Source organism: Solanum pennellii, chromosome 2 (genome assembly GCF_001406875.1).
Source record: "Solanum pennellii chromosome 2, SPENNV200".
Classification (NCBI taxonomy): domain Eukaryota; kingdom Viridiplantae; phylum Streptophyta; class Magnoliopsida; order Solanales; family Solanaceae; genus Solanum; species Solanum pennellii.
The window spans coordinates 45293816-45437994 of record NC_028638.1 but is presented as its reverse complement, the minus strand read 5'-3'; the positions used below and the strand labels follow the sequence as shown (position 1 = coordinate 45437994).

Below are 144179 nucleotides of genomic sequence, written 5' to 3'. Positions count from 1 at the left end.
GATGAGTGGACTCTAGCTCACTTGCTCATTTGATTGCACGATTGTCCCTTCAAGCTTTAAATAAGCCGATTTTTAATCTTTCTCTTTAAAAATCAAACTCGGATATAGATTTTTTTAAAACGCTAAAAATAACTTGTAAAAATTTCTAATGCGAAAATATAAGTTTGTGTCCCCAAAAACGTTTATCTTGAGGGACAAAAGTTTGAAATCAACCTAAAATGGAGGCAAAAAGTAGAAAAGACCCACTCTAAGCTAGTTATCAAAGCCGCAACTTCAGTGTGCTTTCTATCATGGTCCATTGCTTATTATTTTCTTGAAACTTTTGTGGCCCTCATAGCACAAGGTTTGTCTCCAAAAATTAATAACAACCTATATATAGTCAAATAAAAATGTGAAAAGAAAAGAAAATATGATTATGTTGTGGGTTGGAGTGGACCACATTTTTTTAAAAAAATACTAATTTTAGCTATATTTTTCCTTATCTTTCTTATTGTATACGCTCCAATTAATAGATAATCATGCCTGTCCAGGTCAAGTTTTGTGTGTGTATATAAACTCACAATATTAGTATAGTCTATAGACACACAAAGGCACACGAATTAAAGTTAGACATTAATTATTTCATCTAAAGGAAGTTTACATTTGTGTTGCTAGTAACTCCTCCATCTTCTCAAAGTCACACAATATGACGGTCTGCTTCTTAACTCATGTCTATTTTATTTTTTTTTGTTGTTCAAATGTTACTTAATTACCATTCACAACCTCATAACCAAAGGAGAAAATAAAGAATAATATATAACATGGTATAATAATCTTTTGCTATCGATCATGAGCGTGTGTGTTTATATGTTTCGAGACTCTATGTGCATAGATGGAACCAGGATTTGAATTTATGGATTTTGAATACTACAATGACTTCAAATACTGATAACTGGATTCTAAATTTAATATGTGTACATATTTACTAATTTCATACACAAATATAGAGTTCATGAAGAAGCCGTAAGTTCAGTTGCCTTCTTCTTTGTGTGTGTGTGTGTTTTCATTTTGGGTTTATCGCTCTACTTATAAATAATATGTGTACGTTATCATTACATTCCTCTTCTTATTGTTTTCCTTTATAGTGATATGTCTTGTTCTTCTTCGATACATATTTGAAAATATGAATGAGGTTGTAGACTAGATAGGAATGAGAAAGACCTAGGGATGGCAATGGGGCGGTACGGGTTGAGCTTAATTCGCAAAATTTTTAATTTGCTCCGCCCGCATAACAACTCTTTTTATTTTCAATCTGTCCCATCCCGCTCTGCATAGACCCGCCCCGCATAAACCGTCCTACATAACTTTTTTAATATTTTCTTTTTCTAGTTATGTTTGATACTAAAAATAAAATTCATGAAAATAAATTTATTTTTCATTAAGTTGTATTAATTTAATAGGATAGTCACTTAAAATTTTGTTTTTTAGAGGTCAATTGGGGAACTTGTATTATTTTTTATTGAATCATTTTCATTTATTAACTTGATTATTTTAGTAGTTGTAATGAAATTATCTTAATAAATAATGCTATATCACTCTTATAACATGTAAAAAAGTTAAAATTAAGTTTGAAACATATAAAATCGCATATACCCGCAACCCACCCCGCCCCACATTAATTTTTTAAAAATTCATTTCAAACCGCCCGCATTAGATCCGCCGCACACAACCTTAAATCTGCCCCGTCCCACATTGTCTTAAACCTACCACACCCTGCATCCGCCCCGCCTCATTGCCATCCTAGAAAGAGCTACCTATAACTAGTCTCTATTTTGAAATGCCACTGCTAAAAAAAGTTTCTTGTGATCATATTTTTTTATATCTGTCTCTGATAGTATGTAATACTTTTCGAACTATTTAACTTTTTTTTGCCAATATTTTAAAATATTGAGTTGATTTATAGTACAAAAATTATTAAATTTAACTCTCTTCGAAAAGCTAAAAATATCACATAACTAGATAATACTAGCTAGTAGTCTCGTACATGAATATGATCTGCATATCTTTTTAACATCTTTTTATCCTCTAGTCTAATGAAGATAAATACTAGTAGTAATTAACACTTTTTTAGTCACAGTATGCTAAAGAAGAGAATTTAATACTATATATGTTCATGTAACTAGCTATTCTTTTTTGTTGAGTATATATAAAAGGATAATTGCATCAAGTAAAGGTTAGTGGCTCGAAAAGAATGCAACAAAGAGTAAGAAAATGTACTCTTCCGCTCCAATATCTCTACTTTTTTGATTAATAATGTTAAGCTAAAAATAAATAAATTAAGCTTATAATTTAAAAAATAAAATAAAATGGGGTAGATCTACTTTGTTTTTCATGATGACTTGCCATATTGCGCCGTAGCCGTTATAAGAGAGATTATATTTTTTATTAACAAATAAATGCTTAAAATAGGGAAAGTGCTACGAATGATGATACAAATTAAACAATTTCAATAATATACCCTACTGCAGTATTTTTATTATAAGATTAGTTATAATCAATTTTTATCATACAAATTTATTTATAATTTAATTGTGTTAATATTTTTTTATATAAAAAGATGATCGTGTAATATATACTTAAATTCTGAATGAGTTATACATTATTCATTTTAGATTGTGGAATTGAGAGTGCACTTGGATTGTCAAGGATGCGAAAGCAAAATAAGGAAAGCTCTCAAGAAACTTCGTGGTTGGTATTAACTTCTTTTTAGAAACGTAGGATTAGCTACTGAATTTTATCGGTATTCTCTAGCTAAATTGATTTTAAGCTATATGAATTTTCTTATGATCCGTCCTAATTTGTAACTAAATGAAATTAGCATTAATTTTTTGTTGTTTAGCTAGAAATTTTGGCCCATTGCTTAAAGTCCATATTCTTTAATAAATTTTTTTTAGATAAGACAACCCTACCCGGCTTTGTAATAGAATTATAATAAATATGAAAGCATATCTTATACAATGATCTTTTCCTATAAAATAATTTTCTTACAACTTTTAGTTGGAAATTTGAATTAATATATATCCACCATATAGACATATGACCAAAATCATCATTCACACAGCTGGTGAGTTTTTTCCTGTCTCCAACTCTCTATGCTTATTGCTTGGATATGGAATGGATTTTTCTCATTATCCAATAATTCTTGGGGACTTAAACTCATTAAATATTAATATAATTTGAAGAATTGATCCCTTTTTTTTTTTAAATTCCATATTCTTTTAATTTGTTTTCTAAAGTCGTAAGAGTAGTGCGGTGTTTGACTAATCAATTCGAAAAATACTTTTAAGTTAATACGTTGTTTCATTTTTGGTATTCACAGGAGTGGACAACATTGACATAGACATGAACATGCAAAAGGTGACAGTAACAGGATGGGCAGATCAGAAAAAAATCCTCAAAACAGTGAGAAAAACTGGAAAGAGAGCTGAACTATGGCCATATCCATACAATCCTGAATACCATAACTATATGCACCATTATTATTATGATACATTCTACAACAGGCCGGGCACTTACTATGCCCCGCCTTCTTCCTACAACTACCGCGTGCATGGCTACAGTGGCCATGCTCACGGGTCCTATGCAGAGCTACCTTACAATACCATTTTCGATGAACGAACCAGGCACATGTTTAGTGATGACAACGCAACTGGTTGTTCTATAATGTGATTTAAGCTACAAGTAAATATGCTTATTAGGGGGTTTGCAGTTCTCTTTTTCTCTCTACTTTTCCCTATATATATGTTTCATTTGCTACAAATGAAATCAGAATCAAGGTGTACTATATCTGTACTGTTCTTTTGCTTGCATGTAACTTTTTTCTCCTTCATATTGTCATACTAGTGTTTTACTTTTCCATTCAAACATGGAAAAGAGCAAATCACATAATATGTCATAGATAACAACAAATACAGGGTAAAAAGCTAACATCAACGGTCTTCCTATTGAAACTGGTGACGGAGCAAAGGGTGGTCAATTAAACACCCTTCACCAAAAATCATATAACTATACATATATCTTGAATATGCTTAACGAAAAAACTGGCTTATAATCAAGTAAACCACTAGTGTTCTGAGAAATATACATTTCCAATCAATTATAGTGTTTTGATTTCATTTAAATGTACGCTGGATTGCTTTCTACTATATGAGTTACAAGCTAGGGGTAATTAAGGAGGTCGATTCGGGTTGCATCTCTTGTTGCTTTATGTGGTCTGCGACATGAGCAATTACTCCTACTCCAGCATTGTGAAAAAACTCATTCTTCACCTGTCACCAGAAAATAGAGATCGAATTAGAACCCAGACAGGGAGGAACATAAGGAAATGGAATATGGAAGGAACTTACATGGATATTGTTATGTGCAAAAAAGGGCCAGAATGTGGAAGGAACTTACATGGATATTGTTATGTGCAAAAAAGGGCCAGAATGCTGAGTGAAAGCTGACATCGATTTTTTTCCACCCCAACTGTTGCAAGCCACGTATCATTTCCTCTGTTCGAAAAGAGTAGTAAGATTCTAGTATGATATAGAGATAGTGGCATTGAGATTCATTGCAACAAACAGAAACAGCTCTATTAGTACTACTACCTTCCATGCTTTCATGATATTCTAATGACCTCTGTGTGCTTGGTGCATTTTGGGCTGCCTCCTTTGCTTTGGCTGCCTCTAAGGGATAATGAGGTCCTTCGCATGAAGCTGGAGGACAATACTCCACATCTACTACATGTTTGTAGCCATCCAAAGATCGCCAAGGGGGCTGCCATTTCAATAAAATTTTAGAATTGTACACAAACAAAATCGTTGTGTAGTGAACTCCTAAGAGAAAACTCTATTTCCAGAAGATAATTATTTTTCAGAGTTCTACAGCTAAAATCCTGCTCAAGAATAAGATTTCATGATACCATGCTTCTATGAGTATTATATTCATCCAACTATGAGAATCACAAGTACGCATGCATGACAAAGCAAATACTTAGAAATGAAGACTAATAAGACATATCCAGCCATAAATGAGCACAGTGTGAACTATTATTTTGCCATTTACTAGAGTACATCAGTGTCAGTTGCATAAAGTATACACTTCATCATTTAGGGAATGAAGAAAAAAGACTTATAAGTCATTGAATAATTGGGCTGAGAATCATAATTTGCAGTGCCAGTTGAGGAGAAGTGAACAGCTCCCTCAATGTAAAGATCAATTGCATCTCATTTCTCGCCTGACAATAGGCAACTACAACAGACTTTTTTCCAGGGCTAAAACAATAAATTAAATACTCTTCTTTGCATTCAAAGTAAAATCATTCTTTCCTCCGGGGAATACAGTAACTCACCACCATATAAGTTCATTTCATCTCTGGAAAACTACCAAGTTCTAACTTAAAATATTGTAACTACATACCCAATGTAATCTGGGGTCTGGGGAGGGTGGTGTTTGCGCAACCTTACCCTACCTTATGAAGGCAGAGAGGTAATTTCAGATAGACCCCAGACTCAAGAAAAACATATCAAAATCAGTAAGAAAAGGAAATACAGTAGTGAAGAAGTAACAGTAAACTTGAAGAATAAGATAGTAGGAGAATATTAATAATAATACTGATACGGATAAGTAGACAACGCTCGACTTATGTCCTATCTAATCAGCTGCAGGTGTATCATGTCCAATCTAATCAACTGCAGGTGTATCATGTCCTATCAAATCAGATTGCAGGTGTATCATGTCCTATCTAATCAACTCTCCCCAGTACTTGTTCGGCCTACCTCTACCTCTCCTCATACCCCCCCCCCCTAGCCAACCTCTCACACCTACTCACAAGGGCATTTATGCATCTCCTCTGTACGTGTCTGGACAATCTCAACTTCGCCTCGCTCATCTTGTCAACCACGAAGGTCACTCCCACTTTGTCTCGAATATCTTCGTTTCTAATCTTATCTGTCCTAGTATGTCCACACATCCATATCAACATCCTCATTTCTGTTACTCCCATCTTTTGGAAGTGTGCTCTTTACTGGCCAACACTCCGCCCCATACAACATAACTGATCTAACAACAACTTTATAAAACTTACCTTGGGTCTTGGTGGCACATTTTTTGATTTATTTTTTAAGAGTTAAGACAAGGGAAACTCGCAGCCTCTACCCTTTGGGTGTGCACAGGATAAAAACCCCGCTCCTATGCAATAGCTCGCAAACCACACAGGAGAGGTAACCCGCACTAGGCAAACCCGGTGCGACGAGCTCGATCCAAAAGGCAAACCCCTTGCTTTCGTTGGCAAAAGGCTTCGAACTTGAGATCTCCAACATGGAAGTCTCAAGCCCAAACCTCTTGGTGACACATTCTTAACATAGTGTAACTTTTGAGAAATCAAATTTACTAAAAACGGAAGCTTGTATAAAGTAAAACTCTAAAACCTGTAAGAGTTTCTCAATTCTAATTTCAGTACATCAAACATAAAATCAAGGTTTCTTTTTTGTTTCATGAGAAGATGCAAATGAAGTGTCAAAGTAATTTCCCTTGTCTAATCCCCAACAAAGAAAACATATATAGGTAAGTTACACGCTATCATGGATGAAGAGATGATTACCTACCCATGGGCAGGTTATGTGCATATGCCTTAAAGTTTTATTATTGTCTAAGCAACATTAAAACCAAAGGTTCCTGTAGAAGATAAGTTGATAGATAAATTTTCTGGTTTTGGTTCAACTACTGCAAGGCAGTTTATGGTACTCAAGCTATTTCATCTCATATCTGATATACCTTTATTGCGCTTTAAGTTTTAATTATCGTACCAACAAAATGAAACTAATTAGTAATTCTGATATAGGGCATTCTTGCAGTTCTCTTTATAAATTTTTACTTTGCACTTCCTATTGTTCTGGTCTAATTAAAAGTCTCATACTGTCCCAATACCTCTTCCCAGGAATTTCAATTTGATCTGGACAAATAAACTTTAGATCGGGACCCTTGAGTAAATATTGCTTAGCCAAAAAAATTATACTTGAATGTCCTTTTCTGTCTTTATCTTGACTAATTGTCAACATTCACAGACCTATATTTATGGACAATAAAAGTAACAAATGAATAGTAAATTACAAATCACCTTGACAAGTTCTGTCACCCTTCTTATAGATGATGTACGCCAGCCGACCATATCTAGATAATGTCAAGAAAACACTGCAATCACTTCAAAATATTGAGAGAAGAAGCACTGGAATGAACTTTATCAATGAATTGATTTTGCTAATTAAATGAAGAAACAACAACTGAGATCCAACAGGATACGATCATAAGAGACATTAGCATAAAGAACACGCCATTTGAAAGAACCAAGCGCTGATCTGCAATAAGGAAAATCCAGGCATAAGGTAAAAATAAAGACATGGAGAAACAGCTGATTCAAGGACTGGTGGAGATATTTCTGCTCACATAAATTTTCCATCATCACAGTCTGATGCCATCCTTAGCAAAAGAGGTGGTTTCGTAGGTTTGCCATCTGTAAGGAAGAGCTGACTGCCAGTTTGACCAACAAATATAGGAGCTATAGGTGCTGCAAGTTTCTCCAAGATCGGCAACCCAAAGAGAAAAGGTAGCTGAAAAGTAAAAGCTAATCAACTTTTCCTGATGTCAGGGGCCATTACGAAGTGATCATAACACTTTTTTCTAGATAAGCTACTACTAATAACATACCATCCAAATTCTGAGAGTTTAAATTCAAGAAAATACTTAGCGACTCATTCAACCTAACATTAGCGTCACAAATTATGATATCCTCTTATACATAAGATAATATGAGCTCAGACAACAACTGGCTTCAGGTTTTTTGGCACACAACTTATTAACAGCCTGGTAAGGCATTTGTTTTTTGCTATACCATGTGGCTTAATGTTTAATTTATGGTTCTTTTCTTTCCTGATATTTGCTTTAGTGAAATAGAATCTGTTATATTTCATTTTCTTTACTTGTAAATATTGATCAACACTTGTATAATTTATTTCAGTTAACAAGTACTGGCATAGTTTCTCTCATTCAATATTAAACAATATAAATTTCCAACTTTCACTTAAAATGGTGCTCTTATTTGAAACAACATTTGATATTGGAAGACGATATTGAAATATAGTAAATGAAAAGTTCTTTTGGCCATTTCATTGATACCTGTTAAGATTTGTGCACCAATTAAAGGAAGGGTCCACACAGAAGTAAAATAGGAGTAACAAGTATCTTTTGGATGTTCTGCAAAGATGATGAGGACTACAAAAATTTCCAGCAGTTGCATGCCATGCAAGAAGCTTTTTCACAGTCATGCATATCTACAGGCTTCTATCCTTTTATCCTCATAAAGCACACAATAAAAGGTGATGGAATCAACTTTTCTAGTATTTCACACTAAGCCTTAACTCTTATGAAGAATTCAAAAAAATTTACTTCCTTGCCTCTGTCCCATTTTATATAATGGTATTTTAATGGACTTTGGGTCCAAAATTTATTATACTACTTTGACTTGTATGTATTACATCAATGACAGAAAAATTTGAAAAAGTTAGAGAACAGAGATCACATATCTCAAACTTAAAATTTGAATTAACAGATAAATTTGAGGTTTGAAGGTTGTGACTTGTGAAATTTATGTAGAATAGAATGGTATCAAATATATTAAGACGTCTCAAATGAAAAGATGACTGTTACTAGACATTTGTTTAGAAACTACGTAAATGCCCCAAAAAACAAATGACTGACTGCACTTTGTTATATATGCATGAGGTACCCAAGCACAACAATTTACAATTAAGATTTATTTTAATATCTAAGTTAGAACTAATACAAGCGTTTTAAAGTTTTTACTCCATTGGCACCTAATATTCCACTCAAGTTTCAGAATTTTGAGGTAGAGACTCCAATACGAGATTTACACATTTAAAAGCAAGAAAATAGGATATATAAATAAATATTTAAAATACATAAAAACAACTGAAATCCCTAAACAAGGAACAGTAATGGACATAATCTTGTTACTTTATAATGACAAGTATAGTAGGTAAATTACTTTTATTAAGAAGGGGGGAATAACATCCCATTTAAGAAACACTGAGATAAGATTCTTTGATGCATAAGTGATAAGATTGTACCATGAGAACAGACCTGATTTTTCCCTCTCACACCAAGATGTGGTGTTGCCAAGGTGATAAAATTGACTGGCTCCAGGCCAGCAATCAATCCTACATTTGAGGAGCCTACTGGTTTGAGGTTTGCAGTAGTTGAAGTGACTGCATCATTGGACTCCTCATTACAGTTGTCTGATGAATAAAGTACACCAAGTGCATATCTTGCAATCAATCCACCAAGAGAATGAGCTAAAAAGGATATCTTCTTCAGGCTTTCTTTCTTCTTTACAACCAGCCTGACCTGTTCATAATCAAAAGTTCCAAATAAGGAGGATGAGTGTTCATAATTTCACTCCGTAAGCACAACCTATATATTGGAAACTTGAAAGTAGCCACCTAATAAGCACGGGTTCAAGAGGGTTACGTTTTCATCTCAGAAGTGTGTGGGTGGGAACTATTTGACCATTCATATACTTTTTCTTTTTCTGGATTTGGAAAAAAAAAAGGTGAAGTTTGACCATTCATATACTTCCTTGACATAACTCGAGTTTCTGAGATGAATACAGAATGCAGGCTGAAATAACTAGCTCTCGACAAAAAAATTTATTTAATCCTGTTGGAAATATGCATATGAAGTATAAGGTATATAGAGGCCAACTTTAGAAAAATAGAAAAATCTCTGTGATGCACTGATGGAAAGCTGGACATCTTTCAGCAAATATTGTACTGAGCTGAAATATTATTCACTTGCTGCAAAACTGACAACATTGACCTACACTTCTTAAACAGCAACTACCACCGTAGGATATACCTACCTGTCAGGGTTTTATTGCTTTGAATAGAGTATTGCCATAACCAAAAACCAACACTAACCATACAAATTAAAAGAATAATCAAGTTAACCTAAAAGAGAACTAAACATAAAAAAGCTTAGTAGCATCATATTTCTGCCCCAACCAAACAAGAATAATATAGCCACCTTTCCTACACCATGAGACCACACAGTACACCAAACTCGCAACTATACAGCACAGTGACCTCTTTTACATACTCACTTCATCTGCTAGTCGTTTTCCAGCTCCGTCAATCCCAGTGAAGGTTTTAGTGAACGTATTACATGAACTTGCTGGACGCCACAAAAAGAAAGTCAGATAGCTTCTTGGAATTTGAATATCAGCATTTACTTTCTTGGTGTAGCATGCAAAATTGAAGAAAGAAAAACCTAGAAAATTAAAAACTAAATACATGAGAATATAAGGACAAGTTTCACTAAAAAATTTACCATATATTAAAAAGTTTCTTCCCAACCGCCTTCTCAACTCTGCTTGTACATATGTCCAGTCACTTGGGCTGCATTCATTGGAAAGATCAGTGATGCAAACAGCAGCATGTTAATTTTCAGGAAGAAATTTTCTACTATGGAAGCTATGAACATTTATTTGGGGTTGAGGCGTACTTAATTGACTGATATGGGTGATATATCAGCAATTAAGACGGTGCCCATACACAAACATCAGACACAACCCTTGACAACCAGATCATGGAATAGGAAGAAAATCAACCTCAAGAACATGGAAGAATGTTCAAGAGCGAAATATAAAAGTGATACACAAACGGATATAGACATGTATGTCACCTGGAGATTTGTTCAGGTCAAGTTTCATACTCTGGGAAAAAGAGATGTTCCAACCATGTGATGTGTGTTGAAAGTGAGAATGTAAGACCACTTAAACCTAACCTCAAGATAGCACTACTACTCGAACATAATATTTCCATACCAAAGGTCACTTAAAAAATAAAATGCTATTTGGTTCTGATCGCAATGTTTTCTCAATGTTAAAGCTTTTCCTTGCTTGAGCACTTAGAAAGTCAAGGTTTGAGCACGGTTAACAGGCAAATTGACTACTCAAATTAACAGCCCTGCAAAAATATAGAAAAGGAGAATAGTAGCTAATTACTAACTAGTATGCTCACATTCAAACCATATGACTTCATTCCTTTTTCTTCTTCTTATGCTTTCTACTGTCCTCTATGTCTTCTTTTATCTTTTTTGACCCCAACACCCAGACTCCTTACAGTTTTCTAAATCTCGCGAGATATCATGTTCACTTTCCATTACATTTTTTTGAGTTGCATGTACATACATATATATCTACACACATGTATATAAACTTTGTAGACACGTGAAAGCATCCTTTCAGGATGAGTAAACAAAACTCCCTACCTTGCTAAGATGCCATGAACAAGGACTAGAAGATGTTCAGGTTCATCCCCAGTATCCATCAAGACTTTCGGAGACATAACACTTCCTTCAGTTGTACTCATTGCATGGGCTCTAAAGCTTTGACTTCTACAGATGTTGTTTATCCCTGCAGACGGGCAGAAAAAATCCTCAAACAAACAATTTACAAATAAAAAATGGGTTCATACATGCCAACACATTTGAAGTGTAAGCAACAATAAGGATTTTGCAGAAGAACGCAAGAAACTATGTACTAACTCAGATATACTACATGGCTATTCAAAATTCAGAAAACAGTTGACTGCAATCAGAATCCAGAGAGGAGGCTAAACATGTCCACCAAGGGCACTACAAGAGCATAAATGACATAACATTTTATGAAATCATTTCCAATTGCACAATCCACCAGGAGAAAGGAGAGCAGATTCTATGGCTCTAGCCTGGAATATAAGCACTGAACAAACAGTATTGATTTGTCTAAAAAGCAAACTTCAGTCTAAGAGTTGGTGAAATAGTGATAACTTCAAGTGGAAACAGGAAATTTAGAAAAAAATGGAGCAGTTTCAACCCTAATGACTAGTATATGTAAGATGGAGCTATTAAAATTGCAACCTCAGGTAAGGGATTGGATAGAAGCAAGTAACAGCTCCCATTATATAAGCACAAGCAATATGGCAATGACTAAAACATATCCTTCTCACCAGTTGATTAAACAATAGCATTATCACCTACGTGCTGACCAATGTCTCAAAGGTGAAGCTAATATTTGCACAAGACTAAGGGTGAGGCAGCCTCTAAACTTCTCAAGGCACTCATCCATTGCACTCTTTACACCTTAGTTATTCACTCCCTTCACGCTTTACACCTTGAGTTGTTCGCCACCTTACACCTTGAATTGTCCATCCGATACGTCCTAAAATATTCCAACTTTGAAATTCTTTTAAATGTTGACTAAAATTTGTATAATATTTCAGTCTAAAATTAAGAATTTGGTGACTTGGAAAATTATCATGTAAGTATCTCTATACCTTGACCTTTTTTTCCCCAAAAATTGCATAAAAAATGCATCAAAACAGTGTTGTCTTTGCAAAAGTATAACAGCATACCCAGTGTAATCACACAAGTGTGGTATGGGGAGGGTAAGTGTCTTTGCAAAAGTACAACATATATTTGTCATTCATGCTTATAATTATTAGTCTTGGACTAAACAAATAAATTCCCTCCATCCCAATCTATGTGATGTTCTTTGACTTGGCATGGAGTTTAAGAAAGAAAGACTTTTGAAATTTGTGATCTAAAACAAGTCATAGACATCTCATTAAGGGTAAAATGGATATTTTAAAGTTACATTATTACTAAATATGAAAATGTATCATTCTTTTTGAGACTGACTAAAAACAAAAGTATGTCACATAAATTGGGACAGGTGGAGTATGTATTTGTCCTGTTTCTCCCCTTGCACTTTTTTTCATTTAAACCCATGTTTTATTTGCGCCTAAAGGCGCAATGTACCTTAGAGCTTTTTTGTCCTTTTTGCTATTGATAAAACTGTTATACAATCTCTCTTTTTATTGGCCACAACCAATATTGCTTCTTAAGTTGCGTAACTTGATAAAGAATGACATCTCCTTTGCTGCCTTGTCTTTCATAAACCTCTCCACAAAGGTCTGACTTCTGAGCTTGAACTCCTCTTCTCTGATTCAGTACCTATAATCTAAGTTGCTCGGACCGCACCCGTGTCAAATCCTCCAAAATTGCACAACTTTTGAAGGATCCACCACGCACCAGATGAAAGTTTTGAAGAGTCCGAGCAACATAGCCTATACTACGGTTTGACAATGCAGTGCTTCCAAGGCATCCCTCTCAAATCATACCACCTGTTTTCCTGTATTATGCGTGAATATACAACCTCAGTAGAAATGGCTCCACCTTGTCATATTCTCAATACTGTAGTGGTCCTTTAGAAGTTATATTCCAAAATAAATGTGTCCGTGAGTTCTAGGATCTCAGCTACTACAACCTCCTTGTTGCCAGCCAGGGCCCAGGTGTAGGAAGTCATCTTTCAAAGTGTTATCCCACATGAGCGGTTTAGCCATAACTGAACTGGATTCATATTTCTGATTTTGATATTCCATGAACTTTGCAAAAGTCCATCTTGTGCTTCACTCCTTCCATCGATTTTTCCTATAAGATGGCGTTACTTCCTTCACGAACTACCAATATTGGTCACCACCTTATTTATACTATCTTCCACATACCTCCCCCTTTGTTGGCAAATCTCCATAACAATTTTCCTGACAATGATCTTTTTAAGATATCTAGCATCCAATTTTCCCAACCCCTACTACTTCCAATGGGGTCATACCCTTTCCTAATTCACAAGATGGTACTACCCTTTCGGGTGGCCCAGTGGTTTGGGCTTGGGACTTCCATGTTAGAGGTCTCAAGTTCGAAACTCCTTGCCAGCGAAAGCAAGGGTTTGTCTTCTGGATCGAGCTCGTCGCACCGGGCTTGCCTAGTGCGGTTACCTCTCCTATGTAGTTTGCGAGCTATTGCATAGGAGCGGGGGTTTCACCTTGTGCACACCCAAAGGACAGCGGCTGCGGGTTTCCCTTGTCATAAAAAAAATCACAAGATGATACTTTCTTTTCCCTTTTGTACCATCCCAGAGAAAAGTTACCATTAATTTCTCCAATCTCATACTAACTGAAACAAAAATAAGAAATGAGGATATCACGTGGGTTGGTATTTGATAATGTTGCCTTTATTAAAATGATCTTATCCAACTTTTTGTAAGTAGATTTTCTTCTACCCAAAAATTTTGAACCACCGGTCACCACATTTCCCCAATTTGAACCTTTCCACTAGCAGGAGCCCCAAATATTTGATTGGAAAGTTAATTACATTGCACTCTCCAATAGTTGCAAGCTCATGGTCAATTCAATCCAATTCAAAAGCCATCTCTAAAGTGATTTCTACCGCAAGAAATCAACTAAAGGTCCAGTGCAAGGTCCTCTCGCCTTAGAATCAAGAAGTTAATATAAAATACGACTTCCCTTTCATTTCCTTAGCAATATAAGTGTCCAAAAAAGAAACCTTAAGAGATGGAAAATCCAAATGGTTGTCCCTCTTTCACATTAGACAACTCCAAAAATCCGTAAGAACAGGAAAAATCAATCTAGAACTATTGATTCAGTGATAATTTTTTCATATCTGACCAGCAAATATCTACGAGCTACTCCCTTTTTTTTCAACACTCTACTTTGAGATAAAATTAAATTGCTCAATAAGAAAGGGTTTAATTGTGTGTTTTAGCATTACTATCCATCTTCATTACAATTAACTTCAGTACTCAACCACCAAACCAATCAATATGCACTGAAAACACCCGTAACTTCTTTTTCTAGATAAATCAGACAAATCATAAACAGGAATCAATTAATCTACAAATTAAAATAGAAACGATCCAAAATAGGCACAAATTTCAATTCAATAGACAAAAAAATCGAAGTTGGATGAATTTGCAAAGTCAAAAAATAAAAAATAAAAAAAGAGAGATAGAGAAATGAAAAGATTTACCAGAAAAACAGAGAAATTTCCAATTAAAGCATCGTCGTTGATCAAAAGAGGAAGAAGATGAGGAAGAAGAAGGGGAAGATGATGATGAAGAAGAAGAATTGGAAGAGAAAGAAGGGCGAGGAGAATAATGATGAAGTAATGTCGCTGATGACGCCATATATATATGGCTATGGGATAACCCAACAAGTGTAGAAAGAGAAGAGGACCTTTTGGGGATTCTGTTTGTTGTTTTCCTTTTTCCTCCGCGCAAATCACTCTAAGCAAAGTCAGTATGTTATGTCAACATCAGCAAACACCCAAACCACCATTTCAATATCCTCCTCTGCTTTTTATTAGACATTGATGGTCAACGAAGCTTCTTCTACTCAGAAACAGCTAAAAAGGGGTAGTTGGCGTTTTCCTAATTCCATTCTTTGCTGTTCTCTTTTCTTACAATTGTCACTCTCCTCTCCACAAGCAACTGAAGTAACTAGGGCAATGTTGGAATAATCTTTACACTTTAGTAAGCTGTTTTGGTTGACTATTTGAATTTTATGGACTAAATTCAATTTTTCATCTATTTTATCATCTTTATATATTTGTTTTGACCCATACTCTATTCGAAAATAATTTTTTATTATCGTTATTATAAGACATGTTTTAAGTATGTGAATTTGTAAAGAACGATTGAATTGATACTATGCTTACTACACAATTTAATTATGGTTAATTTAGTAAATATTTTGGTGAAATTACTCTTAAGTTAATTATTATATTTCACCATACTTTAATTTTCCTAAATTTTCTGTTGAAATTGTTTGAAATGAAGTTAATGAACTTTAATTCTTTCCTTGGTCTTTTAGCATATGACCAGACTAACATAAGATATTGATTTGATTTTTTTATTTTTATTTTTTTGTGTGTATAAGGGAGATAAATTGGGAAACAAAAATTAAAGAACAAGAGTTAAAATAGGAGGAATGCCTTTTTATCTTCCAATGGAAATAAACTCCTCACCACAAAACGACTACAATTAAATAACAACCTAATAAAAATAACTGCCAAAATAATAAAAATATATATAAAGCATTCCTTCAAGATTGTAGGTTCCATACTTTGACAAACAAAGAAAGGTGCTTTCTAACTTCGATTTTGCAACCTGCAGAAAGAAACAAGGAAAGGCCAAATATATATATATTTTTAGAGAAAAAGGAGGAAGAAAAAATGGGAAAATCAATAATTATCTTTATTGCTAGTGCTATTTGCTTGTTCTCCCTATTAGGGATTACTCAAGCCAATGAAGAATCTGATAAGTATCAATTTATTCTAGAAGGAATAGTGTATTGTGATCCTTGTCGTTCAATATTCAAAACCAATCTTAGTGAGCCAGTTGTAGGTATGTTTTTTTAAGAAATATTTTTTCAAATAATATTGTTATTATTGGATCAATTTTTAGAATATATTTAATACGAAATTATCATTTTAAGAGCATTTATAGGTAAGTTAGCAAATTATTATGATAGTGGGATAGGATGCTGGGTTTGGGGAAGAACAGGAAAGAGATAATGAATTTGTTTTTTTAATTTTATCTTCATTAGAAAAGTTATTTTCTTTATTAAAGAGCTTATTTTTTTCCGGAGATAATTCAAAAAAATTTAAAAAATTTCCTTCCTACAGGACACATGACTTTTCTAGAGAGATAAAACATTGATAACAGGTAATTAAGACAACTAGTTTTAAAGGTTGTTTCTTTTGATAGATAAATTGACTTTTCCAATATAATTTATTTTGTATTTGATTGAGGTTATTATCTAAAATTAGGAAAAAATTATACCACGATTTAAGATTAACAATCATATATATAATAAATTAGTAGGTAGAAAATTCTAGTTCATTCTAATTATCATCTCAAGATATATATTCCGTTTAAAATTATTAAAGCTATTAAGGCCTTATTTAGATGGACATACAGATTGTTGCCTTATCTTTTTTGTCTTTTTTAAAAAAATTAAAAAACAAAAGTTTGAATTTTTATGTTAAAAAAAAAAAGAAGAATCTTTTTAAAAGCCAATTTAAACAAACTATAGATGTCTTTCAAAAGGAGTCCACAAAAATGATAAAAATTGCATATAAATTCATAGTTGGAGTCGAAAATATAATTTATGTTGGTGAATAAATTAGTTCATTTGTAATGTATATTTGCACTAAACAATTTAATTTTTATGTACACATGCAGATGCGAGGGTGGGGATGCAATGCCGACACCCTGAAACTGAACGAGTCACAATAACCGTGACAGCCTCGACTAACTCCACTGGATATTACCACATGTTGATTGAAGGTGATCACGAGAACGAAATCTGCGAGACATATTTGATAAAAAGTCCAAAAGAAGATTGCAGTGAGATCCCAACTGAAGGACATACCAGGGAATTATCAAGAGTTACACTGACTAGCAAAAATGGCATTGCTGGAAAGAATCGTGAATCCAACCCACTCTTTTTCTTGACCAAAAAAGTAGCACCAGAATGTCAACAAGAATTCAAGGAAATGGAATATCTCCCTGAACTTAAAGATATTAACCAGGCCTAAACGATTTTAAATTGAATTACAATAACATTAAGAGTCTATTTGGATCGACTTTTGACTTCATAGCTAAAATCTCTAACTGATGACTTTTAGCTTATTTTTATCATATAGTTTACAGTCAAATTTTAATAAACTCTAAAAAAATAATTAAAATAAGTCAATTCAAACAGATTCTAAATATTGTCTTACATTTAATTTATTTGTTCTGTCATTAATTTTGCATCTATATATATACAAACTTTAATTAAGGACGATATGGTCATTTAATCATTTTTATGTAATTTTGTGTTGGTTTGAATTTTGATTTTGAGGCTTGAGAGGTTCCTAAAGTTTATTCCTTAGAGCTTCGGACGTAGAAATTTTCATTCAAGGCTCAAATATTTTAATGTATCTAATTCTCATTTGATAAGAATTTCAACAAAACAAAGAAAACCTTTAAATTTTGTAATTTTAAATTAAAAAATCATATATGAAATGTATCAAAATGTCTTTTTAATTTTGTGATCTTAAACATGTCATTTTGAAAAGTTAACTAAAAATTTTATTTTTTGTTCTAAAAAAAGAGACATTCTTTTTCAAAACGGATTGAAAACATTTCCGAAAAAAGAAAGGAGACATTTTTCATAAAACAAATCAAAAAAATTACTAATTAATTGAAACAAGGAGATTACCTCTTTTTGGTTCCTTATTAATGTTTCATTGATTTTTTTGTAATTTTCTAGTGGTCATTGATGAGATATGAGAATAATAAAGTTGTTAGTTAATGTCATTAAGATGATCAAGGATAGATCAGTCCTTTACATTGATTAGTTGTAACAAACTATCTTCTGTTCGTTAAAAGGAGTTTAGTTACAAATTAGAGTATAAATATCATTTCCTACACTTGTAATAATCAGCCATTTGAGTTCAATCAACAAGAGTTTCTCCAAAAGAGCAGTTACTGCAAAGTTCTCTAAGTCAAAATTTCAAACTCCAGCCTATGCTGGAGTTTCAGCTAGAAATATGTTGTATTTTGATTAAATAGCCACTCTTTTTCGAACTTTCAGCTGGACCTAATTTGACTAACCAACATTATCCTGTTGATTTATCCGTGTGCAAAATAAATGGATTCACTACTTTAAGTAAAACCAAAAAATTCCTTACCACAAAAACACAACAATAACCAAATAAAGTAACTACCAAAATACATATATAGACTTAAAAAATACTAAGTTCCATATATTCAATACTTCCTATCATAAAAAAGTTGCTTTCTATCTCGCAAAATCAAAAAATTATATAGAGAATACAATTTTTTTTATAAAAAAAAGGACATAATATGGGAAAATCAGCTCATGTAATCTTGATTGCTAGTGTTATTTATTTATTGTCCTTTTTGAGGATTATTGAGGGTTCCAAACTCATTATAGAAGGAAGTGTCTATTGTGATCCTTGTCGTTCCGCATTTCAATCCAATCTTAGTGAGCTTTTACCAGGTATTATTAGATATTAGTAGAAGTTTATTAATTGTTAAAAGACGAATTCAAAATCTGACATTAATAAAAAATGTAGGTGCACGCGTACAATTGCAGTGCCATCGCCTCAAAACTAAAAAAGAGACGTTAATTTCATCAGCCATGACCAATTCCATGGGAAAATACCGTATAATTATACAAGGAGGACACAAGAATGAGAGTTGCGGGGTAAAATTGGCAAGTAGCTCAAAAGAAGATTGTAATGTACAAGTATATACAGCAGCTCCTCTACGTTTTCTTACCAAAATACCCTCACCAGACTATGTACATGCACAATTTACTCCTTATTATCATGAAACTAATTTATTTATTTTTCGATATTGAATTGATAGAACGTAACATATATAGGAACAAACTAAAATATTGTACCATTTATTTAGAACGGGAAACTATAGATTACTATTATATTCTCACAGAATTCTATATATTCCATGATTAGATTAATGGATTTTGTATGATATTTTGGTCTGCAGGCTAGTATTTTATCTCATTAATGCGCTAAAGAAAATTAGAATAATTAAATTATAATATGATGCTTCTGATTAAATTCATATATATACATACATATATATATATATATATATATATATCCTGAATTACCAGTATGTACTGAAATTTTGAAAATTTAAAAAATAGGATATTCATTAGAATTATTATGTATTATTGATTGATTATCTATCTCAGAACCATCTCATATATAGGATTAATTCATTTTCAATATATTAAGCACATGAAAATATCTTGTAGATAGGTTAAAGGGAGATCTGAATTTAGGAACATGTTGAATTGTCGATTTTATTATTTAAATGTTCACGTTATTAGAAAGTTGATTCAATTATTAGGAGTATTTTTCCCCCACATTTTAAGGGTACCTTCTTTTTTCTGATAAAATTGTATTTTGTGTGAATAAAACCACCATCAAGTGGCATCTAATTCTGATTCTATACACACACAATAGAAATACTTTAAGGTTGAAATAACTAAATATGCTCTAGAATATTAGAGGCAATAATTTTAGACAAATAAATTTAAACAACAAAACAAGAATAATGTGTATAGAGGGGCTTTATTGGAATTTCAGTATTTCTTTATTCTACAACTGTACATGTGCAGTTATTTTGTTTTCTTCCTAAATTATAAAAATCCTCTTTTGGTTTTCCGTTGGAAGTTTATTCCCTTAAACATAGTAAATAATCATAGCTATTGTCATTAAATTTTCAAATTTTTCAAAGAGATAAATGAAAATTTATAACAATAAATATTTTTTTAAAATATGTGATTAAAAATATTTAATAGATGCTATTTCATCGTAAGCACCGACCTTAGAGATCTAGGCTCCTCAAAGCTTCTTCAAAAGAGAATATATATATAGGAAAGAAATTTGAAGTTGAGAATAATTCCATAACACTCATGTCACTTTTGGATTGGAAACAATTCCACCACTATTCTAAGAAAAATCATGAACAAGAAAGAAGAAATATTCCCTCTGGTTTCAAGTTCCTTATTCGTTTTTAGCCTTTTAAGAGTCAATTATATCAAAATTGTTCTCAACATGTTTTTAGAACAATCTCTTGTTATCTTAAAATGGAAAAATTTCCACCGTACAATAAATTATATTTTTCCGTCCTTATTTTATACAAATTTTACAATATTTTTTTTTGTTCAACTATTAAGTGTAATCACATAAGTAGGGCATGAATCATCCTCAAAATAGATTCACCATTCTTTTGTTTTTCCACGGGCTAATTAACATCTAACTTGCCCACATATCACATCTATTTCTAATACTCTATACAATTATGGACTCAAATGTATACTATTAGAACTGCGCAGCCAGACGTATGCCAACACATGACTTACCATGATTTTTAATCACTTCATTGATCACTGGACTACATTATTATAGGGCACTTTGACCTCAATTAAAAGTCAGTTTTAGATTTCGGAATTTGTTTTTATTTCTTATATATTAGTCTTCACGTAGAGGTATACTTACATATACATACTATAACATATTTATAATTAACATATTCAATTATAATTAGCAATAATGCAACTATATATTCTCTTATTAATAATGTATACATTCGAGGTATCTTTTCACGTAGGTGCATATGATATAATATAGTACTCCCTAGCTAATCCGGCCTTCTCTGTTCCAATATATCCTACCCTACAATAATAATAATAATAATAATAATAACAATAATAATAATAATTTAAAATATATATATATATATATATATATATATATTATTTTTTTATATCTTTTACTCAATTTCACCACCATTTATACAGTAAATTTGCGAAATATTTGAAATTATTCTTTTCTATACAATACTCAAAAACTTTCAAGAATTCAAATTTCCTTTGATATGATCAATGTATCTTTATCCAACTATTTTTTTTTATGATTATTACCAATAACCCAGTAAATTAAAACCCTTTTTTTTACAAATAAAAAATATTACTCCATAAAGAGATTCATAATATGAAGTCACCAAAAATAAGGGAGATGCAATATAATTATTGGACGAATATGATAATAACAAGTGTATGTCGGACCTTTTATGATGGGTTGTGTGGCATGCTATCTTGTCCCTCAACTCGTGATCAACATGATTGATTAAGATATAAATCAGTGCAATACTATTTCTTAATTAAGACAACTTTGTTTAACTAATTAAAGACAGCTTGTATATACAATCAAGGAAAGTAAAGTCAGCCTGCAAATGTTTTTTTTTTTTTTAATTAACCATTTACTAATTCCACGTACATAAAATATATAATTACTAAACGACAAAGAGGGAATCAATAAGACTGGCTATCGGAGGTGCTTCTCCTCCTCTTAGCTGCCGGAAAAAGATGCCATTGATCTTCATGAGCCACCACTGATCCATCAAAGTCAAGCTGATTAGCCACATCAAATAAATTACAACCGTCAGCCAAGTCGCCATGCGAGCCGGGCCCGCATGGTGGCTTGGCTTTGCGACGGCCGGCTCCTACGGGCACGTTCCGTAGGGCTCCACCGGCCGTCCAATATCTCTGACAACCTTTGCAGAAGTGTCTAGGTTGGTTAACATTGTAGTTGTTGAAGTAACAAAATTTTGTTTCCATGCTTTTACATCTAGGGCACGGGATGATCTTGTCTGGCCTTTTTTCTTGATCATTATCATCATCATCATCATCAACAACGACTTTGTTTGTTGGTTGATGAGTAGTTTTGGCTTGTTTTTCTTGAATTTGTATTGTTGCACCAAACAATTTGATGCCTTGAGAGATGGGACTTTCTTGAACTTCAGCCATATTTTCTTGATGCCTTTGGTGGGGGTAGAGGCAAGTGAATGTTTGTATATGTTTTGATGTAGAGAGGAATTAACTTATAAGGCCAAAGGAGTTTGATTTGTGTGTATATATATATAGGTAGAGATGTGTTTATGTATGTGTACTTTAAAAGGGAAAAAAAGTGTAAAGTGAGTTGTAGAGGTTGGAGGGTAGGGGTAGGGGGGGGGGCTAGATAGGGGAGGAAAAAAGTTCATAGATGATGGAGTGGGAGAAAGAGATCTATATGAAGAATATAAAAAGTATAGAAGAAAAAGGAGAGAGAAAAAGGGTAAGTTTTTTTCCTTTGGTAATAGAAAAAAGAGGGTTAAGTCAAGAAAGAAAAAGTTCATGGTTGAAACTTTATATTGCCAGTGTTACTACTCTGATTATAAATTTACTGTGTTGGATAAAGTTAAAAATATGTTACTTTCTCTGTTTTATTTTTTTGTGGTAACATTTTATCGAATAGAAACTTTAAAAAATATATGAAGACTTTGAAATATTTATTAAATTATCCTTTACAAAATAGTTATATTAAAATGTAAATTCACTTTTCTGTATTGTAACTTTAAATACTTATCATATAAAAAAATATGACTTTTTTTTTGAAACTGATCAAAAAAAAAAGAATATAATGTTAGAAAAATTTAAATAAAAAGTTCCAAAAAAGAGCCATCATAATCCTGATTAAAAGCATAGAAATGAAATGGGGGATTTTTAGAGGCCAGTGTAGTATGATTTCCCAAGCTTAGTGTATGATTTTTTGTCCAATGACTTTATGCAACTCTTTATCTAAAAAAGGTCACTTTATGTAAAGCTGCAACTCTTTAAATGAAATGTGTATTTTAATCCTTTTAAAAAAAAAAGAAATAATGGTATATTTTATGTATTTAACAAAAGTTTTATTCAAATATTTGTATGTTATTTTTATTAAAACATTTGTTTTACAGAAACGAATATGACACGTTCAAAACCAGAACACTAACCAAGTATTTTGATATGTTATGCATATTTTTAATTTAAAAATCTTAATATAAATAAAAGAATATATATAATTAAATTAAGACATATCAAATAAAATGGATATAGGACTTCATGCCATGTGACAATACTTTCGATATCAAAATTCAAATAAGTTTAATTTTTATTATATATATTTTAAATATTGTAACTTATATTATCTTTTACAAATATTTAAAATTTATTTTTAATAAAAATTGAAGATTTTAAATGAAAATTTTAATTAAAATTAAACTGTTTAACTCTTACAAAATAAAAGTATGTCATATGAATTAAGACGAAGTGAATAACGTTTGATAAAAGAAAAACTTATTTTTGATTAGATATATAAAAAAAGTAAAATACTTCTAATTGTTTTTTCAAGTATATGAATAGGTTAGTAACGATATACGTGTGATAGATATAATTAGGGGAGCAAAAAGTGCAAAAAAGGAGTAAAGTAAGGTGTAAATTTCCAGTAAAAGAATAAAAGGAAAAAGGGAGCCGCCATGAGCAACAAACAATCTTCTTTTTTTTCTTTTTATTCTTTATTCTATCATATACTATATACTAATACTATATGATATATATATGATATGAGGTTGGGGTGGCTAAAAAAGTTGATGCTGAACTTTTTGTCCACATCATTATTCCACGTCATCTTCTTGTGTTGAAAGTCTCCATGAACTGGGACCTACACCAGGTAGGTTGCTTAATATTTTTCAAAAAAGTGGGGATTATTTTATTATAAATGATAAGGGGGTAAATTAATTAAAAGAAAGAGATAAAGCTAAAAAAAAAAAAAAGGAGGTCTTTTCTAATGTTTAGTTTAATATCAAATCTGGATTAGCTTTTGTTTATAAAGTGTTTCTTTTATTTAATCAAGATTGAGATTATGCTGACACATCATGTTCATGCCATTTAATCCTTAAGGGTGAAGCTCTAATATATTTTTCTCAAACTTCTTTCGTTCAATCTATATGCGTAGATTTTATTTTTATATAACGTTTTAATATTTATGTCCATAATAAAATTTCTTTATATAATTTATTTATAAAATTTTATTAGATAGAGTATTATGGTTATTCCATTATTTACATTAACTAAATAAAGTAAATTTGATGATTAAAAATTTGAATAATACTACATATTAATTAATAAGACGCACATTCGTCTAAAATTCCAATCCTTACACTCTCCTAAGTTAAGTCCTAAGTATGATTATTTTTTAAAAAATTTAAAAATAGTTTTTTGTAGGCAGATAACTTGTGGATATCATTAATATTATGATCTACTAATAAGGCTATGCTTAAATAAGATCAAAATCGATGATAATGTTATATGGTGTCAGCAAGGTTGGATACATTTTGGTGGCATTTGAAAGGAAAATCCTCGAAAAAGTTTTTGACCAACTTTTATCTTTTCTAAACAAATTTGAAGTTGTTTTGTTCGATAAAAAAAAAAAAATCATCAACCATACTAGAACATTACAATTTGCCTACCTTAATTGGTCTAATTTCTTGATGGAATCAAAATTATCTTTTTTTCTAATCTTAATCAACCATACATATAGATTTTTTCCATATATATATATATATATAATATATATATATATATACCCAATATGAATCCCAATGTTTGAGTACTTTCATTTCTTTTGTAGTCCCTCATCATTCATTCAACAGTCTTTTCTTCTTTAGACCAAGGAAAGAAAAGAACTTAATTAGACATGATTGCATATAATGTAATGCACACCACACATTCTTTATATCTTTATAATTAATACCAACATTTAACAATGATGATGATGTACAATACTGGAGTTATTAAATTTTGTTAAGAGGTGTTAATACATATAAAAACAGATACACAACAACCAATATATATTTATATAAAATTTAAATTTTAATCTAATTAAATAGTACACTTCTTTAAAAAAATAAATGACATTTCCTAAGCATAAGGTGGCTCCGCTACTCGTTGATACTGAGTTTAAAAAAAAACCTCATGTATAACATTAACGTCATAAAATCTATTTAACTTGCATACCGATAAAAAAAGGGTAGAATTATCTTCCTTTGAAGGTAATGACACATGTCATGATATTATTGGTACATGGTTTTGTAACATATTTAGTGGTCAAGTATAAAAGTAATGCATTTTTGAAGGAGAGGCATATAAATTATTTTTTTCTATTCGCTTTCGTTTATTTATAATATAATAGAGCTTGAATACTTTTAAGAAATAATAATGTATAAATATGACTCTTAACTTAATGTCAGTTAATAATTATGACCATTTGATTTTGGGTGTGTACAAGTAAATACTTAAATTTTTATAAAATTGAGAAAATGGACATATTAGTCCTATGTGGCACCATACATGGCAAATTTGTTCCTATATGATGTCCTATGTGTATTGTGTCATGTACGACTTTTATGTCTACCTGTTTAATTTTATACAAGTTTATATGTAAACTTATCAACATTTAAAATTGAATTGAGTACATAATTATTCGATAAAATCAAGTTAAAGATCATATTTATAAATTATATAAATAACTGAAACTTAAAAAGCAAATAAAAAAATAATAGGAAAAGTAGAAAAAAAAGGTTTTGCCCCCTAAACTAACGGAAAAATCATTGACTTAACTTAAATGAAGGGGAAAAGAGAAGTCATAAAAAGAGATAAGAACTGAGAGATATTTTTGGAGAAACCAAAAAAGAGGATAATTTTATACTTTAAAGTTGGATGCTTGTTATGGTAAATAAATGCTATTCCTTTTGGCTTTTTTTTTTTCTTTAATCAAAGTCTTTGCTTTTCAAGCATCTATTAATATTTTTCTATTCATGACTTTTATTATGTCATCTTTTTTCAAAATCAATCAGAAATTCTAGTAAATGTGTTGTTGTCTAAGTAGCTTTCAGTTCATAAAATTACTAATAAAATAAAAAAAGTAATAAGAGTACCTTTTAAATTTTCAAGATTATAGTGTTACCTTTAATAAAGTTATATAGTCTTTTCTTTGATTGAAACAGGCTATTACTACAAAAGTAGTAGAGCTTCTTCATTTCCAACACAAAACTTTTTCATTTTTTATTCTATATACTTTTTTTTTGATTTATTTGTTCATATTTTTTTTAATTATTTTTATTTACTTGTCGATTTTGATAAATTAACAAAAATAAAAAATATTTTTTATTATATCCTTATTTAAACTTCTTGGAAATTTTCGAGTTTTAATTTAATATTTTTGAAATCACATTTAATAAAGGTAAAATTATAACTTTATTATATTAATTATTGTTATTTTAATATGTGTGTCATTTTTAAAGTAAGACAATTAAATAGGAATAGAGTAAGTATAAAAATGACGAGCATTGAAGTCCTTTACATGGAACAGATGTATCCACTTTTTCTTTTTGCTTGCTTTTATAACTTATGCTTAAAAAAAAATTCAAAAGTTTGTTGAATATTATATGTAGAATATTCAATCTTATGGTAATTGTAATTAGTTCTTCAAATTAATTCCCACTTAGTTGCCCTTATAATAATTACCACTATAAATAGCAATATTGAAGTGATTTAAAACTTTTTTAATAAATCAAGTTTAACGATAATATAGTTATAGCGTGTTTCGTATAGTCTAACCTCATAGTAAAAATATAAGCTTTAATTATCGATGATTTTCGTCCAAACTCTCAACTATATAATATAATAAATTATAGTCTTCCCTTAACAAGCACATCGATCTTCTATCTCAATCCAAGTAGCAGAATTAAAAAATATTTATATTGAAAGGCAATCAATATTTGAGTAGGGTTCATCAGAGTGTTACTAATGATGTGTGATGATTATTGTTATAAGTAGAATAATGTTACAAATAAATAAAATATAAAATGAATATTAATTTTTAAAAAATTAATTATTTTTGTGAACTGCTATTATAAAAAATGATTATTATAAAAAGTTTTGACGGTATCTAAATTTTGAAAATGGAAAAAAAGTTGAGCTAATAAAAAGCATATTAGGGGTGTGTTGGAAAGGCTAAATTGCATGTTGGTGCTGTTGTGGATGATAACTAAGTTGCTTAAACTAATCAAGGGAAAAAAAACCCTTTTCTTTCTTTTATTTTAATTAATATTATTTTCCTCCAATTAAAGGCCAAGTTGAAGACTAATTGGGAAATACATCATCACAATTAAAAAATATAATAAACATAATAGTTGTTGATAGTATAGAAGATAAAAGTGATATACTCTAGATACATGCATCTTTTTCAAAAGATATTATTTTATTTTTAGGTCTAAATTAATTAATTGTTATTAGGATATTAGCTGAGACACATGGCTTTTTTGGAAAGAAATAGATAAGGTTTAATGGGGTACGATTTTTTTTATTCTATTGTTTGGTCATTTACTTGTTATGGAAACTTCTTTTGTTCTTGTTAATTTGGTACTCACTAAGGTTCATTTTAATAGGAGGCCTCTATAATAAATTATAAAATCAAGCTCATAAGAGTATAATCATAAAGAGAAAAAGACAAGAGAAGTAAATAGAAGAAGAGGAATTTTCTTTCATATTCAAGTGTATGTAAGTCTCATCTGTACATTTTACAATAGTGAATGAACAACCCTATTTATAGAGTGAGAAATCACTCCAAAAGTCACCATATTAAGTATCATAATAAATAGATACATTCTTATCCAAAAAGGTTCATGAAACCTAGTGAATATGGATGGTTGTTTATCTACCAACTTTATGGACTATCCACTCATTCAATGGATTTATAACAAATAGATATTATTTATTTATTTATTTATTTATCTATTTTACTAGATTGTTACTATATCTACTCCTTTTTATTTATTTTATATCTTATTTTATGAAAGTCAATTAATTTATTTTTTAAATTAAATTAAATTTAAATAATTTAATATTTAAAATTTAAATATTTGTAATTTACATGAAAAATGCTATAAGTTATAATTCTTCTCTCGTTAATATGATACTCTTTAAATATTACTAGAAGTTTATATTATTTGACTCTCAAGAATTAAGCTGTGATAATGAAAAAAGAAAGAGAGATACTCTCTTCTTTTTTCCCTCATATTACCTTGATATTAAAGAACCGTTAAAATAACAACATTCAAATTTAAAATTTAAAATGTATTTTTATTTTAAAGCTTTTCCAAAGAGTATGCCAGGTCAACTGGATAATATTATAAATGATCTGTAATTAATGTGTTACTATTTTATCTTATTTTTTTATCAAACTAATTAACTTATTAGTATTATATTTATATAGTTATAGGGAGTGAAGGAATTCGATGATCATAACTCCAAATGAGTGTGTTTACTTTTTTAATTGAGAAGTAGTAAATGCCTATTGCAATTTGCATGTAGTATCTCATTTAATTTAATAAGATTCTCATCGAAGTTCTCGATTAGCTTATTTAATTGATTGTCCAATTATTTAACTGAATAATACTCATTCTAAAAATAATAGAAAACAAAAATTCATAATTCAAATCAAGTTTTACAACATATTGACTGATAAGATAGTAGAAACGTTATTTGATTAAATTATTTATTTATTTACTATTTTTAATCCCTTTCAGGAAAGTTGATCTTATATATAATGAGCCTGCAATTAAAAATTCGAAATCGATTACATAAAAGCGTAATTACTTACTAGATAAGTGATAAATTATTTATATTATTATTATTATAAGCTGTTCACCCCCGAGAATATATATATTAGAAAAAACAGCGCAAAAAGAGGGACAGTAGTTGCAAAAGATTCTAAAGTAAAAAACAAATTAATTGAGTAGCAGAAAACAAGGAAAACACACCTCAACAGATTTTAGAAACAAGCAAAAAAAGGTGTTTTTCTTAAGCAAAGTTCAGTTCATTTCTTGATAAGAGAAGTCAATTTTACCAAGTAATTCCACAGCTGTATATCTTGAATCTTGATTAATGATTATGAACAACTTGCTTTTAAAGATTGTATAGGTCCAATAACTCATGCATATCCTTTCACTAATTAATTTAGTATTTCCTTCGTTTACTTTTTTGCTTTGTCCAGTTTAAAATTTGCACCCTCTTTAAAAATAATGATGAATCATAATATCCATCTTGATTCTATCAAAAAATAATTTATTTTCACGATACAATATCTATATAAGAAAGGACGAAAATCTCAACCATCACATCACGCATCTAATATTATCCTCAAGTAATTGTGTACAGGTAGGTGCTCTCCTGTTTTGGTAAGAGGAACTATTAGCACAGAACATTTTTAATTCAAGTTGCCATGGTTCTCGGAGATTGACCCTAATTTTCAGTGAAGAAGTCAATCAAAACCCAAGCTATATACATATATAATTATAGTACTATTATACATATAAAAAAATAAACTTTTCCCCATGACACGGTCAGAAACTTTTTGAGCCGTGAACAGCCGGCTCATAAGCTACAAAATAAATTTAAGAAAATAATATATTATAATTACACAGGTAATTAATTCGATACCATAGGAAGCAATGTAATTTTATACTCGTCACTTCCCATTGTTTAGAGATACTTGTTCTACTATTTATGTTTCAACTATTACCTCAACTTCATTCATCTATTACTTTGGGTGTCTCGATGAATTACTACAGTATTATTTTTAGCTTGTACACTTTGTTTATATATTTAGAGAAACATCTTAATTTTAATACTTTTAAGCTTCACTTTGTCCAACTGCTAATGTTTTTAGTTTCCATATCTATGGGGGGTCAGCCATGGAAGCAACTTCAGCAGGAAATCTGAACCATTCATTATTTCAAGGAACACGTAATAAATCTATCATGCCAACCCATTACGAGAATCTCACATAATATATAGTATAACAATTGTTAGGACTCTAAGAACGTGCAGTCGAAGCAGTGAAATAATACTACGTAGATGTTGAAAACATTAAAAGAGAGGTCGCTTATGCATAAATTTATGCCTTGAAAATGTTGCTGGGTCATACTAGAGTTTAGAGCACAATGTTCAAAGCTACCTAAGGTGAAAAGCTAATCGAGATACAAAAAGGGACCTAAAAATACTTACAGATAACAACTAATTATTTACACACACACTCACCTAACTCCAGAGGCAAAATTATACAGGCTTGGGTTTGATAGATTAATGTCATCATTCTTGAAAAATATTTCAAGTGTCACTCCAGTTATCTTCTCCATCATCACTTCCAACTGCCTGAATACAAGTTTAAAATAACAAGTCAATGAAAAAGGAATAAGTTGGATAGTTTAGCCGTGTTGGTAGTTTGTGTTCCATTATTCTTGGAGTGACCAGGAGGGTGAGGATTCGAGTAGGGGTTGTACAAGGGAGAGAAGAATGCAGGTTATAATGTTGATACCTGACGGATTGCATTGGCTTTCTCCAATATTGCATTGACCTTGACGCTTGCTGGAGGCACTGTATTTCCAGTTGGTTTTGCTGGAGCAGTTCGTCTAAGATTGAACGACTGAATCATACAACAAAAAAGGAAAGTAGAAAATGAAAATTCGTCAAATGACATGAAATTGGAAAATTATTATCATCAGATGCTTCATCATCCTCAAGTATGAAGAACATAATTTCATAGTACTTCAACCCCTACTCACATTTCAAAGAAGGGTGAAAGACAATTACCTACAGAAGGTGGGTCACATTCATGAGAAAGAAAATTAGAGGGTAGTTGTTCAAGGAAACATGGAGCTTAAAGATGCTAGTGAACCCATTGAGGTAACAGGCTAAAACTAGCTTAGCTATCCAATATCTAATTCAAAAAGAACGGCTAGCTGATTTTCCAAATCTAAAAATTCATGAAGTTATTCAGAAAATTCACGCAGGCTTAAAGAAAATTAACAGATAAAAATGGTAAACATAGCTGCACTAATCAATATCAAAACCAGACTGAAGACAAATATTCAATCACCAATAGGACAATAATGATCACTCACTTTTGCTCTAATCTGGTGTAGGAAGTCTTCCTTTTCATTGATTCCTCTGCCATTTCCAGCATGATCAGCAAATTGCTGCCCAGTTGTGTCTATTGACTGTGGCTGCTGCATGTGTAAATGTCTTTTTGTCACTTCCTACTTAACCAAGTGGGATATGAAAGCAGAAAGAGAACCTTTAAAACACAATTTCTGTTCCTTTTGATATTTTGTAGTGGGGTTAGGAAGAATACCTTGCTTTTCAATGTAAATGCAGCTTCAATAACTTGGTTTTGCTTGAATGGAGGAGGCTTAGGTTGATGGGAAATGGTCGATCCAGGCTCCTTGTGATCAAACACATGATGGTGTTCAGAGAAAAGATGTAGATCATCTTGTTCGTCATCTAAATGTGATTGCATATTCTGCCACTGCATTGAAGGAAGAGGTGGAGGAGGTGGTGTAGATTCCTTCAATGGCTCTAGAAAATCTCTTGCAGACGTAGTATTACCTACTCCATGCTTGAAAGAGGAATGCTGGGTATCCAGAACCCGAAGATCAAATAAGTTATCAGACTGAGAATCCTCCAGAGAGGATTCTGCAAAAGGAATATGGTGTCTACTGCAGGTGTGCAAATCCTGATGAGTTGTTCGGCCATTCTCGAAAGATGTTGAAGTTGACTCAGTTAATGATATTCTATGCAAAGCATTGTATACTTCTTGGTCCTTTAAATTAGGGGAATTACCAGATTCCCACTGTTCAGAGTTTGACTCAGACTGATGGCTAAGATAATCATCTGATAGATCGGGAGATGATCCGGAAAATGTGTCATCATCGGAGTCTGAACCAACTTCTTGCAGAGGAATAGAAGGCTCTGGTACTAGCTGAAATGAAGGAAACATATCATTACTGCTTTCAGGAAATCTGAGCTTCAGTTTCGTAGTCTCAATGCTGTCTATTGGCTGGAATGAAATTTTCATATGTCCAAGTGGGGGTGATGAAGGAGGTGATGTGAAGGGGGACACTCTTCCTGGGAAGTCTTTGATTGTTCTACCCACACATTGTTGGTAGTCATTTATAGGCTCATTGCTTCCAGTGTTGAAAGAACTGGCTGAATCCGTCTTATCATTCCAACCAAGTGAGAGTTTCCCATGGAACCCATTTGTAAGCAATCTATTACCTAGTTCAAGAATACGTGATGAATTCTTTCCATTCTCTTGACCAGCTAAAATAGGGGATTCTGGACTAACTGTACCCATTGTCCTAGATGTCATACCATATCCATTTGAAGAACTGTGAAGGGGCTTACCAGTGCAGTTTTGCTGGTATAAATTACTTGACTTGTCAAGTTTGACATCTAAATCTTTGGCTGAAAATCTTGATGATATGTTCTTAATAGAAAAGGCAACTCCTTGACCAGAATTTTGGCAATCAGCTTTCTCTCTTGACGTATTCTGTACATCATCTTGTTTCCCTGTATGCTTTTCACTGCTGGGAACAGGATCTTGCCTTGAAGCAATGACTTCCTCATTTTGATTAGATTCATAAACTTGACCAACACTATTTATTACACCATCTGGCGGCTTCGAGGGCTCAAGCCCGAGCAAGCCACCATTTGTCCAGAATTTGACTTTAGGAGTGGCAAGAAGTTGGGGTGGAGGTTTTTCAGAGTCGGAAGGACCACAATGGATCTTGTTGACCACTGGCAATGCTGAAGAAGGATTCCTAGGGCTAGAGGTGATATGATTGCTAACAAGTGGTTCCTCTTGTGATGCTTCCAGAATATTGGATCTTTTACTTGAAGGGACATCTATAGAACTGTCTGGTTTTAAGGTAATTCCAGCAATCTGCGGAGACGATAAAATCTCATCAAACCCTGAAGAGATATTCTCTGGAATTTCCTTACGTTTTACTTTGTTAGAGAAGGAGAAATCTCCAGGATCAGAGTCAGCAGATACCAAGTTGGTCTTACCACCAAAACCACGGTTCTCAGGGGAATTTCTGGCTGCAGCCTCGGGTATAGGAGTAGACAAATTCCGATCAGAAAGTTCTGCACTATTTACATGGGTTCCATTCAAGGATGATTCAGTCTTCAAACTAGACTCCAGCTCCATTGCTCGTTTTCTTTGGCAATCCAAATCAGTTTCAGACTCTGACTCAATGGTGTTAAGTGCATCCATAAAACTGTCACTTTCACTTTCAATGTCATCAAACTGGCTTTCATAAGAAATTGACCTTTGTATAATTTCAGCCTTCGGCTCAGAACTTTGCTGTTGAATATTTTCAGAAGTTGCTATATCTAATACCTGTGTATCTAGGACTAGATTTTCTTGAAGTGTCTCCAAACTCTCATCAAAATCATACTTCTGAATACTCAGGTCCAACTGTTCATTCTTAACACTGCTACTTGAGAAAGGTGAACTAAGAACCACTTGCCCTTGTGGAAAACTGTTACTCTCTTCATCAGATATGACCCAAAGCTTTTCATTGGGAGAATCATCTTCTATGGAAGCACTTGGATTCATCTGTAACGGAGAGTAAAAGATTTCTTTAGACTCTACTTCAGCAGTTCTCATCTTATCACTCAAAGCAACAGGCAATAAGTTGCGGCCAATTTGCTCCTCTGTTAAGCTGTTTCCCATATTACTGTACTCATCATCGCCTTTTCGAACAGGGGAAGCACAATCAGGCAAATTATCATGATGAATCTGGGAGGGAGAAGAGAAGGATTCTCTAGATTCTTGTTTCTCACGTCCTGTTTTATCATTCCAAGTAATAGAAGATGTGCAACGATCAGCTTGCTCTTCGGATACAATATTACCAATGTCGCCATAAACAACTTCACATCTTTCCTCAGGAAAAGCATGATTAAATGTATTGTTAAGATGAAGCTGTGAAGTTGAATCAAAGGATCCTTTAGACTCTTGCGTGTCAGGTAGCTTCAAGTTCCAAGAAACAGACGTTGAAACAAGGTCAGTTAGCTCTTGTGAAAAATCTTTGTCAATATCATTGAAAGTGTGATCACTCTTTTCTTCGAGAAAAGAATAATCAAAGGACTGATTGTGCTGCATTTTTATTGTAGACGAGACAGTCTCAGATTTTCCATCTTCAGGTTGAATAGAGAAACTTGGCTCTGAAACATAGTCCGTCAGACCCGACCCATGTCTCGAATCTATGTCAGATTTGAGGGTTGTATCATATGCGGAGAAACTCTGAACCCAGGAAGGACGCCTATCAAGATTTCTATAAGCAAATTGCATTCTGCAAAAATCACAAAGTTATATTTCAGAAAATTCCGATCTGTAAAAGCTACAAATATACTTCCCCCTACCCCCCTCCCTATCATACATCAATTCTCTAAAGTCACCCCTTTTTCTCCATCTTTTCTGTCCACAAGAGAAGACAAGAAATGCATACCTACTACCATAATTGGGCATAGACGCACTACGAGAGACTTCTCCATTCCTCCTCCATGATCCTTTCTTCTGTTCAATGTTGACACATATTTGCGTTAGAAAACTTCTTGAAATTACAACCAAACAGAAACAAGCTTGCAATAGCTCAAATTTTTGGTTAACATTCATATGCACTTGTTGGAAAACACCAATGGAGGTAAATCCTTTTTTGAGCTTATTATAAGAAGCACTACAGAAAGTAAATTCTAATATTTCAGGGCCGAAGTAACACCCCGTTAAACAAAAGACCATAGTCTATACCAGGGAATAGAACAAAATCTCAGTGCAAATAAGCTCTGATCCTTTTCAATTTTTACTAATGGAAAGATGACTCATAAGAAGCCCATCCCCCTTGCATCTTTTGCTCAATCTGCACATATAGTATCACCTTTCATTCCCGTTCTCTGTTAGGAGAATGGTTATGGCAAAAGACTTAAGATTAATGCAATTATAAACAGACAGTACTAACTTGTGCTTCTAGTAAATCCTTCATGTTCACTGTGCAAAGTTAGATGTCATCAATGTCAAGCACTGGTATGCTCATGGGTTGTGTCTCCTTCCCCGGCTTCCCCTCAACATTCTTTTTAAAGCCAAACACCTTCAACAACTCCCAATGAGCAACCCCAAAACAAGAAAAATAAAGGAAAAAAGGACAACCCTGTATTGATATATTGGCAGTGGATTCCTACTATTTGGTATAAACTAATACAACTATTTAGTTTTGGACTCTGCTAGGTTTCTATTTATGCCCTCCCTCCCGTTCGAGGATAGTAATAAATACATGAGATATAGCTCTCCACACAAAGAAAGTTCTTCAAACCCAAAAGCTAAACAGACAATGCGGAAAAGATGAAAGAAACGACAATGTCGCGGTCCTTCCCTTACCTAGGCCTTACGCATAGTGGGAGCTTAGTGCACCGAACTGCCCTATTTCTTTGTTCCAATTGACAGTGTAAGTTATATATTAGTTAATTTAGTTTATTTAGATGAAAATGCTATGTCTAAAAGAGAATATATTATGAACTAACACTTGAATATATTTCATAAATTTGTGCAAAATATATTGTTGATATGCTTCTTTGCTCTATTAAATGTATCAACCAGTGAGGAATCGGTGTTTAGTTTTATTGAGTTATTTGCTTGAAAAGAACTTTAACAATAAAAGATCTGGTTGCAATTTTTCTTTGTTGAAAAGACAGTTCCATTATGTTATTAATTAACATGCTGGTCTTTTTTTTTAATCTGCTAAATTCATGTGATAGTTTACAATCAAAGCTAATTTCATTTTCATTTCATTCAGTTTTCAATAATTGTATCTCATTTATGTTTCTTTGTCTATGTGTATAGACTAATACAAATTTATACTCCTAAATCTATATATTTGACATAAATGATCTTCTCCCAATGAATCCAATTTCTAGCTATCCTTGCATATTATATGGTTCTAACCTATCCCATACAGCATACTTCTGGCTCTACCTATATGCAAGGCACATTTTGGAGAGGCTTTCATTGATGTGTGTGTACTTGTATTTTACTATTTAAGATGTAGTTCTTCAACTTTATAATATCCTTTATGTCCTGTGAATAGATACGAGGATACTGCTCATAAAAATCCCAAGTCAATCTACACTAGTTAAGCTGTGGCAGGTATTTCAGAATAATTTGTGAGATACCTTAATCTTCCGACCCTTCTTATCTTTTAGGACTTTGGCAATATATTCTTCGTCTGACCCAACAGATGCTCTCTTAAAGAAAGTCGGATCTGAATACCTTTTCAAGCAAGATCCAGGTCCTCCAGGGTCAAATCTGAAGAGACAAGTAAAAATTTTATGAGTGTAACAGTGCAATCAGGATATACAAATATAGCTATAAAGGTGAGTTCACATACTTGTCAAGCAAATGCAAGCGTGGCGGAGCATGACACTCTTCGTACGAATCCATGATAAATCTTGGCAAGTCATTGTATATAAAATGATTTTGTTCACTACGGATACGGGCATGCCAATTGGATCCTGCATACCAACTGCTTCCATAAAAAAAAACTCGAACAGGAAAAGAAGCCATTTAATCTGCGGAAATAGATATTCCAAATACACCGAAAGTGAAGTATTTCCTACAACCAACACTTCATTTGTGGAACTATTTGGAACATCATTTGTATCATAGACAGATATATCTGAGCGAGATAAATAAAACCAAATCACCCCCGTTCCCACTATCTTCTATCATCGGTAGAAGAAATCCAGTAATTGAGATTAAAAAGTCATACCAGCTGTATAAGCAAAGTGTAAATGACTCCGTTGCGCCAATACTGATTTCTCAAGTGGAGGAAGTGCAGCTTCAATTTTTTGCACCCGAACAACCAACTTATTGCTTCTCGAGGATGTAACCATCACTTGCTCTTGTAAGCCATGAAACACTTCCGCTGCAAATCTACAAGTACAAAACTTCTCTTAATTACTATGTTCTAAGCATTCAAAAACTCAGCAGGAAGTCCTGAATTGATATAGCTCATACAGATTATACATTGCAGTTATAACCCATCTAAGAAATGGTAAATGCTGGGCCAGCATTGTTAAAATGTAGTTTAATGTGAGCCCCCGCCCCACAAGGATATAGCTTACCGGTCAATGAAGTTTTAATGAAGACCATGAGATACCAAGGTTGAAATTCTAGCAGAGGCAAAAAATTAAGGTGATTTCTTCCCATCTGCCTAAGCCTTGATAGGTAAAGTTACCTGATACATGATCCTGTATTGGTGTAAAGATGCAAGTATCTGTGAAATCGTTGAGGTGCATGCAAGCTGGTATAGAAACTCTATTATATACCATGTATAAGAAAAAGAAGAGGAGTTCAATGTGGTGAACTTACCTTCTTATCAGAGGTTAATGGCTCCTTGCCTTTTGGAGGAAGAAGTAATGAGTTGTGCTTAACTACGCATTTGATTTTTGTAGGGAAGAATTCTTTTGTTGCTTTTGGGTAGTTTTTTGAGTTTTAGTTCTAATATATCTTTTACTGCAGATAACTTAAGTGCTCTGAATTAGCCATCAGTTATTTGGAGCTGATGTTGATATTGATATATAAGTTGCAGGGGGTATTTCAAACAGCCAATAATAATATGTTTGACCAAGCTTCTGAGAAGCCGAAAGTGTTTATATTAGAGAATAGGGGTGTTTGTATGGTAAAATTAAAAGCTTATAGTAGCAGAAGCTGGAAAAAAGTAGCTTTTTCCCAGAAACACACCTGCAGCCTTGGCCAAGCGCAAATTACTGCTCTAATATTGGCAAAAGTGCTTACCAAATTGATTAGCCAAACACAAACTGCTAATCTTCAAAATCGCTTTTTCAAAAAACTACTTTTGACAACATAAAAACACTAATCAAAATAAGCAGGTTTTGGCAGCTTGGCTAAAGTCTAAACAGGCGAAGTCTCAAAAAGTGTTTAACATTTTGCCTTATCCTTTAAGATCAACACAAGGTCCTAAAAAGATTGGGGGTACATACTATTATCTATTGCTCTATAGTAATTTTGGTCTTCATTTGGTGGAACGAGATATATGTAAGTTTACTCACAGATTAATGGCCATAGAGTAAGTTGAAAGCACTATACATAAACCCCATTCGTCTAAATACTTTTTCACTTCACAATTCTCTAGAGTCAATATGACAAAACCCTTTACCACAAATTTCTTTGGTAAATCTATTTGCTATCTTCAAATGAAAAGTTTATCCTTTTCTCATTTTCCACAAAATTCAGTCAACTTGACTTAGGTAGATCCTAAGTAACAAATTGAACACAAAAAGGAGTTAACTTCTTCTTCTTTTTTTCTTATTTATAAGACATCTTTTTTCTCCTAATTCAAATGACATTTTTCCAATTGAAATAACCAGAAGTGTTTAACATCATTAGTAATTTAGTATAGTTTCAAAAATCCAAATCAAACAACAACTACTACACCTCATTCTCAAACAAGTTAAAAGGTGAACTATATGAATCCCGACTTCTTCATTTAAGCTCATTTCGTATCATCATCATACTAAATAATAAAATGAAAACTGATTTCAAATATATATAATAAATAATAAAAACTATAATACTATAAGTTCTCTAACAAGTCTAAAACCTATTCTCAACTAGTAGGATGACATATATGAATCTTTTTCTTTCATTGGGCCCTATCATTAGTCAAGTCTGCATTGATGCAAAGGAAAATTTAAACCACATTAACATTTTATTTCACTACTTATATATAATCTACCAGTCAAACTAACATACTTGTGTCATGAAAAGTGGAGCTGAGGAACAACTTATTTTGCATGCACCAAACTAGGCAAATAATTATGAAAGAATGAAAACAACAAGAAAGAAATATGCTGATAAAAAGGAGCAAAATCAGATAATTCCTTCTCATCGAAAAAAAAGTGCAACTTTACTAAGCTATAAACTTAATTCGAAATTTAGCCAATTTCAGCTTAACTAATTTGAACTTTCAGCAATACATCCGTTTAGTTAGTACAAAAAAAGTTCGATTTTTTTCAGAGATATTACTTCAACTTCACCACAATATAACAAAATAGAACTCAACAAAAAAAAAATCAAAGATAAAACTTTTTTCGGAAAATGCTCACTGAGATTGAACTTTAAAGCTGGCAAAGAGCAGAAAATGAAAAAAATGTGTTCAAAAAAAAAATTGTGAAAAATGGAAAAACGTACTCAGCGAGATCGCCGAGCTGACGCAAGATCCCGACGAGTCCAGCGACTGCAACTCCGTCAAGCACCGCCTTTGGATCCTCCTTCTCGGCGTCTCGGTACAATTCCGGCGTTCCCAATCCGTACACATTCCTCACCGCAGTTCTCACCAACGGCATCGTTCCGTTTCACCTCTCTCTCTCTCTTTCTACTTTGCCTACAAGTATTCTTTAATTGAATGTGAGAGAATTAATAAATATATGAGAAATAAATGATGAAATGATGAGAGAGAAAGTAAAGAGGGGTAGTTGAAGGAGTGGAGCAGCTTAACTACTGGGTTAGATAGAGAGAGTGATGTATAGAGAGAGAAAATTTGTATATGTAGAGAGAGAAAACGATGGGTCTATAGTTTTCAGAGTGAAAATGGTGAGTTCGTCCAAAGAGAAACGACATTGCCAACTCTGCAAGCCATGCTTCCTGGGTGGGTGGTATCATTACAGGTTGAACAACAGTAGAAAGACTGTCTTGCCCTTTATGACTAAAACAAATTGCATTTTACCCTCCTTAAGTGAATTTGATATTTCACTTTATATTTATTGTGGGGAAAATTCTATTCAAACTAAATAATATAGTCATCTTTTCTTTTATTTGTTATTGAGAGATGTTTTTTGTTATTTATTTTATATTGAAATATACGAGATATTATTACGGCAAAGGATGAAAAAAATTCAGAGCTCTGATTCAAATTTCTCTAGGTTCATTTCCTCATTAAGAATTACCAAATCATTTGACCCTTCAGTCATTCCAATATAAAGGATTAGTCAATCAAATAATAGATGGAGGAAGAACGCTCAATAAATGAAATTGTTGAAAGATTTTCCTTTGAACTGTTTAAAAGTTATCAAACTTGAGTTATGAGAGCGCGAATGGTTTCTTTTTCATTTTATTCATATTTGATGGGAGAAATTTCTTTTTATTTGTAATAAAAAAAAGTAACTAACTGGATAATACATTATCATTATACTTAGTTATAAAGTTGAACATTTGTTTAGTCAATTTTCATTAGTATGAATTTAGGAATTAATGAAAAGTCACTTTTTGAATCACCGAATATTCCTATTTTTTATTATTATCCCATCAGTGCAAGTCAGTTGAACACCGTGATTGATGAGTGGGTAGGTGATTTAGGTGCACCTCTCGCCCAGTGGAAAGTAATGTATCCGTTTCCCTCCCTTTTCTGCTGGGATTGAAAATCCTGTATTTAACATATCCATACGATTGAGTCCTTGGGTTTCTAAATAGACTCATTCTGTACACATATGTATCGTATAAAAAATAATTGCAGAAAAATATATAAATAGACCCATTTGGTATACGTATGAGTCTGGCAGAAAGTAATTCGTTGTTCTATAGGCAAGTCTTCAAAAGTCAAAGAAAAATTGTCCAATTGATGATTCGAGAGCTCAAAAAAAGGAATTTATTCTTTTCTTTTAAACATGTTTTCACAGGCTCGTGCACTGATTTACGTTCAATAATCCCAGGGGCTTCATCTAAGTAGAGTGATAGATGGTCCTGCCCTCCTATTTGATTCAGGCAGTCGTCTGAAAGTGCTTATTGGGCTTCAGAGCCCATATGCTTAATACAGGAAAGGGAAACTTACATAAATATACTACTCACTCCGTCCGAAATTATTTGTCATGGTTTATATTTTTAAAGTCAAACTATAAAAATTTTGACTAACATTTTAAGATATATTTTTTCATCATATTAATATGCAAAAAAATTGTAATTTATAGTACTTTTCATGTAGTTTAGAATATCTAATTTTTTTTGTTTAAAATATCAAATTAATGTGATCTAATTTACCTTTGAAAATTAGTCAAATTTGACTTTCGATAAGCGCAACATGACAAACAATTCCGGACGGAGGGAGTATAATAAAAAACTATTTACCATTTATAGCAATAATAGTTTTTTTCACTTAACCACTTTTAATTCATTTATAATACAAATTTAATACATATTACAAAAAATAATTTATTATTCACATATAATACAAGTTTTAATGATGAATAATACATTTATCACACATTTTAATACACTTATAATACAATGTGACATTTTTTTACCAAACAAACATAATACGTTTCAAAAACAATTATAATTCAAATATATTGAATACACAATTTACTTTTAATACATATTACAGATTTATTACAATATTGCTATAAATGGTAATAAACAAAAAGTATCGCTAAAATCAGTAATTATTTTTTAAAATATATTAATTTATGTAATTTTTTCTACAGGAAATTCGCAACAAAGAAAGCGAGTGAGGGAGTAGGTAGGACGGAGATCCTAACCGAGAAAGGATCCACGGCAGCTATAAATATAAATTTGTATATATATGTATACCAAAAAATATAGATTAATAGTCATAGCAAAATAAAATTTGTAATTAGATGTAATTATACAAACTATAGTTATAACATACAAATATAATTCTTATATTTCTAATCTAAAATTTACTCATTATTTTAAGGGGTAATTACGACCCCCAATTTTAATTTGAAGGGGTAAATTGGAATTTTGCAGTATGATTATAGTACATTTTAGTGTCCGGAATTGGTGGGAAGAGCAGACGAATGACAATGTTGCCCTTTATCTTTATGTATTGTTTATTTGAATAGTGGGAAAACATTTGGGGGTTCCCATGAGCGTTTGTTTATTCCGCCGTGTATGGTAGGTCACGGCACCGCGCCATTATATTAACTATTAAATATAAGAAATATACTCTACTTTTCTTTTTTTTAAGTGCTATTAATTAAAAAGAAAAAGTTTTTTTTTCTTCTGATTCTCTATTTTCTTGAAGGACAATATACGTCAAACACACCTATTGTGTGAAGTAATTTTTTAAATATATATCATAAAAATTTGTCATTTGTAATTATTTTGCATTGATAACCATATTCTCAAATATTGTTTTATTTATTTATTTTAAGTTGTTATCTAAGTATGTTATTTTAGCTAAAGTATAACTAAATTGTTCAATCTATTGACTAATTAGGCTTCGAAAATATAAATTGGCCTGTATTAGTACTTAAATTAATTGTAAAAATAATTGTGATGATAAGAATAAATAATTATGTAGAAAAAGAAATATTTACTTTTAATATACTGCACTGATAAAAAGTAAGAAAGTATACGTGCTTGCACGACTCTCTTACTCGATAACAAGTGATAATTATATTAAATTAATTTTCAAACAGTAATTAATAATTACAAATTTAAATAACCATCATATATTATATTTATCTAAACTAGTCATAATTCTTTTAAAGGAAGCGCTGACTTAAAAGTGATAATGATAAATACTTATTTACAATCTCTATAATATGTTTACATTATATTCAAACACATTAAAAGCTCAGTTGATAATTATATATCTAGATTTTTCATTTGTTAGTAAAAATTTAATTAACTCATGTTGAGAATCTTCTAAATATAATATTATATTATATAAATACGTGCATATATTATGCATCAATTGATTTGATATTATAATTTCACGTGAATAATTTTTCACCAAATGAAACTACTATTGAACAATAACATATCTTTGAAAATTAAAAATTTAATTATATTTTAATTTTCTCAATATTCAATTTAATTATATATAATAATTAAATGATGTGATAAGAACGAAAAAAAACATAATAGAAAATATATTATTCTCTTATACGTACTAACTCAAGAAAAGGAATAACATTACAGCATAACATTAGGAACTTCTTCCTTAAGATTAAGACATTCAACGACAAAAGTGTTACATATGATCGGCGCTTTTCCTATGTTTGCTAAAAAATAAGATAAATTCAGGCGAAGCATATTTTTGATTTAACAAAAAAACACTTTAGACAATATCTGGCTTTAATTTCTCTTTTAGAGTCGGCTACAATAAATTTAACAAAAATAAATATTATCATTAAAAAAGTATTGAAATTTTATATATGGACTAGAAAGATATTTTTAATTCGAAAATTAATAGTAGTACTTTAAAAGCAATTTCACTCCAATAATACTAAAATGTTTTTTAAAAATATTATCGATAAAATTACTCATAACAAAATTACGTAAAATAACATTCATCAAAATACTTATTCAAAAATCATTATGTCAAAAACTTTTCGAAAAAGTTATCCAAGCAGACAATTAAATCACAGTCTTCAACTTTCTCATCAAAGAAAGAAACAAGAATTACAGTCAATCATGTGGATTCTTGTTAGATCTTTGTGCTCTTTACTTTGTCTCAAAACTCCAAAGGAATAAAATATCCTTACTTAGAATTTAGTTGTCTAATTTTAGTTTAACACGAAAAAGGAAGAATTTTTTTTAAAAATTTTTATGATGTTATATTAAAGATATGTTGAATCATGAATATATCAACGTATTTGTTGATCGTATGATCCAACTGGTCTTAAGCTAGCATATCTCGTGAAAAGTTTAAATTAAAAAATTATCAATAAAAGAAAAAAATATCTTTTTAATTAAATTAAAAATACAAATAATACAAACACATAATTACTATAAGTAGATCTAGCAAAACAATTAAAATTAGAAACAAAGAGCATCTTCATGTCAGTATAAACGTAGTTGACTTCAACTAATAATCAATAAATCTATATATTCATTCAACTAAAATATGATTCAATGGATGTCGTTTAACTTTACTTAGCCGTTTGGAATCTTAGTTGGTGCAAACTTCAACTAATTCCTGCATATAAATAAATATCTTATCTGTCCCAAAAAATTAAATAAATTGTAGTAATAGCAGTACAGTAATAATTATTGAGCTTTTATTGTCAGGCCATTTACATAAAGGTATGTAAAGGGCCCCAAAATATTCCAAAGCCTACGAAAAGATTGATGACCCAATATTTTCTAGTTTTTCTTCTTCATTGTTAGCATATATAAGTTTGACGTTTTAAACAAAAACGATTAATTTTATGAAATATTTATTATTTTCATCAATACATATATTAAATAGTTCAGTTAATAAAGATCTAGATATAACCAAAAAAATTAGTTAATGTTTATATTAACTCACTTCATTAATTACTAGTACTATATTCCAGAACTTGAACTCAAAAAGTTAGAAATAATTTTTTTTTTGGATCAAGGTTCTATATTTATTTATTACTGCTATTTCATGGTAATTAATACTGAGGTCAAAATTTGCCCCCACGGCCCTACTATTATCAAAAAAAGAAAAGGAAGAAAAATTATGGGATATAATAATCCAAACTAAATATAAATTAAAGAGTAGTAGCACATGCTATTCAATTTCTTTAAAGGTAATTATTTTATAGGTTAAAAGATGAGGTTTCAGACACTTATTTTATTAATTAACTAAACATTTAAAGTAACTCTACCAATAATAATAATAATAATACTCCATTATATACATAATTTCAGAAAGATAATAGCTGTCTGAGATCCGAGAAAAATATAATGAAAGGATCCATACATTTATTATCATTACTTTCATTTCCGATATTAGTATAAATGTCATTTTTATTACAAATTATTAATTTATAATATTTATTAGTAGCTTTACAAATATATATTTGATTAAAATAAAAAAAAAGTTAATAAATTATGTTTATAGGTTAAATTAATTAATTAAAATTAATTAATTTATATTTATCAATTAAAAAATTAAATAAAAATAAAATAGTAAAGTTCTTTAAATAGAAATAGTAGCTCAGTTTTTTCTCTATATAACATCAATAGGAATTGGTTAAATCTAGAGCCTAGGGACCGGCCTATTATTAATAGAACATATGAAGCTAATTTTATTATAATCTACTCTAATAATTTTGTGACTTCTTTATCTTCTAAAATTTAATAGAAAATTTAGGATTAAATCTAAAATAAAATTTTATGTTATATTTGGTTGAAGATATGATTGAAGTTTTATCTATGTTTGAACGTAGAATTATGATATTTGAACAAAAATAGTATTTAACTAAAAGTTGGAAAAAAATACTTCAAAGTTGAAGTTATATTTAAATATATATTTAACTTGAAACAAAATTTAAAAGAATTCGAATAGAAAAAAAACTGCCTGACAAAATGTCAAGAACACTTTTTAAAACTTAAATTCAATCTTTAAGAAATTTTCCAAAAAACAAACAACTGTATGACTAAACTTTATTTAAATCATTTTTTTTTTTCGAAAGAAGGGGAAAAATTCAAAGGAGCTTGAGGATATGAGATATACTTACTTAATATAGTAGTTTTGATACAGCTAGATAAGAAAATATTACTCCTTTATACCGTGGAGATGAAATGTTTAACTGAATATTATGAAATTAACTTAAAAAATGAAAGAAATGTATTCGAAATTTATGCTAAGAAATAATAATAAATTATAATATTTATGTGACCATAATTTATTTCCTTATTCTTCTACCAAGTATCCATAGTTTTATTTGGGTGTTTGGTCATTTTTCTTTGATAGTAGGGGTGAACATTCGGTAATTCGGTTCGGTTACAGATTTTTTTTCGGTTTTTTCGATTTTTGGTTCTTGTACAATGTGTACCGAACACCGAATCGAAATAATTCGGTTCGCTTTTTGGTTTTTATTATTTCGGTTTGATTTTTATTATTTCGGTTTTTTTAATGAGCCTGCTTAGTTGGGCTTTTAAAAATTTACAAATTTTTTTGTTTAATTTTTCAGCTTAATGAGCTAAAAATAGTTACATTAAAAAGTGGCTTTTACTTTTTTATTTTAAATTATAATATTTATTATTTAACATTAATAATTAATATAATAAAATATATATTATAATATAATATATTTTGGTAAATCAAAATACTGAATAACACAAAATTACATACCGAAAATCGAACCAAAATACCGAAAAATACAAAAACATATATCGAATATCGAATTGAAAACCAAAAAACCAAAACTAAAATACCAAAAAAATTTGATTCGATACGGTATTTCGATTTTCCGGTGTTTATGCTCAGCCCTATTTGATAGTAGTAATAAATAACTTTGTATTCATTACCAAAAAAAAAAAAAGCTTTGTAAGAGTTTGTGATATTGTCTTTAGCTCCTCTATGACTCGTCGCTTTCATTTACAACCATGCAAGTATTGATTGTGTTCCTAAATTATAATTACAAACTCATATACTCAGGGAATACAATTCAGAAGGAAAAAAAATGTCAAAAAGAGAGATTTTCAAAAAAGATTTCGTAATTATGTTTTTTGGAAAAGTTAAGTAATTAAATGATTTAAGATAACATAATTTCTAAAAATTTTAACATTAAAACTAATCACAAAAATCCTCCTTTTCCTTCTCTCTCTTTTAACATTTCGATACATCACTCCTCTCCATCAGATACAATGAAATTTTGTTTGTGAATAATGTATCTGATATAGATGTTATTGTTGATACAAAAATTCACATTATTTAAAACTTAAATCAGTATGAATTTGATACACAATCTATATATCGTTTGGTATGTACCGGTTGAATGAATAATGTGTCCATGAATCTTGAAAAATTTGACATTATTATAAAAAAAGTTCAAAATAGGATGTAATTGATGCCCAAATTATTGGATTTTTCTTTATACTTATTTTTTTGTCATAGGAAACACACTATTTTTGAGAATTTATTTGTAGGGTTTTCTAAAAAAATTAGTAACCCCAACAGTGTTAAAGGGCACAAATAGGCCCTGTTGATTTATGTTATTGAAATTGTCTTCTTCTTCCCACTCTCCATTCCCCTGAAAAGACCCCAATAGGCACACCTCGATTTATTTTACTGAAATTATACATTTTTAAAAAAAAATAAAAACAATAGAAGAAGAGATCTTGGTAACTTAATGTTATTTAAATTTCCCTATTTTTCTTTCCGGCTGAATAGCTTAAGTGGACGTTTGACTATGTTTCTTTGTGAAATTTGAAATTTTTATTTTATTTTTAAAGTGCAAAATTTATGACTAAACACCTCTTTTTTTTTAATCATTTTTTAAATTCTTAGAAATAAGTTGAATTTATGATCAAACATGATTAGACAGAGTTCGGAAAAAAATGTTTTTATTTTTAAACTTCCTTTGTTTTATTGGACATCACGTTATCAGTGACGGAACTACAGTAGGCTGAGGGTGTCAATTGGACACCCTTCGTCTAAAAATTACAAAGTATATATTAGTAAAATAATATTATAGATGATTAAATAACATATTTTGGACACCTTAAAATTACAATAAAGTGTCATAGCCTAGTTGGATTCCTCAATGTTGAGGCGCGCACAACTAGTTATGCGCGGGTACGATTCCCCCTATCTACACGTTCCTGATTAACGCCTAAACGATTCCCGATTAACACCTAAATCATAATTAATAAATATTTTATTGTAAAAATAATTTAAAAAATAATATTATCAATTAAATTAATTAAGAGAAAATTTTGAAAGGTTTCTAATTAACGCCTAAATCATAATTAATAGATTTTTTATTTTTAAAATAATTCAAAAAATAATATTATCAATTAAATTAATTAAGAGAATTTTTCGAAAGGTTCCTAAGTAACGCCTAAATCATAATTAATAAATTTTTTATTTTTAAAATAATTCAAAAATTAATGTTATCTATTAAATTAATTAATAGAAAAAAAGTTGAATATTATCTAATAAATTAATTAAGAGAAAAAAGTTGGGTTGCCAATTGATTTTTTTATTTTTTCTTAAAAATTTAAACAAAATTCAAAAATAATTATTTAATTTAAATTTAATAAGCAAATCCTATTTATTTTATTTTTTCTATAAAGCTACTAAAAAGTGATAAAGGCATAAATTTTCTTTTAATAACACTCGTTTAGTTCTACTTTTTATTTTTCATGTTTTATTTTTAGTCATCAGTGGTTCGTAAAATCTTGAAGCATAAAAGAGATTCATTCTAAATTAACTTGTCTTTGTTTTTTTGTTTGTCCATTCACATCCTATTAAATAAACATGAATATTAAAACTAAATATTATGTAGTGGATTATAAATTTTTTGGTATATTCTTTTATTAAAAAAATTAATCACAAATATCACGTAGTTTGATTTACAATTTTTTTATTGCACCCATTCATTTAATATATTAATTTACCTATTCAATTTTAAACATCCTTAATGAATTTTCTGGCTAAGCCACCGCACTTTTGTACGTGACTCAACTAACCTTGTGACAAATAAATTTGGCTTCGACAGATCACACTTTGTATATTTTTTGTATATGACAGTGCAAAAGATTAAGTTTACTCTAAACTCTACCCATTTTCTTCCAAAGTGTGGTAGAAGAACATTGCTTTAAACAATATGATTGTCATGAACCTTTTACAATACGTACGTGGTAGCTATAATTAATTTCTCCAAAAAAAGGTGTCAAAACTCATACATTATGACTCCCATTTCTCGTGTGGTCCTTACTAAAATGTATATAATTTATACCTACATGTTCTCAATGTCTCCATGTTTGTATAAATATGTGCAGACAGTTTAGCAGCTATAATACAATAGATAGTTTTCACATAATATGAAGTTTTTATATTTATGAAAAGAAAAATGATATTTAAGAAATTCAAATTACATGAACAAAATGTGTAGCGCTCTAAAGGACCACTCGATCTCATCAAACTTGTCTGATCTACGTACATGCAACAGCATCCTCTGACCAACCAAATGACATACACAAAATTTCACTGAAAAACTTCCACAGCTAATATTTGATGGCACAGAAAGTGTACCACATAGAATTACAGGCCAACTTTATATGTACATACAAATACTTGTAGGGTTCACTATGTTTTTCATAATTTCATCTCTACAAATTACTCCTTCCCTACGTTCCTTTAGACCAATATTTTTTAAAATATATTTTTTTATCGTATTACTGCAATTCACAATATTTTTCATATAGTTTTTATATATCTAAAATTTTTAATATTAAATTCGCTTTAAAAATAAGTCAAACTGTATGAATTTTGCCGCGGATTGAGAAAATCTGAATGTTTTTATTGTAGAGCAATTAAAAGCTCAACAGCATGATTCCACATATTTTCTTATGAAAACGTACGATGAACTCCATTAAATTGAACATTAATGTCATCCAACTAATTAATAAGTAGCAGGACTATATAAGTTACACAGTAAAGACGTAAGCACATAGCTAGCCATCACTAGTATAATTTAAATGTCAACCATCGATGCTTCTAGATAGATCCAACTTTAGCCATAAATGTTCTTACGATAAGGATTTCTTTTTAAAATAAAAATTTATATATAACTGGTTCATGGTTTCATTAATTAATTAATTAGTGGATTCAAAAGTGTGTTGTTTAAGTTTGATCAATGATGAATTATTCAAAGTCAACAAATGCTTTGTCAAATACATGGATATATTGATCCATTGGATGTATAAGATATAGCATTAAACAATTTTTTATTAGTATAAATATAGTAACTAAAAAATTGTTCATTCACAAAACCAAAAACAATGTCTTCATATTCTTCTTTGCTTGTAATAACACTTTGTTCGTTATTCATAGTAACATTAGCTAATGTTCCTCCTTCCAAAACCTTCAAGTACATAAATGAAGGCTCATTCGGCGAATACTCCGTTGAATACTTTGCAGATTATCGTGTATTGGACATTGTCAACTTCCCTTTCACCCTTTGTTTCTTTAATTCTACTCCAAACACCTTCATACTGGGGCTACGAATGGGTCATAGTCGATCTGAGTCCATTATGCGATGGGTCTGGGAGGCTAATCGTGGCAAGCCTGTCCGCGAAAACGCCACTCTAACGTTTGGTATTGATGGAAATTTGGTACTAACTGATGTCGATGGCACGGTAGCTTGGCATACAAATACTGCCAACAAAGGTGTAACTGGGCTAAAACTTTTGCCTAATGGGAACTTGGTTTTACATGACAAAAATGATTTATTTGTTTGGCAAAGTTTTGATCACCCAACGGATACACTATTGGTGGGCCAAAGTTTAAGGGCTAAAGGCCCGTATAAGCTTGTTAGTAGAAAGTCCAGTAAAGAACCTGTTGATGGGCCTTATAGTTTTGTCCTAGAAGGGAGACATTGGGCCATGTATTATACAAGTGTAAATTCGAAAAAGCCTTTACCGTATTTCAAATCAGATGATTTTGGTAATGGGATAGGCTCTTTAGCCAATTTTGATTTCTATTGTGAGCCAGAGTATGGTGAAAATTATGCTTTTGAGCTAGGATTTAGGATCAACATGACCAATTCTTCTAGCTCTGGTACATCTATATTTACTAGGCCTAAATATAATACTACATACACTATGTTTAGAGTTGATATGGATGGTAATTTAAGAATGTACACTTACGAACCAAATGTTGATTGGGGAGCATGGGAAGTAACATATCGACTTCTCGATAGGGACAACGATGGAAAAAGTGAATGCAAGCTACCGATGAGGTGTGGATCATTAGGCGTTTGCGAGGACAGCCAATGTGTGGCGTGTCCGAGCCCTCGAGGCTTGATTGGGTGGAGTAAAGAATGTGCACCACCAAAGTTGCCAGTATGTAAAGGAGGAGCAAATGTGGACTATTATAAGGTGGAACGAGTTGAACATTTTACTAGTGATTATAATGAAGGAGTTGGACCTATAAAAATAAGTGAGTGCAAAAATAGGTGCAACAAAGATTGCAAATGTGTGGGCTTTTTCTACAAACAAGAGTCATCAAAGTGCTTGGTTGTACCTGAGCTTGGAGCTTTGGTTAAAGTGAACAATTCCTCCCATGTTGGCTACATCAAGATCTCAAAGTAGATGAAGTTATTACTGATTTGTATTTATATATGAAGCAAGCATTTTATATTTTTAAATTTCAGTAACTTTAGTCAAAATATAATGAATTAATAAATGCACTTAAATTACCAGAATCTATTAATTTAGAAACGAAAAGTCCCCCAAAAAGAAATGCATATCTTTCTTGGCCATTTGTTACAAGTCATGCTCCACAAAATACACATGCTGAGTCAGAACTTTTAGTTTAATGAATTTTGAATCACAATTTGCTTTTTACTTAGTTTGATTCTGTATAGATTATTTACACATATAAATACAACGTTTGAGCTAAAGTTATTGAGTCTGTGCACTTGTAACTAGAAAGGTGGCTCCGCCCTGGCTCAATACATACTACAGATACACACAAGAATTTATAAATATAAGAAAACAAACAAAGAAAGAACCAAGTGCATAGAAAAAACTGAAATACATGACTCCTGCTGAAAATGATGCAAAGTATATTTATAAAAATAGCTGAGAAGTAATTTAATTTACAACGGAGGAGAAATCCCTTAACAAATTTCCAAAAGACAGTTATTTGATTGAAAGAAACTGATTATCTAACTAAATTATTATAGACTAAGACCTCAGTATGTGTATATATATATATATAATATGTAATAATAATAACTTAATAAGAAAACATAACTAGCTAGATAGCTAGTATATTGAGGTACATATTTGTCTTGTGGCAGGCATCATCATCTTCTATATATCTACTTCAGATACATCCAATTCATGTGACCACCCTATATATCTGCAATAAATTTGGTAAGCATAAAATAAGAAATATCCAGAAAAACAAAAAGATGAAATTAAAGAAAAAACATTGAATGATTGTAGGCATTAGTATTCATGAAGCAGTAGTGATATAGCAATGTTGATTACTCCATCCATCCAAAATAATAATAAAAATTTATAGTAGTGACAAGATTTAAATAAACTAGATATATCTGTACAAATTGTCAGTAGAGTTTGAAGAGTACTTACAACAACAACATACTACGTGTATTCCACAAGTGGGGTCTGAGAAGCCTTATCTCTATAGAAAGATTGTTTTCAATAGATTCTTAGCTCAGATAAAGCAGATAAAAAACAAGTATCTAAAGAAAATATAATAGTGAAGCAAGCTATGCTGACTTTAACAATAAAAAAACGATAATCGAGACAAATGAAACAAATAGAAGTACTAAAATCAAAGAATGACACAGTATGAGAATAATAGTAACAATACTGATACTGAAAACTAGACAATACTCGACTATGTATATTCTACCCTAATCCTCAACTTTCAAGTCCTCCTCTCTCGGATCATGCCTTTGATAAGCTACATGTATGCCATTTCTAATCTATTCGCCTCTCTCCATACTAATACTTCTTTGGCCTATCTTAACCTCTTCCCATATCCACCATAGCCAGAGTCTCACCTTCTCACTAGTGCATCCTTACATCTACTCTTCATCTGCCCGAGCTATTTCAATCTTGCCTCCTTCATCTTATTCACCACAGAGGACACTCCCACCTTGTTCCTAATATCTTCATTTTCTCCTCTTTCATATTTTAGACGTGAGTGTTTTTTTTTTAAAATAATGTTGTGAACGGCTGAAGTAGGGAAAAGAAATATACTTATTTTGTTCATATATTTACATGTCATCCACAAATTAAATGCAACTAGTCTAGCTCTAAGTCACTCGTTTTTGCATCAATTGATTGCAATTTGTTCAATCAAATTAAACCTTCCAACTTTCTTTTAGTATGGAATCTACAAATTATCAACCTATATGCAAGCCTTGATCAAGGTCACTCATATTGTGACAAATGATCCACTTGTGTCCACGCTACAAGATGACATGTAGAACGTCAATGACAAATGTATTGGATATGTGTAGACAAAATTCTAGATAAGAAAGGAAAAAAGTTACTTATAGGAGATATTATCGTATGTGTGTGAACAAAGTCTCATGTAAAAAGAAAAAAAGAAAGAAAAGGAAGCAACTTACAAGGGTTGAACAACCTTTTAATCCTCCCTGATCATTCACTTTGTTATAGTTCATGGAGATGTTACTTAGTCTTCTGGAAATTGAATGTACATTGTGCAATCGAACTTTAAAAACCCTGATAGTTTCTTTTGTCTATCTTTACTATCTTTAAATTGGAGCTTATTGCTTTCTTGAAGCCTCTCTACATCCTCTTATAACTTGAGGTAAGGTTTGATCCCCTTTTATATTCTTTTAAAAGATCATACGGGCTAATTAAGATCTAAGAGTATATATCTTCAGGAATTTTGTTCAAATAATTTCGGAATGTGTGTTCTTGAAATTTTGACACCAAGTCATGCCCCATAGGCGAACCTTCAAGATCAAAGTCAAGTTTGTGGAACTTAAAGTTTAGTATATGGAGCCAGAGGTATCTAAATTCCGCTCTTTCTTGAAACAAAGGCTCAAATGACAATCAATTCTCTAATATTGTACAAATTTAAAAGCAAACATATTCAATTTGGCATCAAAGTTCAGGACATTATATATCCAAGCTCAAGATCATTACCTTTTTGCATTCAAATAAATTTTTCAAAATCAGTAGTTGGATAATAATTATTTTTAGTATCTAATCAAGAACATAAAGTACATAGTACTATGTTACTTTGTGGGCTGTATGAGGTTATTTTTTTTCCCTTTAAAATGAAAATCAGATTTTCTTATATTAGGATTAATATTTTCCGAAATCTTGTAAAAAAATATTTTTGAGAGGAACAATTTTTTTCCCAATATGATAGAGAAGGTGAGTTTAGCAGTTACTTCATAAATCATTTCAGTAAATTTTTGAACTTTCATAAATTGTTTAACTAATTTTAAATATCACTCAACTTAATATGGAATTTAGTGATAAATATCTTGTCCTCATACCCCAAAACTAAATGGAGTATTTTAACGAAAGCACAGAGACATGCTCAATCCAAATTTGCCTTTGTTTCTATGGTGATTCGTTAGGATTTCTTATTTGTTATTCATCAAGACTAAGCAACAAGTTATGGCGATTCATGACTAAAATTCTGGCGATTCGTCAGGATTTGTGCCCAAATCTTGGTGATCGTTCAAAATTTGGCACAAACCCTAATGATCATCATAACATGTTGTGTAAAAATTCACCAGGACAATTTTCTTTCAAAATGGAGTATTTGGAAACTATTTAAATAAAACTTTCCACTTAAGTAGCCATTGATGAGAAGCTCTTATATAACTACATAAATATCATGACATATTGAAGAGTTTAGACCACAAATACCAATTTTTATTTTTATTTTTTATAAAAAAATATGTGCTTAGTAAATAATGTTCACATAAATTGAAAACATCTATGCATTTGTACGTTTAATGAGCTAGGAAACTGATCGTATGTAAAAATAAGTTCCTATGCTTAAATTTCTAAAGCTAATTATAAAATGAAAAAGTTGAAGAAATTCCATCAAGATAACTTAAGATTACCATCATATATTAAAATGTCAAAGGATGGACTTTAAGCCTAAATCAACCTAATTAGCTTATTAGGAAAGGATTATTCGAAACCATGTAAGGAGTTCATATTCTCATGAGAACGTAGAACTCCAAAAAAGAGAAGAAAGAATAGATTATAGAAGTCTCAATGCTTTAATTCGAAAACTAAAATATTAATGGTGCAAAAATTACATTCCATCAAGGAAACCATTAAAATATAAGAAACCATCGAAATAAATCAAAGTAACAGAGAAAATAAAGAAAGAAGAGATTATAGAAGTCTGAATGCTTTAATTCCTAAAACAAAAATGATAATGGTGCAAAAAATTACATTCCATCAAGAAAACCACTAAAAATATAAGAAACCATCCAAATAAATCAAAGTAACAGAGAAAATATATATTTACCTCATATAGAATGTCACTTAATTTACTCACAAGTACTTCCAAATTACACAAAAAAAATTAATAAACACCTTAGTCTCGGGTACATTTTTTCCCCCAAAAAAACCGCAATGTGAGGGGACTTATGCATTATAAACCCCTATCTATACTTCAAATATGAAAAACAACAAATGAAGACGGGACACTAGAGGCTGAACGAGATATAGATTCACGAGAACTCAATAGCTTTTGCCCAAACACACTCTCTCTTTATATATATATATATATATTAAGAAATTCACTAAAAAATTGACTATTGATTCTAGGTATTATTGTATATTAACTTAAGGTGCAGTAGTAAATTCATAATCTATGGATGAATGGGTCTTTTTGATATGACTTGGACAATGATCCTATCATGACTTAGTTTTTGAAATTGAGTTATGCGATCAAGATCTATTTTATATTTATATTGTATGAGAGCAAAGTCTATTCCAATTCTTGTTTCCTTATGTTGGGGCCCATATTAAATTGTTCATGCATCAGATGTTCAGAGTTAAACTACTATTCTTGTTTCCTGATTTTGGACCACTATTAAATTGTTCATGCATCAGATGTTCAGAGTTAAGCTTCTATTCTTGTTTCCTAATATTGGGCCCCACATTGAATTGTCCATTCACAGGATGTTCTTGGTGTAGGTCATAAAAGTTCCCTTAGAAGAAGAGAGACATTCCCTAAGTAGGAAGTTGAACATAACAAGCTACAAAAGGACTAACTAGCTAGGTATACCTTTGAAAATATATTCTTATTTAACAGCAACAAATATGACTATTTACAGACAAATAATACGAAAAAGGCTTGAATGCTATAACCTACGTACAAAAGGCAAGCATAAAATGTCTGCTTATATATATTATCTGTATATTCGTTTGGAACTTTTTGTAGCAATGATTATACATATATGATTGTTGGTGATGTACAGAAGATTCTATTAATTATATTATTTAAAATGGTCCAAGACAATATAAGTTTTGTTTCCACTTCAGAAATTGCTCTAACTATATATATATTAGTAACCATCACATGGTTTTCTCATTAAGGCACAAAATCTTGCCAAATCTCTTAAGGGCCAAGAAATATTTTAGAAGAATGAAAGTTTCAATTATGAAATTAATAAATTGTTTTTGCATGATATGAGAGAGAGAAAGGAAGAAATATGAGAGAGATTTGTTATAATAAGATTACTAGAATATGCACTATTCATACCCTACTATATATATGTATATATACTCCCAAAATATTAATAAAAAAGAGATGAAATTTTCCTATATCTATTATTCCTCAAATTCAATTGCTTCACCATGACCATAAAGATCAGGGTTTTAGGGATTTTCATTTAGTAAATAACCTTTTACATCAAGGTCTAATCGAAAACTAGTTACACTTTGGCAATAATAAATATCACTGGTACTTATAATAATTATACTTTTCAAGAAAAGATGTTGATATTACAACAACAAACTTCATAGAAACAAGTAAATCATTCAATTCTTTGTCACTTATACTTGTAGTTTTATTCCAACACCATAAGGAAATAAAGTCAAAATTGAAGTAAGTCCATACGATACGTATAATTTACCAATATTGATATAAAACAAAGAAAATTACTTACCCTTATAATTTAGCTTGCTTGCATCAAATTCTTGTGTTGATCAGCACTAGCACCAACACCAGCGCCAATGGGCTTAATTGAATTATTATTAAGCTTTCTTTTCTTTTTCTTCTTGTAAGGAATCCCTCTTGCCTTAGCTTGACACTCTTTTACCTCTCTTAAATAAAGGCGAATCGCGCCATTTCCAAACGGATTATTCTCCGGGGACCCTCCGTTCTCTTCGTAAGCAGCTCTAAGCCTCCCTATTAAAGCATCAAGGCTACCCCAGGCTTGCCTTAACGGACAAGTACAAGGTGCTGGTGGATCAGGTTGTCCGAAAAACACGCATCCGTGTAAGTGAACCTTAGTCTTACCGAACTGGTCAAGGTACCGAAGGAATTCTAGAACATGATTGCAATTACACTGTGATAACGGAACAGGTGGTCTTTGATTTTTCAAGTACTGACCAAAAGTGTTCCAGTCTCGCCTTTTTTGTGACTCGTACCGACTCAACGGTGCGGGATTATTATTTTGTAACTGTTCACCGCCGGATCGTGATGATCCAGCGGAGAGCTCTTTTGTCATGACTATGGTAGAAGGATTCATTTTTTTTTAATTTTTTTTTTTGAAAGAAAAAAATAAGGATACTGAAGAAGGGAAAGAAAATGGAATTGGTGCAGTTTGTAGAAAAAAAAAAGAGATGAAAATCACATCTTTCAGTCCACTAAGGAGACAATGCATGGGACCCTTACTAGAGGTGCTTTTGTTCTTTCTTTTATTTTTTTGTTTTTTAATAAATATTTTTTATTTATATCTCTCTCTTTCTTTCATTTTCATTCTTTCTTTTTTAATCACAATTTTATCACCACTAAACTTGTACTATTGAAATTTTAATCATTTATTAAGGGTAATTAGCATCATCATTTCAATTTTTTCTAGTTTTAATCAAAACCATACACCATAAGTTATTGTATCCGTGACTTGTTAGTCGGTGCTATTCACCTTGTACTATCTTGAAGAAAAAAAAACATTTTTTCCATAATTTTTAGTTTTTTTGGAATAAAAATTATGCTAGTTTTTTTTTTCGGTCGATTTTTTTTATACATTTATTAAATTTATATAACTATCACATCTAATAGTATAATCACATTTTTATTTATCATCGAACAAATTTATTATATAGATTTAACTATTTTTATAAGGCAGTAAATCGTGATCGCAAAATATATTACTTGCTTGAATATTTTTTTATTTTTTTGGTTAAATGCTTGATTACTCTATATAGAAGCATGTGATCTTCTAATGTAGTAATTGAAAATTGAAATTTATTTAAATTTTGATGAAATTCAACTACTTTAGGGATTTGGAAGTGTTTTGTTCTTTGGGTATTATCTTTTATGTTAAAAGTGAGGTTGTCACAAGTCATCATCATATATAATAATCCCTTTTTCTTTCAAAATTTTCCGCTTCTTTTCACGTGTAAATAGAGACAAAAATAGCTGTGAATTTGGATTTCAGGCTGCTTAAAATAATACGACTCGTTAATAAAATAATTAGGTTAGAAGATTTAGTCAATTAGTGAAGCGCTCTCTCGAATGAAAAAGATTTTAGAATACTAGTAAATCTTTTAATTTATTTTGCTCAATATATGTTGAGACATCTAAAGACAAAAACACGAATTTATTTATATATTAGATACTTTATATGAGAGTGAATACTCAATTTATACTCCCTTCGTTTTTTTAGTATAGTTTGTCGGATATTTAATTTTTTATTTTAATATATCGAATTAATTATAAAAAATGTAATATGAGAAACTAAAAAGGAACGGAAGGAAATTTTTGTAACATACCACCAATAATGCAACAAAACAATGAATTGACGAATTCATATGACATTTTTGGTTCAAAATTAGGACTAAATAATTATGAGGAAAAAAAACTACTTTTAAGGGGCAAATTAAAAAATCTAGTTTCTTCAGCGCCACCGTTTGCCACCGTCCTTTTTTTTTTTCAGCTGCCACCGTCCAACTAGAACCAACGTTTTTTTTTTTTTGAATTTTTAATTTAATATCAAATCTTCTTTATTGTGATGATATTTTGTTTTGAGAGAAGATAGGGAGTAAAAGAGAGAGAGAGAGTAGTGACAGTGATGAGTCTCCATTTTTTGAAAAGAAATATTTAGTCCACGAATTATTTTTATATAAAAGATTTAAAGCGTTCAAAGAAAGTAAACAATATTTTATTTTTTAATATCCTAGCATCTTCTGTTTAATAGATACAATTAAATATTTGAACAAATTAATTGCTTGATCATGTCAATACATAAGATAAAATTGTACTAATTTTAAATGTCTATACATACAGACTAATTCATTTGTTCGTTTTTATTTGTCTTGATTTCCTTTTATTGAATTAAATGATAAAATTTATGATATATTTTTTCATCATATTAATATACAAAAAATTACAATATATAGTACTTTTTGTATAGTTTTTGAATATCAAAATTTTTTGTCTAAAATATCAAATTAATATAATCTAAATAGATCCATTCAGTAACTTTCACAACAATTGGAATTTGACCTCCTGTGCCTGTGAATTAAAGAAAGGAGGAGGTCAATCAAAAATAATTTTAACTTTGAAAATTAATCAAATTGACATTCGAAAAGTATAACATGACAAATAAAAATGGACAGAGCACACCATCATAACTATTTGTAATGGTATGGTCATTATGTTCAATGATGATCCTGGCTAGTAATTAATTCGTTGTATCCGTTACATTTTTTTGCCCAAAACTTTTACCTATGTAGGCTAAAAAGTATAATGGTTCATAAAAATAATTTGTTTGACTTGTTTTAGTAAATTTAAGCCCAAGGAGGCAAAGTCCTTATTTGTGTTGATATAATTTTATTCATGAAATGTCATGCATGATTATAATTGCAGAATATGACATGCATGCATATGCATTTAGCCAAAAGTATCATGAAATAATGGTAGAACTTTAGGTGCGTTATAGTTTCCAAATATACGTATTGTTCACTATAAAATGATGAAATAATTGATGTTATTCCCACTTGTGTTTTCTTTTTTTAAAATAACAATGATATCTGAATCTATTTGTACATATCTTTGATCAATTTCATAAGCTATTACTAATTGTACCTATTAAACACAAGCAATCAATTTGTTCAAAAACTTAAATTGGACATGATCAAGCAATCAATTTTACCTACACTGAAATTTAAAATCAAAGTTGTATAATTTTCAATTCATTTGTTGATCAGTACCATCCCTTTAAAAGCAATTTCTGCTATTGTCGTTTTGAAAAAAAAAAGTCTTTCAAGACAGAAGTAAAAAGTTCTTTTGTGATTGATATGTAGTAAAATATGCTGGATAAATATTTATACTGCTGATACAAAAACTTTGAATTGTTTTATCCCCTGTTAAGTTAATAATTTTTTATTATAACTAGTATCAACATAAAATATTATCTTTGTTAGCGAGTGAAACAATAAAATCAAAATTAATTACCCATGAATAAATTATATCATAATATAACAAAACTACCCTAATATACCTCATGTACTTTTTGTCCTAGATAAAGTGATCGAAAAATATTTTTATAAATAAATAACTTCTTTTTTAAAGTTATGTAATGCAATTCAAATAGGCAATAAAAGTTAACATGTACATAATAATATAGTTATTCAATATTAAGTAGTATAGAATAAAATAATAAAATTCTCTTAAACGATTAAAATGAACAAGTAAAAGTAGCATACATTATTTTCATATAAATAGCAATACATCATTGTCTTATAATCTTATTATCCATCCTTAATAATAGTTATAGTATCGCCTTAGGTAGTTATTTATCTTTTGATTTTTTTCACTATCTATTATTTTTTACACTTCAATTATTATTTTTGTTAAATTAGGTTGGTCTAACTCACACCCCAGAAGCTTCTTCAAAAGGAGGAAAATTGTCCAAGCCTTATAAGGAGTTCACCTCATCTCATTAATCACCGATAAGAGATTTTTGTCATTATTTAACACCCCACCTCACACCCAGTACTTAGCATTTGATGCGTGGACAATTTTGATTATAAGGTCTCAACATCGGGTGAGACGGATCCTGCTCTAGTACAATGTTAAATTAGGTCATAGGTCTAACTCACACATCAAAAATTAACTCAAAGAAAGGAGAATTGTTTAACTCTTATAAAAAGTTCACCTATCTTATTAACTCCTGATGTGAGACTTTTATCATTCTTTAACAATTTTATTTTGTAATAGTCATTGTCTTGATAATATTTGATATTTTCACTTTTGTTATCTTTTAATTTTTTAGTCTAGAATTATTTTTACTTAAACGAAAGATCAGTCGAGAATAATTTCTCAAACTTCAAGATGGTAAAAAAAATTAGTTATCCTTTACTTATTTAGACGACTTTATAAAATTAAGCGAATATGTTGTTGGTCAAAAAATGACGTGATTACTCTATTTATGAGCTGTTAATGAAATGAAGGGTCCCAATGATTATTTGATTGTTGATCAGGTACAATTTAACGCGTTTTGTCATAGTAACCTTGTTATAATCCCAAAATTAGATTTCATTTATCACTCCTTCCTTCCTAAATTATTTATTATAATTTTAAAAATTGTTATCTCAAATTTTTTATTATTTAAATAAAATTCATTACGTTTATCTCTTACTCCCTCCGTTCAGAATTGTTTGTCATGTTGCGCTTATCGAGAGTCAATTTGACTATTTTTTAAAGGTAAATTAGATCACATTAATTTGATATTTTAAACAAAAAAGTTAGATATTTTAAAACTATATGAAAAGTATTATAAATTACAATTTTTTGCATATTAATATGATAAAAAAAAATACATCTTAAAATGTTAGTCAAAGTTTTTATAGTTTGACTCTAAAAATAGAAACTATGACAAATAATACCCGACGAAGAAAGTATTTTTTTGATTAAACATTACTTTTATCTCATTTATTTTAGTAGTATTTGTTATCGAAAATTATATACACCTCAATAATGAGAAGATAATACATAGTTAAATAAATATAAAATAAAGAAAGATTATATTAAATAAATAAAATATATAATATCATAATGTATGAATAATAATAAAATAATTAAAATATCTCTTAATCCATATTTTTTAAAAAATAAAATAAATAATTTGAGACGGTGGGTGGTCGGAGGCATCATGATTAAAGAGTAACAAAACGTAGGGTTATGTAGAGAATGGAAGGGCCAAATATTGTGTAATACATATATTAGTGTTGCCCAAACTTTTTATTCTTTTGGTTTCTGAAAAATATTTATATATCTTATATTCTTCCATTCTTTTAAAATCTGTCTTGCTTCTTTTTCTGGGGTAAAGAATGTTTGTCTTACTTATTATTTCAATACCACATATAATCGAGAATAAGAAACATATTTTATCATAACCTTTTAAATATTTTTAAATTATTTTAAATTGTTAATTATTGCGATTTATATTATTTTTATATAATTTTTAACTATATACATTTACTAGTCAAACTATTCGCGCTTCGCAATTATATAAAATATTTATAAGATAATAATATGAAATATGTAATATTTAGGTTAGTATCGAATATATAGATCATATTAATATTTCTACTCGTCTGCGATATCATAGACTTTTTTTAAACATATAAAATATATTTATTTATTTTATATCTTTTGGAATAAGAGATAATATGTTGAAATAACAATATATTGTATTAGATTGAAAATATTTTATATGTTTTAATTTTCTATATCTTTTGTAAGAGTACTAATGTTCTATCTTTTGTAGCAGTACTAATGTTCTGTTCAAACTATGATTTCGTTAAAACAAAAATGATTTTTTTTTAATTTTATTATTACATTTGCTTATTATAATTTTTTAAACATTAATTAAATATTTATAAGACTTACGAAAAAATAAAACATATAAAAGTTATGAATAATATTTAATATCAAATGTTACAAGCAAGATGAAAAGACATGAGTTATAAATAATTCAAATGTATAATTTTATTAGACAATTAATGTATTACTAATTATATATTGATTTTATTTGTAAAATAAATAAATAAAAATAAGAGGTGAAAATACAAAAAATGAACAGAGAAAATATAATAATTGGTGATTACATAAAAATTATAAATGCATTTTGAAGCAAAAAGAACGGTGGCAGATTGTTATATACACAAAAAATGACATCATGAAAATAATATTTTATTTTTAATTACTTTTTCCAATTAAAATAAAAATGAAACTAATCATCATAAATTTTTTTTTTGTTGTTAAAATGAAATAATTATTTTAATTTTTTTCATAACAAAAAGAAAGTAGAATACTAAAGGATCAAATGATTAACATTGACAATATAATACGTTTAGTTAAATTATTTATATAAATCAAAATTTAAAATACTCTAACAAAAGTAAATAAGTTGCTAATACAATTCAAAGTGAAAAAATAATCTCTAATTATGCTTCATTTTTTTTCCTTCTACCATCTTCCTTTGCAAAGAGATCCGCCATCATGTTTTGATCCATATGTCAAACTCTTATTATATGCAACCAACTGAATCATATACCAATCAAAAATAATTATGTCAAAAGAAAGAACGAAATAAAACTATATTTAATGTATTTGTATATTATCTTTTCAATAGTACTAACAATATTAAATAATAATTATTTCTAGAAATCTAACAAATATTATATCAAACTATATTATATCTGGAAAACTAACTATTAGAAAGAGCAATTGCATACAGACAACACATTGTTAAGAATTACAGAGATATTTTTAATTATACTTACTTGATAAGTTATAATATAAACATAAAAAATATATATTAAGAAAACATGTCTTAGTACATAAAATAAAAATAAAGACTTTCAAATAAAATATATCCTACCTTCATATACTTTTTTTTGTAACATGTAGTTAGTTTACAAAAAAGTATGATGAAGAAGAGAAATTATAACTTTATATGTGGATCTTCATGAAAATAAATATGAATTTATGTAGACAAAATAAAGGAAATAAAAAAATAAGAACTTGAGAATGATATATTTATTAACATCATGTACTTTTTTTTGGTTACATGTTAGTTTCATTCACAAACCAAATACTAATTTAAATAGACAAAAATAGAGAAAATAAAAAATAAAAATTTGCAATAAAATACTTCTTACCTTCATATACTTCTTCTTTTGTTACAAACCAAACCTATATGATGAAAAGAGAAAGGATACTTGTGAATGTGAATCTTCATAAACTAATATGAATTTATAGGCAAACTAAAGGAATACCATAAGACATCATAAACTTATGAGAGTTATGAATATTATTAAAAGTAAAAATTAAAGAGGGGCAAGTCATGATTAGTAACTCCTAGTGAATAAATTAAAAAATAAAAATAAAAATACTTAAAATGTAAAAAAAAAAATTATTATGATGTCATGATTAGAAGGGAGATAAACAAATAGAGAAAAATATAGAGAATTATAAATGTTTCTACATTAATAAAATATTTATTTGTATAAATGAAGTCATATATTTTTATAATAAAATAATTAATTTAAATTTAAAAAGTCAAAAATAAATAAATTATATTTCTCCTTTTATTATAAGTGAGATAAATAAATAAAAAAAGATGAAGAGGTTTTGTTATAAATGATCATCCATTAATAAAATATTTATTTGTAATAAATTTTAGTAATTCTTTTTATGATATAAATAATTAATTTATTTTAAAAAAAGCAAAAAAAAAATAAATGCAAATGGAGACCATAGAAAGGTGCCACATCACCTTGTCTACGATCCTCATTTATATATATATATTGATTGTTTAAATTCATATCAAACATTAGTCAATTTAATAATCTTACCATGAATTAAAATGAACAAATCAAAACAGAAGATATAGTTAATTAGCCGTTGTAAAAATTGACAATCCTCCTCATCAATACCTAATATGAAATCTAAGTCTTTTAGTAAGGTATATAAAAATAATATTAAATAAAATGTATTAGTGATTATTGCATTAATAATACTTCTATTCTTTATACTTGCATTAATTATACATAAATTAATTTTTATGCGTTATTTGATTTGGTATATTAAGAGTAGCATGCATTGCATAAAAAATATTATTTACAAAAACATCTTCCATAATTATGGTGAAAAAGATGTAAAAAGAGTTGCGAGGGGTAATTGAGTCTTTAACCATGCCAATTCATGCATTAAATCTTTTTGCATTGCTAATACCTACAGTGGCGGATCAAGGATTTTAAGGTTGTGGGTGCTCTGAAGTGAAAATTTAAAAATACGTGTTAACAATGAGATTAGAACCTTGGTACAACAACACTAAAAGAGTCTTAAGTACCCACCCAAGATCCTTTGGGCCAACTAAATTATTTATTCATTGGGTGCTCTATGTTAATTTTATACAAATACCTATCAATTTCTACATAGATATATATATATACATATTCCGTAACGAAGTTAATGGGTGCTTGAGCACCCGGCGGCCACCATGTGGGTCCGCCCCTGAATACCTAGAGATCCATGACACTAGTAATATACACCTTAATACACAATAGAGCGTATAACTAATGTTGAGTGACATAGAAAAGTGTATCAAACAAGATATTGTTAGTATAAAAAATTAATATATATGCATTATTTTTGCAAATTGTATACTCTCCTCGAGACCTCGATATATATAAAAAAAATTGATTTCTCACCTAGCATTTGAAGTCTACAATGGAGCTCCAACTAAATTCGGATTGCACACTGCATGACCTATTCGGAGGTGGCGCTACCAACATGATTTACTCAGGGCTCTAACCTGAGAGGTCTACTTAAGGGTGAAACACTCCCACTAATGCACCATAACACATATTGGTATAAAAGATATATAATTAAAATCGTTTAAGATGTGGTTTGGTAGTATCCTAGTTATGTAAGCCTTTAGTATACTTTTCTTTAGATGTAACCAGGGGCGGCTCTACTAAATTAGTGGCATAACAAAATTCGAATGGAGGCCTTAAATTCGAAGATATATTATTTATGAAGTTTATTATAGTCAATTATTTAATTATTCTTGAGAAATAGTACTCAGTATTTGTCAAACTTTTTATATATTTTTACTCTTTTACGAAAACTTCATATTTTCTACATTTAATACAATATTTTTTAAAAAAAATTATATATAACTTATTATTTTTTTAAAAAAATGAGGCCCCTAAAATTTTGTAACCTAAGACAGTTGTTTCTCTTTTTTCCCTAAGCTGTAGAGCCGCCACTGGATGTAACACCATATCGACGGATGGTATTTCAAAATGACAATGTATAATCATATCATGTACAACCATATCGACTTAAAATATAATCCCACAAACCACATGACACTTGAAATCATAATTAAATTTTGAAACATCATTTTTGTCAAATTCTACGAAAAATTACTCCATACTTATATAAAACTCACATTATTGGAGAAGAATGAAAACTAGAAATCATTCCAACCAACTACTCCCCCGTATTAGTTTTCACATATTAAGAAATCATTAATAAGAAAGATAAATTTTCCAATTCACCCCTCAAAAAACTAATTTTTGGGTATTTTAGGAATAAATATGAATACTTTTAAAAAGAATCATTAACATAGAAAAAATTCAATTAATGTTTTTTTGATTTAGTAAGATATACAATTAATATGAGATAATTATTTTTAATAAGATGATTAACTAATATGGAACAGAGCGAGTATAAGTAATTCAATTTTTCGAGCTGAATCAATAATTGTTAATTGAACTTGAAAGGAGTGAATCCTTGTGTCTTCAACCCCTAGCTGCTCTCTGAATCATTCGTCCGTCAAAAGTCCCCTTCAAAATCATGTTTTAAATGTATTTATATCATGTACCAATAATTTCAACCCAAAAATATCCCTAATTTTACGAAATTTAAAGCCAAAAATTTTGTCCGTTCATATTTTCTTCATTTTATTTTTTGTATGTACACTCACTCCTTGAACTCAAAACTCGACCTATGTGAACTTTTACTCAAATATTGAAGTACCAAAGTATTTGTTTTAACGTCAAAAGTGTTCCTTAGCTAGGAATAAGCCCTATAAATTCACGTAATAAGTACAAAGTACTAACATTTTTTTCCCCGCTAGAACAGGCATTTTCATATGGTACAAAGTACAAACATTATATATAGTTATAATTAAGGGTGTCAATTTCAGTCATATAAGTGAAATGAAATCATTTTGCCCATATTAAATTAAGTGGATCACTCATATTTTATTTCATTTTTTTAAATGGGTTAATATGGTTTTCAACCTATTTAAGCTCATACAAATATGGACAAAATGGGTCAACATGAGAATTCATATTCAACCCATATAAGTGAGAAATTAAACAATTTTTTTTTGTTTTTGGAAAACACAAAAATTTAGGAGTAAGTTGGTGGAGGGTGGGGGAGAGAGGGGATAAATTTTTTTTTAAAAAAAAACAGAATCTTTTTGTTTTTGGAAAACAAAAAAAATTAGGGATAAGTTGAGGGAAGGTGGGGGAGGAGGGGTGCCAGAGGAAGGGAGTAATTTTTTTTACTTTTAGTAGGGGGTAGGTTGGTGGAGGGGCGGGTGTCTGGGGGAGGGGGTGAATTAATTTTTTTTGAAGAAATATATATATTTTTTGTTTTTCAAGAACAAAAAAAAATTTAGGAGTAGGTTGGTGGAAGGTCAGGGGACGCCCTGGGGTTGGGGGGGTGGGTGTGCCTTTAGGGAGGGGTAAATTTCTTTTTTGAAAAACTAATTTATTTAAATGGGTAGAACCATTTTTTCAAACCTTTTTTGTTTATCAAATCCATATTTTCCCATATTATATTTGGATGGATTGTAATCCAAACCATTTTTTTTCAATCTATATTCAATACATCCAAATTCGATCCTGTTGGGCTTTGTGGAGGCTTGTGAGCCGGCCCGACCCATTACTGAAACCCTAGGTTAACTATTTGGTTTTCCTATAAATATGATCCTTGTATTTGTAATTCAAAACAGTAGCACAAGTGAAATAAAAATCCTCCTGTTACAGTCGTGGAGTAGGGAAACCGAACCACGTTAAATTCTTGTGTGTCCCGTTTGTGTTCCGTTTCTCTTTTCTCTAGATTATTTGTGTGTGTTGTGTGTTTAATTCCCAACAGATCCAATCCAACCATTTGTCACCCCTAGCTATAATAGCTCAATCACAATTAAAATGTGAGTAGTAAATAGAAAAAAGTGAAATCTTGAATTCATATAATCCACCTCAATTAATGTCAAATTAGGTCTTGGATCTAACTGATCATCCAAAGTCCTGCTCAAAGAGAAAAATTATCCAAGTCATATCATGAGTCTAGGATTCCTTTCATCACCCCACCTGCTTAGGATTCATGCCTAGACTTGAACACTGTTTAATTTGGGTTCCATTATTCGATCTAGGGGTGTTAACAGTGAACTCAAACATAGGTAACCCGTCCTATTTCTTCAGAATTTTAAGGGTTGGGTTCAAGATAATTTGAATTAGGTTCATTCTTAACTCATTCAAGCTTAACAGATTTGAAAAGTATTCTCAATTGAGCCCAATTCAATCTCCAATTTCAACTCATTTTAAAACTTTTTATTGCGATATGTTCTTATATAGAAGGTATGAATTATTATCTATTTAACATCTTTTAGGATTTATTTATCTATTTGTTACTTTTTTAACAAAAAATTTCGTGAGCATGAATTCAAATTGTGATTATAAAAGTTCAATATCAATATGTTAAATTATTGAGATTAATCGGGTCAAATTGGGTGGGTCAAGGCCCGACCGTTTTTTTAGCCCATTTAGCCCAAAGTAAACTTGGACAGATCAAGACCCAACCTTATATCTATTGAACCCATTTTAATATTTTCAATTTCAACCCAATCCGCCCTTTTGACACCTCTAATTCGATCTAATGTGTGCTATTAATGGAACAGGTATATTTCTATCCTTCAATAGTCCGAGACCTAGGGATTTCATCCTTCATCGATTTTTTTATGATTGTAGATATTTTTTTATAGAATAATAACGAAATTTCATTCATTAGCCATTTGCGTGCTTGGGTGTGCATCTTTTGTATATGGTTAGACAAATAATAAGTAGTAGCCAAATTAAGGAACTTTCCTTTGAACCTAAAATTCCTTTTAATTTACTTTTCAAGTCAAATAATGTTAAATTGGTTTGAATCTATTTTTTTTTCATGATAGATGGGTCCAACCATCAGATCAGGTAGTGTTTTCTGGTTCACCACTATTATATTTGTGTGTACTGCCCAGCATCTTTATGGGTAACAGAGATTCACTGTCATCCTAAAAGGGGAAGTTCTTCAAGAAACTATCTAATTTCTATTTATAACTCTTCTGCTCCAATTTCATAATAAGTCCTTAACATTTCTTTTCTAATTTTCAAGAAAAATGAATAGTTAAAATTCTGAAATTCGCGAAGGATATAATGGAATGGATCGATGAGCTACGATTAAATATCTCAAATTTAGAACTTTACAAATTGAGAAATTTATAATATGATAATATGTTAGTCGCATTCTTAATAAGCAACACAAGTCTGAATTTAAAAACTTTTGGTGTATCAATATAAACATAACCAAAATAAAAACAGGCTTTAGTAGGATCCAAAGCTTGATCAAGAGTGTGGTATGTCTAGCTTCTACCAATAGCACAAAGACACTTCTATTTCTTTTTAGTTTTTATGGGTGCATTGTTAACTATATCCTAATTTCTATCATATGATATGCATGTGCACCCGTCCATATAGTATGGATCCGCTCCGTAGGAAATGAACTAGATGGTTACACAAAAAATAATTTGTAGGTCTAGCTACTTAAATTTAAATATGATATGTCCATCCAAGGAAATATACAAATTTTTGGAAGTCATACTTAGGTTATTGAATTTGAATGAATCAGTAGGGTATTAAATTTGGAAGACGCAATAATTAAATAAATTATTATCCTTTTTCATAGTTTACTTTTTGCACCAAAAAAATCTCTAGATGACACTTGGTAGGCTTCTCACCTAAGCTAAAAAAAATTCGTCCAAAATAAATGTATTCCATGGTTTATTAATTACTTAAATAATGTTGGATGGAAAAAAGCTAGTTTATTGGTGGCAAAAAAATCCAGTCATGAGATATTGTCTCCTGACTTTGTGTTTCCACTAGCTTGTTTTATTAATAGTATATAATATATATACTCCAATATATCCCACCTGCTTCCTCACAGATATTTGCTAATTGGTCAAATATTTTTTTTTATTTATTTAAATTGAAGTCTAATTAATTCGGACACATATCAGATAGGATCTATTAAAGAGAAATACTTTTATATTTTTTGAAAAAACTATATTTAAAACTTAAAATTGAGAATTTTATTTAATTAATAGATGAATAGTGATAGTGGTAATTGATCAATTTGTGTAACTTACAACAGTTTTTTCCCAATATTCAAATCTCCCCGAGTAAATTACTGAATAAGCACCCTGACGTATCACCTTTTATTTATTTTTTTAGTTTTAAAAGAATATATACATACATTAACTTTATTAAATTAACTGTTTATATCTCGTTGTAATATTAAATCACCTTTTTTATTGAACTGAAAATCATATGATACGTTATTAGATAATGATTTAAAATTTTGTAAGTTATTATAAATATTATAGGGGAAACGGCTTTTTTTAGTTCCTGTATTAAGGTTATATTTTTATTTTAGTCCTTGTATACTCTAACTTAGCACTATTAACTTTCAATTATATCAAGTGAGTGATTTTGATCATTCAACTAACAGATTCAAAAAAAAATTAACAGAGAGTTTACTGCTAAAAGGGATAGTTCGGATATTTCATTTTAATTCTTTCTTTTTTTTTAAAAAAGTTAAGTCTTCCATATCTCTATCTTGAAGAACAAGCTCATCAATCTGAGCTACAATTTCAACAAACCAACTTGATAGGCATTAACCCTCCCTCTTTCATCGATGAACGATAGATTTGCAGCGAAAATTCTTTTTAAAAGTTGTATGTTTTCTCGAGCAATAACTTTAAAAATACTCGAATTACTCCTTTTAGCAGTGAACTCTCTGTTAACTTTTTGGGATCTGTTATTTGAAGAATTAAAATCACTCACTTGATATAATTGAAGGTCAATATGCTAAGTTGGATAACACAAGAACTAAAATAAGAAATTAGCCTTAATATAGGGACTAAAAATACCGTTTTCCCAATATTATGTTATCATATAATATTTTCATAAAATTTAAAAATATATGAATAAAATTCAGCTTCCCAAAATTAGAGATATAACGCGAATAGACCGATATCTTAGCTTTTTTCATACAGAAAAACAAAAAAATACAAGCAATATGTCTTGAAAATTATTGTTGAGAAAATAAATCTATAAAAAATCGTGATACGTATAAAATACAATTTACAAAAATAAAATTAGTCATTTCGATAGTCAGGTTGAATTGTCCCTACCCACCACCAATGCATTCAATAAGGACTACTCCGTAGTAGACACCCCTGAACCACCGTGCATTTTGGCTACGTACGTCCATATTTGCTATTTTTGGTATTTATCTAAAGACGATAAATCGAATCGAGAAAAGATAGTTTGTATGTAGATCTATTTTATTTTTGATAAATATTTTTGTGTTTATTGGTATGTCCGTATTAATACTCTCTCCCGCAAATATTATCCGTACTTTTATGGTTTTCGCAATCCCTACAACTAATAAGTTTTATTTATTTAAATTATTTTTGTTCAGAATGTCGGGCTTAATTAACACTTCATTAAAAGGGATGTAAGATTAAATTTGAAAAAGAGAATAATGATAATAGTAGTATGAATTTTAACATGATACTATAAAATAAATTTAAAGTTTGTCAAAAATATTGGGAGATCTAAAGAGTACTGTGTGGGGTATTCAGTATTGTCCTTGAAGCTTTGAAGGTATTTTTCAATCACCACACGTGGGTTGTAGGACCTAATGTTTTTTTCAATAAAAAGAAGAGAATCATTCCCTATTTTTTCTCATTTGGTTTTCCTTTTTCTACTATTTCCTTTCCTTCTTTTATCTTTTTTGATTTATCATCGAATTAAGAATTTGGTATAGTAGGTGTTTCTTTCTTAATTTGATATTTTGAGTTCGAATTTTGAGAATGATATATATTCTTGAAAAATGTCTCTCTCAATTGGAGTCCCACACAACGTGAATTCAATTACTCAGACTTTAATGCAGATATCAAACATCAAATAAAAGACTAAAATAAAAAGTAAAAATGTCTTACCCATCCTCTTTTTTCTTTTCATGCTTTTATTTAAGGTAATCGAAAAATTATCATTGCTTCAAGATCACGAGTGAATATTATAACAAAGATTTTTACGTACAATTAATTCGTCTTCTCTCCACCATATATTTTATAACTACTCACCACAATAGGTAACAAGAAAATATACGTTCTATCAAATCATCAATGCCTCAATTTCTTGTCTGCCAATTATCTTTACGCAACTAATCAATCAGAATCGATCAGACTTACGGTTTACTACATATATTATTTTTTGAAACGATTACATAGACGAAATTTAGGTTAAATTCTTCAAAGATTTGATCATCTTCTAGGCTCTAACATTATCTTCTATTCCGCTAAAAGGAACTCAAACTTAGCCCAAAAAATTAACAAGTTATAATGGTAATTAACTAGGGTTCCAAATGAAATTATTTAACGTAATTAAAAAATTTAATGTAAGGCGTTTAGTTGCATGGTCTTTTTCCATTTTCCATTTTTTGATTATAATCTTCCCCTCTAGTACATTGGTACAGCTTGCTTTTCCCCCTAAAGTTGGCTAATTAGGTCCACTTAGGATAATTTTTTCACTTGACAATTGGCATCAAGACTATTAAGTGGTTTTCAGATAGGCCCACCAAAATTATTCTGTGTTTTTAAATAGAAAACAAAACCGTACAATATTTTGTGGTTTTTTTGTTGATTATGTCTATATTAAAGGCCACATAAAGGAACACTAGAAATTTGAATTCTCACTTATTTAATTTTGAAATGATATAAGTGGAATAACTTTTAATTGGAGCACCAACAATGGACTTTCACTAGAACGCGTTAAGAATTTTTTTATCAGACAAGAATTACTGTTACGAATCATTCATGCTTTACTCGTTATATTGTCTATTAGCTGAAACTTCACGCGTAATATTCACTATCTATCTTTATAACGTGGGTAAAATTGCGAGTATATCACCAAAACCTTCTCCATCAAGCAAAAATTACACTAAATATCACCTTTTTTTTTCGCTTCACGGCTATAATATATCAAATTAATTAAGTGCATCGTATCTAGTTTTTTTATTATATATATATATATATATATCAACAAATTAATGAATGCAGAGACTACAAAGAACTAATTAGTCATGTACCTATAGAGAAGAAATAAAAGATAGTTACCATTAAGTTATAGACCTTACACTTGTTTAACTTGTACAATCGTGCATGTTATATTTTACTTTTTACTTCTAACACAATTATGAAAATCAAATAGAAAATCTAAATAGTTCAGTTAGTTAATATCTGAGTTTTTATCTTAGTAGTGAGAGTTTGATTTTTCATCTTATAATCCCCTCTCTCATTTGTGTCAATCAAATGAGTACTTATAAATGATGCACTTGTGTAAATCGAATTAAACAAAAAGAAAAAAAACAGCATGCTATTCAACTCTATTAAATTCCCAATTACGATTTTTTTTCTTTTATATACCTCACCTCATCCAATCAGAAATATCAATAGTGTTTTCACTTATTCTCCTCCGACTAACGACTTTAAGAGATACTGTGGCAAAATAAATTACTTCATAAACACGATCAAAGTTATCTTATCCAATTATAAGTTAAAATTAAAATTTTCGATGATCTAATACATTTGGTTAAACAAGATTTAAACGTATTATCAATCAATAACAGAATATTATTAGTATAGTGTATAGTATCCTATTCTAATTTAATTTGTTCCTCTCAATTAATTACAAGCTTTTATTACCGACCCTTAAAAGTTGTTATCCTATTAGGACCATCAGATCAAGTGCCAAATCACTTAACAGAGGAATATTAGTGGATTTAAAAGAGAAAATAATACAAGTGGATATTCAGCAGATATGAAATGACTCACACCTTTAATAATTTTCTTTCATTTGTCGTTCGGTGTCCTCAGCCCATATTAGATTCCCGACTAAATCTGAATCGCGAACTTCAAAGTCCATACACTCCTAGCATGATTTTCTCCATGCTCAAAACTCAAAGTCGAGACTTTGATCAAAAATAAAATAATCCCACCATTACATCACAGTATATGTTTTTGACGCACGCCTTTAATATAACCTACTAATGCTAGTCTTTAATTTTCAAAATATATATATATATTGGGGCCTTGCCAATTCACGTGAATAGGCCCTACCCTCTTATCCAATTGTCTCTCATTGCAAATTGTGGTGAAGGCCCACTAATATTCATTGTGTATTCACTATATATGCTTGATGTCAATAATTGATACATAGATTCTCCTTAAATTTATTTACTTATTTTCTTATTGCTAGTTCAATTTGTAACTTTTGAATTCAAATATATGCAGCTGAGGTATAATTCATTTTTTTTCTAATATATATAGTCCAGTTTTTATGTGAAGAAATGACAAATAAACTTTAGAAAAAAGAGAAAGCTTGACTAAAAGTAGATATATAGAATGAGTGATACGTAAAGCTGCCAAAATTAGAAAGAAATGTATCAACTTTTTGATATCTTGATGTAGCCAAAATGGGAGTGAGCTTGACCAAAGTTATTATGGTAAAAAGCCCAATTGTTTGTAAATTTCTCATCTTTACACGCAGCTAGTTTTATAGGCCCGATACTTGTAATGCATGTCAAATCAATAAATATTACTACTATATTATTGTGTTATTAATTTATTTTTTATTTTTTAGTTTTTGAAATTTAAATTACTTAAATTTTGATTAGTATTTAAATATATGTTTTTTTATAATATTGACAGTGGAAACCTGTAATTTATAAAGCTTTTGTTGTAGTTTATGAATATCTAAAATTTTAGTTTTTAAAATATGGAATTGATTTAATTTAATTTAATTTTAAAAATTAATTAAATCAATTAAGAATGATATCATAGAAACTAGAATTCAAGGGAGTATGTTGTTGTGTATAAATTTTTGTTAGCATTTCCATGTAGGTGGGAGATATCATAATTTTATGTGAGGCCATCAAACACTTTTTGAGCTAGCTTTTAAGATTGACCTAAACAGAATATTAATTTTTTTTTAAATAATGATATCATAATCCATGCCCATTCAATTGTTTTCTCACTCGATGTTATGCCCGCATATTATCTTGTGACTCTAGCCTTACATGGAGTGTTGGTAGACCCACGTCAGTAAGTATGATGACAATTTAATCAATTGAAATTTTCCTTTTAAATTTATCACCTACTTGCTATAAAATATAACACAATTTAATATATATTATAATCAACATTGGATCCTCCTCTACACTGAGCAAAGTTTGTAGTCCACCTTTAGCTACCATTCCTCTTCATAAAAGAAATATTTTTGACTTAAACTATGGTTATGTACTTGAATTTATTTTTATTTTTTTAAAAAAGAGAACTATTTTACATTCATGCTCAATGTCACAAGAAAATAATTAGATATTTATTTTGGGGGGAAAAAGGAGGAAGAAAGTTGTCTATAAGACTGCAACTGTTTCTGAAGAATCAAACTGGTGAAAAGTGCCATTTTAATTCTAAAAAAGAAAAGATGTATGGTTTCAATCTCTTTAATATCTTGATGATTAGCCGAGTAAAATGCCCCCAAGAAAGTGAAGAGGGTAGGCCAAATTTTGTTGAGATTGCGACCATCTCATCAAAACCACATAGATAAATAGAGAAAACAGAAGACTAGAAACCAAACACAATCCACACACTGGGAAAGAGTGTCACCAAAATAATTATTGTAATCTGCACCTTGCACTGGGATTGTTCTATCTACCAAACTTTTGCAATGTGATTTTCTAATTTGAATAGGCACAAAGTTTCCAGAAAAAAATAGGCGAAAGCCTTCAATGCCCACTTCGAAATCCTATTTGACTTGTTTGACATATGAAAAATGTGACATAGGCAGTTCATAGAGAATGCATGTCACAATAACCTTGTTGATGCACCATTGTCTGATTCATGGAATAGCAAACAAAATGTTAAAAAAGGTAACCCTTGATTTCAATACAGAAAATTTTCAAAACGGGCTAATGCTGTATTTTAGATCCGCTAAAATAAAAGAAAAGTTGACTACAAGTACCAACTATTCCTGCTAAAAAAAAGTAATAATCAGTTAAACTAGGGTCATCATTAGATATGAACTTGGAGATAAACAAAGAAAAGTTGACTACAAGTACCGACTGGATTGCTCCATAATACTCGTCCATAATCTCGCAATCCTGGTTCTTTTTAATTGCTCTTTCACCACAGAGCTAGCTATACAGATCTGCAACATTGGAAAAAAGAAGCAATTACACAGTGAAATATAGACATAGTACAGACAATCATTCATTGGTCAACCACTACTAAATAGACGAGGTGTGTGTCACGCTGGCCCTGACACACCGGTATCATAAAAAAAAAATCTGCATCGAGGCCTTATATGATACTCTCCTTGCAGCCCTTTGACATTACTCAAATCCTAATTGAATTCTAGAACTCACACGAATTCAGTCAGAGACATAGGATGCACTTGAGTCTAGATGTAAGAACAAAAATTCTTATCTCCATATGCATGAAACACCTGGTTCTGGGCATCTATGTTCCAAAGCAGGACTGATGAGTTTGTGTTGGTGAAGGACTGAACTGCCTCTGGTTAAACTTTTTGCATCAAAAGATCAAGGTTAGAGGCTATAGAAGAAAATCATTTCCACATCCTTGTGAGAAACAACAAAATCTATTAATGTAGTTATAGAGCGGGAGATTGAATTTATTCCAATGTTTATCATCTCCAAGCCAGCCATTGAATGCAAAGACAATTAGTGGTTGGGTAAGAAAATCTTACCCTTCAGAAAGAGTGAAGCAACTTCCTTGACACTCTTCATAAAGTAAGAGATTCAGACAACTAACTCATGCCTACGGTTCTCACACCATTCCATGAGTTAGGCCCTTTAGTTCAGCTGAGGGTAACAAGTCATGTCAAACCAAAGAAACTGCGTATGCCATTCAAAAGAAACTATGATGATTTGAGAATCATCAATGAGCATCGGGTCAGCAATCATCTGACCATTAGTAATGATGTAATACTTTCTAACCATATTAAGCATGTTAATCTTTTTTTTTTCTCTACAGAAAAGGCAATTATAATCTTAATCTCCTAATAAGTTAATGAAATGATAAGTTCTAAGATTCTTAAATTTCCTTCGCATGGATATCAAAGCAAAGACCATAAGATCAGCACCCAGTCTCCCACCGACCTAATTTGGGTCCTTTTGCTAAAGAAGGCAAAGAACTCTTTCTAAGACATTAAGATAGGTCCTTAGGCAGAAATATAGATGAAAGTTGAGACAGAACACAAAGGAACATCAAACACTTTGAACTGGGATAAATGGATCCTTCTTGAAACACTGTGAATGGGTTAAAGATTCTTTACAATAACTTGCAAAGGGAAAAACAGGTCACCTCTTCATCTGAAGACTGCAAAAAGATCTGCTACTACTGGTCATCATATAACCAAAGGACTACTGTTTAAGGTATTGAATCAAAAAGTAAGACGTTGCCATGTTCTCATAAAATTATAACTATTTAATAATCTGGAAAAATGATGGCATTTTATCATTTTGGAATAATAGTCCTGACATTCTAATTACAAGCTGGTCCATAAAATACTGGCAGAAAATGCCTTTAAGCTTTCCAACACCACAAAAGCTATCTACAACACCGTTCCTAAGGTGTAATTTCAGAACATTGTTACTTAAATACTTGAAGATGCAATCTGAGTGGTTCAGACCCCAACACTGGAGACCAAAACTAATTGTGCTAAAAGGTACTCACCATCCATCCCAATTTAAAAAGTGTCTTAGTTTGACTAGGCATGGAGTTTAAGAAGAAAAAAAAGGAAGACCTTTGAACATTGTGGTCTTAAATTAAAGATGTGTGTAATCCTTTTTAAATCTTGTGATCTTAATTGGGATAGATCAGAAAGGAAATTAAGACACTTCACTAGGACGGAGGGAGTAAAAAAGAGTACCCATCTCAACTGAAAAACAATAACTATAAAAGAAACAGAGGATTACATCCAAGATAAACATGCAAATCATCAAATGCCTTAAAAAATCTTTACAACAACTAGATGCACATTTTAAACTTCAAATAGAGGTTCAACATCATTTTTACACTTCTAATTTTTGTTCAATCATGCATAATCATACATCCATCTTAGCCTCAAAATCAACAGACATATGTAGGTCTTGAGATGCACAGTATTCACTACTGTATAATTAACAACACATAAATCATCAAAAGTAACTTAATATTAGCAACAGTATAACAATGAGATGAGGAATTTAGAAAACAAACACCGAACACTCTTTATCACTATTACATCTAGGCATGCTAAGCCAACAAGTTTGGAACATTCAAACCAATGAATGTAAAAAGGAACAAACAGGTTCATGAGAAATCAAAAGGTGTAAACTTTATACCATCAGAGCCAGACAACAAACAGGTTCATGAGAAATCAAAAGGTGTAAACTTCATACCATTAGAGCCAGACCGCTTAGTATGCTTAATCTTTTCAAGCTGAACTTGTGTATCCATAAACAACTGCATCCTTTGAACCTCCAAATCTTTAGCAAACTGCATCCTCTGCTTCTCCAGCTCCACCATTTGTCTCTGTTTCATCCCTTCAACTCTCTCATATATCTCTCCAAAACTCTCTATAGCCTTCGCCAGCCTCCTCATCCCATCCTCTTCCCAACTCTCTTCAGTCATCTCCACATCCTCCTCCTCGTCATCATAATCCTCTTCCCCTCCTCCTGCTGCCGCAGCAGCAGCTACAGCCGAATAATTTCTCCTGAAACAGGATTCATCAAAAGCCGGCAACTGCCGCTTCTGAGGTAAACTAACCGGTGTCACCACCGCCGATCTCCGGTAAGGCAACGGTACTCCCATAGGCGGTGAGGACATCGGTATAGGTAACAGAGACACCATCACCGGCGTAACTTTCTTATCGGAGTTTTCGATCAACATATCAAGCCGTTCGAAGAAGGGCCAGGATGACGTTAGGGTTCCGTTAGACTCAATAATTTTTGCCTTCTCAACTTTGTACTTCTTCTTCAAGGTATCAATCCGATTCTTACATTGAACATCGGTTCGGTGAGTCTTCCTCGAATGTCCATGAAGGGCATTAACGGAATCGGAGACCTGTTGCCAATCCTTCTGACGGAGATTTCCACGGTTCAATTCCATATAACGACGTCCCCAAGCATCAACAAGGGTCCATGTAGCTTGTTCGCTCCAACAATCCTCACGGAAGGGTAATGGCCTTGATGACATGGTTACCTGTGTGGAGGATTCGGTAATCTCACCCATTGATGGAAAGAATGAAGAAGAGAATTGATCGGAGAATGATGGAAGAAAGAGGGAAGGGTATAAAGGATAATCGCCGGTTGGCGATTGGAAAAGCGCGTGAGCCGCATGAGTAGGAGAGTGTACGGAGATGATGACATAAGAAAAGGTGAAGTCGCCGGGAATGGCGCGTGAGGTTACGTCAGACGGCAACAGGACGGAATTGAGGAGTGGCTTTGAGTTACGCAATTATGTAACGTCGTTGTCGGAATTGGAATTTTGTAATTGTCGATTTGATTATAAGGTTAATTTTCTATTTTTACTCAATTTTCAGGTTTAAGTGTATATGTATTTGTGATGTGGACGGAACGGAGAAACGGGGTGGGCCGATGCCAACTTAGGAGAAAACCAAAGTTATCTGAATTGGGTCTGATTTTGCAGGTAATCTTTTTACCAATCTTGCTACTATTTTACTATTATATCCCTATTCTGAAAACAAAAATTCCTTTTTAGTACGAAGGTAAAAAATAAGAAAATGCACAGTTATAGTTGAGCACTTGTATATAGAGGGTACGTACGTATATCATTTTGGTTTGATTTTTTATTAAAAAAAATTAAATTAATTATATTGATTATTTAAATTTAAAAATCAAATCAAATTATATAAAATCAGTTCTTTTGATTTTTTTTATTTTTTATGATATTTGAAAAAGCGATCATAGATTTTTTTACTTTTTTGAGTGATAAACTAAACTTAAAAAATGTTAAGTGAATATAATTTTTCGAAAAAATTATAAAATTCATATGAGTATAAATTATTATTTTTTTTGAAATCAACGTTCATTATATTCAATTAATAAGATTTACAAAGTAAATTGTTAACTTTGAATTTGAAAAACTATAACAATATAATTATAATTTCGGATCTTTAATACAAAAAATATTTACAATTTTTACAAGTCCAAATCTAAGATAAAAATATATAAACATTGAAAACTACAAACAAACTAAAAATGTATTAACAAACTAGATTATAAATAATAATTTTTAACTATAAATAAATTAAGATATTATATATATATATATATATATATATATTGGTTTAGTTTGGGTTCGATTTGACTTTTTATCTTCTAATACCAAACTAAACTAAGTGTGGTCGTTTTTTTTTTCAACCACCAAACGAATCAAACCAAATCACAAGTCGATTTTTTCCGATTTGATTTGGTTCGTGAATTCGGTTTGAGTTGCACACACTTACTTATATATATCGTGATTAAGGGTCTGTTTGGAAAGCCACTTGATAATTGGAATTGGTATAATTATTAGGAGAGTTACTATATCACTCTAGTAATTACACTGAAATGTTTGGTTGCCACAATATTCTCCTTGGATACACAATTGAAATTACAAATTATAATAAATTTTAAAAATAAAAAATAATTATTTAAAATTTATTCTAGACAACTAAGTAACTTAATAAGTGACATTAACTAAAATTTTAAGGTATATATTCTTTTTTGAAAGTATATTAATTAATAAATATATTTTCTGTAACTAATATTATGAAAAAGTAATTTATTTATATTTTTTAAAATTAGTATATTTTAATTGAATTGATCTTAACAATTAAAAATATGAAGTTTCTACGAATATCGTGAAATGCACGTTTGATAAAAAGAATAATATATAAATAAAATGTCATAAATTATTAAATGTTTGACAAAAATATAATCTATCAAGTTTAATTTAAAAATGACGTGCAATGTAAATTCAATATTACTAAAACAAATGAAACTGAAAAAATAACATAAGTTATGAATTCAAAACAAACAATTAACAATATTCTTATACTCCTTCTGTCCCGTTTTATGTGAAACTTTTCGAATTTTGAGATTCAAACAAGTATATCTTTGACCGTAAGTTTTTCATAGATCCTTTTAACATTTTGAATTATCAATTATTGTGACTTATATATATATATATATATTATTTTTACAAATTTGAAAATTCCATGCGCAAAATGTCCGGTCAAAGTTAAACTGTTTGACTCTCGAAAAACGAAAAGTACCACATAAATTGGGACAGAACTTTACTTAACAATAAATTCTATTTTAATTAAAAAATTAGAATACTAATAAAATTATGCTAATGAGAAATAAGCATGTCATAAAGAAACAAATAATACGAAAAAATTACGTACAATCACGTAAAGTAAAATTGAGAATAAGAAGAAAATGAAATACAATAATATAAAATAATTTTTTTTTTATAGTTTTATAAAACAATAAAAATAAAAAAAGAACTTAAAGTAATAGAAGTAAAAAAAATAAAATTAAAAGGTAATCAAGTGGGTACTTACATCATGTAATTATCAACAATTTACAATATTTGCCTGTGAATTGTAGAGTGCAATTAACCTATGTTATTACACTAATTACCTGTTGATCAAGTAATTACTTGTTCTTCTAAATAAAATAAGACAATGTAATTACACCAATTACCAGTGTGTCCTTTCAAACACGCCTTAAATAAAATCCTTTAACATTGAAATTCATTAAATGACATGCATTTGTGAAATATATATATATATATATATTCACTTTAATCCTCGATCTTGTATATTTTTTTCTTAATTAAAATTATGTTTTCAATAAGTTAAAAATATATCATGTTGTTTTAATTATTTTTTTAGATATTTTTAGTTTTCTTAAGAATCTTTTTTAGTCAAACACTTAAACATGCATTTAACTGCACCTCGTCTTAATATGTCCACGTAACTTCAATTTTATTTTCATTTTGTTTTATCACATTAGCCTCTTTCATGGTGTCGTTTATGATGTTGTTCATAATCACATCTTTTTTGTATATGTTTTACATATTCAGATAAGCATTATCATTTATATTATTTTCTATCGTTTGAATATGTAATTCTTTATCTGGCCAACACTTTGTCGCACACAACATTGAGCTTCCATTTTAATTAGCTAACCTCTTCGTCAGCTTTGAAAGTTTGAAACTAGTAAAGCTATAAGAGCAGCAGCCATTTCATTTCCTCGAACCCAAACAGACGGCTCTTTACTTTGTGGGCTAAGGCCCACTTCCAATTGGGCTACTTGAGAGATATTCCTACTGAACACAACTTGGACTTATTTACGCAAACAACCCTTCTTTTTTGGAAAAATAACTTAAATACATAAGTATAAGTTTAGTATTCTCTAATTTTTTCTTCTTTTTTTAAATATTACATAATTCTTTTTTTTTTAATTTTAGTAAAAGTTTAGAGATACATAACCTTCTCTCTCCTATAACACACACTTTCCCAATATCATGCCAATTTTTTCTCCACTAAAACACTCAATCTTCTGAATCACTTTTTGAATTTTGAATTATTAATTTTAATTAAAAATGTTTCACAACATTTAATATGAAATTTTGAATTTCAAAATTCAAAAAAATTGAAATTTTTGAAAATTGGACCATTGTTCTCTGGTTCTTCTTCTTCTTCTTACTCCATCATCCGTCTATAGTTCTTCTTCTTCTTCTTAATCCATCATCTGTTCTTATTTTCTTCTTTTTTTCTTCTTGTTCATTGTTATATTACATCAGCCGTCTCTAGGTCTTCTTTTTCTTCTTACTCCATCATCCGTTCTTTTTTTTTTCATTGTTCTATTACATCATATTAATGATTCCTTTTACTAATAGAAGGATTTATGATTCGGACGATGAAAATTGGAAAGAAAATAGAAAAAAGTCTTTGCATGATCCTATGAATGTTCGGAAGGATTCAAACAAAGATTTTGGCGAATCATCTAAATCAAAGGTTGACAAAATACACCAAAAAAAGAGAAAAGAAGAAGCAACCATTGTTGTTGAAATTAGTAAAATTTTTAGTAAAGGAATCCCATATGTATCATGAATTTTTGAAAATTGTTATCATGTATCAGACAATAAGTTTAATACATAAGTACTCAGTGTGTTATAGTGTGTTAGTCGATGCATTGATACATGAACTAGATGTGTATCATATGATTTTCTATGTATCAAGAGTTTTTGAAAATTGTTATCATGTATCAGTCAATAAGTTTAATAACCGCGCCATCAAGTGTGCTTGCTGATACATATCGACTCAGTGTGTTATAGTGTGTTAGTCGATGCATTGATACATGAATTTGATGTGTATCATATGATTTCCTATGTATCAAGAGTTTTTGAAAAGTGTTATCATGTATCAGTCAATAAGTTTAATAACCGCGCCATCAAGTGTGCTTGCTGATACATATCGACTCAGTGTGTTATAGTGTGTTAGTCGATGCATTGATACATGAATTTGATGTGTATCATATGATTTCCTATGTATCAAGAGTTTTTGAAAAGTGTTATCATGTATCAGTCAATAAGTTTAATAACCGCGCCATCAAGTGTGCTTGCTGATACATATCGACTCAGTGTGTTATAGTGTGTTAGTCGATGCATTGATACATGAATTTGATGTGTATCATATGATTTCCTATGTATCAAGAGTTTTTGAAAAGTGTTATCATGTATCAGTCAATAAGTTTAATAACCGCGCCATCAAGTGTGCTTGCTGATACATATCGACTCAGTGTGTTATAGTGTGTTAGTCGATGCATTGATACATGAATTTGATGTGTATCATATGATTTCCTATGTATCAAGAGTTTTTGAAAAGTGTTATCATGTATCAGTCAATAAGTTTAATAACCGCGCCATCAAGTGTGCTTGCTGATACATATCGACTCAGTGTGTTATAGTGTGTTAGTCGATGCATTGATACATGAATTTGATGTGTATCATATGATTTCCTATGTATCAAGAGTTTTTGAAAAGTGTTATCATGTATCAGTCAATAAGTTTAATAACCGCGCCATCAAGTGTGCTTGCTGATACATATCGACTCAGTGTGTTATAGTGTGTTAGTCGATGCATTGATACATGAATTTGATGTGTATCATATGATTTCCTATGTATCAAGAGTTTTTGAAAAGTGTTATCATGTATCAGTCAATAAGTTTAATAACCGCGCCATCAAGTGTGCTTGCTGATACATATCGACTCAGTGTGTTATAGTGTGTTAGTCGATGCATTGATACATGAATTTGATGTGTATCATATGATTTCCTATGTATCAAGAGTTTTTGAAAAGTGTTATCATGTATCAGTCAATAAGTTTAATAACCGCGCCATCAAGTGTGCTTGCTGATACATATCGACTCAGTGTGTTATAGTGTGTTAGTCGATGCATTGATACATGAATTTGATGTGTATCATATGATTTCCTATGTATCAAGAGTTTTTGAAAAGTGTTATCATGTATCAGTCAATAAGTTTAATAACCGCGCCATCAAGTGTGCTTGCTGATACATATCGACTCAGTGTGTTATAGTGTGTTAGTCGATGCATTGATACATGAATTTGATGTGTATCATATGATTTCCTATGTATCAAGAGTTTTTGAAAAGTGTTATCATGTATCAGTCAATAAGTTTAATAACCGCGCCATCAAGTGTGCTTGCTGATACATATCGACTCAGTGTGTTATAGTGTGTTAGTCGATGCATTGATACATGAATTTGATGTGTATCATATGATTTCCTATGTATCAAGAGTTTTTGAAAAGTGTTATCATGTATCAGTCAATAAGTTTAATAACCGCGCCATCAAGTGTGCTTGCTGATACATATCGACTCAGTGTGTTATAGTGTGTTAGTCGATGCATTGATACATGAATTTGATGTGTATCATATGATTTCCTATGTATCAAGAGTTTTTGAAAAGTGTTATCATGTATCAGTCAATAAGTTTAATAACCGCGCCATCAAGTGTGCTTGCTGATACATATCGACTCAGTGTGTTATAGTGTGTTAGTCGATGCATTGATACATGAATTTGATGTGTATCATATGATTTTCTATGTATCAAGAGTTTTTGAAAATTGTTATCATGTATCAGTCAATAAGTTTAATAACCGCGCCATCAAGTGTGCTTGCTGATACATATCGACTTGGTGTGTTATAGTGCTTAGACGATGCATTGATACATGAATTTGATGTGTATCATATGATTTTCTATGTATCACGAGTTTTTGAAAATTGTTATCATGTATCAGTCAATAAGTTTAATAACTGTATGTTCATAAAAATGTCTTCAAACTAGATGATATAATCTTGAATTTTCAAAATTTGAATTTGTTATCCAATTACGTGCTGAATTAATGCTAATTAATGAACTGTTACCGTAATTTAAACTGATTTAGATAACAAATTTAAATGTTCCGTTTTTTCCCCCTTTTAATCTTAACAGTTTTAAGTTACTGTGTATCATTTACCATGTATCACAACATACTAATATATCACGCCATAACAATTTTAAGGGATTATTAGTAAATACTAAATTTGTCGGGACAGAATGTAATTATTGTATTACACTATGGGATTTCTTAAATTTATACTTCTTTTTTTAATGGAGAGGACAAATTACAGAAATCACATATTTTTAAGGTAAAATTATAATCTATTTCTTAAAAGTTTATAATTACAAAAATTCCTCAAAATTGATACAATAATTTAATGCGCGAGGTGAATTTTATACATGATACACTAATCTGATGTGCAAGATACATTAATGTGATGCGCGAAAATGAGAAATTTTAAAAATTTATAAAACTTATAGGGGATAATGTTAATAAGTAAACTAAAAGGTGGAATTTCAGTAATTAAAATATGTTTGAGCCACCAATAAGATTGTCTCTATTTCAAAAAATGTGACACTCTAGAGATATTAGACTCGGCTCTAATACTTTTATATTTCTCAATGTCACAAACAAAACTTATATCTTACAAAATTTAAAATGTGCAACGTTTTCTTGTTATTATTATTATTAGCCTAAATAGTTCATAAGTTTCCGATACATCTTAGTTACGATGGAACGGTAAATACGTTCAATCATATACTGCATCCATCAATGTATAATAATAATAATAATATATACAAGAGAAAGTGTGATTTTCTTGTCAACTAACATATTTTTATAGTGACTGGTACTCTCCCCTTTTTTAATTGTTAGCTATTTTTTGTTCACTAAGGCAACTCCATAATCAATTCTCCTTTAATTTCCCCATCTTTAAGTACAACCTCAAACAAAAAGTAAAGTCAAAATTAGATGAAAAAACCCTTTCCCATCCCTTTTAGTTTTAGAGGGGGAAAAAAAATATGTGAAAGGAATATTAACAAAGAAAATGAGGGGAAGTATTTGGTCAATTTGATGGGAGAACGTGGAGTCCTCTTTCTATCCCACAAAGAAAACATATATAACTAACTAAATAAACAAATAGAAAGAGAAAAGTAATGTCATTTTAGTACTAGCTAATTAGAAAAATTCAATGGAAACTCAATTATCATGTTTCGTTTTTTCCTCCAAGTTCATTGCCTGTGGCTGTGTGTGGGTGCAATATATTGGAACTAACTCAACCTTTTTTCTCTTTTTTTTAAATCTCGTGGAAGGAATATTTCAAGTTCTGAATGGTATGTTAGTTACTCATTTAGGAGTTTATATATAATAATAATAATAATATATATGGTGGAGTAGGTGAAACTTTCGAAATTCAAGAATCAAAATAAATCCCAATAGTTGCACCAAAATACTGTATATAAACATGTTTTTTAGATATGCATCTTTGGCACTTTGTTTGTGTATACTTTTAACAGATTTTTGAATACAAATATAGAGTCATCGATAAAAAAGTTATTGAATTTTTGAAAAGTCACACCTAATAATTACCTAGAACCGTCCCTATTTTGTACTCTATATATGTTTTGATCTTTTGTTGTTGTAATTATCCGGAAACTTAGTCCTATAACCCCAAAAGATCGACTTTGTTCATGTATTTGGTTAAGTGGTTAGATATTGGTCAGCATAACAAACACAAGTCATAAAATTGATTACGGAAGAAACGGAAAAAAGTAGAAGAAAATAAAGGAAAAGATTAGACCAATATTCTGATCCAAAAAACTTTTAATATATCATATAGTACGTGAAAACAAACTTAAAAAATACACCCTCTGACAATGTCAAAATTTATTTTAAATCTGAAAAAAATAAAATAAAAATGTAGTGGTAAAATCAGAAATTTTATTAAAGATATTCAAATATATGTGTGGAAAATAATTTCTGACCTATGTACTTTATATAATTTTCTATATAATACAATTTTTCGATAAATAATGTTCAACTGACTAACTTGAACTACATTTTGGGATACTATTTTTTAGATAAATATTAAATGGATCAGAAAAGACCACATATATATTTGAAAAATAAATTAAAGACATTAAGAAACGGCCATAGCAAAAGGTAAAGACATGGACTTCCTCACAAGTCACAACCAATGCAGCAGCCAGCAGGTAGAGGCTCTAATTTAATTTCATATTATTAATTTTATCTTCTTTGTCTTATTCATTTTGTATTTCTCTTCTTCTATAATCAAAAATCTATATATAAATATTATATTACATATCGAAAAAGATAAAATAGACTAGACTTATTAAAAATGACCAAGTTGATGGATTTTTTCGTAGACTTTTGACCCATGATACATGTCGCATATAGTGGAAATATACATGATTTATATGTTGTGATTTTCATTGTTGTTATACTACTATTTCCAAAAGAAGAAAAAAAAGAGTTTCTTCAAGAAATTTCGTTTTCATATTTCGTCCTATTCTACTTTAACGAATTCGACAATATAAGATTAATTACATTATATACATGTTTTTTTAACACGAGTTATCATAAACCGCATGAAGTACGTGATTCGTGAACATATGAAAATTTATGTAGCTAGAGTACTACACAATTAATTATTACTTATTTTTTCCTTTAAATTTATTTAATGATATTTAACGAGATATAAATTTATATGATTATAAAATTTTTTATTAAAATATGTATCTTAAATTATTACTTAATAAAAAAATTATTATTTATAGTTTACTATATTAGATCTAATTAGTTCAACCAACATCACTCATCATAATTAGTCATAACTATTTTTCACGATTCATTGACTTAAACACCCATACAAATGAATCATGTCTCAGGATCCCAATTAAAATTTTATAGGAATAGTCCATAAAAAAAAATAAGGTAAAATGTACAAGTATTCTCTTAGGCTATAATCGAAATCGCAAAAACATATCTATACTAAATTAAGGTTCTATTACCTCCCCTTCTCCCATTTTTTTTAATTTTACATACCTTTTTTGTTTACGTGACATTCAAATATCTTCCATGCGCCTCAGTTGTGTGGAGTCATAGAACCTTAGTTTAGTTAAGATGTGTCTCTAAAATTTCGGTTAGTCTTAAAAATAGTTATGCATTTTGCCAACAAATAATAGCCAACAAATATATAGACTTTCGATATATTAAAATAGCAAACATAATTATTTAATAGCCAACAAATATATAGACTTTTGATATTTAATTAATTAGCAAACATAATTATTTTTGTCTACCAATCAAATGAGTAACTTGCTCAAATGTATTTTCAGTCCTTAAATAATTTCACTTTTTTTTTTATCGTATCTGAGATCAAAACTCTTGATTTGTTCACTGTGCGTGCTTCAAACATACACATAGAAGAAGAAAAAAAATCTAAAAATGGGTGGGAGAGAGGTGACAAAAATTCGATATTCTAATATTCTTCCTTCATTCACAAGAAATCTAATCAATGATCGATCAAAATGGATAAAATTTCAAATAATTATTATGCCAACTTTTTTTGCTGGCCCCCAATTTAGTGGAGAGAGTTTCAGAAACTCAAAAATGAATCAGAATATGGAATTTTATATATATAGATCACCACCTGTAACGAATTTAGCAGTGGTAATTAATGAAATCTTTTAAGGATGTCAACTATTCATGACATTTAAAAAGCGAATAAAGTAATAAATTCTAAATTTTTATGTTATCAAATCATTTAAAAGATATTTACATAAAAAAGTTTAACCAAATATTATATAGTCTCGTAGCCCTCTCTAGTATTTAGAGAACAAAAGAACTACTTTTGAAGGAAAACTCTATCATTCCACTTAGGCATAAATGATAATGCAAGCTAGAACTACATTATTATTCTATGCTTGGGAAAAAGTATAGTGGGGATAATTGTTCCATCAACATTATAACTTAAAGTACCCTTTGATTATATTAACATATTAATATTTTAATTTTATTTATATAAAGAAAAAAAAAGTGTATTTTTTAGAATGAAAAAAGTTCATGATAGTCTAGCCTATAATCTAGTTGTTAATAGCCTTTTCAACCAAGCATTTGATCCAAAGAAGAATCATTTTCTCCTGGAGTTAATTAAATCACAATTAGTATATTTTAAATACCACATGAGTCATGATTTTCTTTTCTTGTTACTACTTTAATTAGATCTAATGATGCACTTAGCCTTCAGATTGTATTATAACCTGGCCTACTTTAATTTTAAAAAGCGTAATTTTTTATTTCATGATCAATTATTTAGTCATGAAGCGGCTTGTGCATTTTGTTTAGTTAAGTTGGGTAATATTTTTATATCGGAATCAAATAAATCTTCCTTTTTCAATGGAGTACTATTAGTTGCTTTGCAAAATAAAACAAGAAAAAAACATATACTAATAGAACCTCTATACGTTTTTGTTTTGCCGACACATTAGGGGAACCAGAACCAGGATACAAGCACCATATCAAATGTGTTAGGTTAAAATTTTTTCATAATATAAAATCGATATTACTAGTAATTTAAATTTTATGAATTTTAAATTTTAAAAAAGTTACGCTAGATAATAACTAAGTTTGAACTAAAAGTTACTATTTACTATTTTAATGAAAATGTATCTTGCCCCTGAATACAAATTAAGTAATAATTCATCATAAATTAGTCAATTTATCAGTCTTTTCCTTTTCATATAGGTTTTAGAATACATTACCAAAATTAATTACTGGAAATTTTGATCATCAATGACAATGACTTTCTTGAAGATATATCTGTTGATTTTACTTTAAAAGAATTAATTCCAAACTTCTTCCTGTATTCCACAGGCTCTAATCTCATAGAAGTAGCAAAATTCAAACAATAATACAACTTTGTTTTTTGGGGCATATTATTGTTTTCTTCAATCTATGCGTATTTACAAACCGAAAAATAAAAATAAAAATTCAAACTTTCCTTGAGAACATTTACCTTAGTGAAGAACAAAAAAAAAATTTAATAGCAAACTCAAATTGAGATTTAATTATGCTTCATGATTTGCAGCCTCAGAAATGCTCTCTAAATGAGGCCTCCATATTCCAACCCTTCCTCTTCTTCTATCTCTTTGTGTTGAGACTTTTTCAGACAATATTTCACTTAAATATTGATCATTAGACACCATCATATTATTACTACTACTACTACTGCCATTTATATTATTATTATTATTATTACTATTCCCATTATTATGACGAAGACCTTGTGATGATGATGATGATGATGAAGACGAAGATCTTGTTTTCTTCTTTCTTGTTGTTGTTGTTGATGATTTTGAACGATTTTTTTCACTTGAAGGGGTTGGAAGTGGCATGAGGAAGTAAATTTTGCCACGTTTAAGTTCAGCATCAGGAGGAACTACGACGATTTTCGGACAAACTCCTCCTCCTTCTGAGGAATAATAAGATGATGATGGCTTTTTAAGAACATGTTTAGGGTAAATCTTCATGATTTCAGCTGCTTTAACACTTCCACTAATCTCTTCAACTTTGCCATTAGCATGAACTATTCGAATCACATCAAGTGCCCCACATGGTAGTATGCAAGATATGCAACATCTTATTGTGTTCTTCATGATGGCTAGTTATTTTTATCTTTATTGTCCAAAAGAAAAGAAAGAAAGAGGAGAAGAGAAAGAAAACTCTCTTTTCTTGTGTTTATAATGAGAAGCAAAAGAAGAAGTGAAGAGAGGGGAGGGATATTGTATTGGTATCAATATCAATCAACTTGGTATAGTTTTTTGTTACTATTAATGATGATTTTATTATATGCTTTGGGGGGGCTTACCACCTTTTTCCCCCTTCTCTTTTTGTGGATACTTTTTCTTTTGGGGCGGAGCTGAAATATGAGTTACAAATTCAATTAATAATAAATTTTAATTATTTAAATAGAGATAGATTTAGAATTTAAAATTTATAGGTTTAAATCTTTATGGTTTTTAATTAAAAATGAACCTATTGTATTTCTAAAGTTATGGGTTCATATATATTATATTATTTTTTAATATTTTAAGTGGATGTTTACACATGATTTATATATCTCGCGTTGAAAGTATTGAGTTCAGATAAACTTTATATCAATACTATACTACATATATTTTGGCCTCTGAATCTAAATTTTGTATTTGTGTTAAGAAATTTATTGAATATGTATAATATCAATTGAGAGTCCAATTACTTAAAAAGACTAGGATCTCGAACCCATAGACTTCAATTTCTGACTCAAATTGCATATTTTTTTTAAAAATGAAATTCACTTGTTTTGGGGGTTGGAAATGAATGGCATGAATAATTGCACCTCATTTTGTACTTTGCCTTTTGTATCCATCATTCAGGGCCCTTTGCCTTTCAATTCCATTCTCCAATATAGCCCTTAACTTGCTGAGTTCAATTAATAATGGGAGTTGGCTGCCTTACCTATGCATGAAACTTGGATGACCCCATGTTTGTACATGATTGGAATTGACATGTCAGCACTGGTGGGGCCAAGTACATTTGCTCTACGACCACGTGTCTAAATCAGAATGTGACACCTGTCTATTGACATTTGGTTGAATTCTCTTGGTTTAGAGTAGGTGAAGAGGCTAATTAGTGTAGGGTCCTTATTCAAGAAAGGGCCAAAGAGAAATACTTGTGATAGAAGAATAGTGTTTTTAGAATATGGAGAAGGTTTCATTTGGTCCCTAGCTTATTAGTTTTAATTAAGAGTGAAAAGGAAATTGTTTTTTTTTTCTTGCATTTTGTTGGAGTGGGTGGAAAAAATAATCAATTAGGAGATATGGGACATATAAAGAGATCTTCTTTTGATAGGAGTTTTTTTTTTTTGTGATTTTTCAATATTCCCAAGCAAATCATGTGGATTTGTGGTTTTCATGGGTAAGTGAAGTGTTTACAGACTATTTTTACTCATCTCAAGTATATAGTTGATTTATGTTTTTAGGATATATATATAGTGCTTTGACTAATGTGAAGTTGCTTGTCCTATTTACCCTAGAAACATGAACTTCTAGCCACAAAACCAATGTGCATTTTTTCCCATCATTACTCAATATCAATAGTCAATTAAGAGAAAATAAATACACTCTATTTGTCTCAAATCTAGTTGGACTTTCATCCCTTTTTAAAATTTGAAGAATTTATTATTCCAAATCCAATTTGTACTCTATGTTTTTCAATAGTAGACATAGTATATTCAAATCCAACATCATGACACAAAAGAAAGTGGTTCAATCTGATCTATATATCCAAAGTGAAAAAAAGTTGTAATATGATTGATTTGATGTGCAAAATATTGTCATATAATAATGGACCATGACATTGATTTTACTTAGGGGGCCAAAAAATGAAGCTTTGCTTAGAGCAACAAGGTAAAAAAAAAACATATGAAAAGGTACTTTAAAACTATAGATAGCTTATATATTCCTTATAAATCAATTTGAGTTTTTGCTTGGTTAATTTTGGTTGTCCCATCAAAGTTATGGCCCAGTCATTGAATGGTTCAGATATGGATGTTAGTGGGCAACATGTGAGAGGATGGAGAAAAGGGTCCATAAGTGGGTCTATGGAGGGGGGGGGGGGGTAAGAGAAGGGTGTATCTTACTTTTAAGAAATATATCAATCCTCTTGATAAAATCTAAGACTTAGTCCTTAGATTTTTGATTTCTAGTTGATTTAGTGACCTATTGTTACTTCTAAAGAAATTATTGTTTTACCTATTATGATTAACATATCGATTAATTTATGATTTGTGTAAATTATTTATAGTTTAACTTCTTTTTTATAGTGTCAAATATTTTACTTATAGTACTCTATTATTAAAGGTGATTTTGGAGTAATAAAAAAAGGGAATTTGAGTTTGAGATGGATCATGGGTTGTCTGATAGCTTTCAATAATTGGACACTAGTGTTGATAGAAACTCTTTTCTACCATAATTTTAATTTGCCAATCATCTTCTTTGAACAAGTTACAAAAAGGGAATTTTATTACCATTTCTGACATGCATATTTATCAACTTCTCACTTTCCATATACTCTCTCTAACACAAAATTCCCTTTGTTTCTGTTGGATTTTCTCTCTCTCTTTTAATTTCAGTCATACTATTTTTTCATATCACATAATATACACAATCAAGAATATCATAGGTTTGGATTCATCTTATTAAAAGATTGTTTTGTATATTGGCCATAATGCAATTTCCTATTATTCCAGCCCATGACTATATATACCTACCTAGCATTTTGGATCGGGATTATATTTGCTACGTCCTACCAACAAGATTTGAATATTTTTGATAAAATTTAAATATTATATCTTGTAATTTTTAACCATTCCGTTAATCACTTATTAATTACATAAATTTTGAAAAAACTACTAGATATATTAATTAAAGGAAAGATTTTTTCTGTGCACCGATAATGTTGCACTATAAAATTAAGTCTACACATAATGACAGGAACATTAAGTCTAATATAATAATTTGGAAAATAGAATAACAACCTGTAATATAATCAGTTTAATATGGTGTAATAAAAATGATTCTTGTGGGTATAGTACTTGAACAGCTCTTAACGTAGTACAGCTTTATGCATAGAAGACGTGACACAAGTAAACAAGCTTTGATAACACAACATTTTTTTTTAGAACATTTTTTTCTCAAGGCCTATCAGTCTAAAAGGCATTTGATGAAATAATGTGTCTAATAAAAACAAGAGAAAAAGTAGATATACCATGTAAAAAAAAACTATATATTATTTGATAATCAACAACTCTAGATGCTGTTGATGAAGATGACTGATCCATATACCTGTATTGTATTGTACCTATCAACATCTCTTTATTTAAATGGGTGATAGATTAAGGAGAATATATTTGAGAATTTTACACTCAAACTACCTTTTTAATTCAACTAATGCATTAGTGGGGATCACCCAAAAGCTTTGTTTGAATTTACCTTTTATATTTGAAGGAATTATTTTATTCTATATTTAATATATAATGGGGTATTAGTTAATTTAAAAGATTAATTTACTCCATTTTAGTATAAAGATAGAATAATAAGTTGTTTCAATTATAAAGTGGGATAAAGTAATTCTATGAAATATCTCAATATTCCTATCTAACAACCGGACAACCCCTAAACAAAGTAAAAGATTTTTTACATTGTCATATCATCGCAAAGATAACCACACATAATTATTCATTGCCAAAGCAATTAATAACTAAAAATTAAAAGAATTCGATTCAGGAAATCTATCCACAAGTTTTCGCAATCCAATCACAGATGATGGATTTTACCTTTTAGACTCTATCGGTAACTCACTAGAGGCCCGGGAGACAAAGAAAATATGTGTACGAACGAGATATCCAGCAAACAAGAAGAAGGAAAAGGATTGAATAGAGATCGAATCTCCTATTGTTAATAGCTCAATGGTAAAGTTGTCGGTGACTCGAATCTTGCAATATTAGTGGTTTACCAAAAGAATTCAAAATATGAAAAATTAAGCACACTAAAACATCGTTAATGATATGGGTATCACCACGTAAGGTTAGGGTTCCAAGTGGGACAAAAAGAGTTCTCTTTGTTCTTAACGAGATATCTTAGGTTCGAGTAAAAAAAAAATAGCGATAGAAACAGAATATTGAGCGGTAATCCCTCCCCAAAGTTAGACATGGGTATAAATATTTTATTGATATACTTTATGAGAATTAATAAGAACCCTATTTTTACAACAAAACAAAATATCTTTCTCGTGCTCCCCGACTTTAATTGCACATTTAACTATGTGTATTACTACTACCACGTTGAAACAATAACACAATTTGATGCACGTAAATGTGTTTATCACATTGAGGTTATCCATAACAACTGATTATTATTCTATTCGTAAGCTAAATATTATAATATTCATAAGTAGTTTCTTATAGGAGTAAGTAGTTTGACTTAAGAATCAATTGATTTCCTTCAAATTATCCTCCAAATTAGGTGTATATACAATAGTATTGAAATAAAGAGAATTGCAAAAAGTTGGTATATATCCTCCACATAGATATGTGAAATAAACGTTTAAAAGACGGGTAAAAATCATGATATTGCAACTTTGCTTTTAAAATTCAAACCCTACCCGTCCTCAATTTTGAACCATAGACAAAATTGTCACGAAAAGCCCAAGCGAAAGAGTTTGGCTAAAATTATTTGATGGAAGACTCTGGAAAAGGAGTTGGTGAACTTTGTTGATGAGTTTGATCAACCACCATCTAAAAAATAATGTACCTAGTTAACAAGCTCAACATTAGAATTCGAGTAAAGAAGGGCTTTTATATATTACTTCTAGTTCTAAGGATTTTATTTCTTTTATATAAGTTTATCATTAGATGAAAACTCTCTTTTGTTTTTTTTTTCCTTTTATTTTGATAATTAAGTTTAAGTACAAGTATGTGTCTCTCACTCTTAGTATTGTAATTTGTAACGGGGAGGTCATCCATGCTCCTTTAATTTATCTATTGAATGTCTCTTTTAACAAACAAAAAGAAAAAAGGGGGCTACAATTTTATTTTTATTCTTTTAGGATATTACAACGTTAGAAATTCAAGATCACTCATTCTAACAACATTTGTACTAAAAATATTGAAATTTTGTGAAAGGTTATTAAAGTTATACGTTACGTTGATGGAGGACAAAAGACATTTTACTCAACAACATCATTTTTTCTTTTGACATACAAAATTTGAGCCTATCAGACTATATCCACAAGCAAACTTGAAAATCCTAGTTTCACATAAGAGGTATCTCTCTTAGCACTAGACTTGACGATATTCCTACTCGAAATGCTTATCTTTGGAAATCTAATAAGGATCTAATTAAAAAAAAGATTATGTTAATGAATAACAGATATAATATACCCAACAATAGCATCATTAATTTTGACATTAGCAATATGACTCTTTGTACACCTTAAAGTTTTTTTTTTTTTAATCGAACTTAATAGCAAACTAATAACCTAAAATAAATGGAGTAGTTAGGGTTTGATTTAGTTGTGCTCCATAGCAAACGTTTGCAAAAAATTGCCAGGCGCCTCTCTCCCAAATATCTCGCTCGCCACTCTCCTCCAATCTCTCGCTTGCTTCCTCACTTTTTATACAAACACAAGTGTATAAAAATTGTTTCTAATTGTATAAAGCAGAGAAAATTGTATAAATACATATATTTTTGTTCCCCTCTCTCCCCTCTTCCAGATCTCGCTCGCCACTCTCCCAAATCTCGCTCGCCACCCTCGCCTTTCTCACTTATACAAACAGAAGCGAAATGTATAAATTGCATTTCTGTTTGTATAAAGCGTGAGAAAATTGTATATACACATGCAAATACATATATTTTCGTCCTATACACTTATAATTATACAATAAAAATACTCCCCTGCCCAGTTTCTTTTGCCTTTCTCTCTTTCTCGTTTTATACAATTTTCAAATTGTATCAAATTTCTTTCTTTCTCGTTTTATACAATTCGATTCAATTGTATATTCCTTGTCAAGTCTCTTTTGTCTTTCTCTCTTTCTCATTTAATCAAATTCAAATTGTATATAATCGTTCTGTACACTTATGATAATACAACTCGTTTTATACACTTTGTTTTTATACAGTTCTCTGCCCAAGTGTCTTTCTCTTTCTTGTTTTATACACTTCGTTTTATACAATTTGCTTCAACTGTATATGTATAACGAATTATACAGTTTATATGTTTGCTATTGAGCGCAATTATGCAAACTTTGCTATAGCATACAAATATGAATTTTTAATTTACTATATGTGAAAGTTGCCTTTTTTTTTTTATCGAACTTAAAAAAGAGTCAAAAGTGGCTATTTATTTGCAAATCCGACTACCAAGAGCCCAATTAGTCCATATTACAAAAGGCCCATAATTAGTTCGTCGTTGGCCCCCGAACGGTGCTGTTCTGAGTTCCCAATTTCGTTAAGGTTCCACAACTCTTCTGCTGCAGAATGCGTACAATAGCAGCGCGATTCAGCCCTGTAATGATCATCATCATCATCAATTCTCATTTTTCATCTGTTTTTATTTTCTGATGGATTTGTGTGATAATGTCTATGCAGTATTTATGGAGGAGAACGCCTATAAATTCACAACCCCGACGTTTTTCTACTTCCAGCTTTGGGAGAGGTAACGATTATACCTAATCTAAACTCGGACTATTGTTACTTCATTAGTGTTTTTCTAGCTGTTATTTGTTGCAATTTGTACAATGATCTTCTTTTCTGAGTTTCTAGATGAACAGACAATAGAACAAGAAGCTGAAAGAAAAGTAGGGTGGCTTTTAAAGTTAATTTTTGCTGGAACTGCTACAGTTATTGGGTATCAAATTTTTCCATACATGGGTAAGGTCTCAATTCTATGGTTATACTTGAACTGATAACATCATATTCGATTCCTTTCGTGCCTTGTCTGATTTGTTGTTGGCATAATTTAAATAGGAGACAATCTGATGCATCAGTCTGTCTCACTACTACAAGTCAAGGATCCATTATTTAAAAGAATGGGCGCGTCCAGATTGGCTCGTTTTGCTATAGATGGTAAGTTTGGGTCACAGTACTTGAAAATTGAGAAGTTATGTATACATAGTGGGTTCTAGTATATGTTGGCAATTTGGTGCACAATATAATGACTTTGATGTTATTAGTAATGTGTGCTGATCTTTGATTTAAGAGCAGTAAGGAGCTATCACCTTTTGTTTTCAGTGTAGTGACAATTCTGTGAGTTATGAATTCAGTGAACCTAGGTTGATCAACCTTTTGTGTTGTTAGGAGCTCATTTGAATTCAAACTGATAACATTAACCTCCTCCGCATCGTCTTTTATATTATACTCCCTCCGTTTAAAAAAGAATGTCCCTATTTCCTTTTTAGTTTGTTTCAGAAAGAATGTCCCCTTTCCTTTTTTGGCAACACTTTAACTTTAACTTTTCACGTGGCATGTTTAAGACCACAAGATTAAAGGGCGTTTTGGTACATTTGACATAACTTTAATTTAGAGCTTATTTTCTTGAACTCTGTTCCAAGTCAAACTAGGCCATCCTTTTTGAAACGGAGGCAGTAATAATTTACACGCTGGATAACTATATGGAGCCGAGTCTCTTGCATCTGGACCCTTTCCCCATTCTTCGTGAATTATTAACTGTATAACCTTCCTTTGAAACTTAAAGCTAATGGAACTCCCTACTGATTAGTTGTACAAAATAAGGAAATTTGTTTCACTGTCCCAATATAAAAAGAGACCACTCTAGTACCTTAGATTTTAGTATCACAGTCAACCTCTATTTGATTGCTGCTCCCTTTCTCAATACTATAACAAGGTAGCTGTATTTCTTAAATAGCATTTTTCTGATCTTTAAATATCTAAAACATTATACAAGTCAAGAGGGGTGCATACTACTTAATTTCCATATGATATCTTGTAATCTATTAGTGACACAGTTTACAGTTTTTGCTCAAAGTGCAATATTTTGAAGTTTGTAGTTAAAACATGACAGCTGTTTGAAGTAATCATGAGATTTTTAGATTCTTATCCGTGAATCTTTTACCCTATGCTTTTTTGCTTCCTAGACGAAAGAAGGATGAAAATAGTTGATATTGGTGGAGCTCAACATCTTTTAAACATGTTAGAGTCTGCCAGAGATGATCGCACGAGGAAGGAAGCCTTGAAGGCTCTTTTTGCAATATCCAAATCAGGTCAGGACTCAAATTTATCTGCAAATTAAATCCATGAGGATTTCCCCTTGATTCTGCATCCGATCGCCTCCCTCTGTCCGAACCTGCAGGTCATGTTTTACCCCTGAATCACTACTCTGTGGATGCATTTTACTACATGATGAGTGATGAATATGCGTGGACGACTACATTTTTATATCAAACTTCCTGAATCTAGCCACATTTTAATAGATAAAACCATTTAGCTGACAGAGAATGTTACCCTACTTCACATTGTTAAGATATGTTTCAGAGAAGAGTGTTTACTGGTTGACCCTCTTGGTAATTCTTCTACTATATGCTAGACCTAAGAGTTCTGCGTTCGAACAATCTCTGGGCATTTCCACAACGATACATGCTTCTGTGCTATAAACTAATTTTATGCTTGATGTTTCCTTGGAAAAGTTTCTCCCTAAAATGCCTTCAAGTATACCACCAAACTGTTGAAGCACAATGTATATAGACAAAAAGTAATTGGACTAGAAGTCTTCTGTGATTCTGTGTACTTGACAGGTCCTCCTTTATCAGTGAAACTTTTAGGATAAACAAATTAGGAACTACTTTTGTCAGACAAACCTTGGATACTACTTGGATTAGTTACATCTGTGACTATCCTGTATTTTGTTGTGATGCATCTCTCCTCAAAAAAAAATATTGCTGTGATACATAGTGATTAATATTTCTAGTCTTTTCTTTTTCCTGAGCCAAAAAAAAAAGTCACTTTAATTGCATGGTTTGCTAGTAGAAGCCCAGTCAACCTTGGCGCCAGTGTTCTCAGCTTAAAGAAGAAATTCTCTGGTGCTTGTGGCTTGTTACTTAAGGCAAAAGAATGCTGTACCACTTGAGTCAGTTTTTCTTGATGTTTAACTTTATATGTATGAAGACGTCTTATTTTATTTTGTATAGCTCTTGCTACCTTATCCTATCTTGGCTGATGAAACTAATCGGAGTATTAAGACAAATGGACTGATGATATTAGGCATTTGGCGATAAGTATTTGAAATCATGTCCAAACGGGCCCTAAATGTTGCTAGGGCCTAGGGCTAATGTTTTCTAGCCTGCAGGTTAGCTTGACGTATTCTATTTGTGTCAGATGTTACTAGAGTACCTTGCTGAGGCACTTGTTATTTGCGCTTGCATATATATGCTTGAATGGATGTAGTTTTAAATGCTCATTCTTATTATGCAGATGCGGCTGCTGTGGTCTTGCATCAAGCTGGAGCCATGTCAATCATCAAGTCCACCCAAGAATCTGGTGAGGATGCTGAAGTTGGGAACTACAAGTCAAATTTGCTGAGTAGATTTCAAGATTTATCATTTGATATAAGGTCTTGAGACTACTATTATCTGGTCAGAGATTCCTGTCACTTTCTAAGAAGTTGGCATTTAGGTAGATGTTTTATTAGATTGCTGACTAGAACTTTGAGAGAATCTGTGCATGGCTGTTACAAGTCCCCACTAGAAAGCCATGATTATGTTTAGTGAAAGCTCCCTTGTTTAATGGGATCTTAAACAATTGCTAGTGAGTGAGTTTAGCTATAATGCTGTAAGTTCTTCAAGGGGCATCAGAATGGAAAAATAATCCGGATACCCAATGCAAAGTTTCCATTATTCAATGTCCTACAATTTGTATTGTCAGGGGTAATACTTTTGGCTTCCCTAATCATGTTTTGGGAGCCAGAATTATGAATGAAAGGAAAAGGACACTTGTTGGCTTTGTTTCTTCATACATCCTATATGTAAAGAAGCTCCTATTCTAACATAATCTGATTTTGAAATTGCTAAATATTCTGAGGCAATTAATGATCGCATCCTCTTAATTCTTTCTTAAAGACTTTGATGACAATTGAACTCTTTGATGGTTTGGAGGTGGTCAATCCTCTAGATTTTCCGACTGAGGGGTTGTTGTTTGCGCATCTAATCTGCACTAAACTAGACGTACCAATATTTTGCTCGAGAGGTGAAAATGATTATACCCTTAAAACATGACCTACTACTTCAAGTTTCAATTAAGGACCCTGACATAGATTTTTCAAATAAAATTTGGCAAATAGTAATTGTCCATATAAGTTGTCATTATTTGACAAATATTTTTTGGTAAATAACTCAAATTTTTAAATACTAGAAAGAAACTAGTATTTTTTTCAAGTCTCATTATTTGGAAACTTTTAATAATTCAAATTCTACAACAAACTTTTATCTTTTACAAAAACACCCTTTATAGTAGTGTTACATAACTTTTTTACGTGAACATCAAAGTAGTCAAAGTAGTGATGGAATATTTCGTAAATATGAAAGTGATGATAGTCAAAGTAGTGATGGAAATGAAAGTGATGATATGATTGTTGATGAAAATTATAACAATCCGCTTAGGATAACAAACTTATGTGCTATGTAATACAAACATGATTAATTTTTAAAACTTATGGATAAAGCTGACAATTTGGGCTTAACCCTCTAGGCCGACCCAACCCAATCCTTGAATTAAGTGGGGTTGAGTCTAGTTTTTTTGGAAAAATTAGCAAACTAGTCAGAATCCATAACTTAATTAGTAAAAACATCTACATTTTAAAATAATTATTGAAAATGTCAAAATGTCAATATTTTAGAAAGTGATTTGTATTCATATTTTATTTCTCAAAAGAGTCCAATTTTGAATCAAATTCTACATCCATTATCCATTTACACTTATTCATATGCTTCAGTACCATCAAATTTATTTTTCATCTGTTACTTTTCAATTTTTTTTCTCTTTCATCAACTTTTCAGTTTTCACCATCCCCATCATTCACTTTTCTCTTCTTTTTTTTTCTTTCATCAAAATTTCACTATTATTCTCTCTCATTGTTAAAGAAGAACTAATTATTCAAGTTCGTAACAATTTGTTCATATCTATCAATTAATCAAACCTCTCAATTTATAAAGGTATTTTTGAATTCATCATTTATTTTGCGAGATTTTGGTTTCAAAATCACACATTATGTTGAATTTTTGGATTGTATGTATTGAGGATTTTCCGTCATTTTTTAAAAAATTTTATGTGAATTTGTTAATATACTCATCAAATATTTATGTATTTCAGATTTTTAGTATTTAAAATAATTTTTGTCGATCTTTTTTTATTATTTGTTTTTATATTTCAAATTTAGTAGAATCTACATTAGCATTTAGGTATTGAGTTGTTTCGCAAAAGTATTTGAGAGTATTTTGAATGTTCTGTAGTTTGTAGTCAAATTTTTTTTACAAAGTGATAATCTTAAGTACAAACCTGCATTTTGATTATTTAAAATTGTGAATGAATACGAAATCAAAGATAAGCTAGTTGGTATAAACATATAATGAGCAAAATAAAATACAAAACTATTTGACTGATGCAATTAGGATGAATACATAAATAAACTGTATTTTGGCTATTTATAGTTGAGAATGAATACGAAATCAAAATATAAATACAAAACTTTATGGTATACATTAGGACGAATACGAAATCAAATCTAAATACAAACTTTATGGTATATATTAGGACGAATACAAAATCAAATTTAAATACAAACTATTTGGTATACAAAGTGATATTGGAGATAAGCAAAATAAAATACATATGTAAGATAGATTAATACCTATACCATGAATACATGAGTATTGTATTTTGAATATTGAAAAATTGCTTAAAAGGAGATACATAAAATTCATAACCTTAACATGATAGCCAAATAACTTCATAAAATTTCAGACATTTATAAAGATAAATTATAATTTCATAACGTCAAAATGATGCCTTAGTAGAATAAATTGCTTCAAATATGATAATTTATGGTAACTAAGCATGTTTAGAAACAAAAAAAATTAAGAAAATTTAATATTGAATTTTTAGAAGTGTAAATTAGGTATATAGCATTTTTTATAGTAATATTCTCAAGTTATAGCACTAGAGTTTGAATTTCATTGTATAACATTTAATATCTCAAGTTATAGCATTTTAAAAAAATATATAATGTTAATTTTAAATTATTAAAAAGAGTTGTTAAAATAAAAAATAAATTTAAAAAACGGACAAATTAATAATGGAAAATGGGATCTTTTATTAAATAAATTAAATATAATTATTAATTACTGTTAATAAATTAGCACGTTTTAAGGGATTTTAAATTTTTTTAGATTAGTTAGTTGCCTTAATTCTCTCAAATTAGTTTAAATAATATTAATTTTTGATTTAATTCCTTGAAAAGCTGTACCAAATCGGCATAAACGTACATGTCATTTTGTTTTCCAAAATTTCACAATCTTTTTGAGATTTGCAGATTTTATTTTCATTTTTTATTAGTAGTTGAATAAATTTTGGCGTTGAAAACAATCGAATTTGATTTGATGGAGAACAATGTGTAGATATTAATAAAACATGGTGGAAAGTGGAATTCATCATATTAATTTTTGTTATGATTTGTTGTTTTAATTATGAATTGTTGGTTTTAATTATATTTATTGTTTTGTACATGTATAAAAGTGTTCGATTTTTTTTTATTATTGTTAGATCTAAAATATAGTTTGTATGTTCTTTTTTTGGATAAACAATCAAGTTACGTATGGCATTTTGAAAAACGATAAGTAAATATAAATGTGTTTGAGTTGTAATTAAATTGAAGATTCGCGTGTTAGTTGATTTGTGAAGAAAATAGAAAAACGTACATTTATTAACTAGACAAATAATAATTAGATATAATTCTTTGTACAGGTGAAGTATTACAAATGTATGAATAATGTCTGAAAATTATATAAAATTTGTATTTAATGGTAAAACCTGCTCAGATAATATTCAAAAAGTAAGAAGATATAATTCTGTGTACTGGTGAAGTATGAAAATTGTATTAATTGTGTATGAAATTTATAAGAAACTTGTATTAATTGTGTATGAAAATCTATATTTTGTTAAACTTACAATATATGTTTCTGTTGAAATTATAATATATATTTTGTATTAATTTTGTATAGAAACTATATTTTTTTTGTTTAATTGAAATAGTGTATATGTCAGTGAATGATATATTAAATGTGTATGAAGTTTGTATGAATTATTTTGATAGGTACAGATACAAAATCAGAAATTGGTCCACATTTTAGACCGTTTACAGCAACAAATTCTTTTAACCCAAGATGTAACTTTGTACCATTTACATTCATAACAAACATGTCATCCCTGTCATTTTTAGTTTCAAGAATAAATATATGTCATAACATCTGACATTGGATTTTTATGTCATGCAAATCATAAAAAAATTCAAACGGTGTTTCTTGTAAGAATTGTTGAAACTTGTCTTGACCTAGGAAGGTCAACAGATCCGCAAACACATTCATGTTAATACATGAAGACAAATGTATTTGTATCTTCTTCTCCTATAAAATTGGTAAATTAAATTAATACATTTATCATACTATATAATGTCATATAAAATCATATATATACTGGTATGTTAAATGGACATTCAATTCAATTCATACACAAAGCATACAAAAATTGTACATCAGTTCATACACAATGCATACAATATTAATACATATTTAATTTTTTTTAAAAATAATAATTTATGACTTTTAAACTATAAACTACTACTCAAACAGTACCACTACATTAATTCATACATCAAAATCAGAACATAAAATATACAGCTTTAATACTTTTAATAATAGTAAAAAATATACGACATACAACACTAATACATTATTCATACACTGATATTGTAATAGACAATATAGCATTTCATACACATAGCATACAAAGTTAATACATTAATGCATACATTCCTATAGTGAAATATAGTAATTATTTTATACACAAAATCATACAACATTAATACATTATTATTTATCAAAAATCATACTTTGTTGTAATCCAATTATATATTCACAAATCATACAATATTAAATCATACAATATTCATATATAATTATAATATACAATACTAAAAACTCAACTGATATATAAATCATACAAATTTCATGTACTATACTATTGACAAATAAAATCAAAATTAAACACACTTAACAATATAATCATACACAGTTCATACATTGTTTATACATTTATAATGTAATAAACTAGATGTAGCATTTCATACAAACTTACAACATTCTTTCATATACAATATATTCAACACTAAATATACAAATCAAAACATAAAGTATGTAATTTTATTATGGATATTAGTATTCAACAATATCATAAACTTGATATAAAACTTAATACACAATTCATATACACTTCAAACATAAATCATACAAATTTAATATACATATCATACCAAATTAATACAGTGAATCATACACAATTCATACATGTTTCATATGTTGATATTGTAATATAAAAAAATGTGTAATTTCATACAGTGAATCATACACAATTCATACAGAAATAACAGAACATAAAAATGTACTATACTATTCACAATTAACTCGAAATTAGAATAAAATTAAATAGATAATATAAATTTAAATTTTTTAAAATTTTTTTTTTTACTAACCTTTAATTTTTTTTTGGGTTTAACTGTTTCTTCTTCTTCTTGTAACAGAGGTTCTTGGTTTTTTTGATTTTGATTTTATCAGTTCTTCTACAAAATCAGATTCGAATCTGATGAGTACTCAATTTGTTTTCCTTTCCTTTTCTTTCCTCTTTCTTTCGCGCTTTTCTCCGATTCATCTACTTTTTGCTTTTCTTTCCCTTTTCTCTTCTTCTCGGATTCCTTTGGATGTTTGTTTTTTTTTTTCCATTTTTGATTTCCCTGATCTAGCTTTGTGTTTTGCATATTAAGGCTGAGTTTGTGTTTGTGATAAAATTTTGAAAGATGTAGCATGAAATTCGTCTGAGCTTTGTTCATCATTCAACCTTTTGAATTTTTGCGGGGTTTCATTGACTCTCTTCGACATTGTACAGTTTTTTAAGTGCAAGAGATGAAGATTTGAGTGCAGAAAAGGAAGATTTGAGTGCAAAATAGTAGAATTGGAGAAGACGACTGTTAAGATTGAAAGTTTTTTTAGCGTGCAAAAGAGATGATTTGGTAAAAAATTAATTATTAGGCGTGCAAAAGAGATGATTTTGTGAGGATTTGGGGAAGAACAAAATTTTGGGGAATATAATTTTTTTTTTTAGATAACGTGTGACAGTTTTAAAATAAAACTGCAATTATTTTAGATATTGATGGGTAGTTATTAATTATGGAATGATAAAATCCCTATTATTTTGTAATTTTTTTTAAAAAGGTAACTATATAATATTGATTTGAATTTACACTAGTAAAGAGTTTTGTTTAAAAAAGGTAACTTAAAATAATTAATTTAATTAACTACATTGGTTTAAAAAAGGTAACTGAATAATAAATGTAATTATTTAAATAAGTTTATTATTATTTAAAAAAATTAATGAGAATAATATGTTTTTTCTTGATATGCTATAACTTGATAATAATATGCTATAAGTAGTTTATTATTAAAAAATATGTTTATAACTTGATATTTATCATCTTAAATGTGTGTGTAGTGTTATTTTTATTTTTTAGAACAATGGTGATAGGCGTGTTTTTTAGAACATTGTGAAAGAAGAAGAAAGAGATGGAAGTTGTTGTATTTTGATGAATTGTCAATTAATTCTTTGTTTTTGAATTTTTGTAACTGATAAGACTTTTAACAATTGTTTCTTTTTAATATTTTTCTCTCCCCTTAATTTCTCCTTTTTGTTTTTAACAATTTTTTTTTTACATTTTTATTAAATATTGAAAGTATTGACAATGAGTCCTATTAAATGTCGAAATATTGACATTTTGAAAATTTTCCCAATTTTTTTTGGCTCATATAGGAACAAGACCTTTTAGCCCAACCTCGTTTGGCCCGCTGACATTGTATGCCCAACCCGCAAGCCTCAGATGCTAGCCCGTGGGCTATGAATATTTAAAAATATTTTTTATATATATTTTAGTAGTGTTTTATTTGCAACGTTTTCACCAATAAATATTTTTAAAAATAAAAAATCAAGTCTTTAAACTAGCTAATTTTTTTGTGGGGGGCATTGGTGGTATGATCAACATTTTTTTCACTAAATCTTACATTGACTATTATGTAGTTTTGTTAGTATTCACTGAAATGTGTGATTCATAAATATATTTTTGTAAGTACTCATCGAAATATGTGACTCAAATGAAAATTTATATGTATTGATGTCGTGTTCATAGACGTCAACATTCGATACACTTAGATACTCTTTCTAAGAGAGTAATATTGTTCATTTTTTGATTAAAGGGTCAACCTGTCTCAACCCAATTTGACAGCTCTATTTACGAGTATAAATCATATTTCTTAAAGGATAAAATCTATTTCCCAAATAGTATGACCAAACATTGTAAAATTTTATCCAAGTAATATTTGTCAAAAATATTTAGAAATCTATGAACAAAAGTTAGCTAATTGACATGTGAGTTTTTCTATTGTAATAATAGATCCTCTAAACAAACCTTTTCAAACGAAGTAACGCAGCAAATCCAAATTAAAGATTGTGACAAATGAAAAAGGGAATAAGAACCAGAACTAAGGAGTTTAGAAGTAACATTATTTTTTATAGACTTCAAAATTTAGGGAAATTGATGTTTAAAGATTGGAATATATACAATTTTCATTGAAAAATTAATCCTCGGCTCTAATCAATTAGCAGAAGACCTAATACATTCTCCTAGCCGTGACAAGATTTCCTCACAACTAGGCCGTTCATCTGGTTCTGCCCAGCAATCTACAACACAAAACAGAAAAACATATATATATATATATATACTTTGATAGACTTTATACATAGTATACACTAATAATGCAAAAGAATCAGGTAACCTGTTAAATTATGGGAACAAAAACTACTTTACACTATCACCCTATATGAAAAAATTCCATGAAATATAACAACGCGTCCACAATGAAGAGTAAGATATTCTAATGAAAATTACCTGCAATTAGCTTTCCTAGAGGACCTTCAGGAATTTCTAGCCGTTTTCCATCATTAGCAACAGCATATACAACCTGAATTTGTGAATTTCCATTATATGAAGATTGCACTTGAGGATGAAAGGAAGTGTACTTCTCTTCTGTTTTTTCAGTGGAGCTGACAAGAAAGGTTATGTAGAAATTACCTGGATAGGTGGAACACCTTCCCATGGTCTTTTGAGTGTGTACAGTTCCCATATAATGACCCCAAGACTAAAAATATCACATTTTTCAGTGAAAGGTTCGTTACGGATAAGCTCTGGGGCCATCCATTCTGGTGTACCAGCTGAGGAGGAATCTTGCATGGGCGATGGGGTCAATGATCGGGACAGCCCAAAATCACAGATCTTGACTTTGGAGTGTTTATTTACGAGGCAGTTTCCACTCTTCAGATCACGATGCACAATTTTCATCCTATGTATACACATCAGCCCCCTAAAAAATCACAGAGAAGCAGATGTTAAAGATACATACATAGCAGAGAGCAGATTTAGCCGAACTATAGCACAAAATATTGAAAAAGAATTTTATTGAATTGTTGACCTTATTTATAGACACCTGTTCCAACTAGGACTGTACAATACAATCTTTTTCTAAGTAGGACACTATATACTATTCCTATTCTAAGTAGGATTGCATATATCCATTACTATTCTAACACTCCCCTCAAGCTAGTGCAGACATATGTATCTAGCTTGTTATAAATATAATTACTATAAGGAGAGATGAGGAGTTTGATGAGATATCTGCAAGTTGATCACTCGACTTTGCTAGTGCAGACATATGTATCTAGCTTGTTATAAATATAATTACTATAAGGAGAGATGAGGAGTTTGATGAGATATCTGCAAGTTGATCACTCGACTTCACAAAATTAACAGTCAATCTCAATGTGCTTAGTCTTCTCATGAAATAATGGATTTGATGTATAATGTCAATCAATCTCAATGTGCTTCTCATGAAATACTCAATTTGATGCATAATGCCAATAAAACACAACAATTAAATTACAGTGTTGAACTTCCCAAACCAAGCGTACAGTGACTTATGAAATCGACATACAACGATACTAAACTCCCCCCGAGCAACCACCTAATTTTGTTGCTCGGGAGTATTTAGTAGACTTGTATGTCGATTACGTAATTCAATCTATGGTCTGAAACAGTCTTTGTACACTTGGTTTAGGAAGTTCAAAGGATCTGCAATATCCAGGTCCATGTTCTCAAGCATTGGGCAACGAGAGATTAAATTCTCAAGATATTTGTCAGAAATAGCAACGTTAAGCAATTGCAAGCGAAGAAGCTTACTAAATGCTTGAAAGGTAGGTGAAGGATTGACAACACAATAGTAAAGAGTTAAACGTCTCATCAAAACTAAAGAGGGCAATTTGTACTTTTCATCCTTTGGAAGTTTAAGCAAGAGCCTATTCCATGACAGGAAACATATCAAGTTGTCAATCTAAGAAAAATGTTTTAGATCCGGAATATTAGAAATTCTACATTCTCTAATTGGTCCTTGATGAAGTGAAAACAGATGAAGGAGAATCACACCAAGATTAACTCTAACTTTACGGGTTAATATATCTTCCCATAGCGTATGATCTAGCGTTAGTTTTGGAACTTTTGCCCACTCCATTTCCTTGACAAAATAATCATCCTAACATCATCTTGTAGAGGCAAACACATTAAAAAGACATCAGTTACATCGCCAGGAAGGTTGCTAATTATATCACAAATTCTTCTGCACATCACTTCCGTTATATTTGGAACCGATAGAAAAATCTAGATGAATTTATACAATCAAATTTTTCTCTAAAAATCTCAACTGACAGTATAATGAAAGCGCCATGCAGAAGAACTTGTGATATAATTAGCAATCTTTCTCACGATGTAATTGATGTCTCTACAAGATGCTGTTAGAACGAGTATTTTGTCAAGGAAATGGCGGTAAATGGGAAAACGTATACACTATAGGAAGATCCCGTAAAGTTAGAGCTAAGCTTGGTGTGATTCTCTTTCATCTATTTTCACTTCGTCAAGTACCAACTAATGAGCGTAGAATTTTCAATATTCTGAATCCAAAATATTTCTTAGATTGACAACTTGATATTTTTCCAATCACGGATGAGCTTGAGCAACTCATGCTTGAACTTTCAAAAGGCGAAAAGTTCATATTGCCTCTCAGTTTTCACATGTTCAAAGATGAGGCATTTAACTCTTCAGTATTGTGTTGTCAATCCTCCACCTACCTTTCAAGCATTTAGTAAACTTCTTCACTTACAAATGTTTAATGTTGCTATTTCTGAAAAATCTCTTGAGAATTTTATCTATCGTTGCCAAATGCTCAAGGACATGGACTTGGATATCACAGACCCTTTGAACTTCCCAAACCACGCGTAGAAAGACTACTTCAGACCATAAAGTGACTTACGTAATCGACATACAAGACTACTAAACTCCCAGTGAACAACAAAGTTAGGTAGTTGCTCCAGATAAATAATACGAGAACAGATGAAGAGCTTGGTGAGATATTTGCAAGTTGATCACTCGACTTCACCAAATTGACAGCCAATCTTAATGTGCTTAGTCTTCTCATGAAATACTGCATTTGATGCATAACGTCAATCAATCTCAATGTGCTTCCCATGAAATACTCAATTTGATGCATAATGCCAAAAAAAAAACACTAATAAAATTACAGTGTTGAACTTCCCAACCCAAGCGTGCAAAGACTGTTCCAGACCATACATACGTAAACGACATACAAGACTACCCCTAAGCAACCACCTAATTTTGTTTCTTGGGGTTGTTTAGTAGCCTTGTATGTTAATTACGTAAGTCACTCTATGGTCTGTTTGGGAAGTTCAAAGGGTATGTGATATCCAGTTGTATGTCCTCAAGCATTGGAACCGAGATTATCATATTCTCAAGAGATCTGTCAGAAATAGCGACATTAAGCAATTACAAGCGAATAAGCTTACTAAATGCTTGAAAGGTAGGTGGAGGATTCACAACACAACAATAAAGTGTTAAATGCCTCATCTACGAACATGTGAAAACTGAAGAAGAAAATTTGTATTTTTCGCCCTTTGGAAGTTCAAGCACGTGTTGCTTGAGCCCATTCCATGATAGAAAATGTTAAAGAATGACAAAAGTCCCACATCGGTGGTTAATGAGATGGGTGGACTCCTTATAAGGCTTGGACAATCCTCATCCCTTTGAGCTAGCTTTTGGGGTGTGAGTTAGGCCTAAGACCTAATTTCACATGGTATCAAAGCAGGGCCCGTCTCACCCGATGTTGGGGTCCCCAAAATCAAAATTGCCTACATACCAGATGCTAAGCACTGGGCGTGAGGTAGGGTGTTAAAGAATGATAAAAGTCCCACATCAGTGGTTAATGAGATGAGTAGACTTCTTACAAGGCTTAGACCATCCTCCTCCCTTTGAGCTAGCTTTTGGAGTGTGAGTTAGGCCTAAGACCTAATTTCACATTAAACATATCAAGTTGTCAATCTGAGAGATGTTTTGAATCCAGAATATTAAAAATTCTACACTCAATAATTGGTCCTTGAAGAATTGAAAACATATGAAAGAAAATCACACCAAGCTTAACTCTAACTTTACTGGTCGATATATCTTGTCATAGTGTCTGATCAAGCTTTAGTTTTGCAACTTTTGTCTTCTCCATGGCGCTTCCGTCATATTTGGAACCGATAGAAGAATCTAGATCAAATTTTTCTCTAAAAATCTCAACTCACAATATGATGTAAGCGCCATGCAGAAGAACTTGTGATATAATTACCAATATCTTAACGATGTACTTGATGCCATTGTAATGTGTTTGCCTCTAGGAGATACTGGTAGGACGAGTATTTTGTCAAGTAAATGTTGGTATAAGTGGGCAAAATTAGACACTATGAGAAGATATATCAACCCGTAAAGTTAGAGCTAAAATTGGTGTGATTTTCCTTCATCTGTTTACACTTTGTCAAGGACCAATTAATGAGCATAGAATTTCCAATATTCTGAATCCAAAATATCTCTTAGATTGACAACTTGATATTTTTCCTGTCACAGAATGGGCTCAAGCAAATCATGCTTGAACTTCCAAAGGGCGAAAAGTTCATATTGCCTTCTTCAGTTTTAACATGTTCGAAGATGAGGCATTTAACTCTTCGCTATTGTGTTGTCAATCCTTCACCTACCTTTCAAGCATTTAGTAAGTTTCTTTGCTTACAATTGTTTAATGTTGTTATTTCTGAAAAATCTCTTGAGCATGCTCGAGGACATGAACCTGGATATTTGAGACTCTTTGAAATTCCCAAACCAAGCTTGAAAAGATTGTTTCAGACCATAGAGTGACTTACGTAATCGACACACAAGGCTACTAAACTCCCCTTGAGCAACAAAATTAGGTGGTGGCTCCATATAATTAATACGAGGACAGATTAAGAGCTTGGTGAGATATTTGCAAGTTGATCACTCGACTTCACAAAATTGACAGTCAATCTCAATGTGCTTAGTGTTCTCATGAAATATTGAATTTGATGCATAATGTCAATCAATCTCAATGTGCTTCTCATGAAATACTCAATAAAACACAATAATAAAATTACAGTGTTGACCTTCCCAAACCAAGCGTGCAGTAACTTATGTAATCGACATACAACGATACTAAACTCCCCCCGAACAACCACCTAATTTTGTTGCTTGGGAGTATTTAGTAGACTTGTATGTCGATTACGTAATTCAATCTATGGTCTGAAACAGTCTTTGCGCACTTAGTGTAGGAAGTTCAAAGGGTCTGCGATATCCAGGTTCATGTTCTCAAGCATTAGCCAACGAGAGATTAAATTCTCAAGATATTTGTCAGATTTAGCAACGTTAAGCAATTGCAAGCGAAGAAGCTTACTAAATGCTTGAAAGGTAGATGGAGGATTAACAACACAATGGTGAAGAGTTAAATGCCTCATCAAAACTAAAGAGGGCAATTTGTACTTTTCACCCTTTGGAAGTTCAATCAAGAGCCCATTCCATGAATGGAAACATATCAAGTTGTCAATCTAAGAAAAATGTTTTGGATTCGGAATATTAGAAATTCTGCACTCACTAATTGGCCCTTGAAGAAGTGAAAACAGATGAAAGAGAATCACATCAAGCTTAGCTTTAACTTTACAGATTGATATATCTTCCCATAGTGTCTGATCAAGCGGTAGTTTGGAAATTTTGCCCACTTATACCGCCATTTCCTTGATAAAACACCCGTGCTAACAACATCTCGTAGAGGAAAACACATTAGAATGACATCAATGACATAGTCAGGAAGGTTGCTAATTATATCACAAGTTCTTCTGCATTGCGCTTCCGTCAAATTTGGACACGATAGAAAAACCTAGATCAATTTATACTATCAAATTTTTCTCTAAAAATCTCTTACTCACAATATGATGAAAGCGCCATGCACAAGAACTTGTGATATTATCAGCAGCCTTCCTGACGATGTAATTAATGTCATTCTAATGTGTTTGCCGTGTCATGTTTCATGTGTTTGCCTCAACGAGATGCTAGTAGGACGAGTATTTTGTCAAGGAAATGGAGGTATAAGGGGGTTCCAAAACTAACGCTTGAGCAGACACCATGGTAAGATATATCAACCCGTAAAGTTAGAGCTAAGCTTGATGTGATTCTCCTTCATTTGTTTTCACTTCGTCAAGGACAAATTAATGACCGTAGAATTTCCAATATTCGGAATCCAAAATATTTCACTTAGATTGACAACTTGATATTTTTCCTGTGACGGAATGGGCTCAACTAACTCGTGCTCGAACTTCCAAAGGGCGAAAAGTTCATATTGCCTTCTGCAGTTTTCACATGCTTGAACATGAGGCATTTAACTCTTCACTATTGTGTTGTCAATCCTATACCTACCTTTCAAAGCATTTAGTATGCTTCTTCGCTTGTAATTGCTTAACGTTGCTATTTCTGACAAATCTCTTAAAATTCAATCTCTCGTTGCCCAATGCTGAAGGACATGGAACTGGATATTGCAGACCCTTAGAACTTCCCAAACCAAGCGTGCAAAGGCTGTTTCAGACCAAGGATGACTTACGTAATCGACATACAAGGCTACTAAACTCCCCCATGAGCAACAAAATTAGGTGCATAAGTACCCAACCTAGCACAATTGTGATTTATCTAATTATAAGAACAATATTTAGCTTCACAGTGACTTCTAATTTTTATTTTATTTTGTCTAAGGATCTTAACAGGACTCATTTACAACTTTTCGAAGAGTCACATACATTTCCAAAGTGTGTCCGACTGAAGAAAGTTAATGGAATTTTGAAGTGCAATGGCATGTATCTAGTCGTATGGACAGTAGCCTTTATCAGACACAATGTATAACATTTCTAGGCTTTATGCCAACATTTTGCGAGCACCCCAGAAGAAAATCATTGAAAAGGTAGTTGAAATTAAAAAAATTAGTTGGAAATGAAGAACTATGAATTAGAATCTGAGCACAGAGTTTATGTTGGAAATACCTGCATATATCACAAATCATTTTCAATCTCCTTTGCCAGCTGAGGTTATTCTTCTGTCCACTTACATGAATCAAATGATATAGGGATCCCATCTCCATGAATTCAGTAACCACGGACAATCGAGGTGGAGTTGTGCAAGCACCGAGGAATAGGATAACTGAAAGGAAAAATGTGTATGGCAAACAACTACAGAACTGTTCCTCCACCAAAAGTATATTATTTGAATTTGGTAACATATAAATGAAATGTACTCATATTTCCCATAGAATCTCAAGGATCAAGTGCCTTCTACAACTTTTAATTGCATATTCAATGAAGTGGGTACAAGCAGTATGCCATCACAAACGTGGATTCAGGGAAGAGCAGAAAAATTACCATTTGGGTGGCGAATGCGGCTGCATAAAGGGAAAAGAGATACAACGTTAAGCTAGCTAAATAAGTATAACTGATTTGGTTCACTTTATAGGATGTTCCTGAGGTAAATAGACGAAATGATTTGTTCAGTATTAACTTACCTCAGGATGGATATTTCATTGGCAAAATCTTCAATGTTCTCTTCAGTCAATTCTTGTTCTAGGAAAACTTTAACTGCAACCTCTGTTCCATTCCAAATACCGCGAAAGACTTCTCCAAAAAAACCTTGAAATCATAGTGTGATCAGTCAGCAAGATTTATTTGATATGAGCTCAACAGAAAATTAACAAACATAATCCGTCACATAGTTCAAAGTAAAATTACCAAATATCTGTGAGTGTCCAACTGGGAATCAACCTCAGTTTGGAAATAGGCATGATTAGTCAGATGATACTCATGTCTGTTTGTGACCCTAAATGACCAATGGTATACCTTGATGAATTTTTCAACTTTTGAGATCTTTTACTTGACCATTCTATGAGTACACAACGAACAAAATAATCTAGGTGGATTACGGATTAGGTGTTCATCAATTGCTGAGTTACCTCTAGCTATCAACATTGGGATTGCATGATGATGGGTTAGTTATATAAGTGGAGAATTATAGAATGATTAACAATTATATGAACACCAGTTACATAATCTCCAGGAATGATTAAAAACTGATGATGTTTCCATTTCCACTGTTACAGAACAGAACTAATGAAGATAGAATAACTAGAAACTCATACTTAGTTAATGAACTTATATGTCCGCTTCTACCAAATAATATTCATAAATAAAGAATTGAGAATGCATGATGAGTTTACCTCCTCAACAACAACAACATCATACCCAGTAAAATCCCACAAAGTGGAGTCTGAGGAGGGTGTATGCAGTCCTTACCACTATCTCTTCGAGGTAGAGAGACTATTTCTTAATGACCATCGGCTCAAGCAAATCACAGCAGCAATAAAACGAAAAAAGATAGTGGGGAGAAACATGAAAACTAATAGCAGAGCAGTAGCACATATATACAAGGAACCGTAACAACAACCAAGTGTGATCACTTAGACACAGTAAACCACAAATGATATCAAATACCAAAAGCTAAAGACTATATTAATACTACAACCGACACGGTGCACTTTACTACCACCAAACTAAAAACATGAAAAGGCTAGTAATAGGACAACTCTTACCTACTACCTTCTACCCTTATCCGCCACTTACCTACCCCCTATCTAATGTCATGTTCTTAATAAGATGAAGATGTGTCATATCATGTCTAATCACCTCCTCCCAATAATTCTTCGGCCTACATCTGCCTCTCCTCGACCACACTATACCCAACCTCATACACCTCCTCACCGGGATATCTGCACGTCTCCTTTTCACTCCGTAACCTCAACTTGTCCACCACGGAGGCCACTCTCACTTCAACCTGGATATCCTCATTTTTAATCCTATCGCTCCTAGTACCCACACATCCATTTCAACATCCTCATTTCCGCCACTTGCATCTTTCATTCTTTTGAATTTGAGAGTTCTTGACTGGTCAACACTCTGCCCCATACAACAAAGCCAATCTAATCACCACTCAATAGAACTTACCTTGTAGTTTTGGCGGTACTCTCTTGTCGCACAAGACACTGGATGCATCACTTCATCCATGCCGCACCTATACGATGTGTAACATCATCATCGATCACCCCATTTCCTTGGATCAGGGACCCCAAATACTTAATCTTTCTCTCTTGGAGACAATTTGTGAATCAAGTATCAATTTCACGCCTGCCTCATGCGTCACACCATTTGAATATATACTCCAGTTGAGTTTACCTCTTGACAAAATCAAATGTTCTGAACAAGTATGAGAAAGAAGAAAATCAGCAAAGCAAAGAAACTGTGAAGTTATTATCTAATGAATTCCTATGTACGGAACTTTGTGACCAATCTTGTTCTTTGAACCAGTCAACTGTCAAGGACTTGGAGGATATGAAAATCATCTTGACATGGACTTTTGTCACTTGCAAACTTAAGAGCCAAAACATGCTCAACAGATCCGATTGGAAAGACACTACGTTGCTTATTCAACTACAAGAAAGTTGTGATTTTTTAAAAGAGATTATCAGCTCCCAGGAAGGCAAAAAAAAACTAATCACAACTATCAACGTAGATCAATGAAGCTCATAAATTCTAGGAAAAAGCTTTAATTAATCTTACCAAGAAGGAAATACAAGGCACCCAGTCAATCATTGATTTCTGTCTCTGCCCTCTGCCAAATTACACTTTATGTCTCTCTCTCTCTCTCTCTCTCTCTCTCTCTCTCTCTTTCTTTATTCAATTCTAAGAATCTGTGAAGGAATGTATCCCAGTACAGATAAAACATGGCCGCCAGTCATTATCCATAATTTTGCGCTAATATCCCTTACTAACTCCGCCTATGGGGTTCAGTTAGAAAGAAAAAGAACTATCACTGGAGTTTTTGGATGAATTATGTCATCCTAAAGATGAAAGAGGGATTGGAATTAAGAGAAAGGAAAATATCAACGACACATGCATTATTATGAACAGAAGGTGGAGATTCAGGACTCAACCATCACTGTTGGAAGCTTTTCTTAGAGCTAAATACTGTACCAGAGACCAGTAAAAATGGTCTTCAGAAAACTCTTGGACATGGAAAGGTTTGATGCAGATTAAACTCAAGACTGAGAAGCACATATTTTGGAGAATTAATCAGGGGAATGGAGTTCTTGGTGGGACAATTGGACACTTAAAAGGAACATTAACTATCCAGTGGCCAGGTTCCCGAAGATCTGCTAAACTAGTCAAAGATTTCATGGAGCATGGTAGCTGGAAATTGGAATGTGAATAAGCTGGAAGGAATGGTAAAGGAGCACCTGGTCAGATATGACAGAGGTTCATTCCTTTGTAAAATCTCATTGACATGGAGACAGATTAAAAGAAAATTACGTTTTGATGATTTTAATACTATGTTTGGAAACCAGACTGTGTTTAAATGCTCGTGTTGCAATGAACCACAATGTGAAACTTTACACCATGTACTCGTTGAAAGTGATGCTGCAGTTCCCTTGAGGATTTTTTATTTTTAGTTTTTGCAAATGCCAGGGGCATACAAGCAGCATATTAGGCCTATCAGAAATGTCTTGAGTAGTTGGCGGCAGCTTAAGACTCAGAATGTAGTCGACAAATACATATTACAGGTTGTGCCAACTGCTATTTGTAGGGAGATATGGAGAAGTGGATGTGCTTGTAAGTATGGGGACAAAAGCTGCATTATGAAAAGATTAAAGCTGCAGCATCTTCTTCCCCAAGCATGCAGTATCATATTATGTGGAACATTAAAGCTGCACTAGGAAAAGATTTCGGACATGAATTGGCCAACAAACTGTGAGATGGTTGAGAGTCTGAAACCAGTTACTATATGGAAGTCAACACAAATGGCATGGTCATTAGAGAAGGGATGAACGTGGTGATTTAATCACGGCCTTCCTCTCTGCAGTTGTGTGTAATTTGAACATGGCAGGAGCTAAAGCTGCCAGATTTGGAATTGAATGGTGTTACACAGGGATTTACGAGATTCATATTGGAGCTTCACTGATTATTGATAATATTTTGAACAAGGCTACTAACAAGCAGAAGTTGAGGAGGAGGATTGAAGATATCATTGCAAATCCTAAACCAAGATGAAGCATATGTTAACCATTGTTACAGAGAGGTGAACCAGGTGGCCGACTGCCTGGCCAACTTTGCTAGATCCATCAATGAAGGCATAATATTTTATTCCTTCCAATGACTGCCAACACATGATAATGGCCCTTTCCAACTAGAAAATGGCAACTCCCTAGCATAAAAATTGGATATGACAAAGTGATATTCTTTTATTGGCTAGAATGTATAGCTGATCATGGAAGAAAGAAGACGTAGTAACTTTCTTCTACTTTTTTGTAATAGAGTTGTACCTCTGAGGTTACACCTGCCCCCCGCCCCCCCTTTTTTTTTGGTTGACCTCAATGCTTAATAAAACACGGCCCAAAGTCCATCTGGGTAAGGTTATAAAAAAAATTGCCACAGTGAGCTTTCTCACATTACTGGTCTCAAGCCCGGGTGATGGTGGAGGATTATGGTTGGTGACAATACATAAATCTAGTCAATTTATGATAAATCCTCACCCCAACTTGGCTTGAGGCGTTGTTGTTCTATACCTTACTGGTCTAGGGTTTTATGCTATCAGAAGGAAATGAGAAAAGGAAAAAGAACACGTAACAGATGTTACTCTGTACAGATTATTCTTGACTTTCAGGATGATGATGTGAAAACTTTCAGTGTGGGAAAATAAGGGCAAGTTGCACATAGGTGAAAAATATGCTGCCAAAAGAAAATAGTAAGGAGCAGATTCATGACAATGAATTAACAATTAAGATACCACACTAAGACAAATAAGCATACAAAATAATGGCTACTTGATAAGGGAACATACATCAAACTGTACACAAGAGAAATGTCCCAGAAACTGTATGAAATCATTCTTTCTTTTCTTTTGGCTTTAAACGATTCAATCACTGTCAGCGACTAGCATGTGTTTTCAACCCTAACCAAACAGTAAGTCATGCAGTTAGCATATCGAGTAGATTGAAGCAAGGAATACAGATGTTGTCATATATTGGATGTGGTTCATTTCCCTACTGAATTTAAGAATCACCTTTCGTTTCATTTTTCTATTCCTCAGAGACGTTACCGGCAACTTAAACTAACTTTCAGAACCTGCTATCAGATGAAAAATCAACAGTGTGGTACAATCCACACTGGTTAAAAAATGTAATTACGTCATTCCATGAAGAATGAACACATTACAGATCTTTGGAGGTGACAGGTACACAACTTCTTGGCGAATCATAATTCTTTGTGTTAATTTTCTTAATGTTTTGTGATGCTTTCCTTATTAGTTATGTTTTCTTCACTTTTGTATTTTATTCTTTCACAACTACTTTGATTTGCTGCACTTGAGTGAGGGTCTTTCAGGAAGAGCCTCTCTGCCTCCATGAGGTAGGGGTAAGGTCTGCATACACCTACCCTCCCCAGACCCCAACTATGGGATTACACTGGGCATGTTGTTGTTGTATAGCTATTTGTGTTCAAAAAAACGAAAATAGCAAGAGAAATAAATGCAGATGGACCCTAACATGTGAAATGAGCAATGTCCACTGACCAACCACCTGTGTTCCCACCCATAGGAAAGCATTTAGTTAACTGCTACTCAATGCACGACTCAATAAGCACATGAAGCTTCAACTATACGTGGGTTAATTAGGTGTCATATTGTAGTATATAAGAAGAATGTATACCAATTCCAACACGTGCTCCAATGGTTATTTCAGAGAAATCAATGTTCCATTCATCAAATGGCAACAATGGTTTGTTGAGGATCCTTGATGATTCTATCACTTTGTCCAATCTTGACATCATATCAGGACTGCCAAAAATTCCTGCTGCCTTGCCTCTGCCATAGCTCCAGCGTGGTGATGAAGGCAGGGATATTGCTTTGTCAGATGGCAAGCACTTCCTGTGAAAATGCGGTGCCTGACCTTTTTCACTATTTCCTGTATTTAGGTCATCTGAACGGAAATTTTGCACCTGGAAAGTGGTTGATATGATGAATGTCATTATTGAGTTGAGCAAATTCTATGGCTCTAATTCTATCAGTTAATCCAACCGACTCGCAAACAAGTTAACGAGCATAGAAAACAAGGTCTTACCGAGTTAGAGAACCGGTTGGAAGTGGCTATAAGAAACATATTATGAAAAGTATTAAGCACAAATTATTGAAAGCAATATCACAAATTAAACACACTAGGAGAAATATTTAACGTTCACGGCTTCGCTTTTCGGAAATTGAAGTGGATTTCTTGAAGAATGTAAGAAAATTTTTCTGAAAGAAAACTATAAGCACAGGTCCTCAGCATGTTTAAGATTTTCTATTTCCTTTTATGACAATGGTGTCTGGAGAAACTTTTGCTCCACTAATCTACCAAGAAAACTGCTACACCCAACAAGCACAAGTGCTGGGTTATCCATCAAGGTTGGAGCAGATGAGCACACACTGAATGTTGTTGTCACGATCCGAATTTGGGATGTCCAATTGTTACTCCTACGCCTCAACCTCTTAGTCAACACTTGGCAACCATTTTTAAGCTCATATAATAAGCATAGCCCGTTGTGTCCTTCATGACATACTAATACCTGCCAAAGGTAACTTCCTCTGCAACAAATTTGGATTTAGTTGGAGGAAGTTTTGTTTATTCTGAGATAATATTTGGGTAGATTTGTAAACTGGAGTCACTGCACCAGATTAGACCCAATTTAAGCTTAATGTGGATTGGGTTCCATCCAGGGGTAGGTTGATTGTACTAGTTGTCATATTTTTTATTTCATCTTTTCAACAAAATGGAGCTTGAGGCTAATCACATTTACTGTTATGAGCATCTGCCTCAGATCCATCCAAATAAGAATTAGTCCAATAGGAATTTACTGTCCTTTCCTTAATTACAAAAGATGTAGTCAATCAAAAACATATTTTACCTATTAAATTTAAAATATGTCTGGAATAACTTCCAAATTTTAGAGTTACCTATCAAAAGGTCTTGGAAGCAAGTTTATCCAGAAAAGTCTAAGAAAAACAGCTATAGATACCTGTGTATCATTTTGTAAACAAGGAGTTCAAGAGAACAAAACACTCACTTGATGACCAGAATTATCTCCCCCTTTCCTTGTAGACAAATCAAATGTTGCTTGTTCTGCTGAGAGATGATTTTTCTTCATAGTTGCATTCATTTCCCGAACAACCCTACATTCAAGGTCAGAAAATGCTTACAAGAAATGCAGAAAGTTGGTGTAACCTAGAAGGAAATAGGTGTTGTTTATGTATATCTCTTGCATAAGAATAGATCTGGATGGCTCATTCAGCTAAATGGAGTAAAATGGGGGCGTCTCTGTACCACATTCATTTCTCGAACAACCCTACATTCAAGGTCAGATAAATGCTTACCTGAAATGCAGAAAGTTGGTGTAACCTAGAAGGAAATAGGTGTTGTTTATGTATATCTCTTGCATAAGAATAGATCTGGATGGCTCATTCAGCTAAATGGAGTAAAATGGGGGCATCTTTGTGCCGCTTATAAATTTTGCTAGAAGATTCTGCAACCCTGTGGTGCATTTATTGTGGTGCCAAAACGGACACTATTAAAGCGATTGAGGTGGTTGTCAGTTTTCTTTAAAGGTAGTTGTCACTTTATAGTCATTTTATCTCTCAAGCTATTCTTGTCAAAATTGAGACGTCTTTTTTGTCATGTCATTCCATGAGTTGTCAAAACTAGTTGTACAGCTCACAGTGGAAATACAAGATGTCAAAACAATTCGATCTAGTTACATCCTCATTTGGAAAAATCTTAGCATTGTATGTACAAAAATGATGTTAAACCTCTGCTATAACTATTATTCCGCATAACTTGATAAGCGACATATAATAACCGTTCTCTCAATTTTTACTTGTCCACTATACTAAAAATAGATATCACCCTTCGGGTTTGGGGTGACGCAGTGGTTTGAGCTTAGGATTTTCATGTTGGAGGTCTCAAGTTTGAAATCCCTAGTCAGCGAAAGTAAGGAGTTTGCCTTATGAGTCGAGCTCGCCGCACGAGGCTTGTCTAGTGCAGGTTACCTCTCCTATGTGGTTTGCGAGCTATTGCATAAACCTTGTGCACACCCAAAGGGTAGCGGGTGCGGGTTTCCCTTGTCATAAAAAAAATAGATATCAATTTTTACTTGTCCAGTTTAGAAAATCGAGTAATAGTTTATCATTCAGATCCTAATTATCCTTATTATAAACTAAATTGTTTCCCTATGCATTTTTCGAACATATTGAATTAATTGTATTCAAAGGGTAATATAGTAAAATTTTCATTCTATTTTTTGCTCCTAAAGGGGTGTTTCAAGTCAATACTGGACACCAGTAAAATGGACTAAGGGAGTAAGTATATAGTCATTTGGAGCTAAGTATTGAAAATTGTCTTTTTAAGAGAATGTGAAACTATTTTGCTAGGGAGAAAAGGAAATGGAGGATAAAAGAAGAAGAAGAAAGGAGATGCCTGAGCTAAAGGTAATGCTCTCTCTGTCTCAATTTATGTGATGTTTTTTGACTGGCATGGAGTTAACGAAAGAAAGACCTTGAAGTTTGTGGCCTAAAACAAGCCATGGATGTTTGTGTAAATCATCTCATTAAGGGGAAAATGAACATTTTAAAGTTAAATTGTTACCAAATATAGAAATGTGTCACTTTTTTGGGGACTGACCAAAATGGAAAGCGTGTCACATAAATTGGGACAAAGGGAGTAGGTTTAGTTAGAGACAAAGGGACATGGTCAACCTTACAATGTCATCACCAATCTCCGGAATCATGCTAATGGACCTCCGTCTTCTTCTACGAGTGTGTATAGGTGATGCACCAGCAGACCTGCAGTCAGTTCAATTCATGTGTCATGTTATGATGCTAAGCCTTGAGATGCAGACAACACTTCCAGAGAACTTCTGCCTCTCCAGAAAGAGACAGGAGTAAGCATAATGGCAAAGAAGCATAAAGTTAACAAATCATCCTCAGCAGAATAAGAACGTTGAATCATTTTTTTGAATAAAAACATTGGATTGTTTGCACTTTCCCATAAAATAACAGAGATCGGGGATAATCGATAAGAAGCAAAATCTTCATGCTGTTGACACAGTTCAAAGAGTAAGAAGCCGAAGTGTATAAGGTACACCTTTCGTATACATTGAGCCAAACAACCACAACGACACACCTCAAATACATATGAACTCCTAGTTCACTAAGGAAAATTAAAACAGCTCCACCTGTCAATGGATCATGCCACTTTCAGTTCTCGTTTCAAGCATGATCTGTCGGGTTGAATATATTACACGACCAGGCTACTGCCTAAAAATAAAATTCTATCTTTTTCTTTGATGACTAAAATTCAAGCCTCTATTATGATCCTAAAGTGCTCAAGGAAACTTTTAGATACATAACACAGCAATTAACCATAACACACCTCAAATATATTATACATATGAACCCTCCAACTTCACTGGGGGAAATGTAAAACAGCTACGCCCCTCAATGTACAACAATTCACAGATCATGCATACATATCACTTCTTCGTTCAACCATGATTTGTATGCTTGAGAATATTATGCTACCAAGGTAGTATAATGACATATTTGACTTAATAGAGAATCAAAGAATAGGAAAACAATTATACAGCCAGATTGTAACACTTAGAACGCAAAATGCTATAGTTGATGCAATTGAATAATTTATAATTATTAGACGTTTGATCTTTACACAAGAAAAAGTACAATGAAAGGGAAAAACAACACATAGACACAAGATTTATTAACATTACTGACAAATAGATGTGGCGACAAAAGGGAAAGGAAGGCTCTAATACTAAATTGATGTAGCACCTAGAATGAAGCAGAGAAAGGCAGGGGGGAGAATTGAGAAAGGGAATAAGAGAGAGATAAAGAAAGAAAGAGAGTCTGAGTGAGAGAAAATAAGGGAGAAGGAGTAGAAGATAGAGAAATTTTAACCAAATTTAGCAAAACAAAAGCATAAGGGTGTAGGATAAGGAGTTTAAGTAGAACTCTTGAAATTACTAGACCTCTCTCTTTAACTACAAAAAGGAGACCTTTTATTCAACTAGAAGATAAATATTTCTCTAATACTTAAAAAGAAATTTGTTTGATAAGATAAATAAAAATCAAAGATACAGATAGTATAATCATATCATTTTTTTTTGACAAAGGTAACAAGTTAGTATAATCAATCATTTGTTAAGTTACATAATTCTCCACCAATAATTAAGCTCGATCCCGAGGAGTGGAACTGTTGGTGCACCTCCCAAAGAACCTTCTTGAAATACTAACTGAAGAAGACGAACAGATCCATCAACTAATGGAAGGAATAACAATGATTGATGCTAAGAAGTACAGTAGTGTGATAAATCAAACTTTATCAACGATAGATGCTAAGAGGAGAATCAAACTTCAAACCTCAGATTTGACACAACATCAAAGTACCAGCAACCGGGATGAGATCAAAGCAAAAGGAGGAAATGAGAAAGGGGTGAAAGCGAGGAGAATAAGAGGGACATGAAGAAAGGAGAAAGATTGGTTGAGAGGAAAATAGAAAGATGGAGAGGAAGGAAAGAAGGAGATCCGAGAAGCGAGTTTGAAAAAGAGGATAATAGAAAGAGAAATTGTAATGCCAGATCAATTTTGCAAAACATAATTGAAGCCTCCAAACAAGTTAGTTAGAGTTCTAGTTTTAGGTTGAGAATTGTAAACAAATCAGAACTTTTGAAACTAGAACTCAATAAGCTAAGAAGATAGCATAATACTGTGTCTGTAACTAAAAGATAAGATCTAAGTAAAACATAAAGATAAACAAAACTAAAGGCTATTTTTTCTGTAATTGTTTCTTGAGCTACTCCACTTATTATTCCAATCATTTAGATTAAAACAAAACTGGAACAGGATACTTTCATCAGGTCAATATCTTTAAGACCAACTAGAAGACTGAAGCCGTTAAAAGATAAAGGAAATGTATGTTCCTTCAAACTGACAATTTCAGATAATTATTAATCTAAATATATAAGAAATGGTAGAGTTTGAACCTTGAAGAAGTAACGTCATAGTTGCAGTCCTTGAAAGACTGTGCACGACCACCAAGAATAGACCTCCCAGGTCCCCTCAAGAAAGGATGCTCTGGACTGAAAAAAGGATTTCAAGTTTAAGTATCAACAGAAAACCTAAAACTCTAACAGCCAACATAAACTCATGTAACTGTGAAGTAAAAAAGATTGCTTTATAACAAAATTTGGAAAAATTCAAACATCCTGAGATATAAAATAAACATCTTTGTTTTTACGAACTCGCAACAGTCTTACGATAAAATTTGAGACCATCTTGAAACTTGCAAATAATGAAATAACTAACAGCAATTCTTACAAATCAGAAGTATGAAATAGGACTACTTTTATATGATAGCTATACATGGTTACAGTAAATGGGGAGATCCACTTTTACCCACAGATAATTGAACCTGCTGTACGAACATAGAGAAATACACATAGCTTTCAGACTAAAATATAGGATCAACCAAGACAGAGTGACTCCAAATGTAAATATTTTATATTTATGATATAGTTAATATTTTAAAAACAATTGAAGGTAGTGATGACTCTATGTTTCTCTAAAGAAAAAAAAAACACAAAAATTAATCAGCCCAAACTACATAGACCTATCTCTAGGTATATAAGGAGGTAATCATCTAGCAGTGTATCAGTAGGTTGCAATTGAATATGCAACTTTTAGAGGTCTATGCGTCCTGGTCCAGCCCTATAAATTTTATATTCCAAGCCTGAATGAAGAAATATCTTCTTATTATTATTTATCAATTTATTTGGTAAACTGACCAACAAGCACAAAAGGAAGAAGTCATTAGAAATGGGAACAGAAAAGAAAAAGGCAAAATTCCAACTGCAGCTCAAAAGCTGCATGGAGTTCCACCTCTCTTTAATTTCTCTTTCTGGAGAAACCAAAAAAATTATAGTTCCTAACCTTTATAAGTAAAAACATTAATAATAACTAAATAAAATAAATATCAATCAATTCAACTGATATCTATCATAAGAATACTTTAACTCTCTTTCATTTTAAACTAATTACAAAGTTTCACAGGATAGGATCTTTTGGGCTTGTTTATATTTACAGATTGGATCAAATTAATCAGAGGATTAGCTGCAGAGACCTCATCTCATTTTAAACAGTCCCTTTAGTTAATTCCATGAACAAATTTAAGTTTCAAGTTGTAAGACCCTCATCGCTTGCATTTGAAACAGAACTCATATTCCTTAGTTCTCTCAGGAGACATGAAATAGATCATCTTCTAAAGAAGAGGATAATGATCATTGGCATGCAAGAACAATTACATCAGAAAGCAATTGGGAGTTGAATCTCTAACTTCAGCTACTTAATCTGGATAAGTTAGACTTAGGACTCTCTGTATCTTAAGTCCTTTAAGGCTATAAGACAAACTGAACCTTGAACTTTAGGCCCTCTGTTCAGATACAACTTTGTTCCTTCCATGCCAAAGTGAACTTTTGACATCGGGCTGACTGTGTGATACGCTGAAGAAAGTGAATAACACATCAGAAAACACAAGGCAGTACTCAAAGGAACAAAGAGAGTAATTTGTTCCTTGTAAAATCTAGGAAAATTAAGATGAAGAAGACTGGACAGAATATAAAGATGTTTATCCATACAGAGTTTTGAAAGCAACTGCATTATTACTCAAACTTTCCTCATCATCGAACTGCAGCTATATGCTTGTCACAGATGGGCTAAATAAAGTCATTGGGATTCATCCAGCTTATGCCAATACAAGGACTGCCTTTTCACATGCATAAGTGAAACGAAATCAAAATTCTAATTTATTCTTTTAATGAGAAAGTTTTATCTTTATTGTTAGTAGTTATGCCCAACTTCCTAACTTCATATGTCCTAATTCATGTGTCAAATGACTTTGATGGAAAATATTGACAAACTTTAGACTGATACTTGATCCATAGGTGCCAAACTTCAATGGCTGAAAACTAATGCTATGCATGTGTTACATCACATAAGTTTTAGATGCCAAAGACTGAAATTGAATAGAAGTCTATTGTTCAACAATTTAAAACATGAAAGCCAGACTAAAACAGTTAGTTGATTCTGAATGGGTTATAAACAGTACCACAAGATGTTGAGTGTTCCCTATCGGAAGTCAAGAGAAGAGAATCATAAAAGGAATAGTCTACAAAATTCTTGATGACTATGGCATAGCAATTTGAAATCACTAGAATTAGGAAACTCTCCATATTTTACACTAGGTATTTTTGTGGGATTACACTGGATATGATGTTGCTGTTTTCCTTCTGTCAGTAGCTCAAACTTCTATACAAAAGCTCTCATATTACTTATATGTTGTTAACCACTAATTTTAACAAGAGTTTCTCTTCTCTTCTTTTCTCTTCTTTCAGTGCCTCTACATTCTTGGTAGGGATTAAGTAGCTTTTGCTTACCAGTAGGTTGTCTAACAACATCTACCGAGACAAAAAATTATGCATTCCCATTGTTTACTATTCCTGCCTCTTATAGATGATAATTTCGACAGCACTGGACCTCTTTCAATGATTGTTAATATCAATACAGATCCTCTCTTTGGTGACTGACTCGACGTCTCCGTCCATCTTTCTGATGACGCACTGGCAGAATCATGCCTATTCTGCCAGAATTATGGCTGTTTTTCTAGAAAGTTGTAATGCTACATGCGTGTACCAGTAACAAAAAGACCAAGGTGGCATTTCGGAAGTACATACACCCACTTTTTCCCAGGATGAGCCTCTGCAGTAATTTTCTGGTAACAAGGTGCCGTGACATCTGAGATTTCGGGACGAGCCAGCAGTGACGAATTGAGAAGTCTATCTTCATGCATATAATTTAGTTTACAATCCTCTAATGCCCCTAATTACATAATTATTTCGGGAGCATTTCCCTACTTGCAATATAGATATCCTTGCCATATTTATGAATTCGTAACAGTTCAGGAGAATATAATAGAGAAAAGTAGTGAATTTTACGTTTACCGGAAGTGGACAAGGACAACTGAGATAGGCCTAGAACTATCTTTCTGGACTGACAAATAACTAAAAATTCTAATTGGTGCCCACGTTACAAGAGTTTAATTTTCACCAATCACCAGCATAAGAACATTAACTTTGGCCCACATTCTTTCCAACTAACATTAGATAATATAAATGTCAATTTATTTAAAATGGTTAGTGTGTACTCATCAAAAAAGTAACACACACACACACATATATGTATATATAAATCATGTCAGGTCAACCAGAACAATTAGTTTGAAAGAAAGGGATAAAAAGTTTGCATTTTAAACAAATATCATGCAAACTAGCCTTCCGAAGTTTTATACCCTTACCTTCCAGTGCCACTGTAGTCGGAACTGAAACAGGTAGGACTAATGGGACCCATCGGTGAGTTACATGAATCAGTTTCTACAGAATCACTCTCACCAAAGAAATGTGAGCGATGTAGCTGCTTCGTTGAACAAGGAAACAGCTTGCCAGGACAATGCATAAGGTCAACCAGTAGTTCTATAGAATCCAGAATGACTGTGACATAGATGTGCTTAGATGAATCTGCACACTCCAGTGCTCCTCCTCTTGGGAAACCCTAATATTAGTTAGAAGATAAAATGGAGGGAATTGAAAGAAGAAATAGGAGTTGGGAAGAAGAAGAAAAGAAACTCCAGAATGATTGTGCATCGAATGGAAGCTTGAAAATTCAACTGAATACGATTTACTTAAACACAAAAGATGGAAAAGATTTTTTATTTTTTTTACAATTACTGAAAGCAGACTGACATTTGCAAGAGAAATAAAAAGCTCACCACAATCAGCTTGCACTCAAGGCCCACAGTATCAGCAAGAACTTTGAATAAGATTGCTCGAGAATGGCAGGAACCATCCTTTATTTGGCACAGCATGTGGATTCCTTGACTACCCAAAGCATGTGAGACCTCCTCAAGTGTACCACTCACATGAGTGGACTTGTACTTAGGATGCTTATAGAAATCACAAACCTAACCACAGTGTATGCTGTCAGACTAAAACCACACAATCTCAGGAAATCAGAGTTTTCGGGTAAATACGCCAGCAGTTAAGTCATCTTTTAATTTAGAAAACTTAATTCACAGTTACACAATAAGCTCATGTAATACAGAATTAGGGGTTATATCAAGACTAACTTTTTTTCCTGCATGATAGTCCTAGATGGCTTCATGCATTAAAGGACTGCCAAATTCATATGATGCATTTAGAAAAGTGAAACAGATAACAAAAACTGATGAAAAATAATTAATCAGAAAAAAATCATTTTGATAACGAATCTTGGGCTCATCTTTTTCTTTTCCGGTATCACATAGTTCCACAAAATTATATGGAAATTAAAATTGAAAAACCCTCCATATGGATAATATTGTTTCCGGAGGAATAATTGGTTCAAGAAACTAGGAGAACTTTTGAAAAAAAATCAAAAATACATTGAAACTACATACTTCCTTAGAAATAATTTGTTGAGAACTTTTGAGTTTGTTGAACTCTTACATTTGAGAAACCTTAATTTGTATTTGACAGAAGATGGTAATGTAATTTCAGTTTCCTTTTCAACTCTGCAAAATATACTAAATATTATACATATATTTTAACGACAGCTTAATCTTATTTATGCAATATTCTGATAACATCTTAATCTTAGATATGCATTATGGTTGCTAACACAACTGGAAAATGTAAAAGAAAAGTTATCATGCCTTCTACTAGAAAAAGGAAACTAACAAGAACTAAACCCCAGTATAGACAACAGAATAATAGATGACGCACCAACCCTGCAATCTTCTTCACAACTACAGCTGGAGTCGAACTCAATCCTTTCACTAAAGTGAGAGTGAGCTGTTTTAACATGGAAAGCTTCTTATCTTTATGCATATTGACAAGAATAACATTAGGTCGAAGACCCTCTGTCTCCAAAGCATAAAGGTCATCCAAAGATGGAATAGTATCGAACAGCTCCTTGAATCTTCTTTCCTGCAGAAACTCAAAATTAGAACAATATTGAGTTGACAAGATCCCATCCAGAAAAGAACCAAAGCAAACAAAGGTACATATTCAGAATGTCATGTTAGCAACATAATTGACCCAACAAAAAAAAAGTGTGCTACACTAAAAATATATGATTCAATTTCTCATCTTTCCATATTAAAAGAATTCATCCAAGTGAAGAAGAAGAATCCAAGACCACGCAAAACTATGTTCTACTCACTGGAATAACAAAGTAGAAACCATCAGGAATAGGCTCTGCAAGTTCCCCTGTGTCCCACAGAATCTGAGACGCTCTCTTTGATGCTAAGCCCTCTCGCTCCTGTTTGCTGCTCAATACAGTAGAGTTTGCTTTATCTTCGGAAGAAACCAGAGTGATCAACTGCAGTTTGTCGGAAATATCTGCTGGCCACCAAGGAGAATCGGGAGGCAGAGCCTCTGCTGGCCCGGTATCATTTCCTGTCTTTTCCATCTCCTCAAAGATTCAAAATTCTATATCATGTTCAGCAGATTGTGACCCGTAACTGATAACCGTACACGAATCCAATATATCTCCAAGAAAAAATTCAGACAAGCTCTATGAGATGTCCTGGTAAAAGCATGACAACAAAATGTAATTAATTTTACCGTTAATGAAGCGCACGCCTTGTTCTCCAGAAAGATGCTGAAGTAAATAACTGGAACTTGATTTGGTGTATTGCTCGCATCTTACGAAAATTTACTAGTCACTGAGAAGAGGCTAAATCTGTTAGATCCCGCATCAATTGGGGATTTAAAAATGGGTCTTCTAATATGGTTGTGAGAAATTTAAGAGAAGATATTATTGAATTGTGTTCTACATTATTACACTGAAAACCCTATTTATAGACACTATATGACAACCATTCCAAGTAGGATTTTATATACTATTCTTGTTTTGATTCCTATTCTAGCACTACCCTCAAGCGGGTGCATAAAAGTCATACGTCCCCAACTTGTAACAAATGTAATTGATACAAGGGCTAATGAGGAACTTCGTGATGATATATGTCGGTTGATCATCGACTTCAAATATTTTGTAACAATAACTCCTAAGAGTATCTTTTCACTGACAGTGAAAGTCAGTCACAATGTGATGAAATATTGGATTTTGATGCAATATGAAGGGCCGCTTGATTATCACACACAAGTTTCATCGGATCGATTTCTCACAAATTCTCCCCCCTAAACAAAACTCAAAAAGCTCTTAGAACTACATTGTGGATGCTACCAAATTAGAACGAATGAGCTACTATTTATAGTCAAAAAATCATTTCATAGAAGAGAAAGGACTAGCCAAATATGGAAAATTGTGTTTTTCTTGTTAGAAAAGGAAAACTCAATTATGATAAGAAAATCAGGGCAAACACCCAACAATTCTCCCCCTTCGCCTGCCTGAGTTACTGACAAATTAAATTGCTCCAAGTTTATCCCAATTTCTTGGTTTACCATTTGTGTCTCCATATTATATCGTCTAAGCTTCAAATATCCAATCCTGCCCATGCGGGCAGGCTAAGACCAATTTTTTATCAGTATCAAAGAGATGGAACTTGGTCCAGAGTCTAGTTTTCACTTTTGATGAAGTTCAGTGTCAAGTTTTCATATCCAATAACATTCATACCTATTCGACTGACAAAATATGCAAGCAAACCAAATCTGAGGAAAACATAAAATAGAAACATCCAAAAGCATAGCCAGATACTAGAGATAAAATAATAAAAAAACATAGCCCAGAGTCACAAATAAAAGCAGTTGCAAACTGATTGTGTTAGGCTAGTTTTTTTATTCCTATTTCAAGTTAACTCTGACTTTCCAGACTACATGAGACACCAGTAGAAATCAAAATAGTGAGAAACTGACCCATATTGGGCAAAAACAACGAAATGAGCGTACAACTGAACCTGGGTCATTTGTACTTCTCTTTTTGACGATGGTAACAGTAGGGTCGGTCAATTGTACTTTTCTAGCTTTAAGAAAAGGAGACATTTCAAACAAGACAGTAACTAACTAGGTAAAACTGAACTCCATGGACAAAATATTGCAAGTCTAAATGTACAACAAATATTTCCCTCTTTTTTCCAGCAAAAAAGTGCATTAATTTTTTGTCCCTTCCTCAAAAAAATATGTGAGATCAGGCCTCCCTCGCTAAGAAGATATCCTCTGAACTTTGGGTCAAAAACACATAAAGGGAGAGAAAATATATTGGAGTTCCTTTTACAGAATTTTGTATTTACATATTCGGATAACCTCCATTCCGGGCTAATTGTGCATAGCTCTTGCAACTTGCAAGCCTCTTTTGAATGAGATCAACATCCAAAACCAGATATTGGACTGAAAGGTCATTGAGATGTGCTGGTAGATTCCAGGAACTGATCTGATTATTTAAAATGTGGGCTTTCTGCCCCCACAACTTCAAGTTGCCTAGAATTCTAATAAAATGAAGCAGTCGATACGATCATTCCTAGGGGAAGGTCCTGATACAAAGCACATGGAAACAAAAATGGACTGTGAATATGTGTGTCCATGACAAGGGAGAGGTAAGTTAACTTCTTTAAAATTATTATGATGATATCTGAATAATTTGAGCAAAAGCTACTTTTACTTGTTAACAAAAATCTCTGGTCAGTAGACATCTCTCAGGAATGCCCATGGATTTGGGAAAAGTATTTGCTCTCATTTCTGCTGCGAGGAGTTAGATTAATACAAGAAATGAAAATGATTATCGAGCTTCCCTTTGATTTAAGCCCAACTATCCTCATCCCAGATACGTGAATTTTCCGGGTAAGTGCTTTGAGTTCAACTAGGAAATTTACCAGTGATACAATTGACATTGTTATTTTTAAGAGCTGAACCTCTGCAGCCTAGAGCAGAAGTTGTACAGGGACTTATTTTGAAACAGTCTGCTAGTTTAATTTTCTTTATTCTGGCACAAACACTCTAAGCTTTGATTTATATGACCAAGGCCACTATCAACTTCCTTAAGAGTCCACTGTCTTTATCTTTCTACTCATGCTAATCTTGAGCGGCACATTTTTCTATCAATCCTAAAGAATGAATGTCCTGCTACTTTAATCATTTCTTCTTCTTCTTTTTTTTCTGAAGGATAGGACTTAGGAGAGAAAAAAGATTAATTATGTCACCGTACATTCTTTCCATCAGCTGACTACTCAAAATTCAGGTTTTCAGCATCCCAGTATGAAATATCAAAATTCACTTTGACATCACCATGTTAACCACGCCTCTAATTTTCTTTGACCATTACGTTTCACCTTTTATAGTAACAACACAGAAGAACCCCAGAAAACATCTGCCATGCCTTTCCATCCAACAAATCAATATTTTCAGCCCTAAAACAGCCTGATCAATTTCACTGCCTTTAATGAGTGATTCCATCGTCCTAATGCAGTAAAACTCTGAACTTTACAGGTGCAACTGTCTCGAGCTAAGACACCATGTCTTTCATCTCATTCCAAGATTAATTTAAGCAAAAACAGCCATAGATTAATTATCTGCAAGGATAACTCGAGCAATATAGTAAAATCTTTGACTTTAATACTGCATTCCCTAAATAGAAAAATAACCCCCAACCCATCCCTCATACAGAATGTCCATCAAGGTGTAGCAGCCCAGCCCACTAGTATATTGTCCACTCAGACCCTAGACCCTTCCGATTTAAAACGCGTCACTAGGGTGTACGGCCTTCTTATACACCCACCATCTCTTCCGCGCTTCTCCAACGTGGGATCTTATCCTAAGCTAGGCCGTCACACGAGGGACACTCAGAGTTACTCCATCCAAAGATTGGCATTTAAAAAAAAATACTCCTCTAACACAGCTAATCCAATAGAAAAGAACCTCAGCTTGTAAAGATTTGGATGACTATAATCCCAACAAAAGGGTTAGTAATTACATTGCAGCAAAAAATTGAAACTTGATCACATAAAACTCCAATGCTGCAAATTTGGTAATGCCCCAAGTAAGAAAAAATAATCATATTGTTGCTTTTCATAAACCTAAAACCCCCTATAGCATTATACCCAATATCACCAAATCCGAAAGCTATAAAAGCTAAACAATAGTAAAGAGGGATACCCACATGAAAATACTGTATTACCTAGTATTGGAGAACGAGAAGTGTTGAATGGTTGTTGAAATCATACCATCTGAATCTGAATGGAGCTGACTTTGCTTTTGTGATTCGTTTATTTATTTCTGAATCTGAATCTGTATGATTATAAAATAGTATTTGTGATTTGAGAGAAGGGGTTTGTCGGGATTGAGGAAAGTGTTAGTTTGGCAATGGCTGTGGCAATTTCCACTACACTTCCGGCCATTCCTCTTCTTCTGCTTCACTTCTACCACTTTTCGGATCTCGTTATAACTGTCACTCATTCAATCTCATTATTTCTAATTAATGCATTTGTTCCTATTTTCTACAATTTCAAACACATCAATTAAAAGTCAAATATACTTAATTATATTTTATGAACAAAATTTTACAGTAAATTGGATCATCTTTAATTTTTGCATTATGTATGTCTTATTTAATGAGCAAAGCATTTCTAGTTATGACATTTTTTATATGATAAATATACTGGTATTAAAAGTGATTTATATCTATATTCATATATATGTTATTTTAATGTACTTATTATTTCATAAATATATAATACTTTAAATAATTATACATAAAAATATTAACGCCATATAAAAATTTACAAATCAAATAACTTTCGTTAAAAAGTTACAATGGAAAACATCGAGATGCTAATAATTTTACAAAATTATTGTCTTGCTTGGGTCCAAATCACCAACGCTTAGCAAGTTAATATTAACTAAATAAATGACGTATATTATTAAATTCTATTAATTTACTATCCACAGAATATATATATATATAAAATGTATTTAAAATTTTATGATTAACTATTCATTTTTATATATCTAACTAAAAATCAAAGGCATAGTCATTCAGAATATAACGTACCCAATCTTGTTCATATGTATATGCTCGGCTGTCAATTGTCAAAGGTCAAATTATAAAAATATAATTTTATCTTATTAGTCTAAATTCATTGAAAAGTGAGCTACTATCTACGCAGCTCAAATTGATTTTTGTGAATTATTTTGCCAAGCTATCTTTTTAAAAAATATTTTTTTTCATTTGCCACTTAATGTATATTATAATAAAAGAAAACAATATTTTAAAAATATTACACATATAATAAATAAATTAAGTAAAATTAAATAAAAATTAAGCTGTTTGAGTAATAAGCGACTTCTTAGCTCAATTCATTCTACTCAATGATGATTTTAAATGTATTTATTTAGCTCAAATTTTTTAATCCATCTAAATTTGATTTAGTCCACCCTTATTTAACATCCTTATTTTTATATGTTTTTCCTTAGTTGTCAAGTAGCTTGCTATACTCATTAGTCAGTGTAATGGTAACGTGATCGTGCCGTACATCTTTTTGCCTGTCTTTTTTATTTTAATAAAAGAAGGAAGTTAGATTTAGTATAGTAAAAATAATTCTTAATGATAATAAATATTTAAATTTAATGAAATTAATCAAGTGTCTAATTATTATTTTTATGTAGTGATTGCGGCACAATTGCCATTTTAAACTTTTAAATTTAGAACCAACACAAATTTAATGAATTTAGTAAAAAGGTGATTGCAATTTTCACTTTTTCCGTAGAAGCGGCTCAAGCGTATTAGTGACTTAATGTAAAAATCAAATGAAATCTAAAATTTAAATTGTTAATAATTTTTATATGATTTATTTTTTCTAGTTTTCATCTGATAATATAACCATTTTTATTTAAAATTATTTTTCATTAGATATAGTACTCCAAATATGTTAAATTTCTTCTATTAATCCCTTCATTTTTAATGAAATATTTACTTTTTCTATAAATAGTATAATATTTATTAAAAATAATAACATATTACTATGAAAAATGAGGCCTCTTATATTGAGGCTAAGGCACATGTCTTTTTTAACACTGTCAAGTCACCTCTCTGCTTCTAGCAAGTTCGGTTTACTGTATATTTTTATTCATTTATTTTCTTTAGAAAAAAAAACAGCAGTACAATTTTGTAAAAAATATACAGAATTTTGTTCCTACGTCATCAATTCTTTCTTGAAATTATTATTAATTATATTTTTTATAGAGAAACAAACGGCTGCGTGTGTTTCGTAATACCATGCATTTTTGAGTTTTCAGATTTACCTTTTGGAAAATTTCGGCTCCATGGAATAAAAAATGTGGGTAAGCGATAAGTTTGTAGTTAATTTAATCGGCGGTTTCACTTCAAAGTATTGATATGAAAAATTCTTAACAGAAAGATATTTTTCTTCTGATGAGATCCTACTGAAATTATAATAGTGCGACTTTAATACATATTGGAATGAGAAAAAATTTCTCTTTTAACGTGTATTAAAATTTAATATTAATATATTGTTCAATTAATAATATATAAATTAAAAATTGAACTTAATTTAAAAATAACTTTCTTAAATCTTACTCGGTGATTACAGTTACAAAATATGTGAATAACAGAAATTGACATCACAATCTAATTTCTTAAATCTGGATTCCAATTCAGAGACAGTTAGACCTTAGTTTTTTAGAAATATAGCTCAATTATTAGCCCTTTAAAAAATGAGACAAATGACAGTGCTTAGATTTTGAAAAGTTGGTATTCAACAACTTTAATTGAGTACGTGGCAGGCTCTGAAAATTACACGTATAAATCACATAAAAATAATACTTATAAAATATACATACTACTTCTTTCATCACATTTATGAGAAATTAATTAACTCCACATGATATGTAGTTTTAAGAAGAAACTTAGATATTTAAATGAATATGAATCATTTTATTGGAAGTCTTAAAAAATTAAAATGAAATTTTCTTTAGTGGTAATAAGATGATATTGTTTTCAGGCGTAATACTATATACCCTTTAACATTAATTTGAGTTAACAATTATGTCCCCTAGCTTTGGTGATAATAGATATTTAATTTGTTAATGTCTAATAAATACACATATATAAATTGTACGCGTTTTATATCATATAAAACTTATATATTTAATGTTTAATTTATATAAATTTAAATATTATTTATATATGTCCAATATTAGAGCATATGAATATAAAAATAAAATCAAACAAAAGAAGATATTTATGTATTATATTTTCTTTTTAAGATAATTGTTTATTATATAAAAAATTCAAATACAATGAAAAAGTGAGATAACGATTAAAAATATATTTAACTGGTCAAAAAGTGCAACGAGAAACGTCTAAGAAGCATCCAAGGATGGTTGTAACTTTAGTGCAGAATTTCTGCAACAAAATAGGCAACTTGAGAACTAGCAAGTCGACCCTAAATGTGACCTAAGACATGATATTATATTACGTCTATTTTTTTTCTTGTTGGACTAAATCCTCATCACAGAACTAAAACCGCCACCTTCTCGAACTTTCGCGATACATACTTCTATTTTAGAACCCTCGAAAAATGCTATTCTTCGAATGCGCACCAAATAAAATTTCAACCACCACACCTCAACGTAACTCTTCTCTATAAAAACAAAACAATATAACACCACTTGAACCATATTATGGATCAAAGAGACATTTACTCAAACCCCACATGCATACGTCCAATCATGTTAGTAACAAATCAACCAAAAAACTCAAAAGCTTTAGAAGAAATGATCAAACTTCACCACACTCATGAACTCTCACCAAAGCAATGTTCTTCATTTTTAGTCCAAGTCATCGATGCACCACTTCCTTTAGTATGGTCTTTAGTGAGAAAATTTGACAAACCACAATGTTACAAAAATTTTATTAGTAGCTGCACACTAATCTCTGGTGAAGGTGGTGTTGGTAGTATAAGAGAAGTGAATTTAGTTTCTGGGTTTCCTGGTAAAAAAAGCATAGAAAGATTGGATATTCTTGATGATGATATGCATGTAAGTGTGTTTAGTGTTGTTGATGGTGATCATAGTTTCTCGAACTTCAAATCTGTTATGACTTTGCATGAGGATAAAGTAGAAGAAGATCATGAAGAAAAAGAAGATCATGATATAATTGGTAATTATTATAAAACAGTGGCTATTCACTCATATGTTGTGGATATACCTGAAATTAGTTGTAGAGATGATACATGTGAGGTGACTGATAATATTTTGAGATGGAACCTTAGATCTTTGGCTTGGGTTGCTGAAAATATGGATACTGATGATCAAGTTTCTTCCTTGGACTTGAACAAAAAAGAAATTACTTGTTAGTTTTTCTTCTTCTTTTTTTTTTTTTTTAGTATTAATCATTCGGTCTTCCTAGCTTTTATTTAGGAGTATTGAAATTGAATATTGGTGTTTTAATTAGTCATTATCCACACATAATGAATATCAATATTAGATTTTCTATCTCTCTTTAATCTTGACAAATAGAGTTATTTATTGTTGCTAGAAGAATTTGTGTTAATTCTAGCAAATAAAATTATATAATATATTATTAAATAATAAATATTAGATTAATTGAGATATGTATAAGCTATTACAATTTGAACTAAAATAAAGGTTATTGTGTTCTTCCTCCTTTGAATTCCTTAATTCATGATCATGAAGTTAGTCTAATTTTCTTGTATTAAAGAAATAAAATTGTCATAATTAGAAGCAATAATGGAATAATGTATTTTACATAAATTTACAATGTTTCTCACGTAGGAGACAAAATTTTATGACCTTTCACTTCCAAAAAGTCAACAAGTGACAACATATATATGGTAGTGTGTTTATCAAAGCTAGAAAAATCGTGGCAAAAAGATGATAGATCTGGTGGCTACGTGACACAATTTGACATCAATCTTTATGACTCTTTAAAACTGATGTCTATCGTGTTAGAAAACTACACAATAGTAAATATTTTTTCTATTTCTATTTATTTTATTTTTTTTTTATTTTTCTCTATTAACTTGTTCATTTTAACAAATTAAGAGTATAAAATTAAATTTTTAATATATTTTTATTTAATTCTAGAAAATTTTAAATACTATTAAATTAGAATGTACACTTTTTAAAATTAGAAAATACGTTTATTATATTTGAAAAGATTCAAAAGTTATTGAAGTCGAATATTTAAAAATGAAATATGAAAATTTTGAAGATTCAAAGGGAAAAATTAAGCATATCGCAGCAGGAAAAATTGATTTGAACAAATTTCCCGTAGAAGGAGAGATATTTGATAATCCAGAATTACAAAATACATTTGGTAAAAATTTTAAATGTTACAAAAAATTGTAAAAGTGTAAGTATTTTGTTTCCCTCCAATTTATATTTCACTTTAATTCAAAGAAGTGACAGTAATGTTGAAGTGAAACGTTGTCATAAGTACTGTAAATAAACTTATGAACTTCCTGCAACATTGATTAGTTATCTTGAATGAATTTATTTTGAAATTGTAAATTGTACTATAAGGGTTAAATTATAATTAATATATGATAATTATTGGTGTCTCAATATGTGTGTCACTTCTAAAGTGATAATTAAATAGAATCAGAGAAAATAGTAAATAGTGGGCATCTCTGCTCCTCTATCCTTTTTACGTGAAAAATTTAAAAATATCTCAAAATTATGTGATACAATTAAAAATTAAAAAAAAATCTAATAATTATTTGTTTAACTATAGAAAATACTTATTCTACTTTAATTTTATATATTATCTATATTATGAATTAAAAAAGTAAATGAAGTTAATATATTAGTTATAATGTTGAAATACGATTGAAGGGGAAAAAATTATACTTATTTAGTTATGAAAGCATTAAAATAAAAAAGAAATAAGAATTTGATTCTGTAATAGTAATATGTTTAATTTATTATGAATATAATATATTCAAAAAGGAAAAAATACTAATTATTTATTAGGATAAAAGATATTTTTGACCCCTTTTAAGGAACAAATTTTTAGACCAAATTATTAAGTACAAGGGCATATTGGGATCAATTTCACGTAGTTTTTTTTTTAAAAAAAAATCATCCTTGTAATTTCATCCTTGTAACTTATTTCACTTATTTAGTTAAAAATTATTTTGATATATAGAATTAGTTTTAACAAAATAATGTTCTTTCAAAAATATGTTGCTTACATAAATTATAAAAATATATATATATATATAAGAAAAATGTTAGAAGATGTAAATATCTTGCTAGAATGTGAGTCAAATCAATACTTTTGAAGCATAGATCAAAGTCTGATTTTGTGATTCTTTTGCAATAATCTTACATTAATAATTTTGAACTTTCGTGTGAATACTTGGATAGATAAATATTATTAAAAATGTTAGTATATTTTAGTGTAAATTACATAAATCTCATAATTTAAATCTCATAATTTTAATATGAAAATATAATCTATTCATAATAAGTTTCTAATTACATTAATTTTTTAAAATTTTAAAAAATTGAATACAATAATTGAAGCTCGAATACATTAATATGTAGCTCGAGTACATTATTATGTAATTCAAATAAATTAAAAACTAACTCGGATAAATAATATGTAGCTCAGATATATTAAAGTTGGCTTAGATACATTAATATATAACTTGAATTACACTAAAAATTAGTTCGAATTCATAATATATAATTAAATATATTAAATACTGACTTGAATATATTAAAAATAATTATAACTTTTTAAAAATAATAAAAATAAGTGAAACAAAATGTAAGTATTCCCCGTAATTTTTTCAACAGAAGAAACTCGTTTTGCGTGTTCAAAGCGTACAGACAAATGAGTTTATTTATTTACAATTAAAAAATAAAATCATGATTTCTAACTTCTAATTAAACGTGAACCCAAGAGAATCACAAAATTAATTGTTGAAACTTCATATTATAAAATAATTTTAACATTTGATTTAAATTATTCCAATCACAAATTAGCTATCGAAGGGACTGAATACGGTGGCTCTCACCGTCAGTCAGCAACACCGTACTCCGTTCTCCGTTCTCCGTCTCCGTTCTCCGTCTCCGTCTCCATCTCCATTACCGGTGAAAATCAGTACGACTACAATCGGTCCCATCTCCTTGTGGTCGCGTATTATCGGGTTTCCGTTTGTAACTCCGGCTCGATATTTGAACTACTTTTGAGATTTTTTTTAGGCTGTCCTGCTTTGACTCGACGCAGAGTTGAATATATTGGAATCGGCTATCAAAGGTCCATTCTTTCAAACTTCGCCTTTACTTTGGAATTATATATTGCTACTGTTCTATGCTTAATTTATTATTTTGGGTAAACATTGATGTATCATTGGCAACAACAAGCATGCTGTATTTTTAGTTCATTCTCAAACTGGAAATAAATTTACAAAGAACTATCCTGTGCTTTTGAAGAGAAGTTGGACTATTGAGGTTTAGTTCATAAAGTAGATGAGATTCCATGTAGTTTTAGAAAATGAATTGAAATCTAAATAAAATGCCCACGAGTCTTTACAAAGAATAGTTGTTGTTTCCTCTTGAGTTTACAATTAATGTTGCCTTATCTAGTTATCTGAAGTTTATGTCTATGCCGAACTTGAGTTAGAAATCAAAAGGGAAATGCAGGGTATCTAATTTACAAATGGAGCAAAACAACTTGTCTATCTTGTACTAGGTACATTTGGTTAATGATACTATGTGCATTTTGTAAGTGACGGTTGCACATTTTTTCGAATAAGAATATCAGAAGTTCTTGTAGACATTTCCTTCCAACCTTGGACATAAACAAATTTGACAAATCAATTCTAGGAATGCAACAATATCTTCTGAATTGATAACCCTGAAAAGATTGCATGCCTGACTCTTCTATTTCTTGGAACTTCAGATCTACTCTAGCATTTCATCAATTCATTTCGATCTACTTGTAAGTTTGCAAATTCCTTCCTTTGGATTTGAAGTGTTCGAAATAACTCTTTGTTCTGTAGCTCGCGCTTTATCCTTGCTTTTCCTGAAAATCAGTCTTTTACAAAGAGTCAATTAGTATCTCCATGAAGAAAATGTTATCTTGAAAAAAATTTCTGAGCTATACATTGTCAATTGCTGTGACAAGTATCTGCGCACTATTATTTTCTCTTTTGGATTACATAGTCCAATCCCTCCTTAAACAAGTAATAGTACAACTCCGTCAACCAGTCATGTCACAATTGGAATCCATTTCTTCCATAAGTACTATGACCTGCCACTATTGTTCGAGGTTGATAGGCTTACTTCTAGAGGGATTGAACTCTACAAACACCCAAATATGATCAAACTTGCCCACTTGATATGCATTATAAATTACTCAAAGAGAAGAAACCCATCTAGGCTTATAATTGGCCTCGTACCTTTAGTCCTCCATCCAATACCTTTAAACTGTTCGTTGATTTACAAACAAGTTATGCCTATATTAGTAATCTAGGGATTAGTAATGCAATGACTGCATAATGCAGGGATTATGATGTTTAGTTTGCTAATTTACATATTAGTATAAAATGTATGATTTTAAATATTTTATTTTTTAAATTACTTCAATTTTAGTATTGTGAGGGTTAATTGTCATTTTAGCATTTCTAATCCATTACTATCATCCGTGCCCAACTTGTTTGGGACTGAAGCGTTGTAATTCTGATAACCACATTCTTATTTCACATT

At 31.1% G+C, this 144179-nt stretch overlaps 12 protein-coding genes and 1 long non-coding RNA gene across 25 annotated transcripts in view; 6 read left to right on the top strand and 7 right to left on the bottom strand.

Moving 5' to 3' along the window:
• Nucleotides 1–569: 569 nt before the first annotated feature.
• On the top strand, nt 570–3853 carry LOC107012000 (heavy metal-associated isoprenylated plant protein 28-like). 2 transcript variants are annotated; one of them, XM_015211702.2, is made up of 3 exons: nt 570–691; nt 2652–2727; nt 3359–3853. In XM_015211702.2, the coding sequence occupies exons 1-3, from the start codon at nt 686–688 to the stop codon at nt 3706–3708; spliced, it is 432 nt and encodes a 143-aa protein (XP_015067188.1). In that variant the 5' UTR covers nt 570–685; the 3' UTR covers nt 3709–3853. The 2 variants fall into 2 exon arrangements, with proteins under 2 accessions (XP_015067188.1, XP_015067189.1); XM_015211703.2 differs by lacking the exons at nt 570–691; nt 2652–2727 and adding an exon at nt 3013–3103.
• A 172-nt stretch (nt 3854–4025) lies between these two features.
• On the bottom strand, nt 4026–15436 carry LOC107011999 (putative lipase YOR059C). 2 transcript variants are annotated; one of them, XM_015211701.2, is made up of 11 exons: nt 14962–15436; nt 11365–11509; nt 10423–10490; nt 10196–10266; nt 9178–9441; nt 7465–7628; nt 7321–7376; nt 7139–7191; nt 4629–4797; nt 4435–4532; nt 4026–4307 (listed from the first exon to the last, which is right to left on the bottom strand). In XM_015211701.2, exons 1-11 carry the CDS (start codon nt 15116–15118, stop codon nt 4191–4193), a joined length of 1362 nt encoding a protein of 453 aa, XP_015067187.1. In that variant the 5' UTR covers nt 15119–15436; the 3' UTR covers nt 4026–4190. The 2 variants fall into 2 exon arrangements, with proteins under 2 accessions (XP_015067187.1, XP_027770499.1); XM_027914698.1 differs by having other exon boundaries at nt 15168–15436.
• Nucleotides 15437–16046: 610 nt separating this feature from the next.
• Nucleotides 16047–17777, top strand: LOC107010523 (major pollen allergen Lig v 1-like). Its single transcript, XM_015209811.2, has 2 exons — nt 16047–16336; nt 17177–17777. The coding sequence occupies exons 1-2, from the start codon at nt 16165–16167 to the stop codon at nt 17530–17532; spliced, it is 528 nt and encodes a 175-aa protein (XP_015065297.1). The 5' UTR covers nt 16047–16164; the 3' UTR covers nt 17533–17777.
• A 3900-nt stretch (nt 17778–21677) lies between these two features.
• On the bottom strand, nt 21678–22523 carry LOC107010527 (dof zinc finger protein DOF1.5-like). Its single transcript, XM_015209816.2, has one exon. The coding sequence runs from the start codon at nt 22347–22349 to the stop codon at nt 21855–21857; it is 495 nt and encodes a 164-aa protein (XP_015065302.1). The 5' UTR covers nt 22350–22523; the 3' UTR covers nt 21678–21854.
• A 7770-nt stretch (nt 22524–30293) lies between these two features.
• On the bottom strand, nt 30294–39939 carry LOC107011253 (protein SCAR1). Of its 3 annotated transcripts, none has more exons than XM_015210666.2 (9): nt 39508–39939; nt 37064–37227; nt 36683–36806; nt 36468–36600; nt 34754–34821; nt 31594–34597; nt 31364–31468; nt 30778–30885; nt 30294–30614 (listed from the first exon to the last, which is right to left on the bottom strand). In XM_015210666.2, exons 1-9 carry the CDS (start codon nt 39660–39662, stop codon nt 30570–30572), a joined length of 3906 nt encoding a protein of 1301 aa, XP_015066152.1. In that variant the 5' UTR covers nt 39663–39939; the 3' UTR covers nt 30294–30569. The 3 variants fall into 3 exon arrangements, with proteins under 3 accessions (XP_015066152.1, XP_015066153.1, XP_015066154.1); XM_015210667.2 differs by having other exon boundaries at nt 31364–31465; XM_015210668.2 differs by lacking the exon at nt 39508–39939 and having other exon boundaries at nt 36683–36817; nt 37064–37201.
• A 10102-nt stretch (nt 39940–50041) lies between these two features.
• On the top strand, nt 50042–51609 carry LOC107010436 (epidermis-specific secreted glycoprotein EP1-like). Its single transcript, XM_015209720.2, has one exon. It carries the CDS (start codon nt 50044–50046, stop codon nt 51352–51354), a length of 1311 nt encoding a protein of 436 aa, XP_015065206.1. The 5' UTR covers nt 50042–50043; the 3' UTR covers nt 51355–51609.
• Nucleotides 51610–51807: 198 nt separating this feature from the next.
• On the bottom strand, nt 51808–57619 carry LOC107009323 (protein LIGHT-DEPENDENT SHORT HYPOCOTYLS 10-like). 2 transcript variants are annotated; one of them, XR_003576326.1, is made up of 3 exons: nt 56919–57619; nt 52363–52414; nt 51808–52129 (listed from the first exon to the last, which is right to left on the bottom strand). XR_003576326.1 is itself a non-coding variant. In XM_015208634.2 (2 exons), exon 1 carries the CDS (start codon nt 57501–57503, stop codon nt 56928–56930), a length of 576 nt encoding a protein of 191 aa, XP_015064120.1. In that variant the 5' UTR covers nt 57504–57615; the 3' UTR covers nt 51811–52129; nt 56919–56927. The 2 variants fall into 2 exon arrangements, 1 of the variants encoding a protein (XP_015064120.1); XM_015208634.2 differs by lacking the exon at nt 52363–52414 and having other exon boundaries at nt 51811–52129; nt 56919–57615.
• An 18259-nt stretch (nt 57620–75878) lies between these two features.
• LOC107008815 (trihelix transcription factor ASIL2-like) lies at nt 75879–79966 on the bottom strand. Of its 2 annotated transcripts, XR_001455299.2 has the most exons (3): nt 78851–79966; nt 76508–76596; nt 75879–76282 (listed from the first exon to the last, which is right to left on the bottom strand). XR_001455299.2 is itself a non-coding variant. In XM_015208006.2 (2 exons), the coding sequence occupies exons 1-2, from the start codon at nt 79680–79682 to the stop codon at nt 76583–76585; spliced, it is 846 nt and encodes a 281-aa protein (XP_015063492.1). In that variant the 5' UTR covers nt 79683–79966; the 3' UTR covers nt 76045–76582. The 2 variants fall into 2 exon arrangements, 1 of the variants encoding a protein (XP_015063492.1); XM_015208006.2 differs by having other exon boundaries at nt 76045–76596.
• LOC114076143 lies at nt 79802–83393 on the top strand. The gene is made up of 3 exons (XR_003576953.1): nt 79802–79911; nt 79993–80099; nt 83364–83393. It is a non-coding gene; the product is annotated as an uncharacterized LOC114076143 (long non-coding RNA).
• A 7341-nt stretch (nt 83394–90734) lies between these two features.
• LOC107010355 (putative uncharacterized protein DDB_G0283223) lies at nt 90735–91801 on the bottom strand. The gene has a single exon (XM_015209631.2). The coding sequence runs from the start codon at nt 91545–91547 to the stop codon at nt 90960–90962; it is 588 nt and encodes a 195-aa protein (XP_015065117.1). The 5' UTR covers nt 91548–91801; the 3' UTR covers nt 90735–90959.
• A 6067-nt stretch (nt 91802–97868) lies between these two features.
• On the top strand, nt 97869–101489 carry LOC107009034. 2 transcript variants are annotated; one of them, XM_015208290.2, is made up of 6 exons: nt 97869–97997; nt 98079–98145; nt 98253–98360; nt 98457–98555; nt 99584–99709; nt 100917–101489. In XM_015208290.2, the coding sequence occupies exons 1-6, from the start codon at nt 97968–97970 to the stop codon at nt 101060–101062; spliced, it is 576 nt and encodes a 191-aa protein (XP_015063776.1). In that variant the 5' UTR covers nt 97869–97967; the 3' UTR covers nt 101063–101489. The 2 variants fall into 2 exon arrangements, with proteins under 2 accessions (XP_015063776.1, XP_015063777.1); XM_015208291.2 differs by lacking the exon at nt 100917–101489 and adding an exon at nt 99799–100379.
• A 6814-nt stretch (nt 101490–108303) lies between these two features.
• LOC107012033 (probable serine/threonine-protein kinase SIS8) lies at nt 108304–135904 on the bottom strand. Its single transcript, XM_015211752.2, has 15 exons — nt 135598–135904; nt 131689–132054; nt 131250–131453; nt 130259–130450; nt 129788–130041; nt 126423–126518; nt 124120–124206; nt 122436–122541; nt 121043–121331; nt 115796–115919; nt 115656–115675; nt 115281–115437; nt 108886–109174; nt 108703–108775; nt 108304–108494 (listed from the first exon to the last, which is right to left on the bottom strand). The coding sequence occupies exons 2-15, from the start codon at nt 131935–131937 to the stop codon at nt 108409–108411; spliced, it is 2226 nt and encodes a 741-aa protein (XP_015067238.1). The 5' UTR covers nt 131938–132054; nt 135598–135904; the 3' UTR covers nt 108304–108408.
• Nucleotides 135905–142339: 6435 nt separating this feature from the next.
• The window catches only part of LOC107011871 (N-(5'-phosphoribosyl)anthranilate isomerase 1, chloroplastic-like), a 4836-nt gene continuing 2996 nt past the window's right edge, over nt 142340–144179 (top strand). Inside the window, exon 1 of one of the 6 annotated variants that reach the window (XM_015211544.1) lies at nt 142340–142728. The gene's annotated coding sequence lies outside the window, so the exon portion shown is untranslated. The remainder of the gene's footprint in view (nt 142729–144179) is intronic. The other 5 variants (XM_027914800.1, XM_027914801.1, XM_027914802.1 and 2 more) reach the window with 5 other exon arrangements.

What these genes read in the sequence shown, in the direction of transcription:
- LOC107011253 (XM_015210666.2), bottom strand. Translation starts at nt 39,662, where the DNA reads ATGCCGTTGGTGAGAACTGCGGTGAGGAATGTGTACGGATTGGGAACG. An exon ending in CAGCTCGGCGATCTCGCTGA is followed by an intron (nt 37,228 to 39,507) that starts GTACGTTTTTCC and finishes TTGTACTTGTAG; the next exon opens with ATTTGCAGCGGAAGTGTTTC. An exon ending in ATGCCCAATTATGGTAGTAG is followed by an intron (nt 34,598 to 34,753) that starts GTATGCATTTCT and finishes TGATTTTTGCAG; the next exon opens with AATGCAATTTGCTTATAGAA.
- LOC107008815 (XM_015208006.2), bottom strand. Translation starts at nt 79,682, where the DNA reads ATGGGTGAGATTACCGAATCCTCCACACAGGTAACCATGTCATCAAGG.
- LOC107010523 (XM_015209811.2), top strand. Translation starts at nt 16,165, where the DNA reads ATGGGAAAATCAATAATTATCTTTATTGCTAGTGCTATTTGCTTGTTC. An exon ending in TCTTAGTGAGCCAGTTGTAG is followed by an intron (nt 16,337 to 17,176) that starts GTATGTTTTTTT and finishes GTACACATGCAG; the next exon opens with ATGCGAGGGTGGGGATGCAA.
- LOC107012033 (XM_015211752.2), bottom strand. Translation starts at nt 131,937, where the DNA reads ATGGAAAAGACAGGAAATGATACCGGGCCAGCAGAGGCTCTGCCTCCC. An exon ending in TGAAGAAGATTGCAGGGTTG is followed by an intron (nt 130,451 to 131,249) that starts GTGCGTCATCTA and finishes CACTGTGGTTAG; the next exon opens with GTTTGTGATTTCTATAAGCA. An exon ending in GACTACAGTGGCACTGGAAG is followed by an intron (nt 126,519 to 129,787) that starts GTAAGGGTATAA and finishes TCCTTTTTTCAG; the next exon opens with TCCAGAGCATCCTTTCTTGA.
- LOC107010436 (XM_015209720.2), top strand. Translation starts at nt 50,044, where the DNA reads ATGTCTTCATATTCTTCTTTGCTTGTAATAACACTTTGTTCGTTATTC.
- LOC107010355 (XM_015209631.2), bottom strand. Translation starts at nt 91,547, where the DNA reads ATGAAGAACACAATAAGATGTTGCATATCTTGCATACTACCATGTGGG.
- LOC107010527 (XM_015209816.2), bottom strand. Translation starts at nt 22,349, where the DNA reads ATGGCTGAAGTTCAAGAAAGTCCCATCTCTCAAGGCATCAAATTGTTT.
- LOC107009323 (XM_015208634.2), bottom strand. Translation starts at nt 57,503, where the DNA reads ATGAATCCTTCTACCATAGTCATGACAAAAGAGCTCTCCGCTGGATCA.
- LOC107011999 (XM_015211701.2), bottom strand. Translation starts at nt 15,118, where the DNA reads ATGGCGTCATCAGCGACATTACTTCATCATTATTCTCCTCGCCCTTCT. An exon ending in AAGAAACTTTTTAATATATG is followed by an intron (nt 10,267 to 10,422) that starts GTAAATTTTTTA and finishes TGTGGCGTCCAG; the next exon opens with CAAGTTCATGTAATACGTTC. An exon ending in TTGCACATAACAATATCCAT is followed by an intron (nt 4,308 to 4,434) that starts GTAAGTTCCTTC and finishes TTCTGGTGACAG; the next exon opens with GTGAAGAATGAGTTTTTTCA.
- LOC107012000 (XM_015211702.2), top strand. An exon ending in AGCTCTCAAGAAACTTCGTG is followed by an intron (nt 2,728 to 3,358) that starts GTTGGTATTAAC and finishes TGGTATTCACAG; the next exon opens with GAGTGGACAACATTGACATA.
- LOC107009034 (XM_015208290.2), top strand. Translation starts at nt 97,968, where the DNA reads ATGCGTACAATAGCAGCGCGATTCAGCCCT. An exon ending in TACTTCCAGCTTTGGGAGAG is followed by an intron (nt 98,146 to 98,252) that starts GTAACGATTATA and finishes CTGAGTTTCTAG; the next exon opens with ATGAACAGACAATAGAACAA. An exon ending in TTTTGCAATATCCAAATCAG is followed by an intron (nt 99,710 to 100,916) that starts GTCAGGACTCAA and finishes CTTATTATGCAG; the next exon opens with ATGCGGCTGCTGTGGTCTTG.